Below are 134594 nucleotides of genomic sequence, written 5' to 3'. Positions count from 1 at the left end.
TTCAAGCTTGCAGAAAGTGATGGAGAAGAAGTAGAATGCAATGCATAATCTGATAAGCAGAAAAATCAATTTTTCCATGTACAAACTTATGGATTCACAATGCTTCTAACAGAACATAGGTTTGTGAAAATTACATGAATACCTTTTTTCGAAGTCCATTTTGGAGCTAATTTTAAGCAAATCGCTTATCTGGTAAACTGTGAAAATGCATAAAGCTTGCACTGCAGTGTTTAGAAGTTAAGCTTTGGATTGGAATATCAATTTCAATTTTGGATTCGGTCAGGGCCTAAATACATGAGGGCTGTTGATGTTATGGGGTGTCTCCGCTTTGATATATGCAAAAGATGGATTTAAAGAGAGCCCCTGACAAGTGTTGATCCAACAAACAAGCATAAGGATCAGTGACCTGTTAATCTTTTAGATTTAGTTTTTGGACCTTAAAAAAACATCTTTGCTCTTGGAAAATTAATGCCTAAAATCATCATGATCATAAAAATACTTGTATCAACATGATCAATAATCAACTAGCTGTTGATTTTGAACCTACTTGTATTCTACACTTTAAAAAGACAATAGGGGAAGGCGGGGTAAGTTGTGACACTTTTTGCATTTTGCACGTTAGAATTGATATGACTAGTAATATTGTAGAAATAAGTACCTTACCTTTAAATTTGATTCTTGGGAAATATTTTTCACCTATATATAACTTTCTACCCCCACGCTGAATGTCATTGTGACCTTTGAAAAAAAGGATGTCAAATTGCTCAACTTGCCCCATCTGTGGGGTAAGTTGTGCCATCGTCTGGGGTAAGTTGAGCCACAAAAACTATGTAAAAAATGTATGCGGGAAGAACCAGGATGTCAATTTTTCATTTAAAGTCTTTTCACTTGCTAATTCTCTATGAATACTAACATCTTCTGAAAGTAAAAGGACTGTCATGTGAATTTGCTCCTTTCTGCCTACATATCAATGGCTTTTTACGTTTTTTATTTTTTTTAATTTTTTCTTATCATACATCACCTATTCTTTACATTCGATTTTGACAAGAAATGTGTTAAGAGCAATCGTATGTCTAGATTATACTGTGCGTCTAGCATAGAAATCAAGTTGCTACATCTTAAATCAAGTTGCAGCAACTTGATTGAAGTTGTAGCAACTTGATTGTGCAACGAATACTGTTTAATATTATTAAAATATGTACAAATCATCAAAACAATTGCATTTGTTTACCAAAAAAAGTACTAAGAACTTTTTACAGAGTACTTCCATTGTATTTTAATTGTGTCCGTCCGTGATGTCCGTCCGAGATGTCCGTCCGTGATGGAAAATATTTGCAATTCTCTCAGAAGTTTGATATTGGTTAAGAATTCAATATGCTGAACATAGAAGCTAACATACCCGAGTGTTAGGTGCATTAACAATAATTGGTCCATGTAAAGCTGTTTAGATAGAAACAATAAAAATGTACAAAAATTCTAAAAACCACATTTCTATCTTGTCCGTCCGTGATATGGCACATTTAGTGGATACCTGTGTTTGTAGGTAACCATGGCAACAAACTTTTTTAATCATTCAGCATACTATGTCCTACCCTTCACTATAAAACACAAAGGAACCTTGTTCATCTTATTCCTAATTTGTTACAAGCCTTCAAAACTTTCAAAATCTATCAAATGTCCGTCCGTGATGAACCGATCATGCTCTGAACCATATTCATATAATAAATCATTAATTCACAGCAGTAAGCATTGTTGACCTATAGCGCCAAATCATTACAACCGGAGTTTGCTAATAAGAGTGTGCTGAAAGATCTAGTTAAAAACTAAATTTTGAACAGCCTGAATGCATCAAGACTTTGTGAATTAACTGCTTTATATCCAAGGTTATTTCCAGTATGACTACTAATAAATAAATTTCTAAATTCTGTGTTCCACATAGGTAGGACAGGTATTGCTGTTTTCTCTACTAAACTAGATATGATGTTGGAATTTTGACAGAATACAATTTTTTTATTGAAATGTTATTTGATAATCATATTGATGTGTCACTTTTCTTTAACTAATTCATTCAAAAGTTAAGATAAAAAAAGCTGGGTAATTTCTAGAATGCAACCTATGCCAAATAAAATACACAGACTACTGAGTGCTATGAAGGCACTGTTCAACATCAGTAGATCTTAGTGTATGGCCCTATGGTTAAAGTTAGGAATAAGTTTTCCCCCTAGAATAAGTCTCGGGGGAAACAAAAAAAGGGCTTCGTACCTTGCTTTCTTCAATGAAGCCCTACCTTTTTTTTCTTCCTAAGTTGTTAATATTTTTTTTAATGTGACCAGATGTCATGATAAACAATTGTTTATCCCAAGATCAGTCACTGAGAAAGGTAAGAAATATTTTTACATAAGAATGAGGATACCTTGGAAAAATCTAAGTAAAGAATTAGTTAATGCACCCAACGTCCACAGCTTCGAGAATGGACTGGACAAGTATTGGAGATGTGAACCTGTGAAGTTCAAGTTTGATGCTGACCCGCCAGGACATGATCCGGCCAACCTACAGAGAAGGAATTTAAAGCTGAATACAGAGGCTTACATGTAAGCCTGCATTCAGAAGCATCCATAAACATATACTGTGTACAGTAGCAATGTTAGGATCTCTGTTACATGACAGAACAGTTGAATGTATTAATATACAGTTGAGAATAGCATTCAAACAAACACAATGTATTGCCTATTTGTTCTTCTGTGATAATGATTACAATAGTTGAAAATTACATAGCATGACTAGTATGTATGAATTAGCTGTGCTATAATGAATTCTCTCATCACTGTTGATATTATTGAAGCTTTCGTAAAAACTAAGAACAAATTCCTCAAAAGAGCAAGAAAGGAAGAAAACTAATAAATACAATAAATTACAATATAAAGGAGAAAATCATGTGATGAGGACGATGATTTCAGAAGATCTTGCAGAAGGTCTGCAAGCACATTTTACTCGCTATACCATAATTTCATAATTCATGGGGGATTGACCATTATCATGCTGGATCATTCCTAGGTAATAAACTTCCACAAGACATCCTTAGTATTTCTTGTCTAATCACCTTCAAAATTTCATTAAAATTCTGGTTATTTAGACGAGCTTTCCAGTAAATGTAACTCTTACCACTCTTTAATGTGTTTCCATTTCCTTTTTGTTCTTTACTGTCCCCTAAGCATCTTCTCATTATAGATACTGGTGCATTTCAAATGTCCACGTTATTATAAGAGGGTATATGTTTACAGGATAAACATTAAAGAGCTCTGAGGATGTCATGAAATAGACAGGTTTTAGTTACATAGAGATTACAGCACTTGAGGATCTATGACAGATGGTGATGGAGATACATTAAAACTTTCAAGTGATGGCACTAGTTGATGTATATGATCATTAAACAGCCATTATATTGTGCTTGTTTTCACATTTTCAGAAAAAATCACAAAAATAATGCATGCAAATTTACACAATCTTGTTACACACAAGCCAGAAATTGAAGATTATACAGTTTCAGGCTAAATTTAGAGGCGTGATGGCTCAGTTGTGAAGCGGGGATTTCGGATTCCGGTGACCCTGGTTCGATTCCCACTTGGAGTGCTGTCCTTTGGTAAGGCATTCATCCTCATTACCAGATCTCTCGGAGAGGACCTTCAGCTGTTGGTCCTCTAGTTGCTTGCTCACAAGCATTTATGCTTTCTTAGCAGTTAGGTAAAAAATCACCACCATTTACCATTACCATTCAAATTTTTGTAAATCCCAGTACCAAAGTACACTATATCTATGATCCATTATACATTTTAAAAAGATTTATTGTATTCAATCATTGGATATTAGATGAAATATGCCATCAACTGATGGCAAGGTGCATAATTATTCTTTCCTTTTAGAAGGGGTGACTTATTTTTAAGTCAGATTTTCTGACACAGCCCATAAATCCCAAACAGCCCTTAGGCATACAGCCAAACATAAAATTAGAACAAAAAAAAACAGATACTAATAATACAATCTATCAAGTCACATACAAAGGAATGTCAAAGCAAACTTAAGTATATTTTGTTGTTTTTCTTCAAATTTTGAGGTAAACCACAGCAACATTATAAATTTGGATGGCATGTAGGAAAAAATAAATGGCCACAATAAAATGGAAAGACCTAATGCTAACTTCAACATGTTGTACTATCTTGACATGAAAAAATTGAAAATATCACTAAGCTTAATTTGCTATTAACCACTGCATGTGTGATTAAGATTCTAAGGCACGTCAGTATCATACTGTGAACTTTGAATAAAATTATCAAAACTATGAACAAGACTAGATAGCACAATGCGGGTAGGTCATCTAGTATTTTATATAAAAGTATTTCATATTAATTTCTATAAAAATGCACAAAACAAAAATATTGTTTTTTAATTGCCCTAGTTTTCACAGCACAGAATGTAGACTGTAAAATACTAGCTTTGGAATAAAAAGAGCAAACAATATAAATATGGCAAAAACACAGGCGAATGCAAAATGAAAATATAAACCAGTAATTATCAATTTGTTGTGTCATTTCTATGTTGACATCACAAATTTTTATAGGCTTAACCCAACAATTACTCATAAAAAATAAAAACACAGCTGCTATAGGGGAAAGGAGAGACGTAAAATAATCTACGATGTGATTATCATCTAGTCTGTATAAATTGACATAATGAATCCGTATTACTACAATGGAATTTGGCACACTTGAAAATGGACATGATTAAAATTCAACTGAAAAAAGGGATCAAATGACTTCCAAAGGAATACACTTAATGATCAGTGTTTTTCAAATTCATCTCCCTCCTCTTAATTATTATTCCCCTTATGAAGAAAAATAAGGATTTTTAGACACCTAATTGGTTAAACATAAGGAATACAAATAATGAATTTTGGGTACATGAAAATAAAATACATGGCAAAAAGGTCACATTTCTATAATACAAAAAAGTGGCTTGCTGGAAAGAATACATATCATGAAGTATTATTCAAACAAAATGTTTCCTTTAAACTTTCATCTAAATACTTGCAAAGGTTTCTTTGGGATACAAACATTGGCTGTGCCAACTGGCCTTTAACCTCATTACCCTCAATTAAAAACAGATTGTAACTTCAGTCTTCATATAAAAAATGAACATAGCTTTCAGTTGAACAATCTAATTGGTTTTTTTCATATGGACATGAAACAGGGCATACATACATGGATGGACAAAAGATTCAACATGCCTCCAGAATCCAGTTTCACATAAAAACTTTCAGAGCACAAACAATCATTTTGTACAAGTAAATGTCTCTTAAACTAAGAAATTTGTGTCTTCAGGGTGGAGTAACATAAGAGATGCAATTTATATATAATTTACAATCAATAGTAACTGTCTCTGATTTTGGTAGAGGATTACATTTACATTCAATTGTATAAAATGATGGCTTCTACTAATATGTTACAGAGCCTTGACAAGTAGATGGGATTACGATGAATACCTTATGGTGTGAGGCATGATGGGTAGTGATCATCTATGCATCCCCATTTTCTTGGAATATGAGATCCCATCGTGCCTTGTAGCTGCCTGTAATACAGTTTGTAAAGAAGGAAATGTCAATTGAAACTGAACTATTGATGTCATAAATGGAGGCAAAGTCTTATGGTTTCGTTGTTGCTTTTCTATAAACAGAAAAATAGTTTGAATAATAAGCCTACCGGGGGCTAACTGGAATCGAGTATTAAGTGGCAAATGCTCCTTGTAACATGTGCTAGCCTTGTCTTAAGACCTGCTTGTTAAAATGTTAAAATTTGTCTGGCCAGCAGACTACATGGCAACTGATCCCCCCCTTCCCTTATCTAAGACTGGACTACACCACTAATACTAAATAATACTTAAGAGTATAATATTGAGGTTTACATTACTTTACACCATATTTGTGGAATGATATGGGTTTGAAAACAGTTTGAACTCTTGGAAGTTATCATAAGATATTAAAGCATTAAAGGCTGTCAGTACTTATCTTGGATACTGTATTTCTGTTTAAGAAAATTCTTAAAAAGTTGCGATGTCATAAAAAAAGTAAAAGAAAAAAAAAAGTTAATAACAAACATTGTCACGTCCCTTCAGTTCGATCTTTTGAATGTTTAACTGACCTTGTTGATTTCTTTGTGTCTATCTCTGCTAACTATCTCTTCAATGACTTCCCCACTTCCTCGAATCAACCTGCGAGTGAAATTGTCATAGATTTGAAGAATAGTTATAGGCCTGCTCTATTTTAGTAGATAATTTATGTCATAAAAGAGGCTTACATATTTGTCCATTGTTATTTCAAATTTCAATTCAGCCACACATAGGCAATTACAATCACAACATGTACATTACATCATTGTTATAATGACAATATGTCACTTTTATACAGTATATTGCTTTCTACAATAGGAAATCATCCCTAAGTGCTTTACAAATATGTAATCAGGTTCATTGGATTCTAGCTTGCCAACACCAGATATTCATACACTTCCTCCACTCCCTATGGAACATTCATTCATGTGTTAATGCGTAACTTACAAAAAGCTTTATGAAACATTCATTAGCAGCAATATGTCACAAGGCCAAGGTACATACCTATTTCTTCCCGTATCTGGATCATACACCCTGCGCACTTTGCTCTGCTCCTTTTCATACTGCTCTTTGGTCATCGGGATCATACTTCTCCTTGACGAACTTTCTTCTTCTTTCTTCCCTGCTATCATAAGATAAACAATCAAAATGTGCCCATTATACATATTATTCAGATTATTATTCAGAAATCTCTCTCATGGAGCAGTATATCGAGAAGGGGCACTACTCTCATGTGGTTTTAAGTGTTATTAAAGCACAATTCAATTTCAAAAAAGTTTTCCATAGACACTGGCAGAAGTTTTCTGAGGCATAGCTCAATGGCTTAGCTCTGCATTTAAATTGCATTCAGAAAGAAGGGGAAAAGAAAAATATGAATTTCCCAAAGTGCTGTATTTCCCAGATATACCATTTATCTTCAGTTTGTGCAATCTATTTTTCATACTGTCAGTATGTATGAGATAAAAGAAAAAAAAAATATCAATTTTCAGCTTGCTTGAGGGTTCAAGCATATAAACTGAAATCATTTCTTTTATATAAGACAAGGATTTTTTTTATACCAGTTTAGAAAGTGATCATAATTTATCGTCTTTATTTAAATTAACAAAATATCACAGGGGACATCTCTCTTATTGACGTTATGTTCATAAATATCCTAGATCAACTACTGTTTGGGTTATGTGTTCAATATGTTTGTATATATTTTGATCTTTTGGAAATGTCCCTTAAAACATTTTTTAATATCTGCTCTGCATAACAAAAAATAAGAATATTTGAAAATAAAGATCTTAGTCTGAAAATATTAACTTGAAGTTAAAAATCCACTCAAAAGTTACCATAGTTTTGTCTTTGTTCTAACAAATGAGAAAAAATGCTTTTATTAATGGAAATTTTCCGTAAGAAAAAAATCTAGATTACTTTGGATTATTCTCTAAAAACCTCCAAAGGAAACAAAATTACTTAAAATAAAAAAATATTTCTAACCTTGCGCCATCTCAAGTAACTTCTTCTGGATTCCTGTCAGCGGTGCAGCCTCTTTATCAGTTTTCCTTTTCTTTGATCCCTCCTCCTGCTTTCCAAGGTCTTTCTTTTTCTTTTCCTTGCTTTTCTTCCGCAAAACTTCCTTTTGCTTCTTTTCTCTCTTGTGCTTCTTCTTTTTCTTTTCCTTCACTGGAGTCTTCTTGGTTTTCACTGTCTGTATCCTATCCTTCTTTTCTTTTGGTTTCTTTGCTGGTGTAGAATGCAATGAGATGTCACTCTCTGACATATCTGAGCTCCATGATGCCTTCCGTTTCTTAGGGGTTTTCACTGGCTTCTTTTCTTTTGACTTTTTAGAGTCTCTTTCATTCTTGCCATTCCCAGGTTTGTTCTTGCTTCCATCTTTGCATTCTTTCTCAGACTTCCTCTCTGTATCCAATCTCTTTTCTGATCTTTCTTCTTTTCTTCTATCTAATTCATCATCATTTTTGGAGGGACTTTGGTACTTTCTTGCATCAGATTTATGTTTAGGTGAATCCTTTTTTGACCTACAATCCTTTACACCAGAATTCTGTTCTTTTGAAATCCTTTCATTGCTTTTAGTGCTACCCCTTGATTCATCTCTATGACTTTTGGTTCTATCACTCGAGTGTTTAGAGGATAATGTTTCTGAAGTGTGTCCTGTGGATCTAGGTTCACGTCTTGAATCTGAAGAATGCTGTCCATTTTTAGATGGGTGTCTGCTACCATCATCACGGTGAGGACTCCTATGTGACTTACTGCTCCTATCTTTACTACGACTTCTGTCATGAGAGTGCTTGGAAGAATGACCTCTCTTATCATCTTCTTTCTGCTTGTATGACTTATCCAAGGATCTTGACTTGTGAGGTTCAGAATGAGGAGCATTGTCATTTCTCCTCCTTGTATCCCCAGAGTGCTGGGATGAAGAATGTTCTCTACTCTGACTTTTCTTCATGCCTCCATCATCCCTACAACGTTCAGAGGCTCTATCTCTAGAATGCCTATCCCTGTCATGCCTACTACTAGATGTACTTTTAGAGTTATTGCTACCTCTATCATTATAAGACAATCTATCACGTTCCTCCCTATCACTCTTCCTGCTCTTGCTCTGGTGATGAGACCTTTCACTGTGACTATAGTTGGGGCTTGCTCTTCTTTGTTTAGAGTCTTTACCTCTGCTGTGTCTATCTTCAAGTCGTGAGTCCTTCAAAGTTTTGGTTTTAGTGTCAGGCTCAGGCTGCCTTTTGGCAAGGACAGGAGAAGATGCATATGCTTTGGGTAACCTCGCACGGGGAGAATCATCATCAGATGAAGAAACAACATACTGCTTGCCTTTGGCCAGCCGAGCCATTTCTTGTTCCTTCAATTCAACTACAGTATCACTGTCATTTTCATACGTTGCATACGCTCTTGGAATTTTCTCTGAAGGTGAACTGTCAGGAGATTGTGAAGAGTCTGTGTCTGAATGAGACTCCTCTTGAATGGCACTTCTATCAGAATCGCTATTTGAAGCCGTTGCATATGCCTTCGGAAGACTTGGCCTTTCATCATCACTGGCTTCACTATCCGATGAGTTGGAACTGTCACGCATCCTCCTTGAATGAAACTTTGTGCTGGACAAAACTTCTTTGTGACGTTGTTCTTGTTCTTTATTTGAGTTGTGAGTCAAGCTTTTACTGGCCTCAGCACCAGACTTTGATCGTGATCTCTCTTTAGAATTTCTTATAGGAGAGCGTGATCTACTAGCCTTCTTTGAATAAGAATTTTTTCCTTGCTCACTTTTTCGCTCATGAACTCTTCCATGATCCCTACCATCTTGACTCTTTTCCTTTCGACCTTCCTGCTTTCTGTCTTCATCCCTATTCCTTTTATGATCATTCCCACTCCTTTCAGATGACCTGTGCTCTCCTGAAGAATGGTGTTTTCGATCACCACCATGTCTACTGTCATCAACATAATGCTGCCTATGGGATGATCCTCTTGAAGTATGATGATCTTTCTCCCTTTCTCTCCTGCTATCCCTCTCCTTGCCTCTCTCCCGGTCCTTGCTTCGGTCTTTCCTTCTATCTCCATGAGGGGACCTACTCCTTGTTCTACTCCTAGTCCGTCCCATTGTGAGCCTGATGATAAAAAATAGTATAATTTCATTCATGTCTCAAGCAAAATATAATCATATAATCTCTAATCAACAATTTTGCATGCCTTGAGAATACATGTATGTACATGTAGTTGAACTTGTAATACTACTTTCATTCACACAAGTGAATCCAGCATCACATTTAATCTTTTCTAAAGAAAGCTTATCTAAAATTATGCTTTGCTGTGCAAAGTACATTGAGTATTCCCAAATATATAAATTTGAGTGCAGTGCCTCTTTTAGTTAGATCATTTCTTAACGTGCATGAGTTCCACTCATGCCTAAAGATGCCTTTAAAAAATAACCATGTTTTAAGATTGCATGTAAGCATACTTCACTGCTGTATTTTAGTGCAAGTGTTACTCCGTCCATTGGCAAGGATGCAAATGTTGGTCCTGTATGAGAGCCAAAACCAATACACTATGTAAAAGAGAAAGGTGTTCACGCAGTGTACACCTCACTGTCTCCATCATTAATTAGATAGTAAAATCATTCTTCATTTGACACAATAATCAACACTTTGACTGTGGGAATTAACAGTAAGACAAGACAAAATACAGAAATGATTCATATACAAACTTGTGTGAGTTTTTCATTTTCCAAATAGAATAAAGTGAAGAATATACTTTTAAAGGCATATGATGAACTACTGTATTACGAGTTCTTTTTAAGATAAACTTAATCATTACCAATAGAAAGAAGAAAAAATTGTAGGTGTCTGGTCTTTTTCTAAACAACATGCTGTGTTGGTGATCTTTAGTGTGAAATTTTGTCAGCTTAGATTTAATGACTTCCTGTTTTAAGGCACTAGTCAAATGTAAAAGGTTATATCATAACCTTGTTCAGTGAATGAGTGGTTATAGGGATCTTTTCCTCATTTAGTAACCCCTGTAAGCATAGCCAGGAAGCTCCTACAGAGTAAAAATCATCACTAACATGTGCTTACTTTCCTCAGAGCTAGAAATTGTGACCCCTTCATGTGCGTTTATTGCGGTCAACATTGCAATTTTCACCTCCGAGATTTCTAATTTCCCAATAAAAGATCTAGCTCTAACTCATGTCAATGGTCTAGAACTTCATTTCCGACATTTATACAATATCGATTTCATTTTTGAACAAATATTCATCTTGCCCTATATCTACAACAAGGTGTAGTCATCGGTCTTTGCGTGATTCCTCTATATGATCCTTTGGTCGCTGGATCACCTCATATGACTTTAGTTACCTGAATGACATTGAATCTCCAGATGAAATGGTGCAATCTCTGCAGACGTTACTAGGACATTTTTATCAGCAATATTTTCCACTTGTTGTTCGTCGTTGTTCACCGAATGACAAGCCTTGGATTACTGATAGATTGAAGTCCCTCATCCGAAAGAGACAAGTGCATTAGAGAAAGATGATCGATCAACTTTCAGGAAACTGAGGAATGAGATTCAACGTGAGATCAAGACGCGAAAGTCTCTCTATTACCAGAGAAAGATTGCGGCGATGAAAACATCCAATCCTGGTAAATGGCACAGACAACTTTGCTCTCTCGCAGGCTTGAACAAGCAGTCTTCTTTCAGTTTTCCCCAGGAATTTGACACAACCTCCTCTGAACAGGCGAAACATATCAACAACTTCTTTGCGAATATTTGCTGTGAATTGCCTGCCTTGGATCTTTCGTCTTGTCCGGCCTTTCTACCCTCTAAAGGACCACCACCTAAAATCCAGAGATATAAAATCTTTGAGATGCTCCAAAGGCTGAATTCTTCCAAGGCTATTCATCCGGAGGATATCCCCATACAGCTGATAAAAGAATTTGCCTTTGAACTCTCTGGTCCTTTAGCAGACCTGCTGCCAGTCTAGGCCAGGGTACATTTCCGTCTCGTTGGAAGTCTTCTGTTGTAACACCAATACCAAAGTCGTATATAGTCACCAGCTGTTCCAACTTGAGACCTATTTCGATTACCCCTATACTGGCACGTGTTTTCGAAAGTTTCCTTTCGCAGTTCCTGATTAGAGACCTTACGCCTCATCTGGATCCGCGTCAGTTTGGCAATGTGAGGGGAAGTTCAACCACTCACTACTTGGTAAGTCTCTTGAATACAATCCTCCGTGGTTTAGACAAGCCTTGTAGTTGTGCTACGCTCTGCACCATAGATTTTTCAAAAGCCTTCGACCGTGTCAACCATAATGCGGTGATACATAAACTCGTCAAGTATGGCGTAGATGGAGCAACTTTGTCAACCATTGTAAGCTTCTTGAGTGAGCGAACCCAGGCAGTCAGAATCGCTTCATCAATCTCCGAAGAATTGCCTTTCACCTGCGGAGTTCCTCAAGGGACCAAGCTGGGTCCTTTGATTTTCCTTACATTGGTAAATGACGCTGCCATAGATACTGATCAACGTTAGAAATATGTGGACGATTTGACCATTCTTGAGATCCACCCCACTTCTGGCACTTCGACGTTACAAGATCATCTTGAGAGGTTAACATCTTGGAGTACAGAGAATGACATGAAATTTAATGTGCAGAAAAGTAAAACCATGTCTATTGACTTCTCAAAAAACAGATCCAATCCTTCAAATCTACTTCTGAATAATCAGCAGCTGGAGTATACGAACTGCCAGAAGCTGCTTGGTGTTCTTCTTCAATCAAATCTCAAATGGGATAGACATATATCGGACATGATCTCGAGAGCTGGAAGGAGAATATTCATATGTCGCCTGCGGAAAGCGTCAGTCTCGATGCACGACCTAGTGAATATATATTCCACTTACATCCGTCCAATATTAGAATATGCATCCCCATTTTGGTCCACAAGCATAACAACGAATCAAGCTAATGACATCGAAAAGATCCAAAAGCGTGTATGTCGTATCATCCTGAGAGATCAATATATCTCCTATGAACACGCTTTGAATAGACTTGGTATCAGTCGTCTGTCCGAGCGTCACGAACAGTTGCTGCTTACCTTTGCCAAGGGTTTGCTGACCTCCCCTAGGCATCGAGATTTCTTTCCGCCCCTGCGCAGTGGAGTGTCCTCTTGGAGTCTACGTTATTCTCACCACTTGGATACCCCTCTGTGCAAGACGGCCCGTTACCGTTCGTCGACAATACCATCTGCGATAAGACTAATCAACGCAAACCTTTGAAAATCTTGAAATATATGTCTGGACAATGAAATTTGATAATGCTTTCCATTCTATTTTTGTGTGTTTAAACTTTCTATTACTCTCTCTGTAATGTTTTTATATTTGTGCAATAATTGACACATATTGTCACAATATCAACCACTTTAATAATTCATTGTTCATTATTTGAAAATAAGTATTCTGTTGATTTCTGTATAAAACATATTTACATCCTGGGACATTTTCTTATTTTGTTTAATTATACTGTACTTAAGTCAATTGTCACCCCGTGTTCAATCCTATTTATCTGTCAATCAATTTGCAATATTTCGAAACAGTTAAAATTTGTCGAATTATCTTTAACCTTGACACCTTGCTGCAAACTGAGGTTTACTATTTCTTTTCATTTTATTTTGGCTTGAACAAATATTGATTCTGTTTTTGTGAACGCAACAGATTTGCTTTATTTAAATTTCAATCACTTGACTTTTGCGTCAACTACACAACTCATTTTCTGCTTTTGTTCATTGTTTTTCGTTTAGCCCTATTTGTTGGTTTCTGTATTTTGATTCAAACATAATACTAGAAAGTTGATTTATTGCTATTTCCATAATTTGCATTTGGCGTTTTATCAATTTTAATTTAATGTATATGTTTTATCTTTCCCCATTGTATAATTTTAGTATCTCTGTTTATTTTTTGCTTGTAAATTGAACATTTTCAGCCTGCGAGCTGCCTGTTTGATATTTGTTTCAATAAACCGATTCAATTCAATTCAATTTAAATAAAAGTACTAGTATTATGAGGAGACACTTATAGTGGTTGGCCTCTGCTAGTAGCTTAGCTACTAAAAAAGAGAACAAGATGGAAATATAAACATCGGCACATTTTCCATCTCCTCATGTTTTTCTCATTTTTTCCCATGAATTTAAATATTTGTTTAAAAATGAAATCTGTATTGTCCAAATGTTGGGCTAGATCTTTTACAGGGACAGTAGAAATCTTGGGGGCAAAAATTGCAATGTTGACCGCAGTATACACAGATGAATGGGGCATAATCCCTGGCTCAGTGGAGAGTAAGCTTTTTTTAATAGTGAATGATTTTTACTCTCTAGGACTGAGCTTCCTGGCCATGTGAGCATGGTGAGCTGAAAAAAGAATGGCCATGTTTGGACCCCCACCCCCTTTTTTTATGTGGTCTTGATCTCATGGATAAGTGCTTGGGTTTTACATCATCTGAACAGTTTCCACCAGTATATTCACATATGATATGCCTTGGCAAAAAAATAACTGATTTCTTTTATTCTTTGGTTTCATGTCATGTGCAGTGCAGACTGCAGAGTAGACCAAAAGCTTAGGTCTCTGCTATGTTGGTTGTTCCGCTGAACTCAGCTGGCTCCACTCACCAAATACAGAGACCGAAGTTCTAACTCGATCTGTACAGGGACTCAATGGCCATATGTTTATATTTTTAAAGTTCGAATAAACTAGGAAGTGGGAGTTGCGAGACAGCCGAAGTAAAACACTGTTTTCTCCCCTTTTAGGTTTATTTTTTCCCAGTTGCAAAACAAAGTAATAATCCTTATTTTTGACAAGTTCTTTTCATATATTTTTATGAAATAAAGACAAAACTCAAAAAACGGCATTGGGGGGATTTGCATTGTTAACCCCCCAATGGTGCCTGCACAATAGCGAGCCATCTGTGTATGAGGAGAAATTTTAAAAATAATGTTAAAAAACTCCTCGGAACAGACGGCTGCCTGCTGTCTAACTGCAGAGCAATTTGAATGTGCGATGCGCTATATTGTATCGTACAGAAGGCCAGGCCGGGGGCTGTCAAAGTGCACCCAAGTGTTCATTACCATCCTGCCTGTAGGGAATCTACAGACCTGTAGGACTATGGTATGCCAATGCTGTTCAGAGCACACATTTTAAAAAATCATTAAAATATCATTTTTGTGACCAAAATTACTAATTTCCCTTACAGTTGCAATTCATTTTTCATTAGTAACTTGGGAATCATTTTTGTATTCACCAGAGTGCTCAAAAACTTGAAATTTGGGCATATTTTTGTGTACGCCCTCTATTGGTGGAAAGTATGTACGGCAAGAAAATTTTCATTTTTCAATCTCTATTTCAAATTAATAAAAAAATAATTTAAAGAATCAAATTTACTTAAGAGCCAAGTTATATGATGAATAGGTGTTATGGAAACTGTCAGTGTAAAAAAAAATCAAGCATTTGTCCCAAAGAAAAAGAGAAAATAAGCCAAACGTTGCCACCCTTATTTTGTCACACATGGAGATGTAACTGAGAACAAGGCACTATTCTATGAACAAGGCAAGGTTATATCATAACCTTGTTCATTGAATGGGTGATTCTCATAACCTTGTTCATACTACAATCAGTAGAGGCGCTGGTCCAAAAATTGGGATTGTCCCAGAAAACAAGGATATCCTCCTAAACCAAGACAAATCATGTCTTGATTGAGACTGTCCTTGTTTATAGGGACGTTTTTTTTTCACTTCCCCCTAAGGGACAAAGACAGCAATTACGGAAATTGAGAGTGCTAAAAATAGAGTCAGTGACCTCAATTCCCCCCAGTTCACCGTCTAATTTTCATGACTTACCGTCTTCCAATAATCTTTTTATGAAACCTGATATGTTTACATTGACTAGCACACTTGATTGGTGTCGGCACTTGACAGGTGAATGAACATTCCTAGATTTCTTGTGTGAAGAAATCATTATAAACTGAGACAGTCCCTGTAAACTGGGACGATCCCAATTTTCTGACCAGCGCCTCTACTGACAATGTGTGGTCAAAGTGCAGCTGCAAACATGGCGATACATTTCAAGATTTCATGACATATTGAGATGGAAGTTGAAATCAAACATTGAAATTCGAATGGACAAATATATATGCAAGAGCCAAGACAACAAACATAAATGCAAATTAAATTTTTAGTCTACTCTAAGTCTAACTGTAACTCTGTATTCCTGTAACATAAATAATATTAGTGAAATATTTTAGAAGATTTAGAACAAAATTAATTTCAGAAAAGAAGAACATGTTGAATTTCGGACAGATTACTCTTGTCTAAACAGATCCCCAGAAATTCCCCTGGCCAAAAAATGCACTGTCGGTAGTGACTAAAAGAACTGATGAGTGAATGTGATGTCTGTACGAATCCAACAATTGAAAATAAGTTTACAAGATAGTCAACATATGGGACTGAACAGTACAAATTTGTACAATTTTTACTTATTCTTAATACTCACGTCAGGAAATATGAATTAAATAGTTCACAGATGATGCAAATAAATTATTATAGCTCTCAGAATGTTCACACGCTTGTTTGATAGTTGATTATGCGTGAAATAGACATCTTTTAAGGCCAGATTTATAATAAAAGAAAATCCAGGGCAAACCCACACAAATTTCCGTCCATACCTAATCTTAACGGCCCTCTACGACCACGTTAGCAATATTTTACCGCAATTCATCGAGTTAGCGGTATTTGAATTGCTCATATCCCCCTCTTTTTTTCTTTTTAGATCGGAAATGTAATGGGCACAAGCCAGAAATGTCTTATATTTATTGCTCGAATAGGGGTAACATCCATGCATTTTAATGATTAAGTGCATGCATGCATTTCCATTATTTCTGATGATTTTTTTAAGTGTATTATAATTTATTAAAACCGGGATTAAAACCCTGCATGGGGGCTGGGTGGGGGGGGGGGCAGTCAAATGTATTGCTGTACACATGCGTTACCAAATTATTTCCAAATACCCCCTAAATGGGGTTTTCTCTGTGTGCAAAATAATCACCCCAACAAGTTTTGTTTGCGGGCTTCATTTCCACATTTTGGCCCCTAAACAAGTTGTCGCCAGAATATAGCGGTCTCTGTTATGGTTCCGCCCCGGGGGGCCACTTCCATTCACGAGTGGATACCATGCGCGACCATGGGGTCTCGAAAAGCACCCTAAACACGTAATTTCCATATTCTGAAAATGCACCCCTTAACAAGTATTGGAGTGTGAAACCCTACCCTAAACAAGTATTGGAAACAAAACGATACTCTTGGCAAATATTCACTGAAATGAACCCCTAAACAAGTACAGGAATGTTTTATTGTTACGGGTCCTTCGGTCGTGGGCTTTACCTTTTCTGGTTTAGTACGACCCCACCTTCTACACCTCGCGCAAATCGGACTCTAAACACGAAGTGTTGGCGCAAAAAGGACATCCTTTATAAAACATTTTAATTTTAACACGTAATTTTCCTAGCGAAATAGATACCCTTTTTTCATTATTTTTGTGTTTTTGACACCCTTATCACGTTACGTACATAACGTGCCCTATCGTGAAAAGGACATCCTTTTTACGTGTTTTTTTGGTCGCGCATGGTATCCACTCGTCAACGTAAGTGGCCCCCCCCCCCCGGGGGTTCCGCTGAACTCCCTTGGCTCCACTCACCAATGTGTAACTAGGAGAAATTTTTTTTAAAATGTAAAAAAAAAAACCCTCCACGAAAATGGACGGCTGCCAGCTGTCTAAAATAGACAATGCTTTTCTGTTGATTTCCCTTACTTCTTTAATTTACTGACATGTTGAAGTTTGGATATTACATTAATATTGAGGACATTGTATACAGTTTGTTCATTATTATCCATATTTTTTTATTTTAATGGTAGGCCTATCGATCAAATTTATATTGTGGACAGAACTATTCCATATTTGCCTATGCTCTGGAAATGCCCCTACCTAATATTTGTAAACGTAGGATAAACTTGTATGTGTATCTATATTTCTCTTTTTCTATAATATTATACACTAACCTTGGGCTGTTATTTATCATTTCACAATCATACTCATTTTTATAAGTGTATATACCTGTTACATTAGCTGTAAAAAGTATTGTACTACATGCCCTGCATTAACAGTAATGCTTCATGACCCGGGCCTATCTTAATCTTTGCAATGTTTATATAAACTTTGCAAATTGGCTAGTGATTTCAATATGAAATAAAATTTTTTAAAAAATCGGTATGATTGCACCCCCCCCCCGTGCAGATACTGAGTTAAAATACCACAATTGGGAAGAATCTGAACAATTTTCAGAAACGAGGAGGAAAAAGCCCGGGGAAAAAACATACCCTAAACACATTTGGATAGTCTTTAAAAAAATACCCTAAATATAGGGCCTACGTATACACCGCGCGTTGACCAGGTCTTCCAAAACCACTCTTTTTTTCAAAGTCGGTGTTTACCTTAAAGACTGAAAATACCCCTTTAAACGCCTTTTTTTGGGGGGTAACTCATGTGTACAGCAATATATTTGACTGGGTCCGACCCCCCCCCCCCCGGATCGAACCCCACAAGTGATAAGAATGTATATTTTTTAATATCACACACCATAAATTTTCGCCAAAGAAACTCAAACTTTCATTGAATTGCATTTTATTTAAAAACTGGCTTAAATTAATTTGACGAGTGGATTATATGCGTGATCCCCCCCCCCTTCCCCACAAAAAACACGTAAAAATGATAGAGCAATTGCGTATGTTAAGGGTGTAAAAAACCCTAAAACAATGAAAAATGTACATATTTCGCTAGGAAATCTACGTATTTATATCCCCATTTGCGAGGGTAGAAAGACTAAAATGGTTTTGCCCCAACACTCGGCTAAACATGTATATAACCAAGGTCAGATCATTGGGAGAGGTCCCGGCGAGGTGTGTTGGGTGCATATGATACAGTCCGTGACATAACAATTATCGTTGTACTATTGTTAGGTGGTCACTTCAGGGCATTAATATTGTCAAGGGTACCAGTTAGGGTAGGGTTTCACAAGCCATGTACCAGGGCGCATTTTCAGAACATGAAAAATACGGGTGCTTTTCGAAACCCATGCATGGTCACGTACGCAGTGGTATGGCATCCACTTGTCGATGGAAGTGCCCCCGCCCCGCGAAATTTGAAAAAAAAATTAGAGATAACTTAATTTGTTTTCAAATTTAATTTTAAGCCATTTTTGATGGGGCAAATACAGGTAGTTAATTGCGCTTCCTTTAGCCTTTGACCCTCCACATGACTGTGAGATATCTTTTAATGTGTATATATGTATAATATTTTATTGTAAAAAAATAAAGTTGAATTTGAATAACTTGATATATATATGGGCACTACCCGCGGGGGAACTTGATAATTTTTCAATAATTCAAAGTTTGACAATAATGGCAAAACGTAAGTGTCCTGAGTTTTAAATCTGATATATAGTAGATTGTTTTCACTTTATCGATTTTTTTTTTCATTTTGTTATCCGGCTTAGTTTCATGAAAAGAATGAGCAAGCTAAATAATGTACTTCATGACAAATAGCCTGGGAATGGGATAAAGTAGCATATACCTTCAGCATCGAACGATAAGGCCTGCCCCTAGCTGCCCTTGAGCAATTAAAAAAAAAAAACTCGCCAGAATTAATCGTCATATTTGGCTCAATAATTCTGTCCGGTTCTGATTCTAGGTATATGGTGAATGGGATACACTTTGATTTTTCAACTGAATCATTACGAGATAATCATCGTCCCGGGCCGCGAACATTAATGGAAAACTTTTTCCTACGTACACGCGGCCCCCCCCCCCCCCAATCGTCATGATTTTTGGCACTACCCAGGACCAAAATCCAATTGAAACCAGTTGGATTTCCAACTGGTTTCAATTGGTTTCAACTGGTTTCAATTGGTTTTAACTGGAACTTAACCATTTCCAGTTGAAACCAATTAAAACCAGTTGGGCAACTGGAATCCTAACTGGAACCAGTTGGGTAACTGTATATGACTTCCAACTGCGGAAATGATTTTTAACTGGATCCAGTTGGGTAACTGGAAATCCTAACTGTGGAACCAGTTGGGCAACTGGAAATCCTAACTGGAACCAGTTGGGTAACTGGAAATCCTAACTGGATCCAGTTGGGTAACTGGAAATGATTTCCAATTGGTTTCCAATTGGAAATTTTCCAGTTACCCAACTGGATCCAATTGAAACCAGTTAATTTGCATATTTTCTGCCAGTGTGCACAGATTAATGTTTTATGAGATTCATCATAATTTACAATATATCTATTTTTTTCACTTTGAAGTACCACACTTTTTTCAGATAAGTGTTTAGAATACTTAGCAGTGAAAGCCATGTTCATAAATGTCATAGATTATAATTAAAACAGATTCAAAGGTAATTAGTACACCATTAACTGTTACCAAATTACATCAAATAAAAATACATATATTTGAAGATCTCCCATATAAATATATACATATGAAAGTCTGTATGTTATCAATGCACTTTACATTGGTATTAATAGACAAATCCACTGCTTCTGTGTTGGCATGAGCAATAGTTAGTGCAAATGCTAATTAATTTGTAATTAATTATAATGAGTTAGCCCCCCCCCCCCCCCCCTTTCAAAACTGTTCTGCTGCTCCTTTTCATAGGCCATATCGAGGTGTCGACAAGAAAGACGACCGAAAGACGATCACTCCTGCCCAGAGAGTTATCAATATTATCAACTCTGCTCCTCCCCCATGTACCCCGCCCCCCCCCCCCCCCCGCTTGTGTCTTCTACTACTGCGCATGCGTGCACACCCTAAAAGGTCTGCTGCTGTAGGAGAAAGACGATCGAGGTAAGTCGTAATCCATTTAATATTTCATCGCTGTACATAACTTTATACATGTAAATCTATATTAAATACGTGGTGGTAGTAGTACTGTATCTTGATTTCATGTGAGTTATTATAGGCTTATTCTTTGTGTTTATGAAAGTATAATTTGGCTAAGTATTGCCTGCGACTTTACAGTGCTAGCGGAACGCTCCTATAAACATGATAAACTTGAGCCAGAAGGTCGGGGTGATTGTGAGCCTCAACGCCGTTGGATTGTTCTCTATTATTGCTGCTAGATATTTTCTTGTGCCAGCAGATGCCACAAAATTCATAATCCACTTATCCAATGTACAAGATTGTGATATAACCTTGTCTGTCATCAGTAACCCCTATGTGGTAAAATAAGGTTGGAAAAATTAGCTTTATTTTTTCTTGTTCTTGGTGATAATGCTTAATTTGTTAACACTGTCAGTTTTCTGTTACAGTTATTCATCATATAAGTTGGCTCTAAATTAAATTGAATTCTTTTTATTATTTTTCGAATGTGTGTTGCAATATGTTGCAAAGACAAGGTGGCTGCAGAGTGCAAGTGTTAAAATCCTTGTTTTATAATTATACCACACTGTACAACAAGTAATAATCTATCCAGCTGGTGAAAAAGATGGTGGCATATAATAGACATGTCATAATAATCCTTGATTTCTTTTATTTTGGTGAAGAGGGCCGGGGAGAGGTCGTAGATCAACAGCTAGCTACTGAGTTAGATGATGAATTTTCTTTCTCCAATATAAATAAATATAAATAAAGGGGAAGTTCACCCTGATTTATTGTAAGTTGGTTTTAATAAAAGTAGAAAAATTAGTATAAAAAATAAGTTAAGGTTTATGAAAATAACAGTTATTCAATTTTAGGATTTTGATTTTATCCTTATGGATGCTTTTGAATGCAGGCCTAAGCCTCTGTATTCAGTTAAGTTGGGTGGACCTGTGGGTCAGTGTCAAACTTGCATTACACTGGTTATACTTATCCAGTCCATTCTCAAAGCTGTGGACACTGAGACTATTCCAAGGTTTTTAATTCCAAACTTTTTAAACTCATCCGGCCTGTAGGACCTGGGGCCTGTTGCATAAAACTTTTTACCTGACAAAACTCTGGTAAAAACTGAAAACTAAGGTTAGCTGATTTCTGCCATTGACTTTAATACAGGGCAAAAACTCTGGTAAAAACAACCAGTTGTGACCTGAGTTTTCTCAGGTCAAAAGTTTTATGCAACGGGCCCCAGGTTAGTTTATGCTGTGTCGTCCATTGTCCGTCATCTTTCATCTGTTACCAAGATAAAAAAAAAATGTTTATTCAATGTCCACAATAATGTCAACTGCGCTAGAATTAAAAATTGTGTGAATGTCTTGCCGGAGGAACACTATGTATGCCTAATTGATGTGCTAGTTTGAAGTAGAGATTACCAGCATTTATAAACCAAATTATTTGAGATTCAATCAAATGTTACTTTCTCATGTGTTTATTTTTATGTTGTTCATATGCAGTGTGAATGGATGTTCAACTTTGACCTCTTGAATTAATACCAAATGTGCATAAAAACATGGTGCGCTTGAAGAATAGGTAAGTAACTAATAATACTTTAAGTTTCTGCAATCTGAAACTAACTTAAACCTATATTTACAGATGTGGTTGTAATGTTGGTGCATTCGAAAGTTGTTTAGGTTAAGACATTTGAAAAACATCTAGTCCAAAAGAAGATCGTGTCCTTGCTCTTGATTGGCAATCATGAATCTTTGTCCTGAAAAATACTCAGATAAAAAACAGTGACCCATCAGCTGTCTTGAAATCTTGTTTTGTGGACTTCAGAACGTTCATTCTTCTCCAGAAAGTTTAACACAGACTTTGTGAACTAAAAAGATGATCATAGAAAACCTAATTAAGCTGTTGATATGAAATATGATGCTATAGATGAAATCACAAAATATTTATCATATTTGGTGTTAATACTACTGCATTATTGGAGCATATATTCGCATTTGAACAGAAATTTGATAGTTCTTCAATCTTTAGGCTACTGTGTGTTTGATCAGTCATTCTTGAGCATACATGTAGCAAGGGCATTATTAAATTAAGATCTCAGGACTTAATTATTTCAGATTTAAAATACTAACTCAGTTTTCCTCCTAACTTTCTCTTTCAGCTCTATATTTCGGTTCATAGTTTATTAAAAGACATATTTTGATATTGTACATGATAATGAATACAATTTGAATGTTTAAAAATTTGATTAATGTACGTACACATTTTGGGGATTTCAGTCTTGGGACTACCCAATGCTGAATGGTGTCCCTCCTTTTATGCATTTATGAGCAAAATTTATCAGACAGAAGTTAATTCAATCTATAAGACTTCAACCTCTTTGCACCTTTGTGGTGTCCCAGTTTCTGCTGATTTGACCCTTTGTTGTCATTTTTGCAATCTCACACCATTTTAACAAAAATGCTTGGAACTGCAATGTACATCTATAGAGCTTGGTACTTTGTTTTACATGTATCGTGACTGTGTACTATATTACATTGTAAGCTAAAATTTAAAAATTTAATCTGACCAAGCATTGAATAATTAGCCAAGTGTATTTTTACTATAATTGAAATCACCACGTCTTTAATGGATCATACCGGTACTTGAATTCCTAATGGTCAGTCATATATCGATACTTTTATTGTGTAATCTGGTAACATGATGGATGAGAGTAGTATCTGTTTACCATCATGATGTAGGTATGTCCTTGGCGAGTTGATTCTAGAAGATGGAAAGATGGCAACAGAGGCTAAACTCAACACATACGTGACACAGCAGGCCATCAAAGCAGCTGTACATCAGTTATATGGTGACTTTGGTGTCGGTGCTGTTACTGCTGGTTTTAATGGTAAGGATTCATAACAATGATCTTATCTATGGGTGTATTCATTGTTCATTTTTAAAAACAAACAGCAACGTGAATCATGATTCATAACACAATTACAAATTACAGATACAAAGAGAAACAAAGAATGTGTTTAAATCCCCCCATTCCTGGTAAAGTGATCTTTCAGCTCTTGATTTAGAAGAAAATTCAAACTAAAAAAAAATGTACATTTTGAATATTCAATATCTTTAAAGGTGCTTTCATAGTGAAAGCTTACAAATTACTTTGAAAAATACACGCCACAATTGGGTCAGACTTTGTAGTAAGCTGAGCTGGGAAGAGAAGGGAATTTAGATGATCACGTATAATCAGCTTAAAATTTTCAATGGGGAACAGTGCATTACTGATCGGATTTGTTTTCTACATTTCTTATCATGATTCATGTTGCTGTTTGACACCCTTAGCCTTGTATTAAAGAGCTGTCCAGTTTATAGACATATTACTTCTTGTCCAGTATCCTGTATCTTTTTCTTTGGTGAAGTAGAGCTATATTGCATTTCAGTGAACAATTACTTTGGGTTTTACGATTATGCAATATTGTCCATGTATGTTTGGGAAAAACATGACTGCCTGAAATTGTCATGAATCAATGAAAGAAAAGTGTATGAACAACTCGTCCAACTCACCGGGTTCCAAGGGAAAAGTCAATAATCAGTCGTGCATATCCAACTATTTTTTCCCCTCTCCATATGCACATGGTGTCCTCACGAAAGAAAACATGATACACTTTACAGAATATGAACATTGTTTTTGCCCCATCTTGAAATTAAATCTGTTTGTTTTGTTTGTTTGTGTGATAGTCAAGTATGTAGGACAACAGACCAATGTTGTACTGATCAAGATTCGTCATAGAGCCATCAAATACCTCACTTCCTCTCTCCCCTTTGTCACATCAATCTCCAAGGTTCCATGTTGTTTCCTAACTCTTCATGTTGCTGGTGAGTTATACCACATTCATATCACAATGATTTTTGTCTTGCATGCATACATACATAAGCTAGACATACATATATACGTACGTGTCGCTTTTAAGACGGTGGCAGAAATATTAACATTGAAATGTTAGATAAAGTTTAAATTTTTGAAATGTCACCATAGCTGAAATTATATGGGCACCCATTTCATGAAACTGTAAAATAAGGGTAGATATTACTGATCATTTGACACAAGTTCAGGTCACATGATTATAAAGGTCAATGAACTTTGACCATGTTGTGGCCTCAACATTGAAAACTTAACCAAGATTAAGATTCTGAATTTTTAAAAAGACTTTGTAAGTTCAAACCTTAGTCCAGAAAACTTGTGTGGTATTTAATGGTTGTCAAGTATCAGGAAACAGATGAATGAGTGTCAAGGCCAAGGTCAGAGGTCACTTGGGGGTGGATAAGCTGGTATCAACTTATTTAACCAGAGTTTAATATTTGGCATAATTAGTCTTTGTCTTTGATATGATTATTCAATTTTAAGTTTGGGATCATTAAGTCAAGGTCAAAGTTTATTCCCGATCAATTTATTTGATAAAATTTTATACTTCGTTCATTGTCCTAAAAGTATTGAATAAAGTTTGTGCGAGATGATTATTGGATATCACAAATAATATTAAAAGAATACCGGTAATTTGTTTCTAAGTCAGGTCAAAGGTCATGTGAGGCCAATGAACTTTGGGTTTCATTATCACATATTGTTTGTTTGTTTTTTATCTCTCTCATTTTGAAAAATTATTCATCTAAATTTGTGTTTGTGTTCCAAGAAGATTGTATATAAGGAAGATCAAGTACCAGCTATGATATGAGTAAAAAATTGCTGGTCATTGGGTAGGTCCAAAACTGAAATGAAAATTGGTATTTTGTCCTAGTTTCATATCTCCTATATCCATTCATTTCCTTATTCCTTGAAGCTTATGCAATACATACTTGATTAATGATAATTGTATCTCTTTTCAAATATTATTCATCGTAGTTGTTTCAAAAGTCAGCAATGATGCTGTATATTGAATTGTGTGATGCTGCTGATGCAGGCTAGATTTCCAGAATTGTTCCATTTATATGTGTTTGTATTCATGTTTTTTTAATTCTTACAGTGTCAAGTGCCAACAGCATCTGCAGTATTTTTCATTCATACTACTTGTGTTTATTTTTTTTAGACTGATTAATACTTCAAACAACTGACTGCTATTTCTTTTAAAACCATTATTTTTTATTTGGTGTTTGTGATTACCAGGTACCATGAGAGCATGCCAGAAGTTTCTAATAAAGCATGATAGAAGGCAGTTGAAGATTTTGTTCAAGAATAGCAAGACACAGGGTAAGGGTTATCTTTTCTCCTTTTTAGTAAAAACTCCTTGGCCTTTATACTTATGTTCAGTTTAGTTCACATGTAATTTGGGCTATGGTCTCTGTGAGCTAAAATGAAGCTGAAAATGTCAGATTTTTTTTTTTACATATTGTTTCTTTTTGTTTACTGCACCCTTTCCTCATATCTTAATAATAAAGAAAACTATTTTATGTATTTTCCCAAGAAGGTTCTAAATGTTTTGAGTGTCATATGAGCTAATGAATTTGACTTGTACTGTTCTAGAGATTTTTTTCACAATTGTCCACATCTCTGGACCAGTGAATTTGAATGATTCCATGTTCAGAATACAGTCCTGACTGTGTAACAGGTGCTTATCACAAAGAATGATATTAATATATTTAGGCATATGGCCATGATTCATTATATTGATTCCTCTACACATCACATCTTATGGTCTTTATCTCACTTACCTTCATTGATAACTCCTAAAGTTCAGTGAAGAATGTATGTATGGCAACAGCAGATCTAGCTATTTTCCACAGATTACAGGTATTTACTGCGCTTCTCACAAAATCTAGCAAATTAGATTCCACTCCGCATACAGTAGTAATCCAGACTCTGGGCATTTCTTTCATGTGAAAGTCAAATGCGGTATAATCCATATTCATGCAATTTTTTTTTACCTATTTCCATCTTTACAGCTGAGCGGAATGCAGTGTTAGATGCTCTTAAACAATGTCAGGTCAAAGAAACAGCATGGGTTGAGCCAAAAGATGATTCTGATACAGATGATGATGCCAGTGAAGAGCGAAGGTGACCTTTGTAAGACTTCCTATACATGTATACGGACAGAAAAACTGTTACACTGTGAGAGCAAAGATGATGTAATGGTAGCTGAACAACAGAAGTGAAGTCTCTCTTTTAGTGGATTGGTCAAGTGACAAGGGCAGAAAACTGTCTTTCTTTGAGAAATACGGAGAGCTGAACTAAAATGCAAGGATGATGCAATTATGGTTGAACAACAGAAGTGTCAGAGAGTCTGTAATGATGAGGGCAGAAAGATGACCAAAGGTGTTTTTTTTTCTTTGAAATTTATAGGGAAAATCTTAATTTCAAAAGCAAAAATAATGCAACTATGGTTGAATGACAGGAGTGGAGTCTCAAAATGGCTTGGTGTAGTGTGAGGGGTAATTGTCTAGGACCAGATCAACATTTGGAAAATCACAGTTGCATGTTTACAGAAGTGCAGTTACTTTGTGATTTTGTGAATAAAGGAAAGTAATAGGAGTATAGTAGAATGAAACACATGTAGAAATCAAGACGAATGATATTGTATTGCTAGGATGATGCAAATGCCCGAAATGTCTGTAGATATGACCGTTATATCTGTAAATTTATAACTAGACCTACTTTACTGGGTCATATTTGGAAATACCAAAAACTGACTTATTGATATGTCACTCTCTGAAAATGATTTTACTCTTTGTATTATACGGGCCTTATTTTGAATCAGAAAAATATGAATCATGAAGAATACTGTGAAAAAAAGTTGTGAAAATTAAAGCAAATTCTAATAAAAACACAATTGCAAAAGCAAAAGAATTGCCTATCAAATCTGTTTGCAGTGTTTAGCATGTGTGTGCCAAACTTTACCAAACACTTAGATTTTTTTTTGTATAATTGCTTTATCATGTGTAATATTTTGATGTTAAGAACACAAAAGTTGCATTTTAAAAAATATAAAACTGGGTTCTCTATATCATAATTTAAATAGCTTTCAAGTGTATTTCCAGTTGTAAATCCCTAAGAATGTAAACTATTGACTAGTGACATAGATATATACCAATATTGCTTTATTTCTATTGATTTTAGTATTAAATCACCATCATATTAGCATTAGCCACTTTTCAAAATATTCAAGTGGTCTTGAGTTTCATGATACACAGGACAAGGAATTCAATATTTCCATTTTGGGAGTTGATCATATATTAGTCTATGAATGCTGGTCTTCAAAGCATTGATGATGATGAATTAGAACTGAAAAAGTTATGATGAAATGAAATGAAAGTTATGGAAATCCTGTCCATTTGTTAATATAGACCTATATTTTTTATAAGCTTTTAGTTTATAAAAGTTTACATGGGAGAAGATATTTTATTACATTAAAACTACCGGTAGTCTAATAAAGCCCTACCTTTTATTTGACAACATATAGAGCAAGGTGGTTTTGTTTTATCATTTCATCTCTGTAGTTAAAGTAAATAAGCTCCCCTGACCCAGGTTATATGTCAGGTCAAAGATGCTATATTTTCAATTCAAAAAGAATGTTAGTACGTGAACAGTGTCTTGATCAATTTGCAGTGGCTATCAAGGATGTGATGGAAGTTCAGTGTGATAAATGAGTGTAATATTAAGCTTTCAATGTATAACTGAAACGTCCTTACATGATTAGAGTTGTTTGGATGGGATGCATGATCCATGTTCTTTTATAAAAGTCAGATTCACATTTAGCTTCAGCTGGTAGTTGAAGTCCTCAGTTTCTTTTCATTTATAATCCACCAATTCTAAATCTGTAGGGTTCTCTCAGTCATGAAAAAATCCTGGAAACATTTGTGGTCATGGAGAGTCAGGGAAAAGTCTGGGAATTGCATTTACCTCTTGGCTATGGCAGCTTTCCATTTTTTCGTGTCTTGCAAATCTCATACTCTGCTCTTAGAATTGGTGTTCATGATTTCCGTTTTTCCCAGTTTTGTGATATCCCAAATTCTACATAACTCCTGGGACATCACTGTAAGTCATGGAAGCAGCAATTTAGTCATTGAAAAGACATGGAATTCTGTTTTCAAATTTCTGTTGGAACCACTGATATGATAAGGGATTAAGATAGCCACTGTGAAATCTCAGACCACAAATCCATAGATGCAGCTTATTTTAATCAGTTTCTTTACTTACAGTGGAATTCAATAATCTAATTGAATAAATGAGCCTTAATTATAGAAAAAAATTCATACAGGAATTTAAAAACAGGTGATCATTTCATACTCAAAATTCATGTAGCCTTAAGAAATTTTCATTCAAAAATGAAACTGGAAAATATTTGTGTGTCTGCTGAGAAACTAGAATTTATTGGAATTCATAAGTGATTTCCCGAGCAACACATTTAAAAATGCAGACAAGATAGATTATGGATGGAAAGCTGACAACACAGTTCGAATCATTTTGAATTTGTTCCTAAATGTTAAATATACTGGTCAACAGTAGACCCTTAATTTAGATGGAAATAAAAACTAATTTTGGTGGTATTTTGACAATTAAACCTTGGTTTAATTCTAGACTAAACAAGAAATTTAGTCCACACATCTGTGGAATGCTGGGTATCTTCTTACTTTTACAATATCCATGATATAGATAAGGTACAAAAATACTGAAAGTAATTTCATTTTCATATTTTACAATGTCAACTTTTTGCTGAAGGATCTGAATAATTTTTACCTTGTCTTAGAGAATGAGTTGACAGCTGGCACTCAATGAAAATGTGTAAGTTTGCCTAGTTTTAATTGATTAAACAATGGCTATGATAATAGCACCCTAGCCCTTTAAGCTGATATTCCTGGTCCAATGACCCATTTTATCAAACTATTCATTGGTGATAGATAATCTTACCATCAACGGTATCTTTTCATCTTTCCATAATTGTTTTGAGCTAACGCTGACTAGCCGTAGATGAGGTAGTATCAGCAGCATGGTATCTACCATGATAAGGTTGATTTTAATTCACTGTAGAGCCATGTTACCATGGTGAATTAAATTTATAGCAAAGTGTAAGTTATGATCAGTTTTTGAAACAACGTCTATATAGACTTGTCTCATGAGCAGATGATTTGAAGAAGTATAGTGGTAATAATTCAGAGGCTTCTCTGGGTTAAGCATATTTAGAGTCGAGAAGAGGGAAAAACCATATATCCCCATGGCAATAGATTTTATTTTGATGAATACCCTCAAGTGGTGTTTGTCACATTTCCAGTTTATTAATATATTATAGAAATGTATTTGAATTTTGCATTCTCAAAAATGTGTTTGTCCTAAACACTTCTGCGGAACATTTCTTGTAAGGAATTTTTGGATATTTTATCACAATAGTGACAAAGTTTTTTAGCCAATATAAGGAAAGTTGTAGATCTGACAGCGAATGTTGATTAAATATTCTCCTGATGCAGATAGTATGAATTAAAAATGTTTTAGTTGATGTATTTTCTGACTTTACAATGAAATTTATTTTGGTCAGAATCCCACCCAAAATGAAAATAATCAAATTTATCTTCTCTTTTTGTATAGGTGTAAAATTATATCTCATGCTTAGAATTTGCTAGAAAATTCCAGGATCTTATCTGTTTACAGCTGTCCGATGTGCAATCACTTAAAGAGTTCAGAAGGGCTTTTTCTTAAAAGAAAATTCCTGAGAATACTGTTGAATTCAAATTTTCACAGAATAAATGGTTAGAAAAAAGATCACTACACATTTAACCTTTACCTAACTCTAAATCCTGTCTAAAAGATTTGGTGAAGTTTTCAAACATCCTTGAAGTATCAGATTGTGAGGTATGCTGGCAGTCCTTGGCTCTACCCAACCGATATATACCAGGTGCAATTTTTTGTTGTTGAAACAACGGCCCTAATTCACATTAGTTTCATTCAAAACTGCAGTTTCTACAAACCACCCTGTAAATTCAGACCAGAAGAGATTCTGGTTACTTCAATCCCTTTTTTGGCATCAAAAATTTTCGTGAATTTAATATTTCTGAAATTTATTGGCTCATTGTTTATACTTGCATTATCTCAGCAGAATGATAAAATATTTATCTATTAAGAGCCCTCTTGCCAATGGCTTCAGTGTTTACATCGTAAGTTTTATACTACAAAGTAAAACTTCTTTTACTTTTTATGCTATGTCATCAGTCTCATCAATATAGCATTTATTATTGAAATATAGGTGGGATGTGCAAAGCATTATTAATCACTCTAAATTCTACTTATATGTGATATTTATCATTCAAATGTGTAAACATTATTTTTTTTTACAAATGACACTGTGATGCAGCATTCTGCACTTATTCTTGGAACAAATTAAACAAAAAACAATAATGAAACTTTGATATTTGTTGTACACTTCAGATTTATTGATACTCTCAATAAATACTTTCCTTCTATATATGTGTTCTACCCGACATATCTCTCAAAATCAGTAAAGGAAAACAGAAAGAAATGAAGCTAGAAATGTGAAAGAATTCTAATTATCTACGTACATCCTAACATATAATATACTTCCCTTTGAAAACAATCGAGAAAATATGCAAAGAAAATTGCATTTTTCACAAGGAAAGTGTGGTAAAACTGAGTAACATGCATCTCTAAAACTCACATCAAATATCTTTCTGTGAAAACACCCAATAATCTTCATGTATGTACTAGAAGTCAAATATAAAATGTGTTTATAAATAAAAAAGAAATAATGATTTTTTTTATAATCTATCTAACTGTTCCAATGAATTCTGAATAAAGGCAATTCAACTGCAAAAATAATCTAGAGTATGATAAAGTGTATATGTTTCACTATATGCACAATATAATGAAGTTCAATAAATGTGCCCATCCCATATTTAAAAAGGACCTATGAATATCATCAATATAAACAACTGCCTATACTAGGAGCAGATTCAGCCATATTAGACAACAGTTGAGAGGCCAACTACTGTGCAAAAACAATATGGTCCCTGAAATATGTCTAATCCAACTGGATCTGCATCTGGCTTATATCTCCCCTTCCTCCACACAAAATAATGACTCCTTTTTTTGTAAAGCTTATGTTATTTAACAAAATGATAACTACTTTTCACCGTTAGTGATTAATGACCTTTCAAAATAATTTATCTAGTTACGTGAGGTTTATTCTCAAAATCTTTGAATGGTATATTGTGCAGAATTTGCAGTGACTTTAAACGTTACACTGTTAAAATAAATTTTGATGAACTCCTATTCAGTAAGGCCTCAGATGGAACTATGAAATAAATACCAATGACAAAAGTGAACTACAACCCAAAACTATAGAACACAAAACGCAGCAGCAACTCTACAATATCACTTCAGGTGAAGTATTTTCAGAAGAAAAAAGACACTCTTATATCGTAAGGCAGCATAACCACAAGGTACTCTATTGATCCTAGGCTATCCCTAATCCTGATTGGACTAAGTCCTGGTCTAGCATCTTATCCAGGCCTTAGTCTACATCTTCATGTAGACTATAGTCAAAACCTATGCCTGGCCCTGGGTTAAGACTGATCAAGCTTATTGGTCAGATCTTGGTCCGAACTTGAGACCCTTCATGGCCCAGACCCTGGGGTCTAGAATACCAGGAAGGTGCTTCACAAAGATTCAAGTATGACCTGAGAGTTGCACTTAAATGCCGACGCATATATGAAATGCACAATCTTATTATTTAATATGCAGTAGAGCATGTCCTCTTGGTATGATCTGACCAATGCAGTCATGCCTTTTATGACGCGCCAAGCATTAAATGCTTCTCTATGTCACACTTACATCTTTGTGAAACACCTGATGGTCTACTTTATTGTCTATATCTTAATCCAGATCCTGGTCTAAATGTGACACCTCCACTTTGTAACAAACAAACCACCATGGAATCAACTCTGTATAATAACTTTGTGGATATACTATCCACCATTAGACTTCACACCTATATACACTGAGCAACATCTACATTCGTATCTGTTTGGCCACCAGTTATTTCATTGTACATTCTTCTTCATCCCGCTATTCACTTCGATTAACTCTCAAATTTACTTTTTCATGTTATATGTGTTTACAAATGCCCTTATTTTCATGAATCATAAAACGCATTTAGTCTTCCAGTTTTGATATTTCTGTTAACTTTCATATTTGTTTCTGAAGAAAAAAGTATGAAATATATTGATATTTGTTTATTCATGTCAAAAATAAATACCTCTTTCCTTACACCCATCAATTATGCTACCGATTGTTATAGGAAAAGTGAACCATGTACTATAAACTGTTTACACATTAGCTAAACTACCATTGTATACATATATATATATTTTTCATATCCAAGAATATCTACAGCACACACACACAAACTGTTCCGAGAGTAAACAAAATATGTCCCGTCTATCCTTGGTTAAGTTTAATTCAAATCGTATCAGTGGTACTATTTAACATTCCTGACGGATCAAAAGCATGTTTTAATTATTAAATAAAAGCTCTGAAGAAACACAAGGATATAATTAAAGTCATTAAATGATCATCAATGAAAAAATTGTTACAAGCATTTATTTATTTCTTTTTTAGTGTGTAATATTGGATAATCTAAATAATTGTTAAAAATGTGAGAATATAGTAAGCTGATTGATAGCTCTTACTTAAAGTCTGTACTACCGGTATATATATAATCTGTGTTAATAAGCATCAAGTTTGAGTGCCAGTTGTACATGCACATTTTGGTTTAATGGAGTTTAAGCATCTTGTATTCATGTTCCTTTCAAAAGTTTAAATAGTACCACTGAGAAGGTAGATTTGATTGAATTGTTAACTGTTAGCCTTGTTACCAGCACCAAGATATCAAAGCATTTGTGCTCATTCAAATACCCCCAACAAGTAGAATGTCTTTCTACTTTTTTTTAAATCCTATGTCCAGGTCTTGAATATATTTCCGACGTAAATAGTAAAAGATATGAATGAAATACATATGATGAAATTACCCTGATAATATGTGACAAATTAAGGTTAAATCTGCATATCTAAATCATATCTAGGAATGTCCTAACATTTCATTCTGTTTTGGTTTAGGTATTACTATACCATGTATAGTAAAATTTCAAAATTTTGAGTTTAGATAAATAAGTTCCCTAAACTCTTCCTGAAACTTCTTTGTTTACGTGCAGTGAAAAAGATTAAAATCATCCACTGTAAACAAACAATCAGTAATAACAGGTTAATTAGAGGAGAATTAAAATCACAATCAATTCACATACCAATTCTCCTATAGGTTGTTACCAACTATTACTATTGCTTTTTAAACGTCATTGTTCGAGTTTGGGAATTGAGCTTTCAAAATGACTATACATGCAGCTTGGCATCATAGGATGACCTATTCATATCAAAATGAGTTGCATGTCAGATCATTGCATTGTTTAAAAATAAAGAAACTATCACAATCCTTTATCAATTTCATTCAAGTACAAATGAAAAGGAGTGACATCCCTGAATGAATTTTCATAGAAACCCTCAAGTCCATCTGGTTTCATCTAGCTTTCACTATACATAGCTTGATATGCAATGTGATGTTTTTATCTTTACAAATCTTAGTACAACCAAGAAACACCTGAATTGGATACATACCATAACTACTAATATTTCTTACATCATTACACTACATCTGTGTGCATTTCTTAGAAAACACAGATAAATATTTTACCTGAATTCAACTTTTAAAATGCCTGTATTTGACTAAGATCAAACTGTACAAAAAGTTGCAGTTCAACTGCGCGGCAACGTTTTGTCATGTTGCACTTAGTTTCTTTTTCTCGTATATCTCTCTCTCTTTCTCTCTCCCTCCCTTTCTCTCACAAAATCACAAAATTTACATTTATCAAATAGAAAATCACACCATCAAATATATATAGGCAAAATCATGAACTAATAATAAAACAACAGAATCCACATGGGGCTTTCCCGAAAAGGGAAGAGATCAAAATAATTTGCAATTTCATTATTTTTGCATCAATGAATTTGGGCAGTGTTTGATGAAGATCTGAAATCACTTTTTGAAAATGAAGTTACGCATCTATGCATGAGACCACTAAAAGTATTGCTGGAAAAAATGGAGAAAAGTGAATAGGAGAATTTTGTTGTTGAATCCAATGACTTCATTAAAAGCACCATATAAGGATTAGCTCTATGTGATAATTAAGTCATTTTTTTCTAGGATTAGATAAAGCAATTTCTTTCATTGTAATAAAATTTCATTGTTTGAACTTCAATAAGCATTTGATCCCTTCTGTGTAGGCACAATTTTATAATTCAATATTTTGAAGAAACAAACACTTTGCAATACATTCTACCTGTGCTTTTCTTTACTAGGAAATATATACATCTTTTTTTTTTTCTTTTTTTTTTCATTCTCACAAAAACACTAGAAATATCCTTATATATTGCATTCTTTGGGAGTTTAAAAACAACTTCTATGCAACAAACAATATCTGAAGTATTAATAATAACTGCACTTCAGGCATATAATGAAAGTTCCTGTTGTATTGAAAATGCTAGAATGTCCGCCCCCCCCCAAAAAAAAAAATGAAATCAATATGACAATTCAAGATTTATTGTCTAATGCTGTGTAGATCAAAACAGATAAAAGTTCATTCTAAATTCCTTTACTTTTCTTGCTGGGTTGAGTTGCATTTTTTCTTGTTTCAATCAATATGACACTCACGATAAAGCAAATGAAAAAACATCCACATTTTGCTTACACTGCTCTCAGGGAAGTTAACTTGAAAGAAATGCAAGTTACAAACCAAGATCAAAAGCAAATTGAGGACAAAATTTTAACGACAATATAAGAAAGATAGAGCAGTTAGCTTTAACTGTGTGGTTATTTTTCTACATTTGATATGAATTTAATGCTTCTGGATAGAAACTGAATACATGAATATCTAATTTCTACATTTTATTTTCCTCAATATTCTTACAGTATATTTTAAGAGGAATCAATATTCATTACAAGTTGTCTATGTATTGCTAACTTTAAATACGAATAGTTCTGTACAATACTTTATAAATTCTTCACTATGAAAATTGCATAAGAAAAAAGATATTTCTGCACGCAATCTCCACCTAGTAAAATATCAACCTTTTTTTCATTCCAAACAGGAGTACGACCCCTTATATTAGCTCACAAGAGAACCTTGGATTAAAAAGAAATCAAATCTCCTTGTCTATGTAATCAATATTCATCTTCAAACTCCATTTAGGCGAATTCAATACACTACTCATCTCCATTATTTATCTGAACCATTCAATATCCCATAGTATGATGTTGGTGATAGATGGGGTATCAAAGGGTATCCAATGCACGTCTGCTTCTTTGTTCCCCTGTTCCGATGGAAGAACTCTGTCTTGGGTCGTCAAGACTTCATTTTCTTCCCTTGTAATTAGAACCTGGTGTCACAAAGATGTCCAATGGATGGTCCAAACAGACAAGAAGACACAAACAAATGGAGACAAAGGGAGACAAAGAGACAAAAAACACAAAATAGTGAAACAAAGATGACATGGATTAAAGGTCATGATAGTGCAATTTTCATGAAAGGAGAAGGGGATGTAGGAATACGTTTCAAGACATTTTAGGAGCAGGAAGAGAATGGTTGAATATATAACAAAAATATTGACCGGTACAGAACAAAAAACAAGGGGAGGGGGATAAAAGGAGAAAAAATGGGGGAAGAAAAAAGAATAGTAATGAAAATTGAAATGATATGAAAGAAACAAACACCAGAAAAGGGGAGAGAATGGCATATAAAACACATGTCAATGAATTTGGCATGTTTGTTTCATGGTATATGCATTGATATCATAAAGAAACATTGCCCATTCCCACAGCGTGCAACTGATATGAGCATTGCATTCATATGAACCGTTCCGAGGCATTGTCAAAGATGACTCGAATGGATGGGCTTAAGTATTATACAAAATAAACCAATATTAAGAGAGCCTACATTCAACATTTGAAAATAATCCTTAAATTTCAAGTTTTTATTTCATCATTGTTCAGCAGATTGACTACCGGTATTCTTCTTAGCGATACTGCCCCCCCCCCATGTCATTGTCATCTTGTATCACCATTGCAAAGTTCAAATAGGCATTATTGAATAGGCATCAAATGGTAGAATAAAAACTGCACCTGGTTAATAAACCATTAATGAATTCTAAGAGTACGCCAAAGAAACAAATTGGTCAAGAAATATTAACTAGATGCCAATCTCAAGATTTCTCTAAACTTTTTTTTCTTCCAGGGATGATATTTCATTTTTTAAAGATATTTTCGCCCTGAATTTATTATCTTAAAAAGTACATAGAATATGCCCCATGTATGAACAGATAAACATATATTTACTTTGAGGGCTATATCACCAAGAATTGTGCATGCCATAATTCTTTGTTTATATTTCTTGTATCAGTTCTTACAAAAATACTTCAAAATGTAAAGCAACAAATATAATTGTTTATGTTACAACTCCCCAAAATAAATAAATAAGCACCCCATCTCTATATTCATATATATATTTATACACAATCTATTTTATACATTTTACAGGATTAATTTACCTTCACAAACTACTAAATTCTAAATGCATCCATTTGTGTATATTAAACTAATGAATTCTAATACATGTAATAATACTTCACATTGCCTCATTATCAGCAAAGAATAGAAAGCAAATAGAAAGAAAGTAAGTAGGGAATAAATTAAAGTGTCAAAACCAAAACAGATAATATATATATATATGAAGTGTAAATGAAACTGAGAAATGAAAAAAAAAGTATAAATGAATTGCATAAAAAGAGGTGAGCAATGAATATACATTTTTGTACATTATGCAATATTTCAGAAGATGTAGTTAAAGCTTTATGAAGAAAGCTAAAATGATATTTTACCATGATTGATGACAGGAAGAATTAAGATTTCTTTAACCAAAATACTCCCAGTTATTTTTATTCTTGCCACTCTCAAGGTGGGGGGAGGTGCATTAGGGCCCCTCTTAAGACCTTGGCTCCGGATCGTGTGACTACGATGAAAATATGAACGATGGTACAGAACGATGTAATCTACGTGGTTGCATAGGTAAATTTTACTTAGTTCTTTCATTTCATATGAATTAGTCATGCTAATTTATTCATGAAATCATAACTTTTGCTCTAATTTATTAAATAAACCACCTAGAATGCTGTTCTTTAGTTTATATATTCTTTACAGAATTCCTAACAATTGTAAGTGAAAATATTTCGTTACCAAAAATTATTTCTCATGTATTTTATTGCTTTTTTTAAGAAATGCATTTCTTTGTTCTTCATTCTTTTCTTAATTTTTTTGCAATAAACTTTGTCAGCGAGATTATTTTGGGCATAATTAGCATCAAATTAAACGACTATTGTCAAAAAAGTAAAAATAATGACACATTTACTAATTTGTAAAACAAAATATGAGAAACATCTTTTGAATTGGCTTTGTACATAAATTAAGTTTTTGAGCAATTTGGGGTCTGATATGCATTTAAATAATGTTGCATAATTTCATAACAGCTCACCTGGGTGTCATGAATATGGTATCAAAAGTCGCACGAGACTTAAAAGTAAAAAGTCAGAGATCAGCGCAGTAAAAAATTCACACAGATTTATTGCGACTAATCTTGAGGAGGGCATTACCGTCTCCCATCCGGGAGCATTAGGGTTAAATGAACAAAGGGGCACTGTATCAAACTGTAGACACTCTGCCCTAAAATATCAAAGGCCCTTCAAGAAGATGTCAAGATTGATATTAATGGAAGGTAATGTTGAAATGTACGGACCAAAAATTAAAAAAAAGAGTGTTTGTGCATACATCTTACATGCATAAACTCTCAAAAGAATGCATTTCAGCATGACTTTAAACAGAAATGCGATATACATGTATCTAAATTCTGTAAAATTTACAATCCTTTATTTATTGGAAAGCTTTTTTTAAAATTCATATTAAAATATTTTAAATATGTGTGATATGTAGAGTGATAACTTGTGTTTAATGTAATAATGAATTAGAACCCTGTAAGATGTGCCCTCTCTGCCCTTTCATAGAATGCCCAGCAATGTATCATTTCAGAATTGCCACAGAAATGGTGTGTAGCCATATACGACTTAATGAATCCATCAAGGGAAGGTGGAGTTTATTGAACCTAGCGTCAATTGCAACTGAATAAGACTCTGAAAATTAAAAGCCAAATTGATTTTCAACTGATCAGAAGCAGGCATTTGCTACTTGCAATTGATTAATCGAGTTGTGTTTAAATGCAACCATTTCTGTAACAGACCCAAGATCACTGGTAACCCATCCATAAAATTAATTATCAATGCAAAATTTCTATGACAAAGTCAAATGCAATTTTGTATCAGTCATTTTAACTTTTCCATGACAAGCTTATAGGGAACAGGATGCTGACCCATAAGATGCATAACCAAAGAAGTTCTCGCTGTGATGACTTCTTACAGATTGTCCCATCTCCATTGAGATTATTCAATGTGTCTAGCCAAGTCCCAATATTTATATGATTTTTTGGTAAAGTCACAAAGTATTGCAGAAAATTACATGTTCAAGAATAATTTCATTTTAGCATGTGAATGTGATAATAAAAATTTGAGAAAAAAATTCATACACATATAAAAACTGACAAAGAACTGCAAAACTTCAAATATTATGTAAAGATGATAAGTCATTCCATGCAACAAAGCACATCAAAGCTGACTGCAGTTAAAAAAAAAACAAAACAAATGTGATGCAAATCATGCAGTGCAAATTGGGTGGTCAATGCACATATCATAAACATCACACAGATTTTTTATCCTTCTTTTTACAGTTCTCTTAATTCACTCATTTTCTACTATAATGTCATGTAATTTGAACATGCAATATGGCTTTGATTTCAGAAAGGGATAACAATTACTTTTTTTTTTTAATCTTTTTTTTAGTGAAATATTGATGAGAGTATGGATAGATGAAAACACATGTTGATTCAAATAAAATGTAATCCAAATTATTGGGCCCTTAATTGAGGAATTTCATAAAGGTTCTCTTCATCCAGGATTAATAAATCATTTTATCTTATTACCAAATCCTTTAATATGTATTTGGAAATGGTACAATATCTGCAATGATAGTTTATGACCATGAATCCATCGCCTTTAAAAGTCCAAGAGAATTTTAGAAGACAGATGGAATTCATTTTAAATAAGTTCATTACAAAATGACACATCATCCCTTTCTGAAGTTTATATAATTTTTTTCTTTTCAGATCACTACATTAGAATACCTCATCCCCTGCTTACATTATATGCATCTCCAATGGCAATGATCATGAAAACAATAACAAATGAAAATCATAAAGATAATAATGAAAATATAAATAAATCAACACATGTGAATGAAGAAACAAAAGGACTGCAACAAAAACAAGGATGATAACAGAAAATAAGGCAGTTTTTATTGACTGGCTGATTGCTTTTGGTGACAATAATCTTCTTCAGGATCTGTGCTTCTTCAGCTGGAAGTTCCACAAATAGAAAACAAAGATGGACAACAATTATTTTGGTTTTGGTAAGATTTTATCTCCCATTTTATTCCTCAGAGCAAGATAAAAACTATTCAGAGGCATTCGTTCTCTCTCAACTATGTAACAAGAGAAAAAAAATCACTGCCTTTCATTTTCTTACAGATTCCACTATCTTGATCTTGGTTAAAACATGACAAAGTAAAACACAAAATGAGACAAAATAGTAATGAACTATTGACAATGTCTTAAAATCTGAAGGAGTCAAATTTGGTGAAGTGTACACACAAATTAATATCTCACCACCGGATAAAGTTTTAACCAATAAAAAATTTCTTCTCAATATGAATGAATCAGCTACAACTAAAATAATGAACAAATAAATAATAAATCAAATATACCATGACGTTACACAATGTGAAGATGTATGAAATTCTAATTGGAGATTTCTTGAAAATTCTTGAAATAAAAATTCGTTGAAATTTAAAGATAAATGATGTTTGGTGATGAAAGTTTGATGACATAAGACCAAATAGATATATTAGATAACCATTAAACCACATTATATGGATAATGATGAAGAGATGCAATAAAAGTTTAAATGTGAGAAGATAATTGCTACTCCCTATAAGAAGGTGGAAATTCGAAATGCTCTGTACTTTTAATTAATGTATTGTGAAAACAGAATATATGAAAATGCTTAAATGACTAAATGTGGAATAAATGCCCTGGAAATGTGTACATTACTACATTTATCACTTAGTGAGGCCCCCAAAACACTCCCTTCCACTAAAATATACATATGAAAATTGCTCTAAACTTGTCAGCAACTATAAACATCTTCTTTCTCATTATCTAGTGATCAATGCAAATTAACAATCCAGTTGAAAGAATAGTTCCAAGTCATTTGTTTATCATTTACAATTCTTTTACTTTCATTTATTTTCTAATTGCGATTTTTATAATTCATTTCACTTTTTCTTGCTTTTTTTTTTTATTTGAAACACACAAAAAATTCTTTGTTGCCTTAAGTATTCATTTACATACAATAATCAATTATAAAATAATTTTACTGATTTCTACAAATACAAAACCTAAATAGACAACGTATTATCAAAACATATTTGGGCATTTGCACATAAAAACAGATAATATAAACTGACAAACATTTATAGAATTTCCATTTCCTTCATCAAGCATTTGAATTGGATAATAGATGCTAAAAGATCTTGTTTAAAGAAAAGACTGATCTATACAAGTTAAATGTTCATTGATCTTTCATTTTTTTTTTCTCAAATATGATCTGAATATTTACTAATAACCCATTTCCTACTTTCTTTTCTTGGTAGGCATGGGGGTATTGTTCCCACATTGCTATGGTTACATTGAACCAGACTGATTTGTTTTAATTCAATAATAAATAAAAGAGCATACACAGCAAAGTCATTTAGTTAAAAAAAATGAAATAAATTGAAAATCAAGTCTTTTAAGTTATGCTTTGTAATAATAAATATTCAAAAACCTTTGGGGCTTATTTCCTGTTTGGTTAAGCGAATAGTTAGTGGGGAATCACACAAGAATATTAAATCACTAGAGAATATATTCATAATGGAATAAGATGCACAAAGGAAGAAATACATTTAGCAAGTTCCCTATTCACCATGTTTAAAGTTCACAACATGTCTTCCTACTGCATAGTTGGAAATAAATCATATTATCATAGATATTTCAAAATATTGCAAACAGGAAGTTTATTATTGAATCAATGCTTTGAATTCCATATGAAATTGCTTTTAGTAAAACTAGAGAATTTGACAGAAAAGTATGGAACTCAATTTCCAAAAGCTGATAGTAATAAAAAGATTCATAGTAACTGAAATAGTGTTTAAAACATGTGAATCTTGACCTACACAGATGCTTTTTCTTTCTTTCTAAGCCTGAGAAAAATTGAAATGAACCTAATTCTGCAATTTTTCAGGTCCACAACAGACGCATAATATACATATATGTTACCACAATTCCAGCCTTTTTTGCCCAACAGTCAAAGTTCACACTACTCTATCTACATTGTCTTCAAAAAAGCTAATAGCTATATGGATGTTTTTAAAAGATGAAATCAATCTCATGTTCACATATATTCAAAAATTCATCTATGTACAAGGCAATATATTAGATTTTTCTTATCTCTTTTTCATTTCATTGCGATAAAATGCCTTCATTCGTAGCGCTATAAAGATAGACAAATTTGAAGCTGCAAGTATTTCCAGCTTATCCAGAATTTTTTTTATGAGAAAGATACACTGACTTAAAACTTCATATCAAAAAGATTATACATATGCTTTTTAATTCTTGTATTTGACAAAAATTCAGCTAGCGCTGTAAGTAAGATCATGTCATATACACCGTATCAATGGCTTTTGCAATAGAAGTGTTAGGGTTGTTTCCTCTCAAAAACCAGAAGGTTGTAACTTAACACACCCGCAAAGCCCTTCAGATCCTCAGCATTAACAATGATCTATCTAAAGTGAAATCAGAGTGTCATTCATACCAGAATGACAGGTTGTGATGTCTTCAATAATACAATCATTTTAATCCAGATAACTATTCATGACTTAAATACCAGTCTTTCTGAAAGGGGGAAAAAACTCACTTTGATTAAGACATCTGATTTTGTTTTGCATGCAATGATTTTTTAATACATTACTGTGACTTTGTAGACCATTTGATATTCAACAGTTTGAAAGTACTTTTGTACACATCCAGATGCATAAAGACTGCTCAAATATTTTCAAAAAAATTGAATGGATAAAAATTCATCTGACCTCAGGAAACATAATAAAAACTAATATGAATAGGATTTGATCTGAATTGTTTTCTGTACATGTAGATCTAAAGGACACCAGTACATTTTCTGATTAATGAAAACTTAGCAGCAAAATGTTCATAGAATGTTATCTGGAATAAGATGGATTAGATTATCATTGACCATCACCATATGATAGAATAATATAAACAAAGATTTTCAAAACTCAATGAAAAAAAGAGGCCAAAGAACTAAAAGCTACTCTGAATTCCGAGAATTTTCTTTTCTCTCAAGATTTCATAATTTTGTTGGGTTTTTTTTGCAACCCTGTGAGCAAACCTGAGTAATATCAGTGAAATTTCAATTTGGTGTCTTTTCATAGCTTTACATGAGAAGGTAAAATTCAAAGTGGGGTCAGAAACTAAGGTGTGTAATAGAAAAATGTGAAGTACATAAACTTATTGTAGTGAAAAAAAATCAAGATTAAGAATGATAGAACTGTCAAGCATATTTTCCTCCAGTAAGTTTTGATTTAAAAAAAGCACCATTAGTCTGGCTTCATTTGAGGGGAAAGGCAGTTTCATCAGTTTGAAGAAAGACTTAAATGGGAGGGGGAAAAAGGAAGGGATTCCCACTTTGAATAATACATGACACTCCCCAGTAGAAGCTCATGAAAAAACACCTAATGAAATTAAAAAGCATGCTGTTATTGTATGATGCAAGCCAATATCACCCAGGTTTCAAGCTCTAATGGTAAAGACCAAGAATTTAGTTTGTCACATTTATTAGTCATAATAGACAGAAAATCATATTCTAATCTGCTTTAGAATGTTACCAAAATGTTAGAATATAAAACAAAACAAATGGCAGATATTTGCTCTTCCATTTTCGTAATCTGTTCATATAAAAACACATGCAATTCTGTGACCTCCATGTAAACAAATACAAAGAATTAGACTGAGTAACGTATTAAAGAAATGCAAGAACAAACTCAACCACTATTAAAGAGATAGAGGACGAGAGAGGGGGGAAGTAGTTGTGTGAGTGTTGTGCGCCACAAAATAAAAACCATATCTGATGGTGATTACTCAAAGTGATCAAATAATATAGAAATGCTTACACATAAAAACCAACATGAAAATGCAGACATTAAAAAAAGGATGAGTTCTAGTCTACTGTGATTTTTTTTTTTGGTTTCCTCTTGATTTTTTTTTTAATGTTAGATGTAACAGATCACAACTAGATAGACCACTACAGAGCCGATAAGCATGTAGAGACTAGTAGAGGTGGATTGTGTCTTACTCTCTTGACCAGTACTCCTGGCCATGAATTTGAGCATCTCATCCAGTAAGATGACTGGTAGAGAGATCTTTAACACTGCCATCCATTCCGCCATGTTCAGAGGGGTGATCTGGAACACAGTCTGTACGGAGATTAAAAGAAACATAAACTTCATTAGTTTGCCATTTTCATAGTTTTTCCACTTATTCATTCACTCTTCTCTTCATCTGTTCATCCAATCAATGCATTAATCATTCCTTCCTACATTCTATCCATCAATATATTATTCCATTCATTATCTTATCCATCCTTCAATCCATTCTCCCTTCCTTCATTCAGTCCATCAAACCTTCCCTCCATTACTCCATTCATCAACCATCCATTATTCTTTCCATCCATCAATCCATTCATTCACCCTTCCCTTCCTCCAACCCTTTGCTTAGTCCACCATCAATCAATCAGGCAATCCTATAATTTTATTTGTCATTCACTCAATCCATCCCTCCCTCCATGCAGTATATACTGAAATACTTACTGATAAGATGTCAACATATAGGATAACAAAGTGAAGAGACATAGATAGAGCTATAGCCCCTAGAAGCCACATGTTAGACCATGGAGGCATCACTGTTAGAGACTGGTTTTCACTCAAGCTGCAGAAATAAAAACAAGAATAATAATAAAAATAAGATGAGGTCTTTGGTAACAAATATAAAAGTAATCTTTACATATGACAGGCTTTAATAGCCTACATAGTCCATTTGATGCCCTTGCTTAGGGAAATCAAAATAACTATTTAAAGTTGTGCAAACCTCCTGAATCTATGTTGAATAGAACAAAAACACATGAAAAATATATAAATTCTATTAAAAAAGAGAGCATTTTCAACAAAGAAGAACGACGAGATATAATATTAACGAGTGATATGTTGCCATTTGCAGGAATGCTACATAAAGTGAATTCTAAAACAAGCCTGAAAATCATCTGGAAGGACCCATTCTGCCTGAAAATAAGTTGATAAAACCTGCATTCAGGATTTAGCCTGGAATTTAGCATCCCCCATCTGATCGTCTTATAGCAAATTTATCATAGAATCTAAGAAATTTATGATTGGGGCCCACCTTGGCTTGACCTTTGACCTACCTGTTGAGGGCATTCAACATCTCAATGGTGACCAGTACAGACAGAGCCATAGTCATGTGATGAGGATCCTCAAAGACATCACAATCAAGCCTCTTGAAGTTCTTAGGCTCCAATGGACACTGCATATGATGAGTCTGTATAGGGGGAAAACAACATGTATTACCAGTTCTACTTCTCATTGGCTTTTGGCTCTAAGCATTTCATGTCCAAACATTTGTAAATCTGTGCATTACACAATGTACAATGGAAATGGTACTATTAATTACAGGGTATAATTTTAGATATTGTGAACTTTGACTGACAATAAAAAGAAGTTTTCAATAGATGGAGTAACAGGAATCTCTAAACCATATTCAAAGCCACCAATATATTACTGTTAGGCATGTGCTTTGCAGAATGTTTCTTGGGTATGGATAGACCTTATAATAACCCCCAAATCAACACCAACTATAAATAAGAATCTTACCAGCTGCCAGAATGAGAGATGGGGTCCATTTTCATAGAACATAAACCACCAGGCTGATGCTCCAACAGTCGCTGCTCCAACGTATGCTACATGGTCATAGGTCAGAGGTCAAAGCATACAGATTGTTAACGTGAACACATAACAGTTTGAATTATCTATTCTTGGGTTAAGAATACAGAATTTATATTTCCATACTGCTTTTTTCCACTACAAATCTGTACAGTAGAAATTTCAGCTGAGCATTACTACACAGTAGAGATATCTCAATAAGACTTATCACTTTGCAGAGAAACAAACTGTTTTGGCAATCATTTTACTTTGTTATAATAGATTATGCTAGACACCAGATTCTTATTATTCACAATACCTGTCACAGTACAATTTAGAAAACTTAGGAAACTTCAAAGGTAGTCTGTCATTGTGAAATCTGTGGAAAAGACTAGACATAAAACAGGCTTTCATTCAGATCTTCCAAATACATGAATCAGTTGGGTGAACTTGATAGTTAATAATTTTGTGCTGAGCTGCAATGACATATTTTGTGAATAGTAATACTGCTACAGGTAGCATGATGGTAAAGTTGAGAAGCTACATACTTCCAAATCTCTACCATGAAGGACACAGATAGAAAAAAAAAAAAGAATTTGAGAGGAAATATGATAGAAAGATGGTTACATACTTCCAATGGCCATGTAGCGGAAGAAGAGCCAACCGCTGATGAGTGGTTCCCTAGAGTTACGGGGAGGCTTCTCCATGATATCAATGTCAGGTGGGTTGAAGCCCAAGGCAGTAGCAGGTAGACCATCAGTCACAAGATTCACCCATAGAAGCTGGACAGGGATGAGGGCTTCAGGCATTCCCAAGGCAGCAGTTAAGAAGATACTGTCGTTCAGATAGAGAAAGGGCATTGATACTAATATTATTATATATTCATATTTCTCTAGCATTTTTTAATACTCTCATAATCTAGTAATTAATTAATAAAGCTTTTATCATGATGATTTTGATTGTTAGGAAGTGGCGCACACACACAACACCCACACAGCCATGAGAGGTGTAGTTCTTTATCCAGGCTTTGAAGGGGATTAGAAAGAGGCAAAGTCAGTTTTTAATTATTCCATCCCCTCCCCATGCATTCAAAGCCTCCAATATAGTTTAGTCTTTACAGGATTAAATAAATCCTGATGTTGTTTGAAGGTTTGCATGGTGGCATGTACAATTGCTGATGTGGTTTACAATACACCATGTGGAGTGTTATAGAAACAGTGGATAGAAGAGAAGAAGTGGATAGGCAAGAAAGTGGAGATTTGAGAGTAGAGTATTCTTTTTTTTAAAATAGTCCTGAAAAGGACTGTAAACCAGAAGGAATGTTGAGCGAGAACAGCTTGAGTAGTAGAGCTGATGAGAAGATGCTGGCTTGAGTCGGCGAGAAGACGGACAGTCAACCTGTCTGAAACGTCGAGTCTCTCTACTGCTCATTATCTCTACTCGCCGACTCAAGCCAGCATCTCCTCATCAGCTCTACTACTTAAGCTGTTCTCACTCAACATTCCTTCTGGTTTACAGTCCTTTTCAGGACTATTTAAAAAAAAATACTCTCTCAAATCTCCACTTTCTCGCCTATCCACTTCTTCTCTTCTTCTATCCACTGTTTCTATAACACTCCACATGGTGTACCGTAAACCACATCAGCAATAAATAAATCCTCTGTACGAAAGATGTGACCCATTTTAGTCTGACCTGACAACTTCTCCAATGTTGGATGAGATGAGGTAGCGGATGAACTGCTTCATGTTGTTATAGATTGCACGTCCCTCTTCTACGGCAGTAACAATGGTAGAGAAGTTATCATCAGCCAACACCATCTGTGCTTTGCGGTCAAGGAATATAAGTTTATCACCACTGATGTCATGGCAAGAGAGAGAGTGGAAGACCAAAGACATTGTAATACACAGTAAGCGCTCTGTCATTTTATAGCCATTTTCTATCCCTTTTCATAGCTGTTTTGTAGACATTTTGCAGGCCTTTTGGAAAACAGCTTAGTTTGTCCATTTAGATTTCTCCTTGGGGATTAGAACATGAAACTGCTAAAGACAGAGAAATTTGTCCATTCTCACTGTGTTCATTGTTCATTGTGACTGATTATGATATATAAAGATATATAGTAAGGTTTGTTAGTGAGGAAGGAATGATACAATAACAATGATACACAAATTACTTAATGCTTTGCGCAACATGGCAACAATTGTACAGCTTGGCAGATGCTGTTTGAAATTTTGTATTAATGCAATTTAGTGTACACAGAATTTCACAATGAAGCACTAGGCATTTGGAGAGTATTAAACAAATATACAAGAGCGGTTTTTATGTTGGGCAAGGTATTCAAATAAGCAAGGACAGATTTATTTTTATGAATTTGACATGAAAGGATATCTGATGCACTCTTAGCAACAGCTGTTCCTGATCCCATGGCAATACCAATCTCAGCCTTCTTCAGGGCAGGGGCATCATTTACACCATCACCAGTCTGTGGGATAGAATACAAAGAACAAGAATATTAGATCCAGGATACAATAAATTATGTATAAATACATATCACTTATCTCAGATATAAAAAAAAGTTCTAATTAAGACTAATCCTTTTTTTAAAGAAAATGAAATAAATGTTAAGATATATCCTTTGGGGATATTCCTTCCATCTTAAAGATTCACAGCAAATGTGTGCATGGACAACGTATTTCTTTAGGTAAATTTCCAATACTTTTAAATCGCCTTATCTTTTGGAATTCCCACTGTACTCTACACATTTTTCCTAGTTTGAATATATCAAGCATAGTCAACCAGTGATGCTAAATCTTATCGTAACTGCACAATTTGTAATAACAATTACTTCAAAAGTATCTACATTACTTAGACAATTAATTTGGAATGTTCACTGATTTTTTTTTTCTTTATCTGAAAAGGTTATTGTTAGCAATAGCAGACCATAAAAATACCTCAGGATGATATTGTTGCGCACTAACGCCATCAACACCACACTTAAACGCCCTTCGCAGCAAATATAAGGGCAATGATAAGAGCGTTCTTTCACTGACACGATGATGTGGATTGAACTTACCATAGCTGAGATCTCTCCTTCACTCTGTAGGTATTCAACAATCTTACTCTTGTGGGTGGGTTCCACACGTGAGAAGAGTCTGGAACGGATACAGGCAGCCTTCTGTTCAGCTGGGCTCAAGTCATCTAGCTCACGACCAGAATACGACAGACCTAAAAGACAAAACAGATGACCATCATGTACTCTGAATACATTTTGAATTAGGGTAAGTTATGACTATTAATTGAAAACTAAAATAAAAGTCAACTTTTTTTCTCCACGTTTTCATGAAAACCTACACTATCATAACTAAAAGACACAACAAGAGCCAACCTCAGCAACGAGGAATTCACATGTTCAGCAGATGGTTGTTGAACAAACACTGTGATAGGAATAATCATCATTGGCTGGCTTATATGTATATTATATTTGAAGCTGTAATCTATGTTGCTATAAACAAAAATTAATAGAAAAAATATTACTGATCCAATTTTAGAATCAATAACTTTGTATTTGGGTAGTAAGATTTAGACTTTACCTTCAGTGGATTCATCAGGTCCAAACACTCCGATCTTCCTGCAGATGGCTTCAGCTGTAGCTTTATTGTCACCAGTGATGACGATAACCCTGATACCAGCTTGACGACACTCCTCAATGGAATCACGTACCTCAGCACGGGGAGGATCAAGCATAGCCACGCATCCAACAAATGTCATGTTGCTCTGTAATGAAAAACAAAAGTTTAATTGATAATGTTCTGAAAGCTCTAAAAGACTCTTGTTAGATTTTATCATACTTTATATTCTTGCATTATTACTCATCCTTTTCATGACAAAAACAGAGCTCATACTGGATACTACTATCAAATTAATATATGAAATGAAAGAGTTAGTGAGAGCCAACCTCAGCAACGAGGAATTCACATGTTCAGCAGATGGTTGTTGAACAAACACTGTGATAGGAATAATCATCATTAAAAAAAAAAAAAAAAAATTTGAACGTTGTTGCTTCAAAAAATAAATTGATAGATAAGTCTCCTACTTACGGAAATTAAACAGACCAATAATTTTATTAAGTCTTTTCATCATCACTATCACCATCATCGTCGTCATTGTCATCATCATTATCATCATGATCATCATCATCATCATCACCATCATCATCATAGCCATCATCAACATCATTTCGTACAGAGATAAATAATTGGGGCATAAAAAGCAGACTTGTATGAACAGTTAACAAAATCAGACTGTACATGTTTAGGAAGTGAAGAAGGAACATTTGTTCAACCATACCTCATATTTAGAAAAGTTAGCCGAGTTCTCAAGATCCATCTCTTCCCTCTTAATGGGGGTATCCACAGTGGCTAGACCAAGACAACGAAGGGCATCACGACCTAAAACAGATCACACAAGATTAACTACTTAATACCATCATATGCAAACTAGGTCAAGCAATAACTTCTTTATTTTGAATGGAATAATTTTTAGTATACATTTTAGAAATATTCTGTCAATGGTAATATAGCTGTATCCATGTCGGCACAGGGAACAAATGTATTTACTAAATGTTATCTGTTTACTTCATCTGGTGTAGGAGTATTCTTTAGCATAATTTTTTTATTTGGCATGAAATTAACAAACTCATCAGTTGTAGAAAGCACAATCCAGTTAATATCTAAGGCAATGTGAAAATGAGGAAGATAAGTTGCCAAATCTTCTGGGTTAATTAATAATCTCCCTGGAGAGTGATTAATCTCCATAGCAATAGTTCCAAATATATGTATACAAATATACATATGAAGGTTATATTTGACATTTTCAGAGTTCAGTCTAATTATCCTGAAAGTGATTATCAATTCAACACAAGTAATACAATGATAAAAGTCAATTATGTCATACCTTTGCAAACAGCTATAGACATTATGCCAAACACAACTTTTATTATTACTTAAGACACATACATATTATTTACAGTGTGTACAATTGTTTATATTTCATAATGATTAACAATAATGTATTATGAATTTTAAATTCTTGTGCAATTTTCTTTGAATCTTCATTTATTAAACCAAAATGAATTGAATAAGTGAATCATCTAATTACAAAGAAACACACCAGTATGAAGTAGTTGATGTTGACATACCTGTACCATAGGACATGATCTTCTCTATGATCTGATTCTTGACACTAGGAGTAAGAGGTATCTTGGTTGATCCAATCCTCAAGCTGTTACATCTCTCAAGGATCCCTTCAGGTGCACCCTACAAATAAACAGTCACTAAGTTAAAATCCATCCATTCAATGTCCATTTTTCATTTATCCACTCATTTAGTTATTCAGAAATATCCTACTTTATAATTGGTGTAAGAAAAGAACCCAGTTTTCTGTGATGCAGATAACAGAAGTTTCTCAGAATAAATTTCCTTTAAATCTAGATCTATATATTGAAACTTTCACATTATACTATATTTCCAAATCTCTAATAAAACAAGTCGAGCAATGAAATTGATCGTCCCGGCAGGATTTCTAAATATTTTTGGTCTGTGATATTATAATCCCTCTGCATGAGTGCAGCCATTTTGTTCTTTTTGTTCTGTTGCTTTGTTTGTTTGCTATTTTAGTTACTGCACTGCTGAGATGCCACAGAGTGGCACCCCCAAAATTATAAATCGCCAAATGAACACAAGAGCTTAGCCTCTCACCTTAACAAACATCTTATTTCCCTTCTCCTGACCACCCTTGGATGGTGAACAGTAGACGCTCATGGATTTCCTATCTCTGCTAAACTCCAAAGTGACCTCCTTGTTGTAACGTGACAGAAGAGCCTGATTGCAAGCATTGGAGAGCTGAGCCTTGGACAACCTTGATAGGTCAGTACCTAGGATGTTCATCTTCTCTACCAGGACAGTCAGGGCTGTCTCAGTTGCCTCACCAACCTTCTCATACACATCCTTGGCCTGATTGAAAACAGTAATAATAACAAACATGATGATAATGGGAAATTTTTGTTTTCATGTGACTTTAATCCCTTGGTGCTGGACCTTTTGATCTGTAATTGCCCAACAATCAGAAATAGTAAGAGCCAACCTCAGCAACGAGGAATTCACATGTTCAGCAGATGAATGAAGAACAAACACTGTGATAGGAATAATCATCATTGGCTGGCTTATAATACAAATCTCTCCAGTGGGTTATATGATCTGCATACATTTCTAACATCCATTCAGTAGTCCATTCCCTAACAGTTGAAATCAATTGCCCATGTTTAACAGCTGTAGACCAATCAAATTCTGTAATGAATTCTCCTTCACTCATAAATTAAGTGGGTTGATGCACCAGAAGGTGAAACAATAGCTGAAATAAATAAATTGAGTTAAAATTGATTGACTTCATTGATCAACAGCTTTCAAAACATTGATTTCAGTCATTCATAAATCCCTCCCAAATGATTTAATATAATGTAACATTGCGAAAAGAAATACTAATCAAAATGACCGGTTCTTCTTTCCTGACAGTACAACTATTTGAGAATGGCTACCAAGTACAACATTAGACTAAACCGTAAACTTGACCTGACCTTTCAGAGACCAAAGGCTAAATCTTAGAAAGTTATTTTTGGACCCTAATAGTGTCCAACCCCTAATATATCCTACCTCATTATAGTCTATAGCTGAATCATTGCACATAGCACATATAGTGGCTAGCTCTGGTAATGCTGCATACTGTGAAAGATCAGCTCTCCTACCATCAATGAACCTAAATAGAAAAACAATAATTTATGAACATTTTAGAAAATATCTGGTACATAAACTTGTGTTCGATAATATAACTAATTTGGTTGCCTAATAAACCCAGATGGAAATGCCTAATCACATATTGAATGATGAGAAAAATAAGCCACTTCAATAAAAAATGTTTCAAAGTAAAACAATATTGACCTGTATTTTATGGTTAGTAACATTCAGGTTGACAATGGATCCTAGAGCTCACATTGACACTGATTGCATTATTCATCTGATCTTGTATCAATTTCTAAGCTTTCTGTATCTTATATCTTTTAAAAAAAATTCTGTACTGTGAAATGTGTTTTTCATGAAAAAAAGACCCAATTATTGATCAAATACCAAGTACTCTAATCATAAGTGCCAAAAATGTAACTGAATTTGGGAGATAAGTTTGTACAATGTTATGCATTCAAAGTCAACCTCAGAAACGAGGAATTCATTTGATCAGCAAATATTCTCAAAAAGAGAATACTCTGATAGGGAATAATCATCACAGGCTGACTTCATATAAATCTAACATCCATACTGACATACATGATGTATTACTGACTCTATTATTCCTCGAGACATTCACATATAAAGTTGATTTAATAATACCGACGACAGAAGGGAATGGTTTATTATTTAAATGTAGAGAGTAATTTTGATTTTAAAATGTCACACTGCTCTCGGAACATAAAGTGATATATGGTACTTCTTGGACAATAACTTTGAGAAAATTGACCATATAATTTTTAGGGAATGGTGTTAAATTACCATCAATACAATCACAATGCAGTATTTACCATACCCTGTACATTATCAATTAATGGCAAGGTCCTTTTGGGATCATTTAGCAGTTAATTAAATTCGGCAGAATGATATATCAAGAGGGCATATGCATTCAATAACGCTCATTATCACCCGTATCAGACATCTGAGCTGGTCATTTACAAAACCGTATTGCCCTAGATTCATAAATATCGGGAAGGGATATAGGTATATTATTTGTATTTTCCTCGGTCTCAATGCGCATATTTACTTTGCATGCAGAGACGACGCAAAATATACCTTTGTATTTTCCCTGGTCTCACATCCGGGCATTTGAGGATGCGTATAAAGAGATACGCTTCATAAGGATCTGCGCGCCAACAATATACGTCATAATAAAGACATCACTGGATCCAAGCGCTTGCAAGTACGTCATAATGGTAAAGTGCAGAGCCTAGACCCTTATATTAACAAGACACAATATAACTATTTTAAAAAGAAATATCACCATTATCACGATTTTTGCTCTAGATATCTGATTTGGATGATAATAAAAATATTGACTGGCTCTTCTTTCGGGGAACATCAAATATATTGCCCTTAAAAGACCCATATTGCCCTCGTCTAAAGACTCGGGCCAATATGATTCTTTTGCTGGCAATATATTTGATGTTCCCCTCAAGGCCAGTCAATATTATATAAGTATAATGATGATTATTCTAATGCTATTGTGAAAACATTGATTGGGTCATTTAAAAAAACCACATCATACTAAATTGTAAGAACTATTAATGTGGATAATGACTTACTCTTAGGGGAATGCACTCTCATATTTACAGTCTACAATTAAATTGTCAACCTAAAAGGAATCAAACTTACACATCACCCTTGGGTTCATAGGTAACACCACTGACTGTGAATTCATGGAAACTTGCAGTATCACCCTGTGCATCCTTCAATAAAAAGAACTGCAAGAAAAAGAAACAAAGATTTGACAAACATGATTTGAGTTTTCTAAGCGCAATATAAAAAAGAATATTATTTTAGGTACGCCACTAGCTACCTGGATGACAATCTTTTATACAAACTTACAGTATATAAATTCAATTGTCAAAGCTGGTGATTAAGTATTGTGATATTTCTTACTCTTCGTTCTCTCTACCCAACCTGATGGTGACCTATACAACATTATTAAAAAAATGGTATGAGAATGGTGGAACTACTTGCACCCCAAACCAAGTTTACAATAGAGATACTATTTCCACACTGGCTGTACCAAACAGGGCCAATGTAACTAGGAACTGAACACAGTGGCAATTTACATTGACTCATTTACAGTTTACAAGGGCTCTTCTGAACGTTTGGGAAGATCTATTGCCCTTTGCCCTGGTGTATATCTTTTCAGACCTCCAAATCATATTTCAAATCCAAATATAGCATTCCATACCCTTGATGCAGACATCTGGTTGGTGGTGAGAGTACCAGTCTTATCGGAGCAGATGACAGAGGTACACCCCAAAGTCTCAACAGAGGGCAGGCTCCTGACGATAGCGTTCTTCTTTGCCATTCGCCTTGTTCCTGAAGGAGAAAAGAAAGATATATTGGTATTCAAATTGAAGAGGTATCGTCACAGTGTAGGTGCTATAAAGATTTGCACTAATGGCTTTTAATAGTTGAAATCCCATAGTTTTTAGGGTATATTTGTGTTAGTGCCTTATATTCTTATGGAAAGGTTTAGACCATGAAAAATGTCTAAATATTCCTGTTTACAATACATCACAAGAAGAATGGGGATTAAAATTATTCCCAACTGAATTCTGTGATTCAGAAAGACTCTGGCCATTTATCATCTTACCAGCAAAGAAAATCTTTTTCTAGGAATATATTTTCCTTTAGAAAAATATATGAACATTTGATGAATATCATGCAGAGAATTTAAATTCCATAAAAAGTTAAAAAGACAAGGCACATTAGAATCAAGCCAGTCTCAGTAACAAGGAATGAAATCATCAGCAGATATCTGAAGGGGAATCAATTAAACATCATTGACTGGCTAAACAAGGAGTGGTAATCACCTCCAAATCAGGCGAGTCTTTGAATGTTAAACAAGGAAAATGCATCACATGGCCATAGTGGATACATGCGAATGTTTCCCTTAAAAAAACATGTCCAAAATATGATTGAACATCTTATGACTGAGGAATATAAGTCTTTAAGTAATCAAATCACTACAAGATATAATTATTTCAAACTGAAAATTCAACCAGTTTATGGTACATTTTTAAAAAATATTGCTTATGTCTCAAATCAAAATCATCTAGTTTACTCTACCCTTCTCGAGGTCAAAGTTTCTAACAAATGACCAAGATGGTAGTTTACACTAACATAGGTCCTAATTAACAACATCTGAGCCTAAAGGGGGCCATTTCATAAAGCTGTTCGTAAGTTAAGAGCGACTTTAAGATCGACTAGTGATCCTTTCTTAAGTGCTTAACCATTGCCAATTAATATATAATTTACCACAAAAAGGATCATCAGTCGTTCTTAAAGTCGCTCTTAACTTAATGAAAAATTACCAAGGGCATGGATGAGATATTTGCTAACAAATAGCAAAGCTTGTGATCTATAAGGTCAAAAGTATGACCTACAGGGTGGAAGGTAGTGACCTTAGGGTCAAGGGTTATCACTAAAATGATAAAAGGTTACAAGTTATACTGACCCAGGGCAAGACAGGTAGTAATGATAGTAGGTAAACCCTCAGGGATGGCAGCGACAGCGAGAGCTACGGCGATCTTGAAGTAGTAGACAGCACCCTTGACCCAGGAACCTCCATGAGATGGATCTGAGAAGTGACCGATGTTGATGGCCCACACCGTCACACAGATGACAGAGATGACCTGATAGAAAGAAATTGTTTAAAACACCTTAATATGCTGTTCTATATTTCTTAAATATACATGTATGTAAGCTTACAATAGTATTTCGATAAATCAACAAGGAATCAATAAACTATTCTTGGTTTAAAAAAGATTGAAGAAACATTACAAAGGTTGCTGCCAAATCATTTTCATGCAGTATTTTGGGCTTTAAATTCTACCTTTGTTGATAAATATTAAATATTTATCATCATGTTTGTTTGGTATCTTCTATATTCTACATATATATCATCATCAGGAGAGAAATCAGGAAAATATCATTTTCAAAAGATTGTCTGAAGAAAAATATATAGGACCATGCACTTCATTCTTTATCATTGATACAATAACAACCAATGCTGATTGGACTGAGACTATGGAAATAATCAACAGTAACAAGTTCAATCTTAAACATCTCTAATCTTTATCCTTACTTTTGAAAGTTGTTCACCAAATTCATCAAGCTTCTGTGTAAGTGGTGTCTTCTCTGTCTCTGTCTCAACCATCTCTGTACGGATCTTGCCTGTAAAAAAAAAATAAATATACTGCTGCCTAATCATATATAAACTAAAGCTCAGTGCATACATGACTACAGATTGTGTAATCATAACTCACTCAATATTTAAATTTGACCTGTTTCATGTCACAAAATTCTATAATTTTTATAACCCAAAAATATAAACATCTCTACAGCTGACCTGTTATTCTTCTTGGAATAAACTCCTATCTCATTATAGGTGCAATTTAGGGAAAATTTTTCAGGAAAAAAGAACCAAAACAGATGTCATTCCAATTGATCTCTGCACAAAATATGCAGGCAATATCTCCCAATAATACAGATAAACTCTGTATGGTGATGTTCACAATACAGGCAAGCTGAGATGTGAATAAATTTTAAGAGGAATTTTTATTCAAAATCAATACTAAATGAAGTGATAATGATGGTGGAGCATCACATTTTCCATGTATCAATTAACGAAACATCTTATCTAAGATGAAATAGGGGGATCTGGAAGTCATCTTGATACAGTAAGAACTAAGTATTTCTGCCAGGCTATGTTACAATATGCAACAATGGAAATGCATGGATCGTTATCTTCATTACTGTTCTTCAATTCAAAGCACCGTGCAGCATGGAGTGATGATTTTCAAAGATAACTTGCTGCCATGGCAACCTGTAATAAAGTGGTATTTCACTGTGGTCACTGTACTGGTTTAAGTGCTGTATTTTTTCCATCTCTGGCTGCCACTGCCTTTTGAATAATTCAAGACAAAGAGAAGTCTCGTTTGCCCTATTGTTCTTACTTTCTATTCATGTCAAACATATGACAAGAACACACACATTCATACACACAAAGATATATGCACATGGGACTATTCATCCTATTGACTTGAAAAAAACAGCAGAGGGGAGACCTTGTTAATATAGCAAAAACTATCAGCTACAATTGCAAGACAATAATATCCACCTCCCCCTAAAAAAAAACAGCCAAAACATAGTGCCCTTTTCCTTTACAACAGACAATCTATTTGTTCCGCTATGTGGTTTTGTGCAGAGATAATTGCACATTTGCACTAAACAGGCCATTAGTTATATTCAACGTTTACCATTTTTATTACATTAGCTCAATTGTTTTCTCTTCACCTGGTTCTCCAAGGAATAAATATGGGTCAATAACTAATTTCATATGGAAATTAGTTCACAAATATGCATTCCAAGCTTTTTATATCTTATATCACAATATAAAAATTCTCCAGACATATCAATTTCACCACCATAATCACAATCAATGAATAGCAATGCCCCTTTTAATCATTTGTTGAAGTCTGGTTATGAAATGAGGTCTATTTAACCTTTTGGATCTTGATTAATATCCACTAATGCATTCATTGATTAGGAATATTCTGATTATTGCAATGGTTATTAGTTAATAACTGGTCATTAGTTGGTTCAGGGTAGGAAATAATTTTCACTTTTTAGGGGCTACTTTTTCTTTCAAATGAGCATGATTGCTGAATTCTTATAGCAATTTCTTTCATTTTAAAAGCTTTTTTTTTTTAAAGCAACAAGCCATTTAAATTACATGCAACAATAATTATTCTGCTGTATACAGAGTATTATTTTTAAAGATTTTCTTGGATATGGTCTGTGGAAGATCTTAAGGCAACTCTAGAAAAGACAGTTGCCCCAAAGCATGCCATGTGGAGAAGTTTAAGGGAGCTTTGAGCTAGTCATGTAGCGAAATCACAAATTACCCTCACATGTTTCCTACTTTGATTATTATTCAAAGGGGAAGTTCGCCCTAATGATAAGTTAGTTTTTATAAAAGCAGAAAAATTATAGAAAAAAAATACATTGTTGAAGCTTTGATGAAAATGCACAAGGGAATCAGAGTTATGAATATTTTAAGTTGTTAATTTGTGACACCATATGTTAGCAGCACCCCATATTATCACGTGACATAAATTCCCATTTTTAATGGAACATGTATGAAAAATATTTTTCTTACAGAAGGGGATATGAAATGATGTGTCTGATGAAATATAAAATCAGGGCTGCTCTGTGACGTGGTAAAATCATAATTTAAAAAATTCATAACTCTGTAATGCTCTTACAGATTTTCATCATAAAAAGCCTCTTAATTTACTAGATTTTCATCAATCATTTACCAATATTTACTTTACGTTTTCCACTTTCATTACAACTTACCAAATGTCAGGTTGAACTTCCTTTAATACAGAATGAGTTAATTACCTACCATAGAGTTAACTTTTTTAAGGAGCAACGGTGAACCAGTAGTAAGACAGGTATCACCAATTTGTGTAAATAGCTCCCTTATTGTGGCTTTTGCATTTGCGTTAATCCTGACCAGTGTACTCAACACCATGCATTACGAAGTGTTGCTCTTTCAAAGTGAATTAAAACTCCATTCAAAACACTACCATTTTGGGGGGATCTCACATATTGATCAATCTTTATCTTTCCCTGTGCTTCGCATTTGTCGTTTAGTTAAATAATTTTTTTTTCAAGGTTTCAATTTAATCAATTCTCACTTGTTGCCCATGCTCCTTTGTTCTACATAGGAAAAAGTAGTCGACCCGGTACACTGCTCATAATTAACACTGGTGGTGCATGTCACACAAACTGGGGGGAGGGGTCATAGGTTTAAAGACAAGTTGTCAAATGTTCAGTTCCCTGCTTACTTGATAGCAAGTAAATTCTTAGCAGATAAAGTAAAATACCCAATTACTTACCGATCTCTGTAGACAGACCAGTGCCAATGACTACACCATTGCATTTTCCAGCAGCAATATTTGTACCCTGTACAACGAGAAAGAGAGATAATAATGCTTTATGATAGGAAAAATCCATGTTATAACAACCTAGCTGATATCGTACATCATGCTATTTTAATATGCTAATGTGATTGTTGATGAAGGGCTATTACGGATCAGCTTTTCAAATCCATATTTGCAACAAATTGTGAGGTCTTTGGCTACTTAATACAAAATAAATCATTATTCAGACAAAAATCAAAGTTATTTTAAAAGAAAATGCTAGTGAAGCAATACTAAGCATACTGAGCATTTAGCTCATGATTTAAATCATTTTTTCTTCTCAATTTGCAACAGCATGAATCACATACAAAGACAGAAAACAGTTTTCTCTCTGTATAATTCTGGGCTTGTATTTGTACATTCTAAATTCTCATGATAAAAAGGAGAATGAAAGAGGAAAAGTGTTTTGAATAGTTGTTACTTACCGAGAAGAGGATGTTTTTCTTGTCTTGGTTGACAGCCCTTGGGTCTGGAATAAGTTCAACTTGTTTCATTACACTCACTGACTCACCTATGATACAAACCAATAACAACAGTAATGAAGTATGAGGTATACAAACACAATACAAGCATTTTCCCTACGACTGCTCAATAAAGTTTTGTAAAATTCATTAGGCATGTGCACATTATGCGTCTGATAAACTTTAATAGCAAGAGTGGTTTGAATAATATAGATTTTAAAGCATAGTGCTATGAAACTGCCTGAAGCATCATACCCATTCCATGGGATTGCCCCAAAACAATTTAGGCGATATAGCAAAGAGTCAATGATAAGTTGTAAAATTAATTGGAATTTTTTATTGGCCGATAAACTGGTCTTTGATGCTTTCATTTCTGTTTTTACATCAACTTGTACTAAACCTGTTCACAAGAGGTGAATGAAAAGTTCTTTTCTATAGACCAATACAAGCATTACCAGATTAGTTGAACTTTTATTCCTTTAAATTTGATTACTTGTTGATTTTGTTGTTGTTGTCATCTTTCAATATATTTGGACAGAGTTGTCAAGTATATGATTTCAATTTTGCCAATTTCACTATTACTATAAAAAAAAATTAATGATACATTCATATTTTCTTTGGAATTACACAGCTACTTTACTCATTTTAGACCTTTCAGTCATTAATGTGTGACATCTAATTCTTTTAATTGCAAGTGTTGATTGGGTGTTATTTATTACCAATGTCATTAAGAGAAACCAGGATATCTGATTTTTTTAAAAGACAGCATATCAGAGATGAAATCTTTCCCTTAATGGACAAAGAAGTAGGTTATAGAGTGTAAATAGACCCCTGTTAAAATTGAAATGAAAGTGGAAAAATTGTAATTCTTTTGTGTTTAATTTGTCCTTTTTACCATATTTTTTGTGTCTTACTTTGACATAAATTATCTCAGTGTTAACAAAATGGTAGCAAATGATATGGGGGAAAATACTCTTTCACGACAAATGTGGTGGATGTTCACAACGTATCTTTTCATTGAATTTACAATGTTTGAAATGCAAGGGGTTTATTTTACTCACTCAGTACTCAGTAGTGTAATACTGTAAATAGTCCGGGTCATATCACATTTGTAACTAACAGACATTTTTACAAACTTCATAATGCTATTTAATAGCTATTTTCTATTTTAAGGGTAAAAATTTAAACCTAAATGAGTGATTTCAAGGATTGATGCGTTCAAGTACAAGAATATTATTGCTAACTGACTGGACATAGAGAGGTTGAATTAATAATGCAGACAGTGTAACCACTAAAACAAGGTGCAAACACAGTCTAAATTTAATTCATTATCATAGGATTATGACCACTTCTCTGGGTTCCTGCCATATGGAAATGGCTTAATTCAATTGATAGGATTGATTGTTAAAGGGGAAGTTCACGCTGACAAAAAGTTTATTGTAAAAAATAGCAGAAAAATAATGAATATTGCCAAAGGTTTGAAGAAAATCAAAGAATAAACAAGTAATAAATTTTAATAATTTGATTTGTGACATCATATGCAACCAGCTTTCCTACATATCGCATGATGAAAAAAAATCGATGAAATGTCACTACTTCAGAAAATTGAAAATGGTTTTTGCTGTAACTTTAGTATAACAATACACAAATTATGTCACACTCATTCCGAAAAAGAAAACAAGTCATTACAAACCATTGAAAAATTGAAATGTATGCATTTTGCATAATATAACATATGGGGCAGCTGCTTGTTTATGAGAAAAAATACTGCTTTTCAAACTTTTGACTTAAAATAATTCCTTAGCATTGAGAGATGATCAGTTTGACGTTTTAATATTGTCAATAATGTGAAAAGAATGTATAAAACTAATTATTTCATTTCACTTCTTAATGATTCAAATTAATTATCATGTAATTTCCAATATAGATGCTATTCAAGTGTACAATTATGTTTTGTATGACTAATGAATATTTTTTTTTCTTGTAAATGTTACCACACATGTCCAGATTGGGGCCAAGAGACTATGGGCTTGAAAAAATCCCGCTACCCAAATAGCGATTATATCAAAATGTCTACTGTCACGACTACTGTGTGACTAAAAGCTGAATGTAAAGTCTAAAGGTTAGGAAATCAATTCTGGTGTCATTGACTTTTACTAAGAGTGCATTTACACAGCTATTAACAAGGACCCTGAAAGTAGAATGTGCAGCGGTATTGCCAAAACATACATGTGAAGATATCTTCTCCTGATGTGAACATATTCGCATCAATTGAAGAAATGATGGTTGTGGTATTTCACTCACTTTGAAACACAACAACCTTGTGTGGTTACACAAATGAGGTATCCAAGTGAGTTTAAGTGTAAGAGTGAGGAAAAGACAGAGCTATGGGTGAGAGAGTGAGGGGGTAGAGAGACAGACATATACAGAGAAGCAAAATAAGGGGAAGGGAATGCAGGGATAGTAAAAAAATAATCTTGAAAAAAAACTGTAACATATTTCTCGGCTCTCTTTCCCTGGATTGTACATAAGTACAGGGATAGTAGAAAAATAATCTTAAAAAATAAAAAACTGCAACATATTTCTTGGCTCTCTTTCTTTGGATTTTATAAAGTGGAGATAAGCCTCTTTGTCACTGGATTCACATTTCAGTCATATTAAACTTACCACTACCAGTAGAATTACATATTCCCTAGCTGTTATTTACAAGCCGAGTAAATCATTCAAGCAATTTGATTTTACTTGAAGTAGAGCAACTGTTTCAATATCAGGACTATCCATCCTAAAGCACTCTCCGGAATAGGAATTCACACGGCAGCTCATAAACCCTTCCCATGCTACATTGTAAGATGTTTTATAGCAAGGAGAAAACTCTGTTTCTTAGCAACAGGATGCCAGCTGTGACCTTTGAATTGTTTCATTATGAATGAAGTGCAACCACGATAATTTGTACAAGTGAATGCAAGACCCCATAAATCCTAGATAGTAGTATTATTAATGAAGTAATTTTGTTTTTACATACATGTATTTGAACATTGATTACTATTTTTAATCATGGCTCCTTATGACTTGACTAGGAATTCTGGGCTTGTGTATTGGAAACCAACCTACAAACAAGCTAGTTGTGATGTTTTTGTAATTTTTAACAGGAAGCAAAGTACAGGAAATAAAATACATATAGTTAAGAGGATACTTGCTCGTTAGGTGCAAAACAAGCAATCTGTCATTTTGCCTGTAAAGCCAATGTGCGATATATCCAAGTTCAGACTGGACATTTAGCACTAATTTTGGGCAACACCTACCCCTCCCTCCTGTTAAAATTAATTGAATTTGAAAGAATTGATCCCAGAGTGATGAAGTGGGCTTTTAATTGAACAGAAACCAACAAAAATGCTTTGAGGAGGGGTAGGAGGGAAGGAAGGAAATGAAGGGGGTAGGGATAAAGAGGAACGGAAACGAAGGGTGGGAGAGAAATTTGAGATGTAGGAAGAGAATGAAGGGGTAGGGAGGAAGGTGATCAGATACAGTTGGAGAGGAGATAATCATGGTAATGAGAGAGAAAGTGAAGGATAGGGAAGGGAAGGTAATAAGAGGGGAAATGGAAAGGAGAGATAAGGAGAGAGTGAAGGGAATGGGGAAGAGGGATAGGGAAGGGAAATAGGAAGGAGTGGTAGAATTAAGATTGGTAGGAAAGGGAAGGTTAAAGGGAGGGTAAGGGAAAGGATATGAGAGAAATAGAATAACTTACCAGTGAGGAGAGCTTGGTCTACCCTTAGAGTAGTGGACTTGATATTAGTGATACGGACATCAGCTGGAATTTTGTCACCAACTACATGAAAGAAAACCAGAAATAAATTTTCTCATGAATATTATGCATTATCATACGAATATATCACTGGACCAATATATGCATACAAATTTTCACAAATGGTTTCGTTCCTTTTGCAGTGATGAGATGTTGGGAGAGAAGTTGAGAACATGAACATCAATGCATGAATTTCAAACTAATCCAGGACTATACCATACTTTGGGTCCTGTAACACAAAAGTTTGCGATTAATTGTACACTTGATTTTTATGATTGATTGTACATTGTAGTCATTGCAATCAATTGTTTTTAAAAAATATGTTTAAAAATCATTGCCAAGCTTGGTGTTATAGGCCCCTGGTACGTACACTACTGAATGTATTCACATGAAATTCATAAGGCGTACTATAATGTACATTAATTCCACACAATAAATTCTCAATTGATAATTCCTCACTCATGGACTGGTTTTTCTAATGGAAAACAAAATTGTTCTTTCTGAATGTGTAACCTTGGTATGTATTAAAGCGATACTCCATGTGATTGCACGGCTCATTCAACAGGCTTTTAATGATGTAAATTACTTGTAAAATTTTCAATCTAAACCTATCAGTTAAGGTTGTCAGACAACTTTCTTTGTTTTCATTGGTCGAGAACCCCTGTATGTTACTATGGCAATTGTCGGATGAAAAAACTGACAATTTATAATACAGTCCTTTAGATCAGCACATGCTTTAAATCATGGAGCCTAAAGTGAATATTCTCCATACCAACATGCCCTGGTGAAGGTTTATCCTCACTGAGCAATGGAAACAGGATTTTTTTTTTAATTGTGGTCGTATTCAAGGAGAGTAGATTGATTGAGCAACTTGGTCTGATATACCGTGTTTACACATCGACTCGGCTCGGGTGTTGAATCCGCGAGCTGGGTTGAACACTGCGAAGAAGGCATCAGAGATCGCGTTTATACGTACATATAAAAAGGCGAGTTCAACACGGCTCACGGATCTCGAACGGAAGAAGAATTATGACGTCGCAAATTAAACGCGGGAAATTCACCGCCGGAATCGAATCTTGTCCGTGCGAACAACAACAATGCCAAAAGTGAAAGCGCGCGCAGTGACCTGGTCAAGAGAGTTCGACACGGCTTTCTGTTTACACACGAAAAAATTGCCGAGTCTGACTCGGCTCGCGGGTTGAAACCTACGATTTTGGCGGATCAAAAAGCTGTGTTCGACACAGCTCGCCGATCACACTGATCGCGTTTACACAGCATAAAATTGCCGTGTTGAGCACGGCTCGCGTGTCGAACCCCCGAGCCGTGTCACTGTGTAAACACGGTAATAATGAACCATCCATAGATTATGATACTACATGTACAATCTCCAGTTATCACATAGGCTGCATGTATTTGCTTTGTCTGTCACACCTCCACTCAACATTATCAAACCAGAAAAACAAACTTCCAGAAAAACAAAGTCAAGATTATATTCCATTCTATAGTAGTATGTTATAATATACTACCATGAATGCAAAGCCTATTCAGAAAGACATGCATGTAATTACCTCCTTTTTCAATGCGTATTGAAACCAAGGATATTTGTATGTGTATACGGATTTTATTTCCAGGGTGGAAAAGAATTGCATAATTTTTTTTTCTTAACTCTGTATATTCCTTAATTAGAAGAAAAAATATGTATACAATAATCCACAATGAATGAATTCCAATGTTGTCCTTTATCTTGTATATATATTGTATTTTTCTATATCACCACAATTGTAATCTTACAATGTATCTTATATTGTGGATTGCTCTATTTTGATCATACTCTAACATCATCGTAGAAACACATAGGCCAACATATAAAATTGATTTTGAGTTCATTTCATTTCTGAAATCATGCTTATTTCCTTTGAAAATATTTTATATATTTCCTTTTGATAATTTAGAAGTAAAAGCAACAAAATATTAGCCTTTCCAAACTAAACCAGTTATAAAAGCTGAATATGATTTCCCCTTCAGTCACTAGGCATATAGAAGCTCCCTTTAAAAAAGCGAGATTGATCATAATGTGACGCATTAGCATTGACCGACTTGCTCCAGTATAATCATTATCTCATGAACTCATCTCAATCTATGCATTCTTCAGTTTGGTAACACAACCCAGCTGCAGAAATGCCCAACATCATCATGTTTGAGCAGTAGGATCCATGGTTTGAGGTAGCCTTTCAGACTAGGGCTTTTTGTGTGGTATTTTTTGGTGATAATAAAAATAAAAGGCGGTTATTCAATCTGAGCAATTTGATTTCAAATGAAGGTGGTGAACCCAATCTCCAACCCTGTGATCTTGGCACAAATAATCATTAATCTTTCTCTCTTTCTCTCTTTCATTGGTATGTCATATCATTCTGGGTAGAAACTGTCATGGACTTATCAGCCCTCAACACAATTTTCTCCAATATATTTCCTTTTCAAGTTAGAAAATGTAAGTGTAAAAGACAAACTTTATCAAATTTCATGAATAATATTCATCATTGCATTAAAAAGAAATCTGCTCTGAAACATGTATAGTGCTGTTCAAATTTGATCATCAGAATCATGCTAAAACAAGATGTGAACAGACACAGACTCAAGAAGAGAAGACATTCTTGGCATACTATATCTGCAAGGGGGGTTAACATGCACAAGGGACATGTCTCCTTTCAAAATGACCATCCTATAGAGACACATCTTCACCACATGGAGTCAACTAGATCTGCTTCATTTGCATCGAAGTCAGCTTGGCTAACACTCTAAATTTTGGAACTGATTTAGACCACAAAATTACCGGTACTGTGATGGTTTCAACATGACAATGGCCTACATGTACAAATCAGCTTCATCTGTATTCCTTCATTCGTGTGCTACATGTATAGGCCTACATGACTCAAGCTAATAAAATTCAAAGTAGAGGAAATCAATACTCCAGTTGAATATTTGTAAATTGACTAAATTCTCCTCAATTATATTAAATGTGTACAGATTACCACTTGAAACTGAAGATTAAGAAAAGTATAATTTCAATTTGTAATAACTAATATATTTATTCTAGATAGCAGTAAATGTATACCGCATCTAATAATTTTGTCTGTGCAAATGTCACCCCTGTTTACTGTTTAGAGAACATACATGTACAACCACACAAACTAGAATAATTCAGACTGATTCATTCCGAAATCAATGCAACAGGTCTATTAATATGAAGCCTAGATACAGGTACCTTTAAAAAAATCTAAGCCTAGAGGATACAGTGGAATGAGTGGATACATGTATTCAGTAATTCAATTCATTCTGAATAACAAAGAAAATCTAACTCTCTTAATGTGTTTTTAGTCATGCTTCAAGTTCAAAGTCAAGCAATGAAACATACTATACTTCACCAATCATTATCATTCATTACCAATCACTATATGTGCATAAACATCACTCCTTGTGTACATAAACCTGCATAGTTGTCAATAATCTCATACATGTGTAAATGTGTGCAAATTTCATTGATTGATCACTGTAAAACCAACATAGGACCCTTGTGCAATATAAATATTCATTTTCCACATTTGACACATGTTTCTAATGGAAGATCAGACAGGGAAAATACATTTTCTTCACACTGAACAGCCCAATGATGGAAAGATGTACATGAAAAGGAAAAAAGAAATATTCAAAGAAGTAACGATCCAACTCTCCAAAAACCAACACTCAGACCATTGAAATACCCTGGGAACCACTACACCTTGGCAACACAAAGGGTTCGGTTCTCCTGATGACATCAATGCTACCATGGCAACCATTCCTGCTCGAGTGGTAGTGCTGGTGGTGGTAGATTACAACAATGGTTGGTTGTCTATTTTGGGACCCGGCCTTATTTTTTGTTCTGGTTTTATGGAGTCTCAGTTTCCTTTAATAAGCAATAGCATAGTTTGTGAGCAGTACAGGAATAAACCTCTACTCTGGCTTACATTGTGCTATGTATGTACAGACAAACTTGCAAATTGACTGGATGTTTTTGTGCTGACTTGCAATGGTGAACTAGAACATAGAACTAGCACACATGCATGTAATATAGAATCTACAAGTTTACAAATCAACCCAGAGTTATGAGATCCAATTTGTAATATAAATGACAAGATTTTGTGGTCCCCCTAAAACAAAAAGCCAATAAAAAAATCAAAAAGTCGCTTTTATAGACAAATATGATAATTTCATTATCATTTAAAACAACTCTAAAAGACACCACCAATATATCAATTTCAAAAACCATGAGAAACAAGTCCAAACTGGCAGACTATCCATCATACTAAAAGGTATACAACTCATGTACATGTATGCACTTGCTAGCTACCTTGTACAAGATACATATCGAATATGCACTGAGAGTTCATAATGGGTTTCCAACCCAAGCTGCATTGCCATGGTAACCATTTGTATACAGAGTAGTGAGAGTAGATGCAAGCAGAATATGTTTAACCACTAAGGAATATGTTGGCCACCAACGTCTCCTTCAATAATCAATTTACTTGCTTCTCTCTTTTCCCAACCTCTACTCTTTCAATTGCTCCCCCACCCACTCATTCACTGTTTTTTCTCAATGAAAAAAAAACTACAATATCAAATGCACTGAGGGGACTAAACATGTTCTGTGCAAAATTAGATCTATAACTACTTGCACTGGATACAGTGTGTAATTTATTAGAGATCTGCAGTTTACATGTACGTACTTGGTTTCATGCACCAATTCACAATGATAAATTCAATGTTACTGTTCAAAACACTATAAAAAGCGATGATTGAATAATTGAATTACTATCATTATTCACAATATTTGACGCATTTCCTTGTATCTTTGACATGTGAAAGCATACTGAAAAACTTTGAAACGTACAAGTACATGTGTACATGTAAACCCTTACAGGTGTTCATGTACTATCTTATCATTATTTGATAAACATGTAACATCATCTCATATCTTTTTAATACTGACATTACATGTGAGCATATTGGACATACAATGTATAAAACCAACACCCTCAAACCAATAGGAAAAGTCTAATGTTCTGCTCTGAGATTTTGATATTCTTTTTTTTATTTGAAAACATGGATTGACAATCTATCCCCTGACATTATGCAATAAAGCTTGAATTTCCCTTCAATGATCAAACAACAAATGAATGTTTACAAATTACCCATTGCTTCCAGGATTTGTCCGAGCAAATAAATGATTTGGCAGGCTCAAGTACCTGGTGATATTTATTCATTTTCTCCTGTCTGTTGGTCTTTAACGATTAATAATGAATTCTGATTTCACAGTCAATATGTTATTACCATCACGTCACCTCTTTCTCGGTACACACAGAATCTGGCAATGCCTATTTGTCTTTCTAATTAACCTTTTAATACATGCCTACTATTTCACATTCAGCACTACTGCTTCATCTTATTTTACAGTCCTCATTCTTTGTTTTATCATGTTCAATGCTCATCTATCATTAATGGCAAAGAATATATGTTTGATGGATATCTTTAATTTTAAATCTTCATCCATTTTACATATTTCAATATCATTCATATAAAATCTAATAAAAGATCTTCAATTCTAGAGACAAACAGCTACTCCAGATTCCAAAACCATTATCATATTAAATCTTATTGTGTTTCATTTTTCATCAATAGGCCTATGTTATCTGTGTTCAGCCAAGCCACCCCCCCCCCCCACACACACACACATATGTCTAAGGAAATCTTTGGAAATATAGTACGGGACAGCAGTTCATACACGTTTCATGAAGTTTGTACAAAAAATCCTTATCCTTACTCTTATCTTTCATGTATTTCCATTGAAAGATTCAATCATTTATGTTTTCTGATTTTCCTCCGGTTTCTTCTTACCAAAAACTTGATATCTGTGTGGTGTGGTCTCCCCTTTAAAAGAAATAACCCAGTCAACATTAGTGTAATTAAAAACTCAGTAAAAATACATGCAACAGAAATCTAAAAAAAACAGTATGCAAGAATATGCATAATGCTCTATTGAAGTACGCAGAAAGCACTGCCAGTTTCCTTATTTAGGTATGCCTTTGGGGGGAAAGGCATGTACAGTACTACACTGAATGTCACTTCCAAATGATCTTATCAACTGGGATTTAGCTAATCTCATGGATAAAAACACATAATGCCCATTAGATCTATATATTTCACAAGATGGAATCAACTCAGATTACAATGAGAGTAAATTGAAAATCACGAGATGAGATGGAATGACGAATGGAGTAAGGATATGAGATAGAAAGGAGAGTGAGGAGAGAATTGAATAAAACAAAAGAGGAAAATGTAGATGAGCGAGGGGATAAGTAAGATATATAGGAGAAAATGTGACAAAAGAGAATACTGGTAAATATTAAACCATTCTTCCTCTTTTTTAAAATTAATTTGGAAGAGTATTTTCATGACTTCATTGCTTTTACATTCACTTTCTAGATGTCAGTCAAAAAAAAGGAAAATACTTGAATTTGTTGACTTGTGAAATATGATAAATTCATGAAATAAACCACAGCAAAATGTTCAACTTATTCAGTGAGGCATCATGCACTCTACAAATTATTTCTGTATTCCACCAACACCCTGATTCATTAAACCTTGTTAAAAGTTGTGAAAAGTTGTGTGTGTAAGGAAAGAGAGTGTAATAGAGATCATAAAGAGACTATTATCCATGAGTTCATGAATTCACACTCAAATAGTACGGATGTGGCTCTGCAATAAAAATGTTACTAATTTCAGAAATAGTCTGCATTATTTATCTATTCTATATAGTGCAGTGAAGAAATATTGCAGCTTATACATTAAAGAGAAATACCAGTAGTTGCAGTAAACACTGATTTCATGAGAAAGTCTGTAAAACCAGGCTTATTTGTCAGTATATCATAGAGGATCTAGATCTGGTACAGTTACATAAACTGAACTTTGTGAAATCTTAAAATCTACGCTGAAAAATGTTCACACTGAAGATCACCAACACAGATAGGCACATGTGGGACAGTGTATTATTATTCCTGTAATAAAGACCCGACGGAAGTGGCCGAATCCGCGCTTATTTTGCTTATTTCTCAGCAATTACACAATTTCTTCCAGAATCCTTTGGCACATATTTTTTTTATTCATACAAACAGACACTTGGGTGGTCATTATATTAGATTCTGTAAAAAGTCATTTTGAGATCGTTACCAGAACTGGAGTTTATCTTTAAGTCAGTGCAGTGCCTGTGTTTGGGAAACGAGACTTTCAACTGCAGAATAAGAGACATTTAAGAATGTTGTTCATGAATTCAAAGATAAGCAGCACTCAAATAATGCAGACTATTCTGGTCCTCAACTTTTCATGAAATAAAGTAAGCTGAATATGATCTGCAGCTACACAGTCATACAGGGGAATATAAATATACATGTATTGTACATCCAACAGAAAAAGAGACTGAGAATTTGCAGAACTGATGCAGTGGGGAAAGCAAAGGAAGGAGAGATAGGGAGGAGAGCACACAATCCTGCAGGACAAAGCTGTATCTGAGATAGCGGATGTGACTGATGAATTAACCAAACAAGACAAGATATTCAATGACAGTTGATGGCACTGGAAAACTGAAGAGAATCAAATTAATGAAATGTTAAGATGAGTATAGATTTTTTTTTTTAATCTTTATAATTTCTATCATGATTCATCACATAATTATGGGGAAAATTGCAGGGGAAGGAAAGAAAAAAAATGGAAATGAACATTGAAGTTATAAAAAAAGGTGGTTTTTCAAAGGGAAAAAGTGCAGTTTTCTTGAATATTTTTAAGCAAGCAGCCTGCGAAGGATGTAAATTTGAAAAAGGACAAAGTCAGGGTATATTCATGTAGCAAAATATTGCCAAAGGATTAGAAGTATCGCCAATTACTTGCAGGCCTTGTTTTAAAATTCAAAATAATATGATCTAAAATGATAATTTAAAATACATTCAGTTCTCTCAAAACCAGGGACCCAGATTTATTTTCTGCAACTTATAGTTATACAAACAAGCATTTTTTTTAATCTCACAAGTGTACCAGCAATTATGAACTTGAAAATGAAAATATCTTGTTGGTAACTTATGTTAACACCAGGGTCCCTCTACAATTCTACAATCTGTGACGTAAAGTGCAGCATGTGCTGTTGTGTATGTGGAGGAATTAAGGGAGGTAATTGGCCCTGTAATTGGGAGTGGATAGGTTAATGAAAGCATCAACAGCTGTGTTTTCAGCCAGGATGACCCCTGGTATTTCAAATGTCATGTTTTAGCACATCCCTTCACATCAATGCACAAGGATTTTGCGTTCAGATTGCCCTTCATAGAATTATGTGACTCTGTACTTTTATTGAGGTGGGATCAGGAGGGGAGCTAGGAACACTGGCACTATGATTTTATCGTAAAGGCATAGGTATTAAAGAAAATTTGGGTACAGTTTGAATTAACCAAATACATGTATTTCTTCTTTATCAAAACTAGGTTAGAGTCATTACAGTTAATTTTTTAATAGGTTGACTGCCTATGACTTTTTTGAGAAGACAGGTAGGTGGCTAAAACAATTAAACAAATGAGAAATTTGGTGTCACCAAAGATTATAAATATCAACCATTTTTAATGTCTATATTTCCTTAAAGAGATCCATCAAAACAAGAACCAAAGAATGAATTTACTTTAAGGTGCGAGGATTTACTTCTAAATGAAACCATTGGATGAACTACATGTACCAGGCTAAAAATTAAAGGCAAGTCCAAGAAAAGGTCACCCTGGAAGGCAAAATTTAATCTTTAATTTAAGAAGTTATCTTTGGTGGGGTAAGAAAGCCCAAATGTGGAATTTTAAAATTTCATAAAGAAAAAATTGATAATATGCATATTTATGCTAATTTGGGGCACCTAATTTGCATAATCAGTAAAATGGGCGTTACGTATGGGACAATTATAAAAATTCATAGAAAATGAAAACAAAACTTCTGAGATTCAGTCATAGGTGGGACATGGACCCCCTTACATCTTATTACTTTTGGCAGAAAAAAGTGGTGTCATCTAATTAATTATGCAAATTAGGTCTTGTCCAAGGATGGAATGTCCCATACGTAACATTTTGAGGATTTTTTTTAAGTTATTTCTCATAATACAATACTTGTATTGTTGCATCTCTGGGAAGTTCTAATTTATTAAGTATGAAAATGTTATACCACAAAAAGTTTCAAAAATGGAGTTTACTTTTTAATTAAAAGTTAATTAAAAAATTGTTACGTATGGGACAACATGTTACGTATGGGACATTTACACACAATGTCAATGGGGAGATTTGTGTACAAAGTGAATGGAGAAAAACAAATTTGAAGAGTGCTCTAAAAACTGATTATTTACCTTTTCTTTAGTTTTTAAACACTGATTTGTTATGAATACTGATTAATGAATACAAATGAAGCCCAAAAAAATGTGAAAATGGAAAAATATGAAAAAATAAAAACAATAGAAATACATAAGAAATTCATAAAACCATGAAAAACAAGGAATAAAAAGGTTGAAATGGCTAATTTCCCCTTCAGTGATATCAAATATGTCTCAGTAGAACATTTAAAAAGAAAGAAACTCTTTTGTTATTTCCATATTTTAAATTATTTCAATTGTTTGAAATATGGGGAAAATTGTGTACGTTCTCTATGGGGACAAATTGTCCCATACGTAACTGTCCCATACGTAACATGTCATTAATTTGTTTAATTAGAGTCTGTAATTAGAGGGATTTGGCTTATGACATGAAACTTGCCATAAATATACTATAGTATTGAGACTTCTATCACACTAAGTTTCAAGTTGTCAAGTGAAATACTTTCAGAGAATTCTCAATTTGAAACTAATGTATTAAAAATTGTCTTTTCTCTGCGTCCCATACGTAACGGCGCATCTTTTCGCTCTAAAAGGTCAAGATCAAGGTCATATGTCACAATTTTTTGCATGATTATTCTTCTCCTAGATGTCTACCATCATGAGGGTATTCAATCTAATCAAAGTCATTTAACACTATTTTTCAGGTCATTAAAGCCTCTGAAATGTCCCATACGTAACGCGCGCGAATTCTTGGACTTGCCCTAAAGTCAAGTACACATGTACATAGGCATCAAGGTATCAAGATTTAAATTGTGTCATAATGGCATTCAAACCACAAATCTAATGCACAAGAATCCACTTCAAAGGCTCAACCTTTGAATGCTGCATTCTAGTAATGAAAAACTGAATTAAATTCATCCTTATTTTCATATGACAATTATTTATTGAATATAATACTGGTCAGAAAAATAATAAAGGCTACTAGCTCTCTAAAATTGGACATCTTGTTTATAACATCATTGAAACATCTGTCCCCTTCCCGGCAAACAAATTAATACATGCACCCTTTCCCTGTATGGAAAGGGAAAAGCAACCAATTCTAACACTTGCCCAACAAAAATGGGTTATTCCCAATTCCAGCTACTGCCTCTTCATAAAAAAAATTAAAAATAAAATATGTTGAAAGATTTGTCATTGAACATACATGCACCAGGGTGAATCTATTTAAATATTCTTGATCTCATTATCATCAGTTGACAGAGGCCTAGTTCATCCCCACTCCAGTATATTTTAGCACATATAATTTTTTTTAAATAATTACTAATGCAATTTTGGCCTATACACAATGTACATGTACATACATATTTTATGTGTCATGCGTCTATTTCCTTTCTGATAAAACAAAATTACCAAATACCATAAAAGTAATGTTGTAACCCGCACCCGTTGCGGTACGGGTTAACCTGCCGGTATGCCTCCGATCGCGGGTTGCGGGCCGGGCCGAGTTCATTCTCAAACCCGCAGACCGTCATGCGAAAAAAAGGGAGAATAAACGACGCATAATAAAAACATTCACAGTGAAAATTGAGTTAAGATCATGTGCTTCTTACGTGGCAGATTCTTTAAGAGACGTAGATATTTCCTTTTAAAAATGCCGGCGTATTTTTGTCTTGTGAATAGTGAACAGGACTGAGTCTGAGACAGTTCAACATGATAAATACATCGAGTTGCTCTCTTTCAAAGGCCAGCGCCAGTGCGTGCATGCAGCGCAGTCAAAAGCAACCGCATGGGCCAATGAAACTCGATGTTGAGTTTCCCGTCCCATTTTTTCCAGCTCATAATGAGGAACCGATTTCATTATTCATTATTTTTCAGAAGATGAAAGTTTGACCTTTTGTAACCTTTTAACGCACTTTATTCTGTGGAACTTGAAGCCAGGGAAAAATTAATCATTTTTGGGGGGGCTCCATTTTCATTTTTTTTTTGCAATATTTCAGGGGCTCTTTTCAAATGCTACGTTTTTGTATTTTGAGGAATACCTGTTCACTTATTAAATTGATTATGACTTGTTGTTTAATATTGTATGATTTTTAAAGTTTTTTTTCATGCCTAGAATCTTGGATGTGGGTGTGTTTGTGTGGGTGAGACTGTGAGTTGAACTTGATATAAATGAATTTAATATCTAAATTTTACTCCATCTAATTCCAGTACTTGGCCATGTAATAAAGGCCCACATACCCTTACTTTTCCTGAAGTTCCTTGAAAACGCAGATCTCCACGAAAATTGTATTTCTCTATGGGGGAGTCTAAATTTGGTGAGAATGAACTCATTAGTAACTTAAATATACATGACAATGAAGAAATCATCAAACTTCATTGGCAGTTTTGAAAAATATACCCGAAATATAAACTCTGTCTGAAGCAGAAAATCACCATCATTGAGGCCTTTACAGAGCGAATTGTCCCCCAGAGCTCTGGCAGAGAGACAGAGCTCAGACTAGCTAGCACAAGCGCCAATGCGTACGTGGGTGAGTCTCCCGTCGGCCTTGTAACAGATTGAGCTTTGATGATTTTTTTGTCTGATATTTAACTCATCCCCTGGAAAAATAAAACAAATGATTTTTAAGTTATAATTAGCAAATAAGATAAGTTATTTTGGATGAGTACTAGGCCGTATGATAACTCACCAACGCGAGTTTACTAGACTTTGGGATTTATTGACGTAGCTCAACCATACCTCGAGCGATGTTCGTGCAGGCTCCACCACTTCTACGGTTGTTGAGTGGAGCCTGCACGAACATCCCTTGAGGTATGGTTGAGCATGCAGCGTCATTCCATTCACAAAAAAAGAAAGAAAGAAAAGATTTGCAGGTATTTACAAGATATACAAGTAATTGTCTTACTGAAAAGCTTATATTAATGTTTTAAATCAGTTTTGAATCTAGATATCCAAATAGTTTATTTTCAGAATTTGATTTTCAAACGCGGGCCAAATTTCATAACGTGGGCGACGGGAAACTGAACATCGAGTTTTAGCGGCCATATTATCGAATGAAATACAAAAACAGAAGGAAATAATATAGAGATAAACGAGAAGAAAAAATTGACTGTATCATTATCCAGGTATTTATTGCAATTTTGATTACTTTATAGACAAGGTCCCATGGAATTGAATATTGTAATCATGATTGTTGTGAGTCGCATTGTCGACCGACCTGGACTGAAAAACAACATTGCCGTCTGCTGATCCTTGCTGGGCCGGGCAGCCTGGGCTAGCTAGCGCGCTGAGCTGCGGCTCGCTAGCCCCGATCCGAGGCGTTAATTGCGTAATGCTTTCAATTTCGAGATCAGAGCGGACCCATTTCGTGGTACAAAGTCACCCAAAAAACATTTTCTCTCCGGAATAAAAGGCGAATTTGCAAATTGTAAGTAAATTCACTCTAGGCTAGGTAGTAGTAAACATATATTTTCCTGATTTGAGCCTGTATAGTGTGGGGATTGCAGAAATAATGTTTTTCATTTTTCAAAGATAAATTGACTTGCTGGTTAAAACCCGACGGGTCAGCGGGTCCCGCTTGCAAATTATTGGATTATACGGGACGGTACGGTTCGGGTTTTCACTTGCGGGTTACAAGATTACATAAAAGAGCATATTCCAGTGGTTGACGCATGTAATTATTGAATGCAAAATACACAAAGGCTTGTGGAATTTGGCAAAGATTGCATGTACATGTACCGGTATTCCATACATGTAAACCTCATTCATTTTGTCCTAAAGAGATCTGTTCCACACCAATGCTTTTCTGTATTGTCCTGTCTTCAAGGATATCTATGAATGAAATTTGTTATACACTGTACATTTTGGGAATGTGTGAGGGGAAAAAAGAGTATTTCTTGCAATAAAAATGAAAGTGTATATTCATGGAGCAATTGTATGAACTTCGAGATTGAAGGATCTGCAACTTCAATAAAATTTGTTATATTTCTCTCCAATATAGTATACTTTGTAATATATCATACTTTGTTATGACTGTCATGTCATGACATAAATATACCCATTCAAAAAGACAAAGTTTGGTTGATTAGGATCTTTAAATCAGAAGACAAGGGGTCATGGACAAAATGAAGCAGAACATCAGCTCCTTGTGTTTGAAGTTATAAACTGGTATTACTCAGTCTTGAGGTATGTTGTGGATTACACCATGGCATCCCTACTGACGTTTGGCATTTAAGCCACGACCCCCTAATCAATCAGCAGTAAATGGGTTAATGTAGCAGGGCCTGCTCCTCACCTCATGACGACATGGGCTGATGAGGTCACAGGATCAGCAAAAAGCCTCCTCTGTGATTGGTCAGTTGATGACGTCGCCGCAAGGTCATACACCAGAGCTAATGATGACTGCAGACTAAGTGTTACATTCAAGGGGCCAGCTCTCCTAACCTTGTTTTCCCCCCTTGATAAATCAATATGCCATCAGAGAGCCTAGGAACAGGAGTTCTCTTTCTGTGACAGTTAGACGTACAACATATCCTCATACTTACATGTACATGAATGTCACTATCAATGAAGGATGTGATAATGTGGCACTAATGGTATTTAAGCATGGGAAGTGTCTAACATTCAATGTCACATTGTTTTATCAGTTGTACTGATGTCAAAACAAAATCCCAACGAATGCATTATTGAATATCAAGCTCTTTCTCTTATGATATCAAAGACAATCAATATTCAAATATATGCATACGATTGTATGATTATTTTTTTTTGGGGGGGCAAGGGGTTTAACAAAGCTTTTTTAATCCAACCCTATCAACAATTGCAGCAAAAGTAGATCATCCCAATTCAACAATCTTCTATTTTTTTCTGCTTGGAGTGCAAGAATACATATTTTTTCTGAAAATCATGAATTTCAATGTGTTAACATCTACTGTAGATAATCCTAAGTTTTGATAAAATTGTCCCTTTTCTTAACAAGCGCAAAAAATAATTTGACTGCTGTCAAACTTTTCCATTAGGTAAATGTACATCACACGGTTCATCTAAAAGATTAGCCATCAATACCAATGTAGTATTTGCTACAAGAATATCTTTAGGAAAATGCAAGGATTCCTTCTTTTAAATGCTAGTATTAGGTAGCTATTTCTATTGATTTATGAAAAATTTATGAAATTAATGAAATGTTTCAAAGTTGATGAATAATGCAACCTTTTCAAACCAAGCTCCCACCCCCATTCCCTCACCTGAATCCCCCCCCCCCAAAAAAAACCTCTACCTACAAGAACCCCCCTGGCTCCTTTTATTACACGATTTTCCTACCATAGGTTAGAGCAGGACAGTTTAGAGTCAAAGCATTCCACATCCATCTGCTGGATAACTTGCCTTCGTCTTGTCCTGTTTATCCTTTCTCGACTAGCAAGAAAAAAAAATCCTTCATGACTGTCGGCCACCCAGCAGCCTGATGGATGGATGCGATTGACTCCAGGCTGTACCTCTGTTACACCAAGTTAACCTAATAATGTTTGCTTTACAGCAGAGGCTAAACACAAGGACACAGATTGTCCTGAGCTCAAAGCAGCCAGACTGCCAGGCAGGAAAATCAGAGGCTTACAGTCTACACACATTACAGGCATGTTCATACCAAGTTTCATGTCAACATGATTTACCTACACAACTCAATGTATCCTTGCTAAGCTTTGTTTCTTTTAACTATATGTACATGTACAGTTCATTTAATAAAAATGTACTACTCTACTAAATTTTCCAATTTCCATAACCTCACTTGGCTCTAGAAAACTCTTCTCAAAGTACTTGATATAAAAAAGTAAAACTATAACAATTACAAATAAGCTCCAAAACCTGATATTTGAAACATGGAAATAGTAGAGAGAACAAAAATTAAAGCCTGTCTCAAGCATCTGAATGGGTAAATATATCCAATGAAACAATTTTATTGCATATCCTTCAATTCACAAATTCATAGTGAATTTGAATGGTGTTGTGCACTTTGCCTACATTTTTTGTTTTTGAACAAATAGCACTGACCTTTCAAGCTATATTATATCCATGTGAATACTCTCCCCTCCCCCTCTTCTTTTTAACAATACACTTTGATTGGTAAGATGCTTCAATGATAAAAGAGCCGTCAAATATTGATGTTTTTCTAATCATAGATTTAATAGTAGCCTGAAGAATCAGTACAGTGGGTTGATCTTAAAAAGGGAGAGCTGATGCAATCATGATTCTGCTACACAGTGCCCTCAAGATAGGGATATAATCAAGGCTGATTCTACACCCACTTACTGCTGTATTTAGCACTACATTCAAAAGGTTATCTGCCTACAGGTATACATAAAATCCTTTCTAAAATCTACTTTATTTTTAAGATTAACTTTATCATTAACGTCTTTGTCTCACCTTCAAGTGTAGCTACATTAATGACGTACTGGATATTCGATATTATAGACATTTATTAACAAATCTTTTGAAAAAAAAAATAGTGTTGTTAAGTATTTACTGACTCCTTTATTTCTTGAAATTACAGATACCCTATAATTTTGTTCTTTTCTGATTTTACTAACAAATTCAACAATAACAAGAACCAGGTAGTTTTCAGAGGTCAGTCACACTGAAGGAGGTTCAAAGCTTATGAGAACCAAAATCAGCTCACTAATAAAGACTTTGGTGTAATAGTAAGACTCATCTTGTCAAACCCCTTATAACCTACATGTACACATAATCCCATCACACCTCACCATCAACCACAAACAGCCGATAAAAAAAAAGCTTACACCATAATTCTGGGAAATTCTCATTTATATTACATCCGACAGCTCCCACTCTCTCCGCCTAATTCATATCTATTATCTGCTTGTAGTTTGATGACAGACCTGCCAAGCCCAGTCGACTCAGGGTGGGAGTTTGATGTCCGGGCGCGAGTGTCAGACTATCATGGCCCACTAAGATGGAGGGGGAACAACAGCCACAGGCTGTCACTTGCTCAAAACAATAGGGGGCTTAATGATTCCAGGGCACAAGGTTGATGGCGTCAATCTAAAATCAAGCTGTTTTATCTGCTTCACTTTATGTCTGTTAAACGATTAATAGTATACTACAGCTTTAATGCCAGATGATATGTTAACATCAGCATTAGATATCAGATTTGAGCCTATGGTTATGTTTTGTAAGTACGTACATGTACTACTACTTTGGTCAGGTATAAGTAAGGGGGTATGCATGTGCTTTTGAAAGATATTTATTTTTTTCCTCTTTCCTTAAATCATCTGAACAGCAAAATGAAAGAAAATGGGCTGTTGTTTTCTTCTTGTCTACTGGGAATATGTTGCAATGATTTTCAGTGTCTAAGTGATTAAAGTTCAGTCTACACCCTGCATCATCCAGTCCAGTATGAGGAACATTTTGTTTTTCTTTCATTTTCAAACATGTAGTTCATCTTGCTGATCATAAGGATATGAGATTAATCTTCTGAGGCCTGTTGCATTAATAGTCCCATAAAGACAATCCGATAAAAATTGAAAACTTGTATTAGCACCATTTTTCCACTGACTTTGATAGAAAAAAAACACGATAACATGAAATTTCTCCCGTCAAAGTTACAAAAATTTAACTGGGTACTACAATTCAAATGGTTTTACATAAAACTTTCTTAAGTTGGATTCTTCAGGTCTATACCATTTTCCCTGTTTAAATCATAATTATTGTTGTTATGTACATGTAGAAGTGTATCATGATGGTGACCTGGGTTCTTTAATGGCCTCACCAGCCATCTCCCATGACGACGCCCTTGGTAAAGGATCCTGCTCAAACCAAAGACATATACTACCTTCTGAGGAGACATGCTGGGTACTAATTGCTGTGCTTATTTTGGTGACTGGGTCGCAAGTGGCACACGCCATGATACTTCATATGTATCAAATTGCACTTTCCAATTCGAGTTGCGACATAAACTGTAAAGATGCATACATGTAGTACATACTGCTAGCTGTAAGAAATAAACCTATTGTGGAAATACCACATCTGCATACAAGATCATGTGGTCCCAAACATATTGATCAAGACCTCTATCCCCAATTTTTTATTTGAACATTATAAAGCATGTGAGGCAATTGTAAGGCAACAGAACTACATGTGGGTCTTTCCAAAAAGTTGTGTAATTTTACACTTCTTTTTCATTAACTTGAAAATTGTAACTTGTTTGCTTTAGATTTCAGACTCAAATTAAGGCTTTGTCTATATCATCCATACAAAGCAATATTCTTTGAGTTGGTACTGATTTAATTGACTTTAATAGTTGTAACTACATGTAGTTCATGGTCACTGAAAAATAAGTGGATGTGGGTGAAGTGAACATTCTAAGTTTGTTGTTTGCATAAAAGTGTTATAATTCATTAACAAAAACATTTATTTAAAAAACTAATGTATAACTACATGTAATAATACCAAATACAGAATTTACATTTGTGGACAGAATTGGCACCCCATTTTGCTTTAAGAGTCACAAATTATCTTGTCTCTGGCTTTGGGGATTTTCATTATTCAAGTTATTGCATTTCAATAATCAATTTTGATTGGTAAAACAATGCCTCATGATTGCTAATAAAGATGCAAGGACTCGAAATTAGAAAAGAAGGTTGCCATTATATATTTGAAATTAGGGTATACATATTTCTTTTTCTGATGCACAGACTGCATTTTTTATGATATAGCCTGATCATAAAACAACCCTCATGTCACAATTTCTGCCCCAACTTTGTGGAAAAATCCACCTACATTTCATACATGTACATGTTTGAGTACATGTAGGTAAATTAATTTAACATTTTTTTAGAATGCTTGTGATGTATGAAGTGTGATTATAGGATTCATTATTTATTACCTGAGATTTCTACTATATCTCCTGGGACAAGCTCCCTGGCTCGTATCCTCTGGACACCGACCTTGTCTTGCCTGATCACCTTGGCAATCTCAGGCTCATACTCCTTCAATGCTTCAATTGCACTCTCTGCATTGCGCTCCTGTTCATAAATAGATGAATAAACACAATATTATGGATTATTATTCATACAGACAATTTTAGAGCCCAAATACAAGTGTTATTTTGTTGGTGCACTCGACCCACTTAAAAAGTTTGTTGAACTCGCCTAATATTTTTTCCGAGGTGACACAATATTGAAAATATTGGACGACTAGAAGGGAATTCCCGAAGTGTACGCACCACTCATCGCGCGCGCATGCAGTTTTCAATGGCAAATGCGCACTGTGTGTGGAACTGTGACTGCAGAGTGATGAACAATTCCTATTAAATTTTTTTCTACAGAGGCTGCAGTAAATCTCTAAATGCAGAGAAAACCAACAACTGTTAGGAAGTTTGGAGTTATATTCGCTTTAATTTCATTTTATCCTATAATAATTTGAATATATTTTAGAAATTGAGGCACAGGAAATACTATTTTTTGCATGATAAATCGAGTGCGTAGCTTTAGGACCCCTTCTACATCGGGCGGCGAAATTAAGAGGTTTTCGAAAAACACGACGGGATTTTCGTATAGTTTTGTGATATTTTCTACTTGGTTAATGATCTTTAGAATGTTTGCCACAAATTAGTGAAATATAATTTGTTGAAATATTAAAATTGGGACAGTTTTTATTGTTTGAAAACAAAGTGCGTAGCTTTAGGTCCCCCCATCATACAGCAGAGTCAGAGTCTCAGGGCAGGAGGGTAAGTTAAAAATTATTTGCTAAAATTCTCTGTATGAATAATAATCATAATACTGGATGTCCCATTTTTCGGTCACTACAAGGAAATATAGGACTCGCTTGGCAAAATATTGGACTCGTCTTCGACTCGTCCAATATTTATGCAAAGCTCGTCCAATATTTCCTTGTATTAACCTCGAGGCCATCCAATATTATATAAATGACATTCCAAAAGTTATGAAAGTCAAAAAGCATACATTAAAATGCATAACTACAGTTTTTTTAATCACAAGCTCCAGGCAATTCAATGTATTTATAGTATTATCTTCTTTATCATTATTCATTGGTCATTTTCACATCCTACAATGTATTTGTAATATACTGTTCAAATATTTTTATTAATAGGTTTGATAAATGTTGAAATTTTAGTAAGCTTTTATAATAAATCTTGAAAACGATAAATGAAATGAAGAAATTAAATTATTTTCAAAAATTCATGAAATTAATGAAGTAATATTTTATTCAATACCTTTGAACTGCTAGGTGGTCAAAGTTAATCAATAGAGTGCAAATGTACTGTATGTACACAGTACCACTAATCATTTAAGAGGCCTATGTTTTGGCTGGCGATCCATTCTGATGTGACTCTGGTCATGTCAACAGTGGACCACAGAAATAGGCCCTGAGTTTACCCAGAAGGAACTCGGGCATAGATCACATCAACAAAAACTGAAAAATGAGATGTCAAGATGTGTGACTTTCCAGTCACTGACAGGGATAGGGTACTGACATTTCTGATTCATGATTATTCTGTTGCTGAATGCAATGTACCATAATATGCTGCTCAGATACCACTACAGCACGTATATCTTGCATCATGATAGATGAACGTGATGATTCAATAATTTGCACTCTTATCAAAATATCTTTAACAGGTTTCACATGTATAAACTGTACATGAAGGACAGCTAATTTTAGAAAATTATTCTTCGAACTACATGTATTAGAGTGCTGTCCACATAAGCCTAATGTACATATAAAATTTCTGTTTTCTGAAATTAATATGGTATGTTACAAATTCACTTCATATCTGATGTGACAGGCTTTGAAACAATATTGGTTTTTGTTTTCTTTGAGCCACCACCCCCCCCCCCCTTCCTCACAAGAAATATCAGAGAACAAAATAGTAATGTTGATTCCACAAGGAAACTAGCACATCAATGATGTGGAGCTCATCCGGCATCTCGCAACACAATTTAACACAATTTTAATTTAAGCCCAGTTGACACTGTAGTGAATTATATTGGTGACATAAATTGAGGATATAGAATTGAAATTGATGAAGAAATGACATATAAGCATTTTTCGTGATCTATGAATAAATTTCATATGAATTAACTATTAATTATTATCTAGTCAAAGTTTCTTAACTCTGTGTAGAACCTTGGTGAACCTAATGTAGCTCTCAGATGGAACAAAAATAACCAAAATCAATCAACAAATAAGTAAGCAATTTTTGTGAGTTTTGAAAATATATGAATAAATAGCAGATTCAATCAGTTTCAAAATTCTATGTTAAAATTTTGTATCATCACCTCGAGCTATCATATAAAGCAAACAAAACTGAAATTGATCAACAAATGAAGAAAAATTATTTTTTGTGATTTATAAATAAATTTTGCATAAATTAGAATAAATAATTTGCCAGACAAAATTTCAAAATTTTGTGTACAAGTTTGGTGAACCTCATGCAGCTCTACCAGATGGAAGAAAAAAATCAAAATCTGTCAACAAATAAAGAAAAAGAGGAATTTTCTGTGATTTATGAATACATTTCGCATAAATAATTTTCTGCTGAAAATTTTCAAAATTTTGTGTACAAGTTTGGTGAACCTCATGCAGCTCTACCAGATGGAAGAAAAAAATCAAAATCTGTCAACAAATAAAGAAAAAGAGGAATTTTCTGTGATTTATGAATACATTTCGCATAAATTAGCATAAGTAATTTTCTACTGAAAATTTTCAAAATTCTGTGTCGAAGTTTGGTTAACCTCATAAAGTTCTACACGATGGAAGAAGAAAAAATGTAAAAATCAGTCAACAATTAAAGAAGAAAAAGCATTTTATGTGACATTTAAAAAATATGAATAAATTAATTTCGAATAAATTAGCATAAAAATTGTTCTGCGTACAAGATTGGTGAACCTCATGAAGCTCTACCAGATGGAAGAAAAAAATCAAAATCGGTCAACAAATAAAGAAGAAGCATTTTATGTGAATTTTTAAAAATATACATAAATTAGCATATTTAATGAATTTCAAAATTCTGTGTAGAGGTTTTGAATGCCCCACCTAGTGCTATCATATATAGCAAACAGGATTGAAATCGGACTTGAAATGGCGAAGTAGTAGCATTTTGAAATTGTGGACGGACGACAGACGACGGACGCCACGCCACGGCATAAGCTCATCTTGCCCTTCGGGCCGGATGAGCTAAAAATCAGTATTTTAAAAATGTATGGTGTAATATTCTGGTGTTAATTCCTTGAAAAGCCAAGAAGCCCATGTCTTAAACACATTCTTATAATTTTAGTTAAACCAGTTGTACTTCCTGGCATACTTACATGTATCTTGCCATGACCTCATGGGCACTACCACCCACAGACTAGTCTACCAATATTCTTCATGATTTAAAGTCAAAGAATAAAATGGCAGGTGGCTTTGGGTTTCCGTGTTTTTATGAAATATTGATCGGTATTTCCTACTCCCAATTTCCTGTTTGTTATTCCAGTTCAAATAAACTGTTATTAGACTTTAAGGCAGATCAATTCTTAAACAGGCCTTGATTCCATTTTGAAAATGAAAAAACTTTAATTCCTTGAAGACAAAAAATATAATTTGTGATTGACCAAAGAGATAATTTAAGAGATTGACAACATTAATTTGTAAATCAATCCTTAAACCTTGTGTAAAAGGCCAAGGTGTCGTTGCTGTGTTTACTTGTGCTTAATACCTGAAAATTCAAACACAGTTTCAAATAACGCTTTTGATAGTTGCAAATCAAGTTTTGTTTGATATCATGCATTGTATATGATTACAGCTTTTTCTGCATCAGGCTCCTGGAGGCCTTCAGATATGGGATAAGGTCTCTTGAATGGAGGAGAGAGTCAAGACTGAGGAGGGGGTTAATATTGAAATCAATTGAAATATTGATGAAATGATTGACCTTACCTGCCATACGCCTACTACAGCATTGGCAATCAAGATGAGCAGGATGACAAAGGGCTCTACAAAGGCTGTCACTTTCTCATCTTCATCTTCCTCAAACAAAGCAAGAATCTGAACAATGAAATAATTATTTTTAAAAAACATTGAAAAGCATTTTACCAATATTAATTCTAAGGTAGGTGATGGGTAATGCCATGTTCTCTCTCAGTATCTGTTACATTTACATAAACCTGATTGCTGTTAAAAAATATGAATTATTCAAGAGTGTAATCTGGTCATTCATGCCTGCCCTTCAATAAGCAATGAACATGTAAGTATTGGGTACAAAAGAATGAGAAATGAAGCATAAAATCTCTTCTTTTTACAATGTAAATCCCTCCTCCTGGTATAATTGAATTTTGTAGGTGATTTCATGACATATGCACTTGATATGTACATGTACCAGTCACATCTTTTAACCTTTTGCTCAAATAGGTATCCAATCTTTATCCAAAGCACAGTTCGAACATCCTTGAGCATAACCTATATGTACACGTACATGTAAACCAAAGGAAATGTTTGCAATACTTGCTTGAACTACATGTATTTTACATAATTCTACATGTTAGATTTAGACATCTTTTGGCACAATGAGACTCATTGAAAATCCTGTATTGGACCACTGTTTGTCAATATTTATGTACATCAAAACTCTTCTTGAAGCAAACTATTTCTGCACATTCACATGTACCCTGGCACTGATTCACTATTGAAATTAAATGAGTACACATACTGTGTAGTTGGCAAGTGCTATGGACTTTTATTCTTCAGTGATTACTGACAATACAGTTTTATAGATTTGGTATCCATACTTTGACCTTTAATAACAACTAAATAAAAAGGAAGAATGCAGAGTGGATTGATATAGGCCCTACAATGTAAAACTGCATTACCTTTTACCAATAGAATTTACAGTACAATTTTTACTGGATGAATAAAATCAAGGGGGCGTGTCAAAGTTATGACATCACAAATAACTTGAAAAAATACAGTTTTGATCAGAACACCTTTCTGAATTTTTCTGTCTTGCATGATTCTATTAAACACATGAACTGAAAAATGTATGTCACATCAAAAATTCTAGGCCTTCTAATTTTAGCATACATGTACTTTATACCAATGATCCGATGACAATACCTTATATGGCTCTTAAGGCCTGGTCACACCGCCCGAGCGTTGTTGGAGCGGTCGTGGAGCGGAGAGAAAAAAAATCATCACCGCTCGCTACCATTCACCATTTTCGATTTCGATTGGGGTTTTTTTTTGTTTTCAATTTTGGTTTTCGAATTTTTTCCCCAATTTTGTGAGCGAAATTCGACCCTCTCTCCCTACCGCTCCACGACCGCTCCAAAACGCCCGGGCGGTGTGACCAGGCCTTTACATGTACATTGTAGGTCTACCTCTCAAAAGGCATGTATGATATCCAGTCTAATGTACAAAATGCACTCAGCAATGTACAGTAGATATCCCTCTTGTTTCTCCTTTTCATTTTTATGTGAATGTTGAAAATGTACCACCATCCCTCTCCTCTTCTAGTTTGATCTAGCTATATTCATAAATGTAATGTCCACTGTCAAATTTCAATCATCAAACCACTCAAAGCTAAGACCATGCCAACGGTCATCTGCCTCATTCAAATTAACTACCGAGGGCAATATTCACACAAAAGAATACACATAAAAGTTAATGAGATTAGCACTAATTAGATTGGTTTCTCTGCCAAGACTAGTGAATCTGAAAATTTCTTTGTCTAAACCTTATCCATGAGAGAGCAACTTTCCATGTATAGACTCGTACACTGTTATAAAGTTTCAACTGAAAACTTGTTCATCATATTCTATCATGTGTGTTGCATGGTCATTGAAAGACATCCAGTCAATTCATACATGTACTGGAGGACAATATTCATATTGTATTTTGCATGATTAAAACATTTGTGTAAAGCTTGGCAAATATTATAATTCAATGAAAATTTGACCTCTTGGTACATAATGTACTGTAGACTTCTTCAGGTTTCAATGACTGACATCACAATATCCATGTACATATACTTCAAATTTAAAGGCATACTCCAAGCTGAAAGGAAGATTTGAACAATAAGAGTAAAATCAGAAGGAAAAAGAAACGCTGAAAATTTCATCAAAATCGGCAACAACAAATTTACGACAACTTAATGTTTTACATACCTACACTCCTGCTTTTCTGCAAAAAACCTTCACTTAATAACAATTTAAACTTCATGCCCAAGGTTCTGTGTAAGTCAGACAGTGAGTCTCTGGATACAGCCCTAGGTGTGTTTTATTGATGTATGTTTATTGATGTACTTTATCAACAAAATATATGTGACTTATGTTATGATGACCACTGTTCATTGTTGAAAATTATGAACAATTTTTTTATACTGTAATCCTAAAGTTCCTTGACAAGATATTGTATGAATATACAGAATAGCAGTCCATTATTTCTCATCCTTCGATTGGGCATGTTATATTATTACATTATCAGAAAAAATATTGCACTTTGTGTACAATGTAATAGGAATAATTCAATTATACATGTAGTTAATGACTTGATACATATTATACTGTTGAAAAAAACATGTGGCGCTATGGCTTTGACAGGAAAATATTTTGTTGAGTTTTTACACAATTTTTCATACACAATGTACGTTTGCATGCTGTCTGTAGTTGTACATTGTATTTCAATCAACTACTTCCAAGGACAATACATTTCCAAGTGGCAAAAAAAAATGACAAAATGGAAATGTCCCCAATGCATCCTGCTGAAGCTCTGAACAATTATCAAAGTCTGAACTCATATCCGGGTGAAGAATCTCAATCTAAGTTGTGCCTGGGAAACTCTTCAATTTCTCATAAGAATTTACCTTCATAACTTTGCTTGACAAGAAATCAATGAGAGCCATTAAGATGCTATGTAGTCTGCTATCATGAGTATCACCATTATCTTTATCAATATTCGCAACTGAGGTCTGTAATCGATAATTACGGTATTCAAAATGTGAATTGTTCCAGCAAATTCAAGCTTTATACATGTAGTTTGTATAAATGAAGTTACAATCTAAGGTCAATAATGAATTATTGTTTAGTCATCCATTGGTTCTTGCCTGCGAAAGATAGAAATTGAAATTGTATCATCATTGGCGAATTATCCTCGAGATCTCTGACAAATATTTCTTTTAATTTCAGTATTTCGTGTGAGATTTTTAATTGCCTGTTCTAGCAACTTGATCACACTCCATCATCCTCAAACTCAAATTTCAAAAACTAAAAAAAGCATGAGGGTTAATCATGTATTTGGTCAATTAGGCCATAAAATAGGGCCATTCATCTGTAGACTGCTGCAAATTGGGAACTTATTCACATATTTTTTTTTAAATTCTATAGTACATGTATATTACAACCAACATTACGACCAACATATGTGTTATACACATGGGCTTTGCCTTACGTACAATATTGTACAACCCATCCAAGCTCATGTCTGTGACACGAGCGGTATGCAGGGCCAACATGCCTTGCATTCTTAAGGACCTAGGCCTACCATTTGCAGAGTAAGAGAGTAAGAGATAGAGAGAACTGATGATGCTAGTGAGCTTTCCAAGCAAAGCGAGAGCATCTTCTTTGCTCATGAAGGAACCTTGTACTTTGCCTCTGTGCTATCTCCCCCACTGGCCCATGTAAGAGATCAGGGACATGCTTTAGTTCATCAAAAAGACTCACTTCTGGGTCAGATAACAAATTGAGATGCAATTAGTTCACTAATGCAACATCGAGCTTGCATGAGGCCTAAAATTAATACATGTATGTTGCTCTCATCCAACCAACGACCGCTAAACGCAAAAAAAAAAAAAACAGGGTCAATCTTTTTTTAGACCCAAACTATACAAATGGATTTTATTTTTAATAAAGGCCTACAGTAATGTCAGATTTGGGCAGAGAATTAGCTCAATTTTTTTTCAGTCGCTCAAAAAAAAGAAAATGCTTTGACATGCATTTTGATATATTTGCATGCATAAATTTTTCATCCCATGTATTATTTTCTTAGTGCAGCACAGGAGCAAAGGCACTATTCACCAACAACAAAAAAAAACCTGAAAAAGGAAAACCTACTGATCGACTGAACTTCCAAATTTTGATGAACAACCTTGTTTTAGGTCTAATCTTGAAGACCCAAATACACACATAAAAGGTCTGAACAAGGAGATATCACCTCTAACTTATCTCCTTGGTCTGAATAGACAAGAATATGGACTGTTACATAGACGTACCAATGACATAAAAAAAAGTTTTCTATCATGCCCTTGGTGACCTAGTTAACCTACATACTGTGATCAATAGCACCAGTGGGTTCTCAGATCATTAAAGGAAACCAAAATACAAGGAGGGAATCCAATATCAGAAAGAATAAAATAAGAGAAGCAAACTAAAAGTTATTTCATCAAAATCGGTTATAGAATAAGCAATGGAAGTTTGAAAAGCCTAGTTGTACTTCCTATGGAGGTCCTCAAATTGGCAAGCATGCTCAAAAAATGGCTAATTTTTTTGGACAACTCTCCTTTTGTTTTGTACGCAAATTTTTATATTTTTCTCTTTATTTTAAATATGTTTCACATTTCCTCCATCCGACCTTGACAAATGTGGTGTGTAATATACATGTACTATCCCATGATACATGTATATGTTATGCTAAGCAGGAGGCAAGATGCAATTTGAAACATAATGGGAGAAATACTGTAGGAAAATTTGTGTACAACAAAATAGAGAGTTGTCCAAAAATAAACCTAACTGATTCTGAAGCATGGTGGCCAATTTGACGATCCCCATAGACAGTACAAGACTTTTTAAATGTCCATAACTTACTTATTTCATCGTTTCTTCTCCTCTTGGGTTTTGGTTTCCTTTAAAGGAAACCAAAACCCAAGAAGAGAAGTAATCTTACTGGAAAGAGTAAAATGAGAGGAACAATTTACAAAAAGTTTCATCAAAATCGGTTATGAAATAAGCAAGTTATGGGAGTTTGAAAAATCTTGTTGTACTTTCTATGGGCATCCTCAAATTGGCAAACATGCTTCAAAATGGCTGATTTTGTGGACAACTCTCCATTTGTTTTGTACACAAATTTTCAGATTTTCCTCATTATCTTTCAAATTGCATCTTGCCTCCTTCTGAGCACAACATATGTCATAGGAAAATATAATCCACACCATACATGTATATGTCAAGGTCAGGAGGAGATAATATGAAATATGTAAAATAAAGGGGAAAATCTGAAAATATGTGTACAAAACAAATGGAGAGTTGTCCACAAAATCAGCCATTTTGAAGCAAGTTTGCCAATTTGAGGATCCACATAGTATGTACAACAAGACTTTTTAATTGTCCATAACTTGCTTATTTCATAACCGATTTTGATGAAACTTTTTTTAAATTGTTCCTCTCATTTTACGCTTTCCAATAAGATTGCTTCTCTTCTTGGCTTTTCGTTTCCTTTAACACTGTTCCTCGAGCCTGAGTGAAGGCACCCACGCAGAAATAGATGCAGACATTCATGTGGAGCGTTGTGGCCCAGTGGATTAGTCTTCGGACTTTGAAACAGAGGGTCGTGGGTTCGAATCCCAGCCATGGCGTAATTTCCTTCGGCAAGAAACTGATCCACAGTGTGCTGCACTCAACCCAGGTGAGTTAAATGGGTACCGGTAGGAGATAATTCCTTAAAAAGCTGTGTGCGCTATGAACGCCTAGCTTAGCCGGGTAATATAGGAGCGCCTTGAGCACCTAACAAGGTGGATATGTGCGCAATATAAATACCCTTATTATATTTTAGATGTATTGGGGGGGCAATGCCACTCTTTTTTCCAAAGGGCACATTTCTATTTTTCAACATAAATGAGACAACATAAGGAGGGCACACAAAAATCCACAGCGAAAATAGGTCATTCAAGGTCATGGGCTACATGTATATGGCTTTGGCCATGCAATAGTTAGAACCATGAATGAATGGCTGGGTGCTTCCAGTGGAAGCATTGTTTAAATAAAGAAACTGCCTGATTAGATAAAAAGTGTCAACCTTTCTCGCTTTCAGATTTTATACACTGTAATTTAGAAAAGCATAAGTTAAGCATAAGTTATTCATAAGGATTTGTTCATGCTTGTAGTGTTAGAATACCATTGTGGCATTATTAGAATTGTTGAAAATACTGTATATTATTGGTCTTGGACTACCAGCAAGTATAAGAGACCTAATATTAATACACATCAAATGGTGTGAAGTTTGATGCAAATATCATTGAAATACCAGCTAATCTTTTCTACCATAAATTATAAGAGAATTACTAAGAAAACATCTTTTAACACTTAAATTTTTCTCATATATTGTTTTCTTTTTACTTTCTTCATATAAAGTATTTATCATCACATGAGATGACAGGTAAGATTCACTTGATTATAAAAGATACCATCAATTGCCTGCAACAAGGGCAGTGATCTCAAGTATGTCCAGTAAAACTACCTCATCAGGGAAAGTGGAAACCTTCTTGCATGCTGATATGCCTTCATCTCTCCAGCAATTATGATGGCACCCATGCAGAAGAATTGATATCAATTCATTAAATATTGCTGCGGAAGCTGAGACGATTCTATCAATACTTAAGTACTATAACAAAATATTGCCGAAGAAATCTATTATCATCTCAGCTTTAATGATAATAGCAAAGCAATGCCTACACGAAGAGAGTATGATGTGAAAGAAATTATAACAGGAGGGAGCACCAAAAAGATTTTTTTTATTATATAATATAATGAACATAAAGCAGAGATGAACAGACAACAGACCTGATGCTGTTGGCTGCTACATGTAGTTGACCAGTTCCAATATTGCCACTTTTGCCAATTTTCTGATCAAAGACCAATACTTTTTTTCATTTGTTAAAAGCAAATTTGTAGAAACAAGCATTGTTAATGACAACATTCTTTTTGGAACAGGGCCCCTGTTTTTTGTCCAGAAAATCTGAAAATGGGCTACAGATGCTGAAATCTTAAAGGTACATGTATACATTGTCCAGATTGAAGAGGATGCTGTTGGACATGTGCACGCACTGTGCGCCAGCTGCCCATTTACATCAACGTTACACAATGCATACGCATATATGCCATGTTTTGAACGCCCAAATCTGAGAATTCTCAGTTCGCTTATCTTCAGCTACTGTTCAAAAATCCTAGTAAGATGGCATCACCTCCTGCTGTGTGAAGTGACTTCAGCAAATGTCTGGGCCAGGCCGGCCAGCACCAATGTAGTCAAAAGCAGCACAACATACGTTTACTGTGCATGTGCTACTACACGACTGGATGATGATTGACAGCTGCATGCATATTACTTTTTACCTTCTTTGCAACATTTGAAGATGGCAGCACGAACAGCATGCAATGCAACCATCCAACAGCGCCCTCTTGAATCCCAGGAGTGTATACCTTTAAATTAACAAATTTGACAGCATCCTTCATCATACACAACATGTACATGTACCGTACATCATTGCACATAAATTGCACAAGTATGATGCAAAAATAATTAAAAACTACCATACCTGTAAACTCAGATTTCAAGAGCAAACTCAAAGACAGGATATTTAGAGGAAGGACAGAAAGGTCAGCTAAATTGAGTCTAATCAAATAAAATCTAATAATGCCAAGGTCTGATCTTCTAAGCGATTCAATTATCTTGGAAGAAACCTGTGGTACGTGTAATTAACATGCTGCATACTGGTTTGCAAAATTATAGGTAGACTGATATACATTTGGTCTTTGGACCTTTTTTGTTCTGGAATGTAAAGGGCTGTTTGTTGATAATTTGTGCTGGTGGGGGATGTTAGAGGGCCATGTGGTATACAGTAAAAAAGAATACATAGCAAGTCAAAAAGCCAAAGGCAGTCAAGCTAGTGAAAGCACATGTTGTATCCATTAACTATGCCAATGTCTGCTGCTACATCGGGCTCTTGCAATATAATTCAATGGAATCTCACTAATGAGGTGCAGAGTTATCTCACTAAATGGCACATCATACATTTTCTTTTACCCAAATAACCTCTTTAGCATTCTCTGATACTACATGTAAACTCCTCAAAAAAAGTTTGGAAATCTGACTGATCGATAATCCCTCCTCGGTTTTTAGTGAATATTAATGTCTGATTGGTCCCAATGAATAGATCACTTAATTCTCATTAAAACTATACCCTACAAGACATGATCATGGTTCACATGGAGGTACAATGTACAGTGGCTTGAAATGTGGGGCAAGGTAAAAATTCAAAAGCTGCAAAATGACGCATGATATTGAGAGTCTAGGGGTTTTTTTCTGTAGTGATGAGTTTCTCAGCGGTTCCTTTTGTTTTCATGAACCTTAACATCAACATTATTAGAATCAAACACATCTCTGCACAAGCAAACACACAACATACAAGCAAACATGCATTGTTATTTCAAACACTCAAACCAAGTTAACTCACAGAACTATCACTAAATAAGCCACAACAAAACATAAAAAATTAAGAAGCAGGGGCTTGACTTGAATGGACTTTCATCTTAAATGACACAGACAAAAGAATCATGGTCTTTATTGACCTTTTATGACAATTTCTGCTTGTTTTGCAGCTTTTCAATTTAGACCTCATCCAACACTTTTGAATTCTGCTCTTTTCGTAATGACATGATCAAAACAAGTATGGTATCCTTTTAAAGAGAATTAAATGATCATTTGAACGATAAACTTGCATTGTGTAAAATGGGGAGTTGGGAGAAATTAATGGCCAAACTCAGATTTCCAAACTTTTGGGGGGCTTAGTAACTTTAGTACATGCAGTCAGTGGGGGTGAGGTAACAAATGGTTCAGTTTGATCCAAGCTTGCTAAAATACATGATTTCAATACATAATAATGGGAAAGGGTATTATACAATTTTCAAACACATTCCCTTGAGAATTGGATGACATACCTACAGGTATACCTACATGTATAAATAACTACACTTACATGGATATGGAAATATTGTATCAATTCTGAACAGTTTTATAAATAATTAATTTGAAGTTCAAGGCTGCTCCATGCCTCCTTGTACAAATGAAGTCTATCCTGAAATTAAATTTAAAAATCCAGCAATCTTGCGATTGCCTCTCTTACTCAGAATCCAACATTCCTTGAATATAAAGTACCAATGTCTCAAAAATTCACAATCATTTTTTTCTGAGATAAACTTTCAAAATCAATGATGTAAAATATCTTGTATTTAAAACTTACTGTAGGTTGCAAGTTAAATGTAGAGATCATGTAAATGTACACGTTATATCCAAAAGCACTTTTTTCATTAAAAATCCTTGATGTGACAAGTGATCTGAAGCACTAAACTAGTAGTGTCTCACAGCTATGGATATGAAGTGGGACCCAGTCATTGAGAAGCATGTTGATGAAAGGTCAACCAAGTCGAAAGTTGAGCTGGGGAGATTAAAGCACAGTTGCTCTCTACCTACCTTTAACTTGGGTTTATATACTGCTTATGTACATGTACATATGTACCTACCGAAGTGTTCATTCAGCAGCATGCACAACCTACAACATAACTCTCCAGGTTAAATGTTTTAGCCAGTATTCATAAGTGAAATACATGTACTTATTTTACACTCATCATACATTACAATGGCACGACATGTACGGTACATTGTAAAAATGTATTTTCAAGTTTGCAGATTGTCTCATGTTGTTCAAAACCAAACATTAAAAGCAAAGTAATCAACAGTGACAAATTCTTTTTTCATGTGAAGTAAAGCTATAATAGTTCAAAATTATAAACAAAGAAAGATGATGTGTGAACCAAAAATGTTGAGAAAGACCAAAATAACTTAGAGATATACAATGTGGGATTAAGAGTTAAATAAGAAATATATTGGAAACATAAAGAGTACATTGTACAGTATGTCTACTTTTGACATTTCAAATAAAAGATTCAACACTTGAAAACAATATACTTACAAAGGAGATAACTGCTGCTAGAAGCAGGATCTTGACAAGAAGGTCATCAAATTGTTCCAGTACCAACTGCCACAAAGGCTTCCCTAGAATAGTTTTTTAAGAAAAAAAATAACATGAAAGTGCATTGACCTTAATATCACTTCCTCCAATAAATCTAATCCCTGAAAATTGCAAACACTAACAAACATACTGTATACTATAAAACCTGTAATGGTTAATTGAATTCAGTAACATAAAATGTAAAATGAATCATAAAAATCCAATATGAGAGTGAGAGACCTACATGTACATTACCAGTCACGATTGATGTAGACTCCATGGTCATCCTTGACTAGGAGATTCCAGATTTCACTAAAACACATCTCCGTTTGATTGACAGAAATAAACTAGATGTGTGAAGAAATAACCTAGATGCAGTATACATGCACATGTACCTGTTACTGCATGGGATTCCCACCAGGACACCCACTCCCCCATCCCAACTCCTCTTGCTACATTGTACATGTATGACACAGTTTCATGATTTCACAAGATGTAACCTACTAATTTGCATTAAAAAATATTGTTCATTCATTCATTTGGTCTCTCTACCTTTCTATAACAGACTTAATTACATGTAACACGTAGAAAGAAAATTAGAAGAGGAATCTTGGTATCTTACCTTCTTCTGCAGGCAACTCTGAAAAATAGAATATGAAGAAAAGATAAAAACATGATAAGTTGTGAATATCACACCAAATATTTTGAGGAAAAGAGCTACCATACATATAGGTAGGTCACTCAAATAATTCGTAAATTACAAAATTCCAAGATCATTTTTTGCCAGGGCACTGAGTGAAGATAAATCATCCCATTTTCTAATGATGCATCCATACTTCCTTTCATACTGTAAATGTAAAAAATTAGAACATATTGATCATATTGAAAAAATCTTATCTCTCCTCAGCAAACTGCCAAGAAGCAACTTGTAAAAAAAAGGATATAAAATGCCTCTTCTCTGCCAACATTTTCATGCACAAGAAATATATGCCAGGAGGGTACTTTATGGAAATAAATTCACATTTAGGGCAAAGTAGGCCAATATGATAAATAACTAAAGTAGAAATTAATGTGCCAAAAAATATTTCTATTATCCATTCATTCATTGGATTAAGTCAGAGAGAAGATAAGCACAAACTTGACCAAATACTGAAATAGCAGTATTGTCATTTTTACCTCAACCAAGACATCAATAATACTATAAGTATAGACAAAAGCAATGCATCATCACAGAATCTCAGAACAAAGGTACAAGTCCTTTTTAAAAAAATCAATTCGCCTTCAATAATTCCATGGCTCAAATGTTTGCAAGTTACGTTACATCAGTGCATGATGCACTGTAAAATAGGTCAAATGCTAATTTTTGTTAATATTAATGACGGTTTACAAAGTGTGCAGCCCATTCCTAGGCTTAGTATGGCTACACGCAGCTCGCTTGCACTTCTCAGCTCAGTCAACCTACCATTGTATCCGTATTTAGCAATACGCTGTTTGACTACATGGGGAGATAAACCAACTCCTTCCTTGACATCAAAATGCTGCAGAACCTCGTCTGGTGTCCGTGTGTGAGCTAGATCCATAACTTATGTCCGAAACAACCGCCACTGGATAAAGGTGGATACCGTGTATTATCAGCTGTAATGGTATGCTACAAAGGAAGATATTTTCTCCTAAATAAATAAAAACATGCACGTGTAACTTTTCCTCTTAACTGGCAAACCATGTACGCTTGGGATCTGGCCAGAACGTAAACAAGGATCCGCTTCCACAACCACGCACCGACAGCAGCAGATTTTCACCAGTCCAAATCAAAAAGTCGGATTAATCTTTGTCGAAACGAATTTCTAAAACGTGAGCGAATATTATCTGAGGCCTCGCTTCAAAATGAGAATCCTCTTCTCGGGCATTAGGACTCGACTTTGAGGTAATTGAGATTAAGTCGCGATGCGCTTTCTTCGTCCGTAGTGCAGTGCAGGGCGAACAGAGGCTTCGGTAACGATCGTATGTCTATACTACAGCTAGCGGCTGCGCTCGGGGAAACACGAAGGAAGGTTTCGTAAGAGCACAGACGTAACTCGTGCTGCGCTGGGTCATAGTCATAGCTTGTTGCACAGACGAGTGCTCATAAATGTGGACATTTTTGATTGGTCCAAATAAGCCTTTACGTGCAGTACCCAATGAGAGCATTCGTTACAGATGTGCCGTTTGACGTCAATACAGATTCTTGACGTGTATCTCTTTGATTTTCGTCATGTTCTTGTTACAAAGTTTTGGCATGATATTAAAGGGGGAAAAACGGATTTACGACCAATGGCCAAAAGTTGATAAATTTAATTGATGGGGACCCCACAATAAGATGTTCTGTACTCTGTATGTATTCCTGCGAGTATTTTTTTGTTGTTGCATATTATGCCTAATTTTACCAACATCGAGCCCGCATCCCGCAAAACTAGGTATATGAGTTGAATAAGCGGTAGCATTCTTCAAAAGGAAGATCCCGAATCACAAGGCCTCATACAAACCTTTTTGACAAAATTGAGGCACATTGACGTTCCACTTCATCGGGGGATCCAGGGGGCCGAAGGACCCCACCCCCCCCCCCCCCCTTATTGCCGGCAAAACAATAATAATAATAAAGGAAAAGAAAAAGAGAAGGAGGGGAGAAAAAGCAATGAGACATTAAGAGGAAAAGAAAATGAATAGAATATATAAGGTGGATAACTGGAAAATAGAAAAAGTTCAGTAGGTCATTATATTGTTAAAATTTAAAAATTTCACTCGCGCTTTGCCCTCGCGTTGTTTGCTAAGTGGGATAAGTAATCTGCTCGATAACATGACATATATTGGGCTTAGGACATCTTTGGCTGCTCAGACAATATGCATAAACCATTAGCTCGTTATTCAAATTTAATTATTTTTGTTTCAACGAGATATAGATACGCATCCTGTTACATTAAGACGAAATCACCTTACACAAGAATAAGCTTGTGCTTGAGGCTCGCTCTCACCATTAATTTGATAGTGAGATCCATGGTCCTCTTCACAAGTTCTTTTCATGTTCAACAGTGTTCAAAGCTCATTTTAGGCTCAGTATTTAAAAAAAGTCAGCTCGCAATATATGCGCTCGCATTAGTTGTTTATCGAGATACAAAGTTTGTTCTATATTTTTCAAGTGCTTCTCAGATTGGGATGGCAGAAATTTTAGTTCGCGCTCGCATCGTTTATTTAGTTATCCATCATTCATAAAAGAGGCCCTGAATCGAATGTCCCTTTTTAGTTGTAAATTTCTACTGAAAAAAATTACTAGCGCTTCGCGCGGCTGGCAAACTCGCGTTGTTTAATGGCAGACATACTTTTTTCTTAGTAAAAACGTACCTTTCCATTAATATTGCTCAGGTCTTAATATAAAAAGTGTTAATTCAGCTTCCGAATTGCGCTATCATAATATACCCAACGTGTTCATGCCTTAAAAAAAAGAGGATTAAGAATGTCGCGCAGTTGGGTCTAAATCTCGAAGAAAACAAACATTAATTAAGCTATCGCTGTATTGAATAATTATTCTTCAGGTCCGAAAATAATCAATTCTCAGCTCGCGCTTCGCTCTCGCATATTGTTTAGTTATACCTATCCCGTCATTATTTTAAGGGTTTATTTTTAAGGGTTTATAATTAAAGGTCCAATTTATAAGTGGCAATTAAAAGGATTTCAGCGTATATAGTGCCCGCAGTTTTTTTTATTTGATGGTATTCCCCTTCATAAGTCCCTGCAAACAGTATATCAAAGGTCTCTATTCAGGCCAGTTGGCCTATACATTAAAAATTTCAGCTCACGCTTCGCGCTCGCATATCTTGTTTATCATTACAGAAACTTAAATTGTCGGGTCAAAATACATGAAATAACTAAAAAAATAAAGATTTAAAAAAAGCTCGTGCTCGAATTCTTTATTTTGGCTTTGTGAGATATCTTCTTTTGTAATACTACATGTAAAGCTAAGAATTATACTTCAGTCTTTATTCATGACTACTGCATACCCCAAAGCCAAGGAGAAAATGAGGATGAAAATGTAAATTTTCTTCACCAAAATCCCATTTGCACCTTGTTTGAATGATTGGTTTCTTTTAAAGGGGTTGTACAAGTCGACAAACTTCTTGGTATGAAGACGGTGCTTTCATTCGATTACTACTGAATGAAAAAAAAAATCGGACCTCGATGTTAAACACTCTTAAACTGTTGGGCAACATACTGTCCACACAACAATTGGTTAAAAAATATCAAACTCTATCAAACTATCAAAAGCACACATTATTGGTTTAAAACTATACCCAGAATTGGATAAAGTTTTAACCAATTGTGTGGACAGTATATGCCCAACATTTATAACAGTGTCAGTGTATATAACATTTCACCATAGGCGGCGGAAGCGGGGGGGGGGGACGTGTCCCCCCTAAATTTGAGGAATGGGGGAAGGTCCCCCCCCCCCCTAAATTTGTAGTTGATAACCTTTTTTTTTTTTTTTTTTTTTTGCTTGTCAATTTATTTTCCTACGCGTCCCCCTAAAATTTGTAGGTTGAGAACCTTTTTTTTTTTTTTTTTTTTTGCTTGTCAAATTTTTTTCTTGGGTTGTCCCCTCCTAAAATTTTTGGATTCCGCCGCCAATGCATTTCACTACAATCCTTCAAGGCGGCTGTCATGTGTGATATGGTGCAATTATTTACCTTTACCTAAAGCTGTCAAAGCCAAATAATCTATATACACCAGCCTATATAGAATCATTAATTGCAACTTTAATTTGAAGAATATGATTCCGCTTAATTCGGCATTAAAAATGTGGTTTTAATTGATTGGTCAAATTCCGAGTCGAATAACACCACTATTTTGGTCATCGCTTGTCACAAACTTGAGGGCAAATCTATTGACGGGAAAAAAAAATCAAGTATGATAATTGATGATGTTCCTAAAAAGAGACACTACTGTAACCACGACAACTACAGAATTCGTATTTTCATACAACGCTCTACTTTTACATGCTCTGATGCTATAGAGGAATGTGGCTTTAGGGAACCTCCTTCATCAACTCTAACTCCATAAGTTTCAATTTTTATGCCTGCATATATATATATACGGTATATAATCGGAAACTTGCAAAATAATTACGTCAACGAGCAAAAGAGTACATTCATGGAGGGAAGAAAAGATATAACCCCTTTCTATTGTAATTATTCGAACTCGTAACTTGTAGCTTTTATAACATTTTTTTTAATGAAAACAATAATTGATTGGAAGAACTCTAAAGGAACGCTGAGCGTACAGAGCAGGCGAAATTATAATTATGTAGGCCTACTTAGGAGGACCTGAATTACCCCAGTCCAGTGGCATAATGAGCCAACAATTTTGAGGGGCTATAGAATGGTGTCAAATTCGACATTTTTAATAAAAAATACAATTTTCTGATAGATTTTTACAGAGTTTCTAAAACTAATTTTCACCTTTCTCTTTTTCCTTTTCCATTTTTTACCTGGTCGTGAAATCCAAGCCCCCCCCCCATGTATGCGAGTGCCCCCGTCACCCGCTGCAAAGCACAAATACTTCATTACAAAAAAAATGAAATGACTTGGAAACATGAAATCATTTCCTCCCTACATCCGAATGATTAATTAACCCTTGTAAAAAAAGGCTTTGTATAAATAGTTAAATTTAGAAAAGGAATTGTAGATACAAAAAAAATATGTCTAGCTGATGAACATGATTCAAATTTTATTGTGAACTTGCGATCAATATAACCTGCCACTGCTTGTAGTGATGATATTAATCCAGGGTGTACTAACCACGAGGGATAAGTCTATGGGAAAATGCAAAAAAGGAGGGAAATTATAAATAATCGATTTTCTGACTCTTAAATGGGTACTCGAGGCTGGAGATAATTATGATTTGAAGAGATAAAGAAAAATCAAACAAACAAAGCACTGAAAATTTAATCAAATTCGGACAAGGAATAACAAAGCTATGACATTTCAAAGTTTTTCATTATTCCGGTGAAACAGTTCTAGGCTTGTTTTTATGAAATTAATGAGCAAATTAATGATGTCATATCCCACTTTTCATTATGTATTTTATTATATGAAATTAGGTTTATTCAATTTTTTCCTCTAAGAACTAAAAAAGTTGGATTGACAACAGATTTAGTGCATTAAATATTCATTGTTGCAACTTATTCCATCATAAGGGAGACATACCATTCACACATGAAATAAATATGAAAGAATTATAATTTCATGTAATAACATAAGCAAAAGGAAAGTGGGGATGTGACATCCTGGTTGGACAGCCCAAAATAAACCATTACGATGTGCATAAAACTGTTTTTATAAAATATTACTAAACTTTAAAATTCAATAACTTCTTTTTTTGTTATCAAATTTTGATGAATTTTCAGCGTTTTGCTTCCTGAATTTTATTCTATTGAGATATAAAATATCTTCAGCCTGGAGAAGGCCTACCCCTTTCACAATGTCTGCTCCCACCCTCTTCTCAACTCCGTAAAGTCTTTTTCCTCCTTCAACTCATCTCCTCCTCCTCCTTCTAAATCTTCTTCTACTCCTTCTTCTTCTCCCTCTTCTTCTTCCTCTTCTTTTTCTTCTTAATTCTTCTTCTTCCTATATTATTATTTCTCTGCCTATTCTTCCTTCCTCTCAGATTTTTCTCATTAAAAAAGAAATCACCTTTCCATCTCAGAGAACTGTTAACCGTCCAAAATTAGCTCCTTTGTTAATGTCTAATAATAGTGTCTCAAATATTATAATTTCATATAATAGCGATCAAGATATATCCTTTTGGGTTGAAGGTTTTCCCCTAATCGCCTGGCCGACCATGAATTTTTTTTTATTTACATAATTATGTGTAAGAGCATTTATGGTGTTCAGGCGCGGTTCTAGGGGTGAGCTTTGGGTTCTGAAGTCCCCCTCAACAAAAAAAAAAACACAAAGAAAAAATAGACATATATATTTTCGTATATATAATTATGTATTGAATAATGCAGTATTCCACTTAGTGTCTTCAAGTGCTTTAAAATCAAAGATTTTGCTATACGAATTCGAAATTTTTTTCGCTCGGACATTTAAATATAGAATGCATTAATGCTCTCTTAAAGTAAAGTCCCGGCTGGTTTATAAAACACCAGAGTTAATTTATATAAAACACTTACTTGCGTGCCTAAACGCTTCTCGACAGGATCTACAATCTACTCAACCGAGTCAACTCTACAAAAATGCTCATAATCCATGAGACCCTGCTGTTAATATGCAATGGCGCCATCTTTAGAGTACAGGTATGGCCCAGTTGCAAAAAAGTTACCAATTGGGTAACTTTGTCATCCAATGGTAACTTGTTTGGAATCCTTGATTTTGATTGGTTGGTGATCAGTGTTACCATGGTAGTTACCATTGGATGGCAAAGTTACAATTTTTATGCAACGGGGCCCTGTTCCTTGATTTTAATGAATAGGGACATGCATTATCTCCTGGGCAATGTCCAATATTTCAAGAAAAATAGGTTGTCCCTCCTTATTATCAATTACTTATTCTGATTAAAGCCTTTATTTTTTATCTTCAAAACTTCAATAATTTGCTTTCCTTCTCTCTTTTTTTTATTTTCCAATTTACCTGTCTAACCTTCCTCCATCATATTCCCTTCACAATCTCTCCACTTTCTCTCACTAATTTCAAGCATCCATTCCCATCAAAGAACTCTCATATACATTTTCATTAACTTTTAACATGTCCCTTCAACATAGAGCAGTGAAATATTCATTGGGCCGGCCCACCTGCCATCAAGGGCGACATGATTCCTGATTACCCCTTTCTTTTTGCTTGTAAGAATATTTTGGAAGTCAAGCCCCTTTCTTGCATTGCTGTCTGATAAGATATGTATCATATTCATGCTTTAACAGGCTTGAAATTAAAATTTTCGAATCAATATACCAAACAGTTTCTAACTTAAGTATAATAATATATCATGCTTTTCAGGTCAGCATATAAAAACAATGTACATTCAATTTCCTCTACAAATTTTCAATAATTATAATTTGTGCATTAAAGTATAAATATATGTTCTAATACTAGACATAAAACCTAACTTTTAATTATTTGTCTAGAGGTCCTTCTGGTACTTACCATCTTAATTTTCATCATTAATATAATCACTATCATTATTAAAAATAAGCAGGAAAGCGCAAACAAATTTCATCTAAAGCGCTCGCACATAATAGAGCAAACAGAAGGGATAGATCATGACAACGGGAATATAATTTCCAAAACACAATTAGTGAATTACCAACGCAAAGAATAGCAAATAAACAATCACTTTAAATTTTACATATATATTCTTCAAATACATGCATACAATAAAAAATACATTTTATTGTAGACTGATGGATAATACCACACTAAGTGAGTGTGACTATTCTTCAAAAAATAATTTACAAACACTTTACAATGGTCATTACAATTACAGTGATCATAGAACCCAATGTGGGCACTCTTAGACGAACCTCGGATAAGTTTTATTTGTGACAAAAAGGCAAATTTCCAGATATCAAAATGATTTACGAGCGTCAAATTCAAACTCTTATAGCATCACAAGTATCACTAAGGGTTACAGGTATCCAAAATGACCAGCTGGCCTATCCACTCCTTACACATTGTGGTATAACTGTTTAAAAAGTGTCTATTTGGTATAGAATATACCAATATTGGTATAAAATCTGAGGGCTTTGTGTGGTACAGTATGGAAAAAGTAGAGGTTTTGATTTCAAATATTCCTTCCATGCTTTTGTTGTCATCTATTCGTCTTTAAGGGTAGGAATAGCCATATAAAAGTTGTAGAATGTGGTAGATTACAGCCTGGATTAGTAGTGTTTAGGTTGTGGTTGATAGTGGTTTTTGCTCAAACATAGTCACATCCTGTTATTAGTTGATCCAACATGATCTTGCCCTGGTGGGCATCTCATAAGGCTTTACAAACGACTGGGGATCCTTTTTTGTGGTAAATTATGTGCACCGAAAATTTCACTGGTATTAAGCACCTAAGAAAGGATATTCTAATATGAACCACCCACAAAAAGTGGTTTCATTATGCATTGTCCACTATTCAGGCTGGCAACCTATTTCTTGTTTCCAGCTACCATCCATCATCTCCCTCTCCAAACACCCCAAAATTACTACTTTTTCTTTACTATAACACAAAAACCCCACAGTTTTTCACATACCAAATTGACACTTTCTTTAAACAGTTAAACCATTGTGGATAAGGTCTGTAGTCAGCCTCATGTGAGGAATATTTTTAAGGAAAATAACATTTTCCTGATAATATGGTGTTATAATGTCAATGTAGTACCTGACACATTTGAATTTCGCACGTCTTCATTCAGAGACAAATGTGTGTGACAAGTCTTAAGAGAATTGGGCGACAACTGAGGAAGTAGTTTGATCTGCAAGGTTGTCTAACTGTCTAACCCTATGACCATCCACCCAACATTACACTGATTCATAATGTATACATCCCTTTTAAAACTTTGTTGGAGGGGGTATATTAAGTCAGAGAAAAATAAATCTCTGAAGTTCTTACCAAAATGCTTCATCTACCAAGAGTTGGCTAAAAACAACAGGGTTGCTAATGAACGCATATCTGACATCAATTTTTTTGTGTGTGAACAACAATGGCATTGTAATCAGCTCCTTGATTGTACAATGAGCTGCATATTGACCCATGTCATTAAAAAAAAAACTTAAAGGGTCAATCAATGACATGGACTTTTAATGTCTCCTTTACAGGAGACTATCTATCTTTGGTATGGACTGGTAATATAATATTTTATGAATTAAAAATAATTCCAATGTTACTTTTTTTTGCAAGACAAAGCAATGTTTTATTTGTTATGAAATAGGAACATAGAAAACACAAGTCTTTGAAAGGTCTTGTGCATTTTTGGTGTACTCCTAGCCTGTCACGATAGCACTTGTCTGCTGCAACGTACAAGTAATGTTCAATGTTCGATGTGCACTTGTGCAGTGCGACACGCAAATCAAATTGAATGTCAAGAGACTTGTTTAAACCAAAAGAGATGCTTTTAATAATACACCTATTTTATCATGAAGAATGATGACTAAGGAATGATCATCATCGGATAAAACATAAATCCAGAATTATGACCAACCTGGATAACAAAAACACATCAACCCATGAAGGTGTGTTTCCAAGGATCAGACTAAAAAAAAAGAGTTCATAAGACACTATTCTTTTGTTATCAGCTGGCTGCAATCTGACTCTGGTGTCTCTCCCCTTGCTCCATCTCTTTGACAATGCTTTGATGTAACATCCGTTCTCTAATGCTGTTGCCTAAAGGGAGGGGTGGTCTATTCTCTGGGATGTCAAAGAGGTTCCTGAGAGCAACCCGAGCAGCTTCATCTTCTGCTACAGTGATGGACTCACCAGGTGCTGGCAAAGAAAAGAGGATAAATTGTATCTGTTTATTCTGTTTAGCTATTTTAAGTAGATATCCACTTAATGAATTGCCATCATTTTGCTTTTAACTGAAGATATATTCATAAATTCAACTCAAGTTAGGATTTCTCTGCCTGATTACATTTTCATGCTAAAGATAATTTAACACAGGATCTTATACTCACATACTTTTTTTTATTCAATTACAAAAACATTATCAGACACTTTTCTTCTACAGGCTTTAAATAATCTTTTACCAGGGTAGCCCCTTCAGTTACGTAAACTGATTTACAAGAGGGTCATGGAGCCTCTTGCAAAAAGCATTACATTTAAACACAACTCAGAATATCAGACACAAGTCCTGAATACATGCTTCTGATTGGTTGATAATTGAGTCTTGATTGTAACTCTTTCAGCAAAGGACCCCATGTGATTAAATTGGATACAGACACATCAAGACTATTATAAACCTAGAAATAAATAATTAATGTTATGAAAATAACAACCAGTTGGTTTAAGTTGTATTTTTTAAAGATTAATTTGTGCTTGGAAAGGATGTATCTGTGGTATTAATTTCAAATGGTCTTAAAATCAGAGATGCAGAAAGGTTCATAATTAAATTTGAAAAAAAAAAAGAGCAAAGTCACATAACCCAAATAGCTGATCTAGAATGTAATCAAATAAACCTCAAGTCAGAAAGCAATTATTTTGAGCAAGTCATTCATACATTTGGCACTGGGAATTTACTCGATGCAGTACACTTTCATTCTAACAAATTTGCATTCCAAATTAGAATGAAAGGCCAATCTCTAGAATATTGCACAATAATGCATGTACATACCCCATCCAAGAAGTTTCTTTTCACTGTACATTCCAACCATATATAGAGGAGTGAATGTGTTCTTTCCTGCTTCACGTAACAATCTAACAGTAAAATAAACAGACAAACAATAAAACAAAATCTTAGTTAATGTTTGACCCCATTAAGTAGAAAAAGTATAAGAGAAATAAAAACAAAACAAAAAAACAAACACCAAATATGTAAATTTAAGGTTACAAGTTTGATGAATTCACATTTATATTTCTCTATTTCCATTTCATAAAAATATCACCAATCAGCTTTCATACAGACAGAATGCTTGAATAGGAATCATGATGAACATAACGAATGACATGACCTCATATTTCACAAAAACATATCAACATTTTTATGTGTGTTTCCAATATAGTTCAGAAGAAGTAAACAAACAGCCAGAAATATGAATGTTTTACTGCAAGTCACAAATATTGGCCAGAACATTTCAGCAGGGATTTTTTGTCATACCAGTAGTTTCAATGTTTGATCATCTGTTAAGTATCCTTTGTTTAGGGTAAGCTTTCTTTTACCTCAAAAACAATGAAAGAGCATGAAAAGTCACAACTGCTTTTATTTTTTTCAATAGCAGGAATTTCCCTTTAAATGTTAACATAAAAGCACTGGTATAATTGGCCTATAAAATAGTGCGCCACAGCAACTATGGTAACGTATCATTAACCATTATTGTAAACTACACTACAGAGGAAAAACTTGATTATGTTTGGCTGCCAAGCCCTGTTGCCATGGTAATAGCAATAATTGCAACGGTACCATAGTTGTAACTCTTTATGAAACATGGACCATACCTTGCTTCTGGTTCTTCTCTCTGTTGATCTGCTAAGACTTGGGCCAGGAGACTCACTGGGTTATCTATGTGCCAGACATCACATAGGTTCTTGTCCATTAACTGAGTAATGATGAAATCACGTACAAATAGACCAGCCCTGTCCATGCCCTGCAAATGGAATTATAACGTTGAATATTCTTATTTATTTATTTTGTTTGTTTCAATCAAATACATTCACATAATATATCTATCAAAAATGAAGTTCAAACACATTACTTTTAATATCAGATCAATTGAAAGAAAGGGCTTATCTGACTAATTTTGAAATACAAACAGGAGGTATTTTAAAAGCTCTAAACATTACACAATACTTCCCCATTGTTATGAATATGGGAGGCCAAAAAACATCTCTAACATTTCAAACAGCATCAGCTCCATTTGAAATATGTATACATGAATATTAATGTTCTTTCAAACAAATTTACCAAATATTAACTGAAATTCTCACATTGTAAATTGAGATTATTGGTATTAATAATGTGACATTCTGTTAGCAGAAACTTTCAGAAATGAGTTTGTACTTCATCTACAAGTAGTTTGCAAAATCAGACTTGTCTGATAGAGGAAATATGAATCTATAAATGCAGACTGGCTTACAATTTACCTCATTTAGAAATAAATGAAATATATTGTCAGTATTAAGGTGGTGACATAGATCAGTTGAAAAATCCACAAATCATTTTTTAAAAAATTCATTATCTCCACCTTTATGTCTTGCTTTCATATCTGTTACAAAAAAACATTATCAATATGCTACTGTACTACTTTTTTTTGGCAGTATTATTAAGTGATCATCATCATGATCAAAGTGGCTTTTATCACTTTCAGTATCATCAGCAAGTAATGAAAATTCATGCAAGTTTAATACATTATGAAAGTATTTTTTCATTAAAATATACAAAGATGTTCTTTGTTTCATTCTTATACCTGATCTTCAAGGAGGCCACCAATGATTGCCATGAAGGTAGATTCCATTACTTCTGATGGGACGGGAAAATCCTGCAATTGAAATAAGAGTATACACTTAATAGCTCAGAATGCAAGACGACCATCATTGTTACACTGCTCTAACATGGAATCCAGGAGGAAAACGTAAAAGGGGTAAACCAAAAACAACATGGAGGAGAACTGTAGAGATGGAGAGAAATACCTACGGACGGAAGAGTTGGAATGAGGCCAGGGGATGTGCTACAGACCGCCAAAAATGGAAAGAAAGTGTGGAGGCCTTATGTGCCACAGGGCACGAATGAGGATAATAGTAGTAGTAGTAGTACTATACACTTAATATTAAATGTTATTCTTAGAAACTTTCATAAGTCTTAGCCATTGTGAGTTTGTACTTAAATGTATTATGCTTGCCTGCCAACCCTAAAAGTGAGACGATTTGGAAGACAAAGGCATAAAATAGGCATATTGAAGCATTTCCTTTACATAGACATATTTTCACAAACATGGGGAAACAGTAGTTGAAGTGGCTCTAAATTTCACCAATATTTTAAAGTGTCTCTATGAAATAAAGGAAATCATCATGCACGTATTGTATGATATAAAAACAAGTCTTAGTGTGATTACAACCAAAATAAAAGAAAATGCAGTGATTTTTTTTTCTATTTGGTATAAAATAATTCATTAAGTATGGAATAGGCTGAAAATAAGTAGATAAAAATTCTTATTTACATCTTTCTCATAGGCAAATGCTACATCTGTAAGATAAATTTTCAAAGCAATCTCAGAAACATTATAGAGAGGAAGCTACATGTAAATACATGTACGTTAAGTACATGAATCCACAAAAGTGTGAAATTCAAATTTCATTAATTGGATTAAAAAAAACTATTCAACATCACTAAACTTAAATTGTAAGATTGAATATTAGATACTCCATTATAATTTGTATTATTGAACCTTTATTAAAGCTTCGTAGAGGCAATATAATAGTAAAATATTTCAAAGAAAAAACTGAAAAAGTATTTCAAGTTAACTGAAGAGAGGGAGGAAAACATACTGGCATCGATTTTCAATATAAAAGTGAGAACTCTTTCACGTTGAGTAATTTCTCATTTCATTTGCCATGAATCAAATTTTGTAACCCATATCACACAATCGTATCAACTGAGTAGTTGAAAAATCGCAAAATTAAACATATGGATTACCAGTAATAGTTTCAGTAATAATGTATCATAACAAAAGATTACATATACATGTATGTAATTCAAAGATTGTAAAGTTTGTAATAAAAAAAATCCTACAAAAAGGCAAACCTGCAATCAATCTAAATACATGTAGATATAACTGATTAACTGGACATACAAGTACATAATTTTCTATATTCAATGGCCACTTTTAAGTATTGGGTCAATTTTCTTTTATAAAAGAGATCAACAACTGAATTTCAGGTGTTTAACTCTACATGTAATATTGTGATGAAAATGAAAAAAAAAATGTTGCAGATTATGATCAGACAAAGCAATTAAACAAACTGATATGCAATCCCTTTCTAGAAATCCCTAAGTTTGATTGCAGTATAAGGAACTTGCCTAAAGACACATTGATTTGTAACACACAATCTTCAAACTAAATGTTTAATTTGACTTACAGCACATAATATAAGATCACGCAAACCAAGGTTAGAGGCAACATATGACAGCACTTCTCTGCTCATAAGATACTGATTGATTGCCCTGATAAAAAACAAAGAAAAATACAAGATTTTGAGAAGAAAACACCAACAAATACAGGACGACAGGTGAAAATCTATATCCACATGGCAAAGTAATGTATTCGTGCTTCCAGCAAAATGGGGAATCAAAATTCTTGGTGGAAGAGCATAAAAAAAAGAAAAAGAGGACTTGGGCTTGGGATATTTGGTATCGGGAAAGACAAACTGTTGTTCATTTTTTTTTTGCGCAGGATGGAGGAGGGGATTCTATCCCAGGGTTGGGTGAACTGTGATAGTCACTGGGGAGTTAGAAGGCACTCTGTTTACGATGCTTGTGGGTATTCACTTGTCACTGATTGGGGGTACTATGATGGAGCGGACTTTAGAGAGAAAAGATGATGCCAGGTCTACACCATCCTTGCCATGTACAATGCTAAAGGGTCAACAAAGTGTTTATTTCACCTTTTGTCTCCAAGGAATAATCAGGAATATCATTTTTGCCTCTGAGCTATCCAAAAAGTATGTTCTTCCATTGTTTTTTTAAGGGATGCAATGGATACCTTTGTCTGGTGGACTGTACATTTTGTAAAGATTTAATTCATCCTGAAATATTAAAGTGTAAGGTGGGTATTCAATCACCCTTAGGGTCTAGAATTGTTACCTATTTATCACTCATTGTAATCAGAGTAATGATAAAAACAACCTGTGTACCAAACAAACAGAGATGACATGCTTGTATTCTTTCTGTATTATAATCAAATTCAAGGTACTACATGTACATTAGTAGCTTGTAAAAGTTGAATGAATTTTCATGACGATACCACACCAGTGTGGTTCATGTTAATTAAAGTTTTAAAAAATAGTATAATCTAAAGGAACAAATTAAACAGGACCTGCAACAATTCGTTAATTGACACTCCCCAAAAAACAATTTTTTTTTCATTTTATGACTTCAAAATAAAATATACAATGCGTCCCACAAAAAAAAGGAAACCGAGATTCACGATGATTTATCATAACTTAATCACAAATACAATAGACGAATGACCTACCATTGTAAAGGTTAGAATCTCCTCTTTCATCTGAGTTTACTTAGATTATTTCTCATTCATTATTTCTCATTGAATAGGTGATATCAAAAAGTCACTTGGCGGGCTGTATCTTGGTTTCAAAAAGAAAAACACATTTTCAAAAAGTTCAATATCTGCTCTTTAATTTGATACCTCAATTACAGAAAATGGTCAAGAAATAAGAAAGTTCTGGTAAGAAAGTTCTGGTTATTTGAAACAAGGCTTGATTTTCAATAATTTCATAAAATGAAAAGGGTTTCACAGGCTAGCGTTCAAACTCACTCGACACTCCGTTTTGTTGGCGATCAGCAATGCATTAAGTCTTTTGTTACCGTGCAATAGCTTCTGTGGGAAACCAGTGAAAACATGTTTATTTAAAGATCAAGTCCACCCCAACAAAAACTTGATTTGAATAAAAAGAGAAAAATTCAACAAGCCCAACACTGAAAATTTCATCAAAATCGGATGTAAAATAAGAAAGTTATGGCATTTTAAAGTTTCGCTTATTTTCAACAAAATAGTTATATGAATGAGCCAGTTACATCCAAATGAGAGAGTTGATGACATCACTCACTCACTATTTCTTTTGTATTTTATTATATGACATATGAAATATTTTGATTTTCTCATCATTGTCATGTAAAATGAAGTTTCATTCCTCCCTAAACACATGGAATTCCATTATTTTAACATTTTGTGCTTCAGGCAAGGAGGTCCTAATTGTCAAATTCGTAAAAATTGAAATATTGTATAATTCAAACAATAAAAAAACAAAAGAAATAGTGAGTGAGTGACATCATCGACTCTCTCATTTGGATGTAACTGGCTCGTTCATATAACTATTTTGTTGAAAATAAGCAAAACTTTGAAATGTCATAACTTTCTTATTTTACATCCGATTTTGATGAAATTTTCAGCATTGTGCTTGTCTGATTTTTCTCTATTGATTCAAATCAACATTTTTCTGGGGTGGACTTGTCCTTTAATGAAATTATGGAAATACAAACATTATTTCAAGGGATCATACCTTTTAAGTTCTTGACCATTTTCTGTGATTAAGGTATCAAATAAAAGAGCAGATATTGAACTTTTTAGTCATGTGACTTTCTTTTTGAAATTACGATACCCCCCGCCAAATGAGTTTTTGGCATCCTTTCTTCAATTGTTTTTGCTCAATCATGCGTGAATGAGGAATAATCTAAGTAGTATCAGATGAAAGAGGAGATTCTAAGCTTTACGTTTGTAGGTCATTTGTCTATTGTATTTATGATTAAGTTATGATAAATCATCGCTAAATCTCGGTTTCGTTTTCTGTGGGACGCACTGTACAAGTATTTACATGGTGTTATCTGCATTTTTAAGTATTTCAACAAATTGAGTATTTGAAGGATTCAATATATAATAAAAAAATAAATGAAAAAGTCTGATTTAAGTAATACACACTGATGAAATTTCATTAAACTTATCTGTCATGAATCATTGAAAAATTAAGAATTATGGTATCATTATAACGTTAGTGTCATGCATGTACATGTATGTGATAGCTGCTCACATGTGACACACTTCTTAAATTTATAACTAATCTTCTTTGAATTTCAAAAAAAATCCTTACATACCATTTTATTTGTATTCTTATAAAAATTCACATTATCAATGATAATATCACATCAGAATTTCCTGTCTAAAATTTTATGGAAATGGTATCACATTTTATTCACATTCTCATATAATTTGATGTTACCACGGTCAAAGTGTCTCCATGAAACATAAAAATTCAACGTCATCTTTTCAGCTGTAATAAACCATTGCTCTTCTTTTTTTTTATTTTACTCTTATTCCTACACTTTCACCTCTTTTATTATTTAAATTGACCAAGAATCACTCATCACACTAGCAACAAAAACATGTAACATATTCATCACTGTCTTCATAATCCAATCCTGATGCCTGCACATCAAATATGGTCTGGGCCCTATTCAGGTGGTATAATATGCATTGTTTATATTGTTTACATAAATCAACGTTCATTACACTGTTCGTCTGGCAACACGTAAGCAAAACGATAACCAGAATATTTATTATACAATTAATTTGATAGAGTTTGGAAGATGTTATCTGAAATGACTTTGGTGGGATAAGACCATAAACTCACCTATGGCCTTGTTTAGGTACTTTAGGGAGAGCTTGTCTGAGGAATCCTGCTATGTAATCTGATGAAAACTGATATCCTGCAGAGACAAAATCAAGGAAAGAAAAATCTCTGTCATGTATCTAATGATATGTTTACACTTTCATACATTTCAAGCTTAATCTTATGATTTGAGAAATAAAGAGGTGAACTTCAGTTTCATCCCCATTTGTTCTGTTGCATTTAATTATGTTTATTCAATTTTTTTCCTCCAAGATTTAAACAAGTGGAGCACCTCTGGCAGTCTCACCTGCATTTACGCAATTCGATATAACAGCAGTACTGCCTTTGAAAACAACTAATGAATAATTATTCACAGAAGAAAGCACTAATTTGATAATAAAATATTATATACATTGACCCGAAATGAACTTTGACCATGATCAAATGACCCAAGAAAGGTGCAAAAAATCAGTCATACTTGATTACCCTTAAATCGATGTTTCATAAGCTAGATCCATAAACTTTCTAAGTTATTTGGGCAAATTCAGCACATGCTCCCAACACGGCCAGAGTTCATTTTAAAGTTCTGATGATAAATCCACAAATACCCCCAACATTACCCAAGTTTGTTGATCCTAAATGATCTTTGACCTTGGTCATGTTACCTTAAACTCGCACATGATATTCAGGGATACATGGTTGCTCTTATGTCCAAGTTTCATGAACTAGATTCATAAACTTTTAAAGTTATGTCAATTCCTCAAATAACCCCAACATGGCAAAAGTTTGTTGACCCTAAGTGACCTTTGACCTTAATCATGTGACCTAAAACTCAGGCAGGGTCTTCAAAGATACACTATTACCCCTATGTCTTAAGTTTTATGATGCAACCGTCGCCGTCAGATAAGCGGCGCCTATAGTCTCGCTCTGCTAAGCAGCAAAAAAACGCCGTGAAAATTGGCATGATAACAGAGTGGGATGTAATCTACAAGGCTGTATGGTTAATTCTACTTAAATTAGAATTATTTTATAGAAATTAATTATGATAATTTATGCATGAATCACACTTTTTGCGTTAATTCAATATCAACTGATCTCAGAATTCTAATCTTTTGTGTAAATATTCTTTATACCATTGCTAATGATTACAAATGAAAAAATCCTGCTTTAAATGGATTGTCCGAGCTGAAAGTATTTATAGCTTAATAAATAAGTAGAATTCACTGACCCAAATGCCAAAAATTTCATCAAAATTGGATAACGAACATCAAAGTTATTGCATTTTAAAGTTAAACAATGGTTTGTGAAAACAGTTGTCATGAATATTCATTAGGTGGGTTGATGATGTCACATCCCGCTTGTTCTTTTGTATTTTATTATATGAAATTAGGTTAATTCAAATTTTTTCCTCCAAGAACTAGAAAAATTGGATTGACAACTGATTTAGTGAATTAAATATTTATTGCTGCACTTTATTTCATTAGAAGGGAGGCATATTATCAACACGTATGAAATAATGAAAAAAATATGATTTTATGTAATAACATAAGAAAACGGCAAGTGGGGATGTGACATCATCAGCCTACCTAATGAATATTTATGACTGTTTTCACAAAATATTGCTAAACTTTAAACTTCAATAAATTTATTATTTGCTATTTGATTTTGATGAAAATGTAAGCATTTTGCTCAGTGAATTCTACTCTATGTATTAAGATATCAATATTTTCAGCCCGGACCACCCCTTTAACAGGAATTTCTTATGTATTTCATTGTTATATAAATTTCTTTCTTTTTTCTTTGTTTTCGACCTTTTTGTTTTTCTTTTTTTAACCACATTTATTGCAGAGCCTTTTGAAACATGATTATGTAATAATCAATTTCAGCTGATGAATGAAAATATTATCTTTAATAAGATGACAAAACTCGATTTACATTGACTTTGTACACAAAATCACGTTTTAGAGCATTTTTGGTCTGACATGCACTTACAGAATGCTGCGCAAGACTTCATAGTAAAAAGCCAGCGAGCAGCACATTCAAAAAATTTCGCACAGTGGAATTGTTGCAAAAAAGTCAAGGGAGGTTGATTCACCCCCCCCCCTGCAGGTTTAGGGTTAGCATAATACTATGTACCAGTATTAGCAGGTATGCTTTAAAGGGAACAACAAAAACTGAATTCATTTACCTGCATTTGCAAGTTGTGTATTATCATCAAGCTGTAGCTTTGCATCTTGATCTAACAGTCCCATTTCTCTTCTATTCTTCTCTTCCTTCTCCACATAACTTTTATGAGTAAATGCCGTTCTAACAGTCTCACTATTGAACTCCTCCCCAAAGCGCTGACAGAAAGCATAGATCTCACTGTTATAGTCCCTGTAAGAAAGACATAATGTGATGCAATTTTTATCCCCTTTTTCTGACCTATAGATTACTGAATTATTTACTGGTTGATCAGGTCCACTCTTAATAATAATGATAATAATAACTCTTATTTACCCAGGGTAGCAACTCTCAGCTGTAAACTGTTCTTCCAGCGGTCCCTGCATAACATAATATGTTATTATTACCCATCTCCATTCTAAATGCTGAGCGCCAAGCAAGAAGGCAGAAGTTCCCATTTTTATAAGTCTTTGGTATGACTCGGCCGGAGATCAAACCAACGACCTCCCGTCCATGAGGCGGGCGCTCTACCACTGAGCCACCATGTCCGGTCATATTCCCATGAAGTAAATCAATTAAAGTCCTGCAAAACCTAATCCTTTTTTATTCATATTTATTTTTTTTTTCAATTTAAAAAAGGCCCTTTTAAGCTTTGAGAAGGTAATATCAGAAAGCTACAGTTGAAGATTGTTCAGCCCAATTTATGCTTTAGAAGTAGTTTTATATAAGAAAAACATACCCAAATAATTTCATTCTGACCAGGCATCCAGGCAAAATGAAGTTTCATGCATAAAATTTTGCAAAATCTGTCCTATAAAAACAGCTTTAAGAGTAGAGGTTTGGTTTCACGTAACACCATGTATTCTTTTGTAGGCTTGTGTTGGTCCTTTCGAGGACCAACACAAGCCTACACATGTATATTGCAAGAAGCCCACAAAAGAATATGATCTTCAATACATGGTGTACAGTGAAACTTCTACACTCATTCTTTCTTTGCCATGGAAACCTTTAAAAGTTGAATAAACTTTTATTTCATATCCTCCATATCACATAACTGTTTCAGGTTAGAACTGGAATAGTGACAGGTACTTGACAGGAAATTCACAGGAACTTAAAATAGGATTTAACACAAACAGAACACCATCATAGAAATCCTCCATTTATTTACCAGTTATCTTGATGAGATCTAGGTTTGGCAGGATCTTCACCATACTTCATCTTGAGATACTTCAACTGCCCATTCAATGCAAAAAGGAATGGTCTCAACCACCGGGCATGGTGACGTACATCTGCAAAGACAACATGAGCATGGTATTGATAAGTATTAGAATTCATCACACCACTTTATCTATTCTAACTGTGTAAATATACAGAATGGCCAAGATATGAGAGGCAAAGCATGCTTTTGATAATGTGAGTGAAAAATGTTGAATTCCAATCAGATAAAACTTTCTCTACATGTATACTAGACAGGTTGTACATTGAACTCATTAAGCCAATCCTTATGGATCTATTATTTTATTTCAATAATATTTCTTCATCATGCATGTAATACCATTAGAGACCATCTATTACAGTCAGACCTCTCTTATATCTGGCCTCCCCTTATCCGGATCTTTCTATTATCCGGACGCATACTTGCCCAGATTTTTTTTTTCAATATGGTATATGGGGAAATGAGATTTCAATCTAAAATCAACCTTCCTACACTAAATAAGTTTGATTGCATACATTTTCCAATATTGAGATCTGATGCAAATGCGAAATGATCTCGATGTATAGTCCTACTCATGAATATTCATGAATTGAGCTGCAATTTCTGAGCATGCGCAATTTGCATTTGCGATGTTTTGAAATCGGCAGTGAATTAATATGTGTGAGGAAAATTGTTACTGGTTATAAATCACCAATTTTGAGACTGAAAGAAGCCTGGAAAAGAAGTGAAACATTGTGAAATGTTAGATTATTAGTTTTTATAGCATTTGAATGTCAACTTGATGCGTGAGTTTCCTATTTTCCTCATAAAATCCTACCTTTGTCACTTGGAGTATCTGAGCGAGTTTTGTACCTTGATGTTCGGGTAGGTGTAGCATAGTGTAGTGGTAGTGAAGTGGAGCCTACACGAACATCATTTGAGGTAGTTAACACCTAGACCCACCTAGACCAAAAGCTTCAGTCTCTGTATTTGGTTGTTCCGCTGAACTGCGCGTTTGCTCACTCACCAATACATAAACTGAAATGTTAGATCTAACATTCCGCAAAACCCGATATTAGGATCGTTTTTTTTGTGCATAAATTGTCACATTATAAAAAAGAAATAACATCCAACTTGACAAGAAAATATATTAAATTCAGAAATATCATACCTTAGACCGCAGTTACTACTAATTCCTTTCAAATGATGATCAAAACAGTCATCCTCGATCTTTTTGTTGGTCATCGTAAGTTGCAGTCTTGGAGATGTCATCATCCTTACGTCTTTACCAGTCGCCATTTATTGCAATTCGTGCTGCTGCGTCTATGTGCGTGCGTTCGGAACTTATCGCTCACATTGATTGGCCAGGATATACAAAAATTATAATAGGAAAGCCTTCATAAAAGTCTAACTCAACGAACGTAGAGGGCAGCAACACATGGCCGCCAGTTTTTCCTCTTTGGCAATAAATAAAAAAAATAAGGAATAAATTATTGGTAAAGAATATTTCTGATATTTTCTTGGCATACATGCAGTATCAAAAGAAAGATTAGAGGGCCACTGTTCAAGAAGATAATGTCATTTAGATCTAAAAAAAATAAATAAATCTAGACAAAACACTTTAGGTCTATAGATCTAGGCCTGAATTGGGTGACAAAATTACATATGAGGCATGTAGGGTCGCACTAATATAATGCAATACCGTCGGTGAATGGGGATAGTAAAATGTCAGAAACTGTATATCCCCAGAAACGACGGTTATTCCTGTCTACATGTACATACTACTAGGACCCTAGGCCCTATATTATTCAGTTTGGAGCAATATTCTGAAAGCACAATTAATGCTCAATTAGAGGTCAATTATAATTTTGGTATTCTGAAAAGTCACATAAGTGTCACTCTCCTTATTTAGCAAGGGTGCAGAGTGTGCACTTGCAATAGTATGCATTATGACCACACAAAGACTTAATTGAATAGCTACGAGACTTTGGATAAATTCTGAAAAGTCTCATATAGCGCTCAATTAGTGGACTTTCCAATGGGGAAAGATAATGGTGATGAAAGGTCCATTAAGTCTCATCATCTCTTGTTAACTGTGGCTTTCATTTCTTATAATGGGACAGGTTTCTTCTGCATTCTCTATAATAATTTAATATATTTCTTCCATTATGATGTCATTTTCTTATATGAAAATGGTTCAATTCAATTCGGTTCACGACTGTGAGTAAAAGAAAGAGTACTGAAGAGAATTGAGGAGAAAGATATAAAAAGGGAATAGAATGAAGGGAAAGAAGGTAGGAAGAAGAAACAAGTAAAATAAGGAATAGGGAATTTGGTAATGAAGAAATGAGAAAATAGGGGGAGGAGGAAACAGACATTGTATGCATAGAGAAAATTTGACTTATTTTACTAGATATTCTTTTATTATAAGCATGACTAAATATTCATTTTTTTTCCACATTTGACAATAAGAGACTACCAAATCATGGTAGGTGAGGCAATATTCAGGGACGAATCAAACTTTGTTTCTGACTATAAAAACAAAACAAAATAGAATCTAAATGATTATTCTCTTTTAGCATTACTTTTCAACAAAAATTCTTTGTATCAAGCTTGCGGCACAGTGCAGCTGCAGCAGCTGGGCACTGCGCTGCAAGCAAGCAAAGTGAAGACACTGCGCATTTGATTGGCCAATTCTGTTCTGTAGGGGTGTGGTCTACAGGGAGTTGATTGAGCGCTAATAGTAGTAGAGTTTTCAGAATACGAATTTGGAGGTCCATTAGCGCTCCATTAAATGGGAAACTTATGAGGAAAGTTAGACTTTTCAGATTACCCCCATGTTCAATATATTCACAGCAAGGTTGGCACTTTTTTCTTATTTCTTTTAATGAAAAAATACTACTGTCAATACAGTTGCAATGCGAACAAAACAATCAGATTAAAAAAAACAATATTTTCTAAAACAAAGTGGAAAGGCCAAAAATACAACCCTTACACTGAAATCATTTCAAAATCATAGATTTTACAACTAAAATTATTATTACCTTCTATTCTATTTCATTATTAAATCCAGTTAAAATAGAATTTATATAGAATATGTAAGTCATGACGAAGATGCTGTTTCTGCATCCTCTCATGTAGGGTATTTGGCTCCTACTGACTGGTTTGGTCCAAGTTGAGGAACTGCCTTGGTACAGCCAATACTGCAAAGGTAGTGTTTCTATTCAAACATGAAATGAGGTTCAGTTTCTTTGGAAGAATTCCATGACTCAGAGACTCACATTCTCGAAAGAGAAACATTCTTGATTTTCAAGCCAAGGACTGAAAATCATGTGCTTAATACAGAAAACTCCATTTCTTTTTGTTTGTTTAAACTTCCTTTGGTTTTTGAGCCATGGTTTGAACCATTTTTTAAAGCAATAATTCACAAAGCTGTGACTTATTGGGAAAATTGCAATTGTATTTGAATTATTTCTTTTAGTTCAATAAACCTGGAGTTGTACATGTACATGTTTCAATGGAAGTGATTTAAATAAATGATTTAACATAACATCATAGTGAAAGTGGAGTAGGGGGGTGTAAGTGGTAACCACTTATGAAGGATTTATTCATGTTTTGACAATACAAAGTTGATAACAATTTTCTATTTAAATGATTAAAAACAAATAAAATAAAACTGCCACAAATAAAAATATTGTCAATCATTTGTACGTTTTTCAATCGAAGTTATTTAAATCAATGATTTTTTTTAAAAATCATAGTGAAAGTGAAGTAGGGGGCTTTAAACCGCTAATGAAGGATTTATTCATGTTTTGATGTCTATAAAGTTGATAAAATCTTTCTATCTTTAGTAAAAGCAAATAAAACTGCCTGCAAATCAAAACAATTGTCAATCATTTGTACGTTTCAAGGAGGTGCCGTGGCCGAGTGGTCTAAGGCGCCTGGCTATACATGAAAAAGTCCGGGGTTCGATCCCCGGCCGCGATGCCCGTGAGCAAGGCATTTAATCTACAATGCTCTTTTATCCTGCTTTCAAATAAATGGAAATGCTTTGTGCATAATTGGTAACTAGGTGTGAGCTTTTAAAAAAAAAAAAAAAAAATGAGAGTGATTTAAATCAATTATGAAAAAAACAATCATAGAGAAAGTGGAGTAGGGGCATGAGTTTAAACCGTTTATAGCAATACTATAGGATACATTGCAATTTCAACCTGATTTTATTGACATGATTTCAATTGTTTTTAGTAAATATGAAGCATTTATTTATGTTTTGATGTTACTCATACCAATCTCTCTTAATCTTCCTTCTCCAGTTTGCTGTCAGTTTGTAGATAGAATCTACTGTTATTTTTATATAAAATTCATATGAAAACTTATCTTTCATGTCCTCAAGGCTCAATGAACTGATTATCTAATTTATCCTCAATTATGCAATGTACTGGATGGATGGATGGAGTCATACTGCATTTTAATGCTGATCTCTGATAAAGGCAAAGGAAGAAGATGATATAAAATTGATAACATAATTCTATTTTGAGTAAAAAAAACTGGTCAATCATTTGTTCATGTTTCAATGGAACTTGACTTTGTAAGTGAATTTCAATCAAATGATTTTCTTTAGAATCATACCGCCAATACCGGTACCGGTACTATTTATACGGTAGGCCTAGGGCTAGTTACTCACTGTGTCTGACTCTGAGTGATTTAAATTGTGATTAAAATTTGAATCATGGTTTTATATCAGCCAACCTTGATTCAAAGTCCCATCCTTTCACTTCGATGTGATGCATATATGCTACCTGGCCAGTCAACAATGGCCCAGCCAGACTAACCTCGAGCTCGCATGCTTGTGTGAGTGAGCCAGACAGCGCCCAGGCCAGGCAGACTGGGCCCCCAGCCCCAGCACTGATGTGGGTTGCGGCGCGGTCAGGATCAGGCCCCGGTGGGGTCACTCAATATGACTTGGGGACCGCATGACCGTTACCAAAATCGCGGGAAAAGGGGTCAATTTTACGGAACGTCCGCGGACAGAACACTCCTCGAAGTAGTGAAAATAGGGGTGCTCACCGTCCTCGATCTGATGGAAATAGGGGTCAGGAAAAAGGGGAGAACGATTACGGGAAAAATCTGTCGCCGAGTCACCAGCCGCATAATGCGCGCGCATCATGCTCTGTATCTTTATATGGACAACTCTACATTTATTTTTACAAAGAATTCTACTTTTCTTATTTTTCAAGAAAAATAAAGTTCTTTTGGATTATTGTATCAGTATGACATGGCTCTTGGTCATCTTTAAGGACTGAGCACTCTGACGCCTGTGTTGCAATTTCCTCTAATGAGGAAAGGGTGTAAATGCCCTGTCCTTGAAATACGGTAATTAGGGGTAAATTTGCGAAATGGGCAAAAGTGTCCTTACAATCTTATAATTAGGGGTGTTTCAAGGTACCATTTTACCGCAATTTTGTCCTTGTTTTGCGTGAAAATAGGGGGGTAAATTTCACAAAATGTCCTTGAAATTGACTGCAATAGGGGGTCACTTGCATTTGTGGTAACGGTCATACGTGTCCCCCTTTGCGGCTGAGTGACCCCACCGGGGATCAGGCATCATCACTCAGGCGCAAATTGCGATCTGTTTCAGATCTACTCATCTCGCAAGTTCTCCGTAGCCCTTCATCATTACACCTAATTAATTATAGACTAAAAAAAAAACATTTTTTTGATTTTTCAAGATTACTCACGCGTTTGGACAGGAAATGCCGTTCTACTTGCAATTATTTGTAAAATGTTAGGACACTTGCAGGAAATTCGTGTGATCATGGAGGCTGCCATTTTGAGTTGCCTGTTTGCAGAGCTAAAGACGGTACCGGTAATCCGGAAAAATCCGCAACACCGAAGAAAGTTGTCTTTCTTTCAGAAATTCAGGGTTCACAGATATCCCAGATATATATACGACATGTGGGTCATTTAATTTCAAATAGAATCAGGGTTGGCGATCCTGTATCAGATGATGATCATGGGGGGGGGGGCAAGGGGCGCAGTGCTCCCATCCGACATTTTGTGGTCAAAATGTCCCCTTTTATCCAGTGGGTTTTCAAAACCACCCCCGTGAACCACCTTTGTGAATTCGGGCCTAGTGATTTGACCAAGCAGCTAGTCTGCTCCCCATACCCCCCCCAAAGAAAAAAATGTTTCTAAGTATGCGAGGAAGAGCAGTAAAATCACAAATTCAAAATACTTGAGAATTATTTCATAACCCACCCATCAGGCTCTGCACTTCAGGATACGAGGGACAAAAATTAAGAATGGGGGCCGGGGGGGGGGGGGGGTTAAGTGACTGTACCCCCGGGTACCCCATTCTTAATTTTTGTCCCTCGTATCCTGAAGTGCAAATCACTTGCACTACAGTGTTACTCTTTCCAGGCTTTTTATGATACGGGAGTGAACCAAAATGAAAGGGCGAAAAATTTATAAGAGCGATATTTAAAAACTTCATATAGCGACAAGACCTTAAACGGGTATATAACAAAATATGGCAGGGTTTTTAATTTCGTACCAGCCCCCCCCCCCCCTTCAATGTGTTATGAGGGAAAGTGGTGACCGGGGAGAAGTAATTTTAGCATTTTGGGAATTTGATTATGAACTTCGAAATAAATTATGTAAATGTATAATACAACATCTTTAAATTCCTGAATGAGATACTCGATCAACATGCAGATAGGCCGCAAAAGAACATTAGAGTATTGCACAGAATAGAGTCAAATCACTCTAATATGAGGCCTCGTTCGCGGGGGCGGGAGCAGGGACGGACATATCGATTTGCTCCCCTAATAATTTTGATAATATAGTATTCAATGCAAAAGAATTGTTTAAAAAGCATCGGGATCGCGAAGCACTATGAAACCATTATACTATTATACATAGAAAATTTTCAAGTTTTAGGAGCTCCTAATTCCGTATGCGAAATTCTGTTAAAACTTGGCGCTGATAATTCAGTGGCGAAACTACGGGGGCACATGCCCCCCCCCCAAGCTGGCAAAAAAAAAAACGTGGAAAAGGAGACAAAGAGGGAGAGAGAAGGAGAAACGTATATAGTGGAGCCGGGAGAAATTATTGTATTTTATATTATAGTTAATAATATGTTATAGTTTATTATACATCATATCATTACATAAGAAATATTTTTTTTTCATAACTTCATGGAACATAATTTGCTAAGGGCCAATGTGTTCATCACACCAAATATATTTCCTCGCAGTCTCGCATGCACTTCGAGTGTATTATGTAGTGACATGCTTCTTTTTATACTTAATGGGATGATCCAGGCCGGAAATATCTGTCTCAATAAATAAAGTAAAATTCACAAAGAATACATGGATATTCATGACAATGTGATTTTAACTGTTTTCACAATATATTGATAAACTTAAAAATTCATTAAGTTCGTTATTTTTTTATCCGATTTTAATGAAATTTTCAGCATTTTGGTCTGTGAATATTTTACTCTATTCATTAAGCTATAAATATATTCAGCCCTGATCATCCCTTTAAAGTGATTTCCCTCATTTTAAGGTCTGAATATAAAAATAAAACATTTCTAGTCCTTGCTTACGTTCGCATTAGTGGATTGGTGATATAATGCTCTTCATGAATTATTCCTAAATCAGTCCTTAAAATTTCCCCCTTTCTGGTCTGAAAAAAAAATCACCTCGCGCTTCGCGCTCGCATCATTTGGTTAGTGAAATACATGTACATAGTTTATGGTCTTAATGAATTCCTACCAACAAGCCCTAGAACACCCTTTGATTGGTGAGATACGTGTCATGATCATGGCTACACGATGACTACAAAAAGTGCATGTTTTTATGTGCCAGTAATTCTTAAAAAAATATCAGCAATCTCTTTGCACTCGGGTTAGATGACTATGCTGAGATATGTATACTCTTCATGAATTCCTTTAAAAAAATCTTGCTAGTCCCGGTTTTGGGTCAATATATAAAACAAAATCAGCTCGCGCTTCGCATCATCATTGTTTGTCTAGTGAGACAGGCACGTATCGTGATTACAAAAATAATGCTTATAAATAATGTTTATTTTAAAGGTCTGAATATCAAAAATTTTCATCTCGCGATTCGCGCTCGCGTTAACCAGTATCCGTTTAATGGCACAGTCCTTATATGTTTCTATTTGTCAGTACCTGGCTACTGGGTGCATGCGCTTCGCTCACCAATGCACATATTACCACATAAGTGACTCAAATCTTTTGCTGGTGCCCCCCCCCTCCCATGCCGCCACTGTAACCCTAGACTAGACGTTAATTAGCCTCCGTCAGGATGATAGCGAACATATAATTTTCTCAACCCCCCCCCAAAAAAAAAAATAATAAAATGTATATTTAGATACATATCAAATGAAAGGACAAAATTTCAGGTCGCGTGCGACAAAAATAGACAAACTTAGAATTTAAACTTGAATTTGACAGCATTCGTATTTGTGTTTGTTGAATTAGGGAGGTCTTTTTTGGGGTGGGGAGGGGCTTCAATCCCCAAAACTCCCCCCCTAGAACCACGCCTGGCCCACACACTTTCAAATTCATTTCACCGCCCCTGCGTAGAATAAATAGGCAAAAATAATGCTCATTCTATCTGATTTGCCTGGATTTCAGGCATTAAAAAATTGTATGCATTATGATCACAACGACATGATAATAATTATATAGCGTTTTTATAATTATTATACAAACGCTGCAAGATATAGCAAAAACAATAATAACCTGCCTATAGTATGGTAAGAAAAAAAGACGCTTAAGCTGATCATTGATTTGATTTGATTTATTTTATTTCCACATTTCAAAACAAAAACAAAGTATATACAAGTATAATATTTTTTTCAACATTACATAATAGGCAAATATTATTTCAATCATAATGAATAATGTACATAAATCATTATAAAATATGAACTGTACTGTGAAAATCATATCTATACATAATTTTTTCTTTAATTACTGAACTTCAATTTAAGCTTGGTGCTTGAAAGTGATGGAGGCCTCGAAAGGAAATGGGATAGAAACCAGACTGTATAGTGCAATAATTTGATATTAGCCCCGATATTAGCCTCCTGAAAAGCAAGGCTTGAGTGATTTAGATCTAATGTGATTATAACAAAGACAACATTGTTTAATGAATCAATCAGTGCAATCATTCGGGGAAAAAGTACACAACAAAAGGCTTACATTATGAAGAAGCAAAAAAAAAACCGAATAAGATGTACGTCATGTGTTTATATCCTTTTTTATTATCATTATTTTTTGTTATGGTCATTCCCTTCCCCTTTTTTCTTTATTATCTTAACAATTAAATAGAAAAGACACCCTACTGTATACTTGCTTTACTTTACTCCAACGATGTTGTAAGACTAAGCCTGTTCATCGATCAATATAGAGATGTCCATTGCTGCTCTCCTTCAGACAAAATTACACAGATGCACTAATATTTCGGCGGGGGGGGGGTGACAGGGCCACAGGGGTATCATGAAAAAAAAATCCATTAAAACAAACAATCACTCAAAATCATTGGCAATCTTCTCTCCAGTATGATCTTGCATTATTGTGACATGTGCACAGGAGGTAGGGTTAAAAAGAGAAATTTATTGTTTTCTTGCTCAATGTGCTTGTGCTTGCTTGTACACGATGCTTGTGAAAGCAAATTCTTTAAAAGAAAGAGTTAGTAGTGATTGGTCCATACTCTTTTCAGTTATTAATTGCTTATTTTCCTCACTATAAAGATGCATTTACTCGTATGTGCCAGAGTGCATTTCACGAAATATTCACTTATGTTATTCCGACTCGGGGTGCTAATTTCTCCTTTTTATACTAGTTAACTGTTAAAAAGCAGACCAATTAAACAAGAGAAGTGGACTAGGAATATAATGTGCCAGCTAAATTTGTGTTTATATTCAGAACTCACTATTTCTAATCATGAACAGGATATTGTCGAATAATGGGCAATATGAGCGCGAAGCGCAAGCGGAATATGCAGTTCAATTTTGATATTTACAAATTCTCGCCTCCACTCATATTCGCCACTTTTCTTCATACTTGTATAATTTTTGTCTCACCTGCATAGCAGAGTGAGACTATAGGCGCCGCTTTTCCGACGGCGGCGGCGTCAACATCAAATCTTAACCTAAGGTTAAGTTTTTGAAATGACATCATAACTTCGAAAGTATATGGAGCTAGTTCATGAAACTTGGACATAAGGTTAATCAAGTATCACTAAACATCCTGCATGAGTTTCATGTCACATGACCAAGGTCAAGGTCATTTAGGGTCAATGGACTTAGACCAAGTTGGAGGAATCAACATCAAAATCTTAACCTGAGGTTAAGTTTTTGAAATGTCATCATAACTTCAAAAATATATGGACCTAGTTCATAAAACTTGGACATAAGGTTAATCAAGTATCATTGAACATCCTGCATGAGTTCCATGTCACATGACCAAGGTCAAAGGTCATTTAGGGTCAATGAACTTAGACCATGTTGGAGGAATCAACATCAAAATCTTAACCTGAGGTTAAGTTTTTGAAATGTCATCATAACTTCGAAAATATATGGACCTAGTTCGTAAAACTTGGACATAAGGTTAATCAAGTATCACTGAACATCCTGCATGAGTTTCACGTCACATGACCAAGGTCAAAGGTCATTTAGGGTCAATGAACTTTGGCCGAATTGGGGGTATCTGTTGAATTCCCATCATAACTTTGAAAGTTTATGGATCTGATTCATGAAACTTGGACATAATAGTAATCAAGCATCACTGAACATTTTGTGCAAGATTCAGGTCTCATGATTAAGGTCAAGGGTCATGTAAGGTCAATGAACTTTGGCCGAATTGGGGGTATCTGTTGATTTACCATCATAACTTTGAAAGTTTATTGGTCTAGTTCGTTAAACTTGGACATTAGAGTAATCAAGTATCACTGAACATCCTGTGCGCATTTCAGGTCACATGACCAAGGTCAAAGGTCAATGAACTTTGGCCGAATTGGGTGTATCTGTAGAATTACCATCATAACTTTGAAAGTTTATGGATCTGATTCATGAAACTTGGACATAAGAGTAACCAAGTATCACTGAACGTCCTGTGTGAGTTTCAGGTCACATGATCAAGGTCAAAGGTCATGTAAGGTCAATGAACTTTGGCCATGTTGGAGGAATCAACATCAAAATCTTAACCTGAGGTTAAGTTTTTGAAATGTCATCATAACTTCGAAAATATATGGACCTAGTTCATAAAACTTGGACATAAGGTTAATCAAGTATCACTGAACATCCTGCATGAGTTTCACGTCACATGACCAAGGTCAAAGGTCATTTAGGGTCAATGAACTTTGGCCGAATTGGGGGCCTCTGTTGAATTACCATCATAACTTTGAAAGTTTATGGATCTGATTCATGAAACTTGGACATAAGAGTAATCAAGTATCACTGAACGTCCTGTGAGTTTCAGGTCACATGATCAAGGTCAAAGGTCATGTAAGGTCAATGAACTTTGGCCATGTTGGGTTTTTTGTTGTTGAATAACCATCATATCTCTGTAAGTTTATTGGTCTAGTTCATAAAAAAGTGGACATAAGAGTAACTATGTATCATTGAAGATCTTGTGCGAGTGAGAGTAGATTTCAAAGTCAGCACTGTTACTATATTGAACTGCGTGATGCAGGTGAGACGGCCAGAGGCATTCCACTTGTTATCTTTTTATATTCTTCTTGTTTTCTTTATCTCTTCCTTCCCATTGTTTCATTTTCTTCTTCTACTTCCTCTTCTTCTCCTTCTTCTTCAGGCTTCCGCTTCTTCTTTTTTTCTTCTTCTTCTTCTTTTTATCATCATCATCATCATCATCACCATCATCATCATCATCATCACCACCACCACCACCATCATCATTATTATTATCATTATTTTAGCATTATCATTATTACCATTATTACAATTTTCAGTTTAACAATTCAGTATACATTATTGTACAAGTTCTTGAATGATTTTTTTTTATTTATTGATGAGATCGTAGGGCCGGGCACGTTTATTAGATGAAGGAAATGCGAATTTTCAATGCTATTTTTGTTCAAAGACATACATCTATAAAGAAAAAGAAATTACATTGAAAGTTGATAGCTTCGGGATATCTTCATCATCATTCGTGTAAATTGAGTTAATGTCAGATATTTATGTTCGTTTTTTATGTGATAATTAAATTTCCTGGTCATATCATGGTATGAACAGGCGTAATGGTGTAATACAGGGCCAGAAATTGCGCATCGGGCAGAATTTATCTTTTTTTTTTAAGTTGCGAGCGAGCAAAAAAATTAACATTTTTAATACAAAAATCAAATTTTTATGATATCCAGAGAATAACATATTTCACCCTTCTCTCTTTCCATTCCTTTTTTTGTGGTCTTATGCCACTGTGAACAGGATTTTTGCGGCATTAGCGTGAAGATAAAAAAAAAAACGAGGGGCGCAGTATGGCGCATGTGCTAAACAAAGCTGCTCAATATAAATCCCGAGAGAGCGAGAGAGAAAAAAAATCACCTTTTCATGAAAATGTAACTTTGAGATACGTTTTGACATTATATTCAGTAAAAACTCATATCCAACACTTTTCCTTTGCTTTCCTTTCCCCCTCGTTTGTTGTTCTTGGTTGTAGAACTTTTGGGGGCCATGGCCCAACCCTACCATACACATATACGACAGTGCGCTATGCGGTTGGGGTCCGGGGCGGAGCCCCCGGAACTTCTTGTATCAAAGCCATTTAAACCTTACCTCGCAGATGGCCGCTATATTTTTAATCAAATATCGCAGGTAATATATACACAACACATTTATTCAACCTAGTTGCGTAATGAACCAAATATTTTGAGGGGACACATCATATCAATTTGGGAATATTTGTTAAAAGTCGCCAGCGAGCATAGCGATCTGGAAAAAAGGATTGTCTATTTAAATTAAATTCGAATTATATGAAAGACTTTTTTATGTCATTTTTTCCATTCCTTTCATTATACGTTGTCTCCTATAATTTCTTTTAATAAGAATAATAATATTCCGCATTTATATAGCGCTTAATACATCGGAACGACGTCTCTAAGCGCTTTACAGACATATTATTACCCCGGTCATCGGATCCTTGCATGCCCGCATACAATTATGCACCTTCTCCACTCCCTGGGGAGCATTCCAACAAGAGTTCCAAGACTCAATTGCTAGGCATACTACATATAGGCTTTCACATCCTACCGGGTACCCATTTAACACCTGGGTGGAGAGTGGCAAAGTGTGGATTAACGCCTTGCCAAAGGACGCTAGGCCATGGTGGGATTCGAACACACGACCCTCTGATTACAAGGCGAGAGTCAGAACCGCTACACCACGACGCTTCCACATTGGGTGTGAAACCAAAAACCCCACCCCACGCCTATATACGCCAGTGATTGAACGTAAAGCTTAATGTAGGAAGGGACACTATTATTATAGAGCCATTTGAAGGTTACAGATGAAGAGCCCCTGCGTTCCTGGGGTCTGGTGCAAAGCCCCGGTAGCTTATTTGCATAAAATTTAGCAAGCTTGTAGCATGCAATGTTGTATGTAGTCCATCTTTCTTCCCGCTCTCTATTTTCAATCCACGGCAGCCCGGTCGTGTAATAATTTTTTTTTCTTGTCCCTTTTCTTCGTTATCCAATTTAGCTTTTAACTAATTCCATTAGTTAAATCATTTCCCGCTACTGTTTGCCATTTTGTCATCTTTAAATTTATTCCCCATCATTCTATTGCATTACATAAGCCTATTTCGGAATGATTTTTTTTCTTAAATGTTCTTCTTTCGTTCCTTTTCTCGCTTCCTTCCTTCCTTTTCCATTAAAAAAATATTTCACAGAAGCGGATCTAGAGGGGGGGTTGGGGGGGTTGCAACCCCCCCCAAAAAAAATCCGGGGACCATTTTTTAAAATCTGCAACTTAATTTTACAAATTTTCATGGGGGTTAATTTCGCAACGACCTCTATACCAAAAGTAGTGGTGTTTTAGATGCAAGAAAACGCCATTTTCACACACAGATTTTCAAAAACCTTCCCTACTGTGGGAGGGGGGACACCTCCCTCCCACACCCCCCTCGCTCGCTCCGCTCGCTTGGACTCGGTCGCTACACTCCCTCGCATACCACCCAACCCCCCCTTTCAATAAAAAGCTGGATCTGCCCCTGTTTCATCTTCGTTTTCTTTTTACTTTTCCCTTTCCTCAGTTCCCCCTTTCCCTTTCTTTCTCCCTTCCTTTTCTCTTTTCCCGATTTTTGTAATTTTCCCGCTGGAATCCGCCAGGGGGACAGCTTGCCCCCCCCCCCCGCCTGTTACGCCGACGGAATGCCGCTATCATCCAAATATTTTTGGCTATGGACGGCATATATTAGCACTTTTAATATTAGCGGGTTTATGAAAAATCCACGTATACCATTACTCAATGAGGAGCCATTCTTACCTAGCACACCCGGAACTACACACGTTAATCATTCTTCTGCTCTAGACATTCGAGCAACATCACAGATACGAAGATCTCTCCCCCGAAAGCCGCCCGTACATTGCAAACGCTCGCAAGGCTCATTAACCGAGTCCAGCGCAGGTTGACAAGAGACAGGAGCTGCCCCCTCTCAGCTCAGCGAATTTCGACCCCACTTTTGGTCGAAAAATGGCGCAGCCGGGGTCATCAGAACAACAAACGCATAAAGATGAGCAAGATACAAGTAAGCACTACGGGAATTTTTATGTTTTTTTGTAGATTATTCTTAACATTTTCTGGAATTAAGATATATTTTGTAATGTTTGCTGATGAGGTGTGTTGTGATTTGTATTTGTGTGAGTGAGCCACCCCGATCATTTTTACCGTGATCTCTCATGCAGTTAGGTGGGGATGGGATCTCTATTCCCCAAAGTGGGTCATATTTCTTTGTTCATACGTCAAGAACTTATCGAATGACAGTTCCCTGTCGCTCTCTGCGGGGAAATGCAAAACCCAGAAGAGTGAGAGAGGTTTATTCCTGGTCTGGAAAATCCTCCAAACTTACCAAAGCAGAACACATTTGTAACAGAAGATGGGGGATTGAATTCTGTTTCAATTTTGTTGGCTATGTGTATGTGTGCTGTGCTGTCTGGCATTACTTATTCCAGGCAGGACCCTTCGACAGAAAAGGGGGCAAGGATTCTAGAAAGCCCAGCAGGGGTGAAAGGGTACTTGTTAGTGTTAAAAGGCTTTCAAGTGGCAATCAATGTTCAGTAGAAGATCAGTCCTGCTCTCATCTTCTTTCCCAGTTTTTACCTGTGTTATCTAATTGCAAACATCAAATGGAGAAATCGGGAAGTCACAAATGGTGATGAACAGAGACGGGCCAATGGGAATAAAAGTGAAGGACTGGGGCTTGTGCTGTTTTTGACCTTGGCCTAATATGTAAATGTTCCCTCGTGGTTTTTACTGGTCTTTCCAAGGGTGAGAAACTTTGACAGAAGATGTGTTTTCTAGCATGAACCTCTCCACCCTACTGAGCCTTTTGGCTGTCTGTAAACTTTTTCCAACAAAGTTGCTGTAGATGTAATTTAATTTTGAAATCTGATAAAGCCTTTTGAATTATTAGTTAACGGAGGAGGATTTACCCTTTTTGAATTAATATTGAGGGGAAAGAGATAACAGGTGCACTGCATGGGCATGGGGAAAAAGGGCTACATTAATATCTTTTCATAAATGAATATATTGTCCTTGTCAATCAAATCAGGTAAATGGGAATTTCATACATACATACATCATATATATATATATATATATATATATATATATATATATATGTACTATTAAGTTGTTACATATAGAATAATGAAATATCAATTGGTATATTTTAATGTACACCTTACATGTGGGCTTTAGTCTTACCTTTTGCTATGGGTTTTCATTCAGAGAAAAATGAATGCTCAGGTATTTGATAGGACTCTTCAAGAACACATAATGTTTTGAGACTTGTACCATTAAGTGTTGATGGATAAAATGAAATTTAATGGATTGTGATATATTTTTTGTTGCAATGAATACATTTATGAACCCCTTTCAAAAGCAAAGTGGCAGTTTATTGGTAGTTACTTTATCAATGAGTGAAGTTTGTTGACTACCTAGAATACTTTCAAATCTTGAACTTGATCCAATAGGCCTACACTTCTATCTTTCAGACATTCTTTATCAATGTCTTTGAATTATGATTTTATAAGACATTGAATATAGAAGCTGTTGATGTGGAGTAATATTTTTAAATGATTTGTATTCAAAGCAGAGTGAGATGTCAATTAAATGTAATGAGGCAATCAACAATTGTAGATTCTATGATATAATTTTGGATCAAGTGTGTAGACGAGTGGGGTTTCCTCCCATTCATTACAGAAGTTACTTAAAATAACAACTTGTCATTCTGTTTTCTTAGATTTGCTGACTATGACTGTCAGTGTGTATTGCATTGCTTTGTGCATGTTTTGAGTGTGGGTCACGCCTCCAAGTACAAGAAATTCTGTTAACATATGACCCCTTACATTATCAGTCAAT

The 134594-nt window shown here is 34.8% G+C and overlaps 4 protein-coding genes across 7 annotated transcripts; 1 reads left to right on the top strand and 3 right to left on the bottom strand.

Moving 5' to 3' along the window:
• Positions 1–4092: 4092 nt before the first annotated feature.
• Positions 4093–16389, bottom strand: LOC121409067 (dentin sialophosphoprotein-like). Of its 2 annotated transcripts, none has more exons than XM_041600867.1 (5): positions 16195–16389; positions 7642–9776; positions 6664–6784; positions 6192–6261; positions 4093–5622 (listed from the first exon to the last, which is right to left on the bottom strand). In XM_041600867.1, exons 2-5 carry the CDS (start codon positions 9767–9769, stop codon positions 5566–5568), a joined length of 2376 nt encoding a protein of 791 aa, XP_041456801.1. In that variant the 5' UTR covers positions 9770–9776; positions 16195–16389; the 3' UTR covers positions 4093–5565. The 2 variants fall into 2 exon arrangements, with proteins under 2 accessions (XP_041456801.1, XP_041456802.1); XM_041600868.1 differs by having other exon boundaries at positions 6664–6781.
• Positions 16390–20518: 4129 nt separating this feature from the next.
• On the top strand, positions 20519–33821 carry LOC121409066 (ribonuclease P/MRP protein subunit POP5-like). Of its 2 annotated transcripts, none has more exons than XM_041600865.1 (6): positions 20519–20599; positions 22123–22198; positions 23359–23507; positions 24347–24484; positions 25767–25850; positions 26543–33821. In XM_041600865.1, the coding sequence occupies exons 2-6, from the start codon at positions 22179–22181 to the stop codon at positions 26656–26658; spliced, it is 507 nt and encodes a 168-aa protein (XP_041456799.1). In that variant the 5' UTR covers positions 20519–20599; positions 22123–22178; the 3' UTR covers positions 26659–33821. The 2 variants fall into 2 exon arrangements, with proteins under 2 accessions (XP_041456799.1, XP_041456800.1); XM_041600866.1 differs by lacking the exon at positions 20519–20599 and adding an exon at positions 20630–20700.
• Positions 31370–98658, bottom strand: LOC121409065 (calcium-transporting ATPase sarcoplasmic/endoplasmic reticulum type-like). 2 transcript variants are annotated; one of them, XM_041600864.1, is made up of 26 exons: positions 98010–98658; positions 97170–97187; positions 96509–96591; positions 86437–86544; positions 82385–82523; positions 64019–64099; positions 60235–60320; positions 59726–59792; positions 56905–56993; positions 56275–56452; positions 55003–55133; positions 54435–54523; positions 52674–52776; positions 51723–51977; positions 51164–51281; positions 50314–50414; positions 49557–49740; positions 49040–49191; positions 48355–48448; positions 47662–47788; positions 46601–46803; positions 45922–46007; positions 45456–45589; positions 44848–44965; positions 44334–44454; positions 31370–36089 (listed from the first exon to the last, which is right to left on the bottom strand). In XM_041600864.1, the coding sequence occupies exons 1-26, from the start codon at positions 98125–98127 to the stop codon at positions 36064–36066; spliced, it is 3009 nt and encodes a 1002-aa protein (XP_041456798.1). In that variant the 5' UTR covers positions 98128–98658; the 3' UTR covers positions 31370–36063. The 2 variants fall into 2 exon arrangements, with proteins under 2 accessions (XP_041456798.1, XP_041456797.1); XM_041600863.1 differs by lacking the exon at positions 31370–36089 and having other exon boundaries at positions 42521–44454.
• Positions 98659–106839: 8181 nt separating this feature from the next.
• On the bottom strand, positions 106840–123818 carry LOC121409064 (39S ribosomal protein L44, mitochondrial-like). The gene is made up of 9 exons (XM_041600861.1): positions 123704–123818; positions 117939–118059; positions 116796–116983; positions 114629–114704; positions 111344–111428; positions 109675–109746; positions 108707–108855; positions 107886–107968; positions 106840–107038 (listed from the first exon to the last, which is right to left on the bottom strand). The coding sequence occupies exons 1-9, from the start codon at positions 123792–123794 to the stop codon at positions 106848–106850; spliced, it is 1056 nt and encodes a 351-aa protein (XP_041456795.1). The 5' UTR covers positions 123795–123818; the 3' UTR covers positions 106840–106847.
• Between the last annotated feature and the right edge of the window lie 10776 nt (positions 123819–134594).

Source organism: Lytechinus variegatus, chromosome 2 (assembly GCF_018143015.1).
Source record: "Lytechinus variegatus isolate NC3 chromosome 2, Lvar_3.0, whole genome shotgun sequence".
Lineage (NCBI taxonomy): Eukaryota > Metazoa > Echinodermata > Echinoidea > Temnopleuroida > Toxopneustidae > Lytechinus > Lytechinus variegatus.
The sequence above is the reverse complement of the archived record's forward strand: the minus strand, read 5'-3'. Positions and strand labels throughout refer to the sequence as shown.

Excerpts from the sequence above, each read along its gene's own strand:
- LOC121409067 (XM_041600867.1), bottom strand. The coding sequence starts at position 9,769 with ATGGGACGGACTAGGAGTAGAACAAGGAGTAGGTCCCCTCATGGAGAT. Across the intron at positions 6,785-7,641 it reads GTTACTTGAGATGGCGCAAG|CAGGGAAGAAAGAAGAAGAA; the intron begins GTTAGAAATATT and ends ATCTTATGATAG. Across the intron at positions 6,262-6,663 it reads CCAGATACGGGAAGAAATAG|GTTGATTCGAGGAAGTGGGG; the intron begins GTATGTACCTTG and ends TTTCACTCGCAG.
- LOC121409066 (XM_041600865.1), top strand. The coding sequence starts at position 22,179 with ATGGTGCGCTTGAAGAATAG. Across the intron at positions 23,508-24,346 it reads TGTTACTGCTGGTTTTAATG|TCAAGTATGTAGGACAACAG; the intron begins GTAAGGATTCAT and ends TTTGTGTGATAG. Across the intron at positions 24,485-25,766 it reads CCTAACTCTTCATGTTGCTG|GTACCATGAGAGCATGCCAG; the intron begins GTGAGTTATACC and ends TGTGATTACCAG.
- LOC121409065 (XM_041600863.1), bottom strand. The coding sequence starts at position 98,127 with ATGGATCTAGCTCACACACGGACACCAGACGAGGTTCTGCAGCATTTT. Across the intron at positions 59,793-60,234 it reads AGAAAAACATCCTCTTCTCG|GGTACAAATATTGCTGCTGG; the intron begins GTAAGTAACAAC and ends CTCGTTGTACAG. Across the intron at positions 49,192-49,556 it reads ACCTGATGAATCCACTGAAG|GTCTGTCGTATTCTGGTCGT; the intron begins GTAAAGTCTAAA and ends TTTGTCTTTTAG.
- LOC121409064 (XM_041600861.1), bottom strand. The coding sequence starts at position 123,794 with ATGGCAGCCTCCATGATCACACGAATTTCCTGCAAGTGTCCTAACATT. Across the intron at positions 114,705-116,795 it reads TACACAACTTGCAAATGCAG|GATATCAGTTTTCATCAGAT; the intron begins GTAAATGAATTC and ends TTGTCTCTGCAG. Across the intron at positions 107,969-108,706 it reads AGAGAAGAACCAGAAGCAAG|ATTGTTACGTGAAGCAGGAA; the intron begins GTATGGTCCATG and ends TTTTACTGTTAG.